Genomic DNA, 144,179 nt, shown 5'->3' on the forward strand with positions numbered 1-144,179 from the left:
TGTATGGGGATGTTGTCTAGGTTGCTAGGCATTGAGCCAAACCGCCGCCCTGAAGTTACATTGTAGGAATCGCAGTGGGGCGGGATTGAGGCATCGATGAGAGAGACTGTCTTGAAGGGACAATACAATGCGAAATCGCATTGTGTCTGACAGTTGTCTCTGAGAACCAACCAACTGGCTGTAGCTCAGTGGACTGGTAAGAACATCATCGACACCTCAAAATTCAGCGACATCGGCTTGTCTTGCCTACACCTTCTTTGGATTTTTCAGGAGAAGAGGTATCAGTTCTGTATCCTCAACTTTTTTATTTTTGAGCTTAGAACCATTGGAGTACATTTTGCACCGTTCCCTGTTTTGATCACTAAGATCATGTTGCATTTTGGTAAGAAACCGAAAACTGAGCGGATTATGATAAAATTGCATTCAAATGCAAAGATTTATTCGGAATGTATCCAAAAACCGTGGAGGTTTCCAGGAGATAGGGTTATAGATGAGGATGATGATGATGAGGAGGAGGCTGATACGGCATGTTTCGAAGCCGATGCCTTGGAAAAGACTCCCTCTGATATAGAACGCATGCCATTGATTCATCGTGGCCTGCATTCTATTAACACCATTTGTGAAGACATCCAGACTAGGCAAGTTGGCCTCCATCAGAATTATGAGGAGCTCAGAACTACCGTGGAGACCCTAGTCCAGGGAGATAAGGAGCGCGAGGAATCCATGAACGCGTATATAGAGGGACAGCGGCAGTTCCAAGAAGAAGGTCTAAAATGCTTGCCACCTTATCAGAGTCCTGCTTCTGACGACTCTGAGAGGAATGAGCGTCATCGACGCAGGACTGACGATGCTGGACCATCTTGATCTCATGGCGAGTAGTTTAGTTGTTTTGTGTTTAGGAAATTTCCCTGTTTTTGTAGAATTTTATTTCAAGTTGTTTAGTTTATTAATTAGATTTGGATTATGTATTTGTTTTCGACTATTTGATTGCTAGTTGAATTTTTAATTTAATTTGGTTTTTGTCCAAGCATGTGATGAATTTTTCCATGAGTCCCACCTTCCCGAATTGTTTGGGGGTGGTATTATTATTTTTAGCATTGTTTTTATCTTATCCACCGTTTTAGAAGTTAATTTTGCAAACTGTGAAAATATGAGTTGTGTGAGAATGCTGCCAATTTGGTGTGGCTAAGATTAGCTAGTATGGTAGTGGTGAAAATTTTAAGGAATGAAATTGGAAAGTTGCTATGTTAAATTCAAACCATTAAGCTATTAGGTTTGTTTTGGAATAATGAATCTGGGTTGTTTCCATTTTTGGTTTTAGAAATATTTTGTTTCTGTCAATTGCCTTAACAATTGGGGAAACTTGTAGAATTCGTTTTAAAAACTAAACCTCTATAAATCTTTGATCACTCTTCACTCCATACCACACCTCTCCCTTTACACCTCTCATTGTTACCACTCACTTTTATTTTTCACTTTTCAAGTCAGAGCACTTCAAGATACACGGAGCGCTCCCCGCGCCCTTCATAGGCAAAACCTGAGCGCGCCACGCGCTAAAGCGCCTGGAAGTTGAGCAAGACAAGCGTGCCCCGCGCCCTTCACAGGAAAATTTGAAGTGCGCCCCATGCTAAAGTGCCTGGAAGTTGAGTAAGACAAAAGCGCGCCCCGCGCCCTTCCACAGCCAACCTTGAGCGCTCCACGCGCTTTGCACCTCCACAGCCACTTCTGATTTTTTCTGTTTGGTTGATTCTTGATAAATGTAAAAATAGTATAATCCTAATATCATGTTAACAAGAACACTAATACGTAATCCTACCGTTCTTACGTTTAAATCAATTCTTCTTACTCTCAAAACATAATCATGCAATACAACGAGTAAGGATTTCGTTCCACTCTTAAACCTTCAAGACTTAAATAAAATTCAACTACTTGTCACAAGGAACAATGGTGAGAGTAATGATTTGATGTGAATTTTCTATTCTACCATTCCCAACAATTGAATCTAAACAAGACATAATATAAAGATTTGAACTTTATTTGTTTAAACTCAATTTGAAACTACTCATGCAATAATTGAATTAAACTAATAATGACAAATAAGTAAATCTAAGGATTTAAGCTAATAAATAAATGAAAATGAAACTAGATTATGGATAACTAATTAACTTTATTTATCTAATAGAACAATAAGAACAAGATATGATTGAATGAATAACAACTATTTTATTTATCTAATGAATGATATTCAATGATTTAAATAACTAAGCTAAAACAAAGAATGAAACTAATTAATGGAATGAAAACTAAGTAATTAACTAATCTAGATCTAACTTTTTCTAACCCTAAACTCCATTAACATTAGCTTCCTAACCTAACTGCCATTAACAAAGAGTCAAGCTTTTGTTTTTATACTTCCAGATCCAAAAATCGTGCATGGGCTTGGAGCCATGTTTTGGGCCGAAAAATCGGGCCCAAAACCCAATTTCTTTAGTCCAAAATGGGCTCTTCAGCTGCAGTTGGCTTCGACAGATGTTTCGTCCACTTCTGCTCCTCTGATTAGGCCAAGGCTTAGACCATTGGAAAGCTCTTTTCGAGCCGGTCGTTTTGACATAAGTTACTCCCAATTCTGAGATCTGAGTCCAAAGATACGGCCTTCGGAAGTTCTGCTGACTTGTGCACTGTTTCTGCCCGCGTTGACTTTTCAGCTTTTGACCGGGCTTTACAAAGGCTTTGTCTCCTTGAATCTTGGCCTTTATTCACAGAACTCCTTAGCAACCAACCATTGCTCCTTTATCTCATCAAAGTGGCACATTCCTGCACATAATTGACTTTGAAGCCTGAAATACATAAAAATACGTAATCAGTATTAACTCTTAATTATTACTCACATAATTGGTCTAAAAGTATGATTGTTAAGGGGTTAAAACTACAGTTTTGGGCTCTTATCAAACCACCCCCAAACAGCATTTTGCTTGTCCTCAAGCAAAGATGAGAAATTAGAATAAGTGACCAAAAATGGAGTTCTATCTACTCTCGTTTACTGAAAGGATTGCATTGACCATATCGCAACAAGGCCTTAAACCACTAGGAATTCCCTAGTGGACGAGTTATAGCCTCATGAGAGTTTTCCAGGTGAAGGTACTCACAAACTTCATCTATACTACAACGACTAAGAAATAAAACTATTGTTTCCTCATTCACGCCTCAACTATCTATACATCTCACTAGCAATTGAATACGTAATAATCATGTCGAAACCTAAGCTAATATATGCATAATAATCAATCATCTACTTAATAAACATATATACAATGAGTAATGCTATGAAATGCTTAGCAGGTCCGTTTCGAAAACTTCGAATAAGCGTCCTTAAGTAGGTCCTCACATAAAAGTCAAGACAAAAATCACTCGATTTTTCCGCTCAAGTTCGCTACTCCAGGTGTAATGCGGTGGGCACACTTTTTACCTTACAATCTCAATGACACACAAGGAAGCGGAGTCGATCAAACACAACTGCCACTTACTATCACACTAACCTATTCCTAATTGAGCTAGAGGTCTTTATTAGGTGTTGCGGGATTAGGAGATGGTTTAAGAAGGAAGGAAATGGATATACAAAAGGACAAGTCCGAGATAATAGAGTCTTCATATTATATAACTTAGAAAAACCTTGTTATTTTCTTTTGCTTCTATACTTTGTTTCCATCATTAGCCATATTTTTTTTTTTCTTTTCTTTGGCTTTTGACTCTATTTTATTCTATTTTTGGAGTTTTATTTATTTCTATTTTTCTTTTTTTTTTCTTTTCTTTGGATGGAAACTTCTTTTCTTTTTCTGAAGCAACTAACTAATTTTTGTTTACACGTTTTTTCTCTTCTTCTTTCTTCACTCATTCTATTCTCGGACTTATTCTAGATTGGGTAAGTTGAATTTTTTTTTTTTTTGTTTTGTAACAGGGTAAAGGAATTGTGGTTTATGGAAGGCTAAAGAAAGGCTCGAGGGGCTTAATTAGCGGAAAATAATTCATAGGTTTGAATTTTTGGCTATATCGATCCAAAGAGGGCCTAAATTCTCGCTTTAGATATGGCATAGTGATCAAGCAAGTGGACGTGTGATTTCTCTATCCGATTTTACTTCTCCCTTTTGTGTCATTTCTCAAATATTTCGGCTCATATAAGGCTTTAGGCTATATTCTCACAGGATTTGTAGAATAAGTACTCTAGCCTAGATTTCAAACTTACTACTAACAATCATAGATACTCATGTAATATATTTATAGATAGATGCAAAGATTATTACCTACATATTAACCTAAGTTTCTAACAATTATTCGATGCAAAAGCTACGTGAGACTTCTAGATTGTTAAGAGCATAGAAAGAAAACAATACCAATATTCCTAAGTGTATAGCATAAACTTATTTATTTATATTTTTAAAATTTTTAACTTGAAAACAAATGCATATTATACATATCTATATCCTAACAGATGCCTTAATTACACGTATTTCTATGCCCCCCAACAAGAAGCATGCTTTGTCCTCAAAGCATTTAAATAAAGAGGGTAGGAAAAATACCATTGAAGCGTGTGAAATTCGGGAACATCCGCAAAACAAGGTTAAAACATACAAATATAGTAATATAAAAAAAAAAAAAAAAAAACTCTATAAGAGTTCCACCCATTATGGGGTTAATGCAATTAAATTGCTTGGGACATAAGCAGGACACTAACCTAAACTAAAAACTTACCTCCACTCCAAATAAGTTTTCGTCATCCTCCTCTTCTATAAAGAAGTGAGGTTCCTTTGCATCCCCGCCATGCCATTATAATTTGCCAAGCTTGCCGCCATTTATCATCTACGGATCCTAACCCATTAAAGCCCACTTGGTCGGATGGGGTGTAAGGTGCAACCCGATGAGGTTGTATCCTCCACCCTTGCCAAGTCATTGCACGGAAAGATCGAATAATAGAATTGGTGGGTCTCACAATGTCGACCCCAACCTAGTCCGTGAAACGGGCACAAAAAAAGGGAAGAAACATAGTATAATACGGCAAACTAATATAGGCATAAGAAGATACTTATGCCTCATGCTATGGGCTCGTGCTAAACTAGACATTAAGGTCTTAGGAAGGTCATATAGCAGGCGTTCCTCAGCTAAAAGCAAGGAAAACATCGCAAGTGGCATCATTCGCGAAGAAAAATGCCATTCCCCTAATATGTTTAGCATGATAAAGAACATTACCGTATCACATTAAGGGACAAGCTACCAAGGGCTACGTTATATGTCCCTTGGTCCTCTACACGGAAAATGCCGACCATAAGCTTCATGCAAAAGTCATAAGTGTAGACATGCATATTATCTACCCAATAGCATCATGGGTCTTGTATTTCAGCGGGCATGGCAAGTCCAAGAACAAATGCTAGCAAGAACCATAAGCGGTTCCCAACTACGTGTGTGATCACCTTAAAACCAAGCACCATAAGTAGTGCTTTGAAACAAATCTTTGAAAGACTGTTCTCGGTATTATTGTAGGAGATGTCATCTCAAAGCTACGCCTGGAACAGCTGCAAATCACCCGGGAACAACCCGCGGAAAACTGAAATTTTTCCGGTCCACGCGAAGTCGCGCGGAAAGGCCAACTAACTAGAGGCCGAAGTCGCTACTGGTATTTGGAATTCCAGTGTTTGAGCGCTGAAGTCGCTGACCTTGCTTGCGTAGCGCTTCTAGGTCCAGTAGATGAGGGCGGTTCGCGCTCAGTATGAGGGCGGTCGCGCTCTGAATAAATTTTCCAAAAATGTGAAGGGCGCAGGCCGATGATGGATGGGCGCGGGCGCGCTCTGGAGGGCTGAAACCGGAGTTTAGATGAAAAAGAAAGTAAAACTTGGAGTGGATGGTGCGGATGATGGTGGAATGTATTGTGGTTTGTTAGTGTAGAAAGAAGGGAGTTTTATAGGTTTTAATTGTTAAAACGAATCGTAAGTTGCCAAAAAGTTTTAAGGCAATTTCCGGAAACAATAAAATTTCCAAACCCGAAAACGGAAACAACTCATATTCTTGATTCTAAAACAACCCTAGTATCTTTTATACTGGATTTAGACTAGTAACTTCTAAACTCTCTTATATTTCATCCTACCACCACATCTAATTATAGGTATGCCAATTACGACAATATTCTCAACCTTCACTCCAAAACAAACTCTAAAATGGAGGATCTTCTACAAATCATGATAGAATAAATAATACCACCCCCAAACAATTCGGGAAGGTGGGATTAACAATAAAATCTATGCACAATTTGAAAAGAACCACATTATATTAAAATTGAAATTCAAACAACATTTAACTACCAAATTCAAAGTTAACTACGGAATTTAACAACGTAACATCCTATCTACTAAAAATAATAAAAAAACAACATCAAAACGACAAACAAGAAGAAATCTAACTACTCTTCAAGGGAGTGAGGTGGGGGTAAGAATAGGAATTTGAGTGATCAAGAATGGAAAAACCAAACACCCCACCCCCAAACAAATTTTTGAAAACAGTTTGTAAAAATTTGTCTTAAAACGGGTCTTTTAAAGTCGATTCCCTAGACTTAAAGTGATATATATGTATTTACATGCGGTTTCCCATATATCAATAATCTAAAAAGTTGTGGGTCTTTCCACAAATAATTAACATGGAATGCACCATCAAACATAATTAAGCACCAAGATTTCCTATGATGTAGCTTAGTGGAATGAGAGTAAAGCCTTATAGATCTAAAACCTAATCGAGCATACAGTTTCTTCTTTGTCCTCCTCCCACGGGCGGAATGCCAAGTAAATGAACATGAGAAAATTGATGGTTGTGGAAGATACGTGGGATGTGGATAATTTTGAGAAGGGGAAAAATGGAAAAAATGAAAAAGTGTCCGGTGGCTTGTCCTTGGGTGTTACTTCTTCACTAGTTGGTTTTAGATAGTTATGAAGCATAGGAGAAACACCAAGGTCAAGTACAAACTCAATGGTTCTTTGAAAAGGTAGAGGGCAAGGAACATTAAGTGATGGAAGGTGAATGAGTGACATGAGGATGTGAGGTGGGTGAATGGTGTTCAACTAGTGTTCTTAGGTCTATATCATCGAGGGCTTTGAGATATGCAAGACATTCCTCAATAGGTGGGTAAGAAGAATCAATCGGGGATGAGGGCTTAAAATTCTTCTTCCGCCATGGCCAAGAGATGAATGGATGTCAATAGGAGAGAACTCAAGGAGTCGAAGGAAATCTTCCTCGATGTTATCTACGTCGAGGGAGTAGAAATTGTGATCCTTGTCTTCTTCCATAAGAGGGGTATCTACTAGTGTGGGGACTAAAGTGTCATCCGCACTAATGTGAGGTACAAAACTCTCAATGGACTTCACTTCTCCTTCTATAGGCAAACCTAGTTGTCCCTGCTTTTGTCTAAACATGTTAACTTCTACGAAAAGATTTCCAAAAGAAAGAGTCATTGAGCCATCCCCGACAATTGATTTGGGCATTGGCGGTTGCCAAGAAAGGACGCCCTAAGATGATGGGAATGGAATCATGAGCAACTTCGTGGTCGAGAATAACAAAGTCGGCGGGGATAGTAAAAAACTGAACTTTAACAAGAATATTTTCAACTACACCCTTGGGATACTTAATAGAACGATCGGCTAACCAAAAGTCATTTTGGTTGGTTGAAGTATTGTTAGACCCAGTTGTTTATATAAATAAAAAAAAGGGAGTAAGTTAACACTCCCCCCCAGGTCTAATAAAGCAGTTGTTATGAAGGTATCACCTAAGGTGCATTGTCTGCAATAGGGATCGACCGGGGTCCTTGTACTTAACAATTCCGTTATGTTCGGATAAAGAGGGATATTGTTCGATTAAGAATGCTTCGGGGTATGTTGGTTTTCCTCTTCTTGGTGCACAACTCTTTTAGAAACTTAGCGTGTCCAGTAGACTTTTTATAGCTTCTAGAAAAGGTAGGTTTATAGTCAAATTTTTAAACACTTCCCTAATCTCATCAAAATTCTCGCCATTTTAAAACACAACTAGTCTTTGGGGATATGGTGCTTTATCGCTATTTTTAATGAAAGGGATAAAAGTATTATTAGGCTTTGCTTTATCTCTATCCGTTTTCCATCTAGGTATCCATATTGGAACCTCTACAGGTGTAGGGTCTTCACTTTCTATTATTGGATCTTGTAATGTTTTCCCTTTTGGTTGTGGTTTAACCGGTACTTCTACAAATTGTAGGGTCTTCGGTTCTATTATATAGTATGTGGTATGGTATCATTTTTAGTTTGTGGGTAATCTTTAGGCATAGTTACTTGGTTATCAACTACTCGCCCGAGCGAAGGGGTAGTGATCACCAGAGTCCCCTTGGTTTATATTACCATTACACTGAATACTTTTTATTTCGAAGGCGGTGTTTGTTGACTTAGGATTAGGCACTGCTTGACTTGGAAACACGCCAGTTTGGTTATTATTTTGGTTAGAAGACATGTCAATAACCTTTTGGCACAAAGACTGCATCATTTGCATCGTTTGTTTCATCATATTAGAGTTTTGATCATGCTGATCTTTCATCAAGTTGGAGTTTTGTTGCATAATTTGATTTTGTTTCTCCAACAAGGTCACTACTACTTTGTCTGTAGATGGTTGTATTGGAATTAAATCTTGTTGGCGTTCATGTCTTGATGTTGATAGTTCCGGTTATGGGTACTAAACCTCTATTCCGTCACCTAAGTTCCCTTGTCCTTGATGTTGAGTTAACTGGTTGAAGTGTGATGGTTGTGGTGGTGTTTGTGCATAGACAAGAGGACAATAGAAGTCGGAATGCTCAAGACTACAAATGCACATTACAACGAGTAGAGTTAATGTTCATGACCGGAGTGGGTTGTTGTTGAACAGAGATGGCATCTACCTTTTAGTGAGGGCATCGATAAGAGTTTTAAGCTCGGGATCATGTTTAACCTCAAGAGAAGAAGGAGAGGAGCGGGGAATCGTTACCTCCCCAATTGTTGTTCCTCTTAGATTGATCTTCTAAGAATGTATAAGCATCCAAGGCTCCTTTACTAAGAAAACTACCCCGCACATGATATCTAGAACCTCCTTATGATAATGTGAAAGCCCCTGAAGAAAGAAAGAACAAAGCGTGTCTTTTCGCAAGATTATGATCGCGGCATTCAATGAGAAGATCGATGAAACGATTCCGTGCCTCCAAAAGGATTCATGAGGATTCTCGGCAAGAAATGAATCTTGTGAAGCATTTCATCCGTCTTTAGTGGTGGGTAAAATTGTTCCATGAACAATTGAACAAGTTGAGCCCATGAGTCCACGAGTTTGGCGTTTGGGCAGCTTAACCAAGACGCCGCCTTTGTCGGCTAGGGGGTGAAAGGAAACACCCTAAGTTTAACTTGATCCGGACTTACGCTAGGATGATGGAATGTAGTGAGAACTTGGTCTATCCTACGATGTAATGGCCGGTAAGGCTTCTCGTGGTCTAAACCATGAAAAACCGGTAACAAGTTAAATATATTAGGGGATTCAAAAATCCCCACTAGGTCCGCAAAGAACGATGCACGCACTTAGGGCCATCGTTTAGGGCTTTATAAAAATCGAGAGAGAGGAGTCTCTTGTTCTTTAGCCATTGATGTAGGTGTAGTGTGTGAAATTCTAGATAGGCGTGTTATATTTATTTCTACTGAAAAACAAGCCTGATTATACTAGAATAAAACTCCTCCTGACGTATGGCGGAGGAGGAAGAATGAGTACCGAATGCCTCCTTGCTACGCTTGTTTGAATAGCGTCTTGTATATCGCGATTTCAAATGTATTTAACAAGTTAGAAACACTAAATAACTTTAAGGAATAAAAATTTGCATTTTTCTGTGAAAATTGGGCTGTTCACACTGAATTTTCCCTTGAGGGCGCGAGTGGGCGCGAGTTGGGCGCGAGTGCCCTCCTGCTTTGTCGAATGTCCGTTTTTGGGCGCGGGTCGCGCTCGGTTTGGGCGCGGGTCGCGCTCCAGGGTTTTCAAGTTTTAGGCCTTTTATCGTACTCCAAAAAATCTGAAATTTTTACAGTAATTTTCTAAGACATCTATCAAGTAGCCTGTAAAATTTCAGATCAATCGGAGCTGTGCAAGTCCCTCTACAGCCCTTCAAAATTTGCGAAACGGTTTTCGGACACAATACAAACAACCGAATGGTTAACCCATCAAAAAAAATCCAAAAATTGCCAAATTTTTACTGGAGACTCCTGACAGATCCTACTTGTTCCTGTAAAAAATTTAGAGCAATTGGAGTTCTACAACCTCTCCTTATTGGCTGGTGTTTCAGATATTAAGTGTTTGCAACACTGCAGAAACACACTGGAAACACTCTACTATTTAGGAGGTCAAAACAAATAAAAAACTCATCAAATTTTTACTACAAACTCCTTAGTTAGGATAGATACTCCTGTAAAAATTATAGAATTTTTAGAACTCCCTAAGTAACCTTACTCGTCTGTTTTTCAAGAACATGCGGTGTGAAAACTGAAATGCAGCACTGTAAAGATCGTATTTTTTTCACAAGGTAAAACAACTTTGAAAAATCTGAAAATATTCCAGTAAATCAACAACACATTAAATAATATGTATGAAAATTTTCAGAATTTTAGAAAATTTAGAAATACCTTCACCGCAGTGTTTTTCTCTGTGAATCCGCAGCCCCTATGCCCTAAAACAAAGGAACAGTTCGAAAATTCAAGAAACAAGAATGAAAAATTAAAAGGGTGGGTGGGTAGAGAATGGGAGATTGCCCCTTGGATTCAAGCAATTGAATTCTTGTCTTGAACGAGATTAAGATGGCAGCGGCGCCATTTGATAAATGTAAAAATAATAGAATCCTAAATATTAATGCTACAAGAACACTAATACGTAATCCTACCGTTCTTACGTTTAAATCAATTCTTCTTACTCTCAAAACATAATCATGCAATACAACGAGTAAGGATTTCGTTCCACTCTTAAACCTTCAAGACTTAAATAAAATTCAACTACTTGTCACAAGGAACAATGGTGAGAGTAATGATTTGATGTGAATTTTCTATTCTACCATTCCCAACAATTGAATCTAAACAAGACATAATATAAAGATTTGAACTTTATTTGTTTAAACTCAATTTGAAACTACTCATGCAATAATTGAATTAAACTAATAATGACAAATAAGTAAATCTAAGGATTTAAGCTAATAAATAAATGAAAAAAATGAAACTAGATTATGGAGAACTAATTAACTTTATTTATCTAATAGAACAATAAGAACAAGATATGATTGAATGAATAACAACTATTTTATTTATCTAATGAATGATATTCAATGATTTAAATAACTAAGCTAAAACAAAGAATGAAACTAATTAATGGAATGAAAACTAAGTAATTAACTAATCTAGATCTAACTTTTTCTAACCCTAAACTCCATTAACATTAGCTTCCTAACCTAACTGCCATTAACAAAGAGTCAAGCTTTTGTTTTATACTTCCAGATCCAAAAATCGTGCATGGGCTTGGAGCCATGTTTTGGGGCCGGAAAATCGGCCCAAAACCCAATTTCTTTAGTCCAAAATGGGCTCTTCACCGCAGTTGTCTTCGACAGATGTTTCGTCCACTTCTGCTCCTCTGATTGGGCCAAGGCTTGGACCATTGGAAAGCTCTTTTCGAGCCGGTCGTTTTGACATAAGTTACTCCCAATTCGAGATCTGAGTCCAAAGATACGCCTTCGGAAGTTCTCACGACTTGTGCATTTTTACGCCCTCGCGTTGACTTTTCAGACTTTTGACCGGGCTTTACAAAGGCTTTGTCTCCTTGAATCTTGGCCTTTATTCACAGAACTCCTTAGCAACCAACCATTGCTCCTTTATCTCATCAAAGTGGCACATTCCTGCACATAATTGACTTTGAAGCCTGAAATACATAAAAACACGTAATCAGTATTAACTCTTAATTATTACTCACATAATTGGTCTAAAAGTATGATTGTTAAGGGGTTAAAACTATAGTTTTGGGCTCTTATCAATTCTTCTGAGCTTGATTTCAAGACTTCTAGAGTGTATTTGTTGTGATGACATCCCCTCATATCATACCAGAGCAGTCTTTTGAAGATTTGTTCCGAAGTGGCACCTATGGAGGATGGTTCCGTGATAGAATCGTGCAGTCAAAATGGACACATCTACTGGTAAGTCCTGATGACTCATATTTACCTCAACTTACTGAATATTTCTATAATAATTCAAAGTTCTTTTGTCAACCAGATGGAGAACAAATGTTCTCTGTCGTAGTTAATGATACGACAATGGATTTCAACAAGTTCTTAGTTGCTTTTGTTGTGGGAATGCATATGCCTGTTACTACAAACTCATGGGGATATCTGACTAATAATGCATACCTTTATAACTATGAGTATTTTCATGAGACTTTTGAGGGAGGGGTTTTTCGTGTAATGGACCGAGGGCAATATAACATATCCCTTGGTAGCCTGTCCCTGAACGTAGGCCTTACCATGTTCTTCATTATGATGAATATTTTAAGAGAATGGCAGTTTACTTCTGCTAGCAGTAAATCACCGGTGACGTTTTCCTTACTTTAGCCGGTGGACGCGTTTCTATATGACATTCCCAAGGTTTTAGTGGCTAGTCTAGCTAGAGGCCATAGTATGAGGGCATAAGTACCTTCTTATGCCTATTTTGGTTTGTCGATCATGTCTTTTTTTTTCCCGATTTACGTACCCGCTACACGGATTGGGTTGGGTTGAAATTATGAGACCCACCAATTGCGTTGTTCGTTCGTTTTGTGTTATGACTTGGTCGGGATGGAGGGTACAACCTCAATGGGTTGCTCCTTACACCCGATCGGACCGAAAGTAACACTTAACAAAGCAGCAGCACAGTTGATGATACATGGAGAGAGGCTTGGCAAGTTATCATGGCGTGGCAGGACGCAAAAGAACCTCGCTTCTATGTAGACGAGGATGATGACGCCTAAATGATGGATAGGAGGTAAGTTTTTTTTTTTTTTTCGTGTCTGCTTATGTCCCAAGCAATTTACTTTTTTGTAACCACATAACAGGTGGAACTCATATAGAGTTGCGTCTGTTTTTATTTATATATATTAGTATGTTTTAACTTTGTTTTGCAGATGTTCCAAAATTTCACGCGTTTCCATGGTATTTTCCTACCCTTCTTATGTCAATACTTTGAGGACAAAACATGCTTTTGTTTGGGGGTGGCATAGAAACACGCATAATTTAAAGTACCTGTTAGGATATAGATATGTACAATATGCACTTGTTTTCTAGTAAAAAAATCAAAAATTCAAAAATATAAATAAAAAGTTATGCTATACACTTAGGAATATTGGTATATATTGTTTTCTTTCTCTATGCTCTTAATAATCTAGAAGTTTCACGTTAGCTGTTGTATTATATTAGAATAGTTTTTAGAAACTTAGGTTAATAGTCTTTATATCTTTCTATAAATATATTGTATGAGTATCTATGTTTGTATTGACAGTAAGTTTCTGAAATCTAGGCCAGAGTATTTATCTTACAAATCCTATGAGAATATAGCCTAAAGTCTTATATGAGTGAAATATTTGAGAAATGACACAAGGGAAAAGTAAATTCAGAATAGAGAAATCACACATCTACTTACTTGATCATTATGCCATATCCTAAACGAGAATTTAGGCCCTCTTTGGATCGATATAGCCAGAAATTCAAACCTATATGAAATAATTTTCCGCAAGTCGCCCCTCTGAGCATTTCTTTAGCTTTTCATAAACCGCAATTCATTTGCCCTTTTACAAAACAAAATAAAAATAAAAATAAGCCTACCCATCTTTGAATGAGTCTGAGAATAGAGATGAAATGAAGAATAAAGAGAAAGACATTTGAAATCAAGAATTTGTTAGTTGCTTCAAATAAGAAAAGAAAGTTTCCATCCTAAGAAAAAAGTAATAATAATAATAAAATATTAAAAAAAAATAAAGAGTTAGAACTCCAAAAAAAACATAATCAAAGGAGTCAAAAGCCAAAAATAAAAAAAAAAAAAAAAAAAAAAAAAACTAAGGATGGAAACAAAGTGTAGAACCAAAGTAAAGAACAAGGTTTTCTCTAGTTACGTAATATGAAGACTCTATTATCTCAGACTAGTTCTTTTTTAATATCCATTTCCTTCATTCTTAAACCATCACCTAATTCCCGTAACACCTAATAAAGACATCTAGCTTAATTAGGAATAGGTTAGTGTGATAATAAGTGGCAGATGTGTTTGATCGACTTCGGATTGTAAGGTAATAATAATAATTGAGATTGTAAAGTAAAGTGTGCCTACTACACACTGGAGTAACGAAACTTGAGTGGAAAAATCAGAGTGTTTTTGTCTTGACATTTATGTGAGCACCTACTTAAGGATGTTATTCCAAAGTTTCAGAAACGGACCTGTTATTGCATTTCATAGCATAGTTCATTATATATATGTTTATTCTAGATGATTGATTATTATGCATATATTAGCTTAGGTTTCGACTTGACTATTCTGTATTCATTGCTAGTAAGATGGATAGATATCCGAGAATAAGTAAGGAAACAATAGTTTTATTTGTTACCCGTTGTAGTATAGATGAAGTTTGTAAGTACCTTCACAGGAAAACTCTCACGAGGCTATAACTCATCCACTAGGGAATTCCTAGTAGTTTAAGGCCCTGTTGCATATGGTTAATGCAATCGCACTCGACGAAACGAGATTAGTTAGAACTCCATTTTTGGTCACTTATTCTAATTTCTCCAATTTGCTTGAGGACAAGCAAAATGCTGTTTGGGGGTGGTTTGATAAGAGCCCAAAACTGTAGTTTTAACCCTTTAATAATATTACTTTTAGACCAATTATATGATTAATAAGTAAGAGTTAGTACTGTTATCGTGCTCTTGTGTATTTCAGGCATTGGAGTCAATTATGTGTAGAAATGCATCCCTTTTGCGAGATAAAAGACCAAAAGTTGGTTGCTAAGAAGTTTTATGATTAAATGCCAAGATTCAAGGAGAAAAAGTCTTTTTAAATCCTGGTCAAAGCTGAAAAGTCAAAGTCAATTCAGGCAGAAATAGCGCACAAAAGTCAATAGAACTTCTGTAGGCCATAACCTTGGACGCAGATCTCGGAATTGGGCCTACCCTATGTCAAAACGACCGGATCGGAACGAGCTTTCTAATGGTTCAAGCCTTGACCCAATCAGAAGAGCAGAAATAGACAAAAAGGCTGTTGAAGTCATTTCCAGCTGAAAACCCCTTTGTGGATTGAAGTAATGAGGTTTTGGGCTTGATTTTCCAGCCCAAAACATGGCTCCAAAGCCCATGCACGAAATTGTTAGACCTAACCTCTCCTATATAAAGAGGACTAAGGCTTAGCTCTTAAATAACTTAGTTTTATAATTTAATACTTAGTTAGTCTTAATTTTATAATTAGCTATCCATAAACTTAGTTCTAAATCAGTTTTAATTCAGTTTTGAATTCAGTTGAATCATTAGACTCTCTTTCAATTAGATTAATAAAGTAATTGTTATTCTTTCAATAATGTCTTGTTCTTATTATTCTTATTCCAGAAATGATAGTTTGATGAATCAAGGCTAAAACCTCCATTAGAGGGGTTTGAGGAAGCCTTGACGAAAACTTGATTGTGTTAGTATAGATGTAGTTATGATGATCTATTCCACTCTAGAAAGTAATTAGTTCGCCATGAGAATGGGTTTAATTGCTTCACATGTTAATTGTTAGTTGGTAGAGATTGCCATGAACAATTAGGGATTAGAAAAACCCAATTGTTATGTAAAAACATTACGATTCGAATTACAACTATTCTATGCTATTTTATTAAGTCGAAATCAAGGTGGAATCGAATTCCCCTAATTCCATCTCATATTGTCCTCTTAGTATTGAATTGTCGTCATTTCAATTATCACATCTTGATTAGTTAATTCACCATCTTAGTTAAAATTCAAATCCATTACTCTCATCATTTTGTTAGAATACATAAACTAGAGAATCTTTACATCTAAACGAACTAAGAGTAGAACAAATTCTCTACTCCAAATATTGCATTGATAACGAGAGTAGATAACTTTGATACATTAGAGTAAATTCATTTAGTTTTACTTATTCTTGAGTTTAATTAGTTAAGAGTAAGTGAAACTATAGTTTTTACATTTATCACGTACAAAGTACGTTATCAATAGCAAACATTAAATTATTTATAATTAAAACCGTCATACATAACAAAGTATTTCATACCCAACGCGGTACAAATGTATTATGTAAAAACAACTGTATATGTGTTTATAAATAACATACATAGTATGGTATGTCATGCCAAATTTCATAACGTACAGAGTATGTGATCTACTACACGGTACATAAGATTGTATTGTAAAAACATGTATATAAGTTATTAAAAATACCATATAGGCTGTAGTATGTAATTAATAGTTGTATGAACAGAAAGTATATCATACTTTATGAGTGGTCCTGTGGTACAATGCAAAACAATTGTTTAATCCTATACATGTGTCACTTTAAATGCCAGAGGATATCGTATGTCAATAAGAGTTTATATGTTTGGTAGTATGTCGTAAACACTACAATCACGGATAGATATGACACTATATACGTCATACTCGAATGTTATGTCACTGTTTATGACATACCTCTGCAAACCACTCCAACCTTCTGTTCGGCGTTGTAGGAACGAACAGATCCATTTATGAATATGTCAATGTCACACTAACTGACATATGTCTACTAATGGTCTTGTCTCATGGTGAGGGATAACCCCAACATCCCAACAATAAGAAACAACATAATATACAATGTTTGTCAATATATCGTATAGAATATTGCTCTATTTCATTGATTAAACCAAAATAACACCATAGAACTGCTACTAAATAATTTAGAATCTTTAAATAGCACAATGCTCCACTTGATCTAACTATTACAAAATTCTTACAAAAATCTTGTTAGAAGATTAGCAACAACTGCTCTAAAGCTTAGTAGCATTGTACTCCTATTTCCTAATTAACGTCAACTATCCGTAATGCGGAAAAAGACTCTCCCATCATCACTATAAAAATTTCCAACATTGAATTTCTCTGGAACCTTGCTCCCAACCTCATCAACGGGAAACACTATAAGTTTAACAGGAGAAAAATAGTCACTTTAATGGTACAATCTAAGTTTAGTTTACTCCCTACTAGAAAAATTATGTCGGCAAAAATTGTGTCATACCTTGCAAATCTTGACACCTACGCCTTGTATGCTACATAGATCGATACTTGCTACACTGCTTGATCTTTCGAGATCCTCCTACTTCATTACCAACTTCCACTACAGCCACCAAACAAGCAACATTACTTTGAACACCATGAAAATAACAAACAAGAAACATTTTCTTGCGTTTATAAAAGAAGATAACTCGCAAAATTAACACTTTCATCTAGTATCTCTATTTAACTCGTCATCATCCTCACTCACATCGGCAACTCCTGCAGCACGCTCAACATAGTTGTGCTTAACACTTGGACCTGTAAAACAATGCACCACAAGAAAGATATTGACAAATACGAATCAGAATCAACAAACTTTCCTAACTATTTAATGTTAATAGACAAGTGAAAATATGGAAACGATATAAGAAACTTACCCCCATCCTTTGGATGCAAAAGTGTACATGTGGGCCTTATGTGCCCGACGATACCACAATGACCACACTTTTTTTTTTTGCCTTGTTCTGACCTTTCAATCTACTAGGTTTATGTGGCCTACCCTTCAATTTTACGTGCGGTTGATCATTAACGAATGGACGATGGTTGGTTTACCTCCGCATTGCCTTTAGAAGATGGAGTGTCATCCATTGTACCACTTGTGGAATATAAGACATATCAAAAGGAACTTATGGACTGCCTTCAAAAGCTCTAGAAAAAAATGATAACATGGATTTAAAAGCTTCAATATTTTTGGCTGTTTGAGAGGCCCACAAACATATCTCCTTGCATTTCCCGGCCTATATGTTCACTGTGACGAATAATGGAAGTAGCCTGCGAAGAAAAACATGGATCGTTATTTGGAATGACAGATTTAGCAACTCATGTCCATCTCCTTAAAAAGCAGCTCTGGGGTATTTGACAAAGGTCCCCATGTTTGTAAACTGAAATGATATGTCTACATGGAAATCCAAACAACAGAAATAGCCCACATGAACATCTAGCATCTTGCTTTAAAAGGTTGTATTCCACACTCGTCTTTTTTTGCCTATTTATAAGAGCCCAAAATTGTAGTTTTAACCCTTTAATAGTATTATATTTAGGCCAATTATGTTTATAATAAATAAGAGTTAGTACTGTTTATGTGATTTTGTGTATTTTAGGTCTTGGAATCAATTATGTGAAGAAATACGTCGTTTTTGCAAGAGAAATGAGTCAAATTGCTTGCTAGAGAAGTTTTATGGTTAAAGCCCAAGTTTCAAGAAGAAAAAGTTTTTTAAAACTTAATCAAAGATGGAAAGTCAAAGTCAACTCAAGTAGAAAAAGAAGAGAAAAGCCAATAGAACTTCAATAGGCCGTATATTTAGACTCAGACCTCAGAATTAGGCCTATTATATGTTAAAACGACCATCTCAGAAATAGCTTTCTAATGGTCTAGGCCTTGACCCAATCAGAGTAGCAAAAGTAGATTAAAAGAGTTTTGCAGTAAATTCCAGTAGAGAAATCCTTTTTGGACTTAAGTAATTAGGTTTTGGGCTTAATTTAGTGGCCCAAAACACAACTCCAAAACCCATCTATAAAATTATAAACCTAATTCTCTCCTATATAAAGAGGACTGAGGCAAAACTCTAGACGCTCTCCTACCTCTTCCCTATAGTTTAGAATAATATAGGTTTTATTTTTTCTAGCCTTAAACACCATTAAAACACTTCAAGTTCTTAGTTTAATATAATTTCTTATTATTACTATGTCTTCTTCTCATTCTTATTTACATGATAGTCTAATGAATCATAGTTAAACCTCCATTAAAAGGGTTTGATTGAAGTCTTGATGAAGACTTGATATATTAGTATAGAGTAGTTGCTAAAAGAGCTCCAAGCCTAGGTTTCTCTATTTAGACATAAGTAGAATTAACCTAGGCTAGAGGATAGTTAATCCCGTGAGAATGGGTTTAAACTTCCTCTCAACTGTGTACTACAAGTTTACAATTCTACACAACAAGCTAAAATTACCAAAAAAATGTTATACATACAAACTTGTCTTGCCTATTTATTCCCTTCCCTCTGTCATTTGGCACCTACATAAATTGTGAACGAATAAACTTTTCAGGATTTGAAATAGGCTAGCCTTGAAAAATAGAAAGTAAAAAAAAAACACATATCAAGTGGTGGACTGGTGGTTGAAAATTTGAAAAACAAACTATAGAGAAGGATATACAAATCCTGCGAGGCAAAAAAATTAAAGGCGACAATATCTTTTAGCTTGCAATAGCAAGTGGAAAAATAAAAGGGGGCTCAGCCGTTCAGGTAATGCAACTGGGCCACACAATCCAAACTAGATGACCTGGCTCTTAGCTATGTGTACAATATAATTCCAATATCTTAATTCTTAGTCTCTACTCCATACCCAGAAGAGCATATGAAATTTATTTCGAGAATCGCTAGCGTCCTGCCCCTTTAAAGGGGTAGGACCATCCTAACCCAATAAAAGACAAGAAATGGTGACAAGCTACTTGTAAAAGTTTATGAAGTTTTAAAATTGATTCAACTCAGATTGACTCGAGTTTTCACTCCCAACTTCCCTCAAGCACCACCACCACTGTCCAACACCGCCACCAACTATCACCTGCAACCGCTTCGCACCACTGCTGCCACTCTCCTCTTTGTTGATATTTCTTGTCTTCACATTTTCTTTTGCCTTTTCTTCTCCCTCTTAATCCCTCTTCTCTCTCTACATACACACTACCACCACTTTGATTCTGAAATTGAAAGAAAGTGATGTCTCTTAGAAGTTTGATTGCTCTAAACTTGATGAAGATGTTTTTCTTATTTGTGCTCTTAATATGTTTTGCTTTTGGGATTCAAAACTCGCTTAAAATTTCTCAAAAAATAGAGTTTTTACTTACTGTTTTGGGTCAAATATTAGCCTAATCTAGACGTCTTTTCTTTTAAAGTTGGTTCCAATAAAATGTTCTTAATGCAGGAGCAACACAATGTTCTCTCTTTGTAAGATGGTCCAGTCCAACCATCCAATGCAGACAAAGTTAGCTTAGAAGAACAATTCATCTTTTTTGTTCCAGTCTTTCTCATTGCCTTCTCATTTGCTTATACCTTTTTATGAGATCGAAATTCAACACCACGCTCACATATCAAAATAAGTCTAGGAGCCTTCCCACCAATTGCATTTTGAGATTTCACAGTGACGATAATAGCTCCAACTTCATTTCCTTTATGTTGTGTCCAATTAATCAAATCTTGACAACTATCAAATACCTATAAATCAATTTAAGTATTTATTAATCCATGGGTAGGAAGATATTAAATCAAAGAAGTAAGTTTCAAAAGCGTATATTCGTCCATACATACCATGTTGGTGTTAAAATGTTCAGTTTGATCTATGTAGTGCCCCTTCGAAGATGCATTTGAATTTTGTGAAGTCTGAAGTAGATCAATTGGTACCTCATCATGACTGTATTCTGATCATATAACATTTACAATGAATTATGATGTTAGCTAAAAATTTGTCACAAGAAAAATGTCTATCAAAGTAACTAAGCGATGACCAAATTAGACCGTCTAATGCTTCATAGGTCGCTCCAGTTGGGGCGCCAGAGTCTTAGGAAGTTAGTTGGCCTGGGACATCTCGAATGTAAGGCTATTCCCATTTCCCAACACTCACTATTAAAATCAACTATAAACAGAAGATGTCGTCCTCACAGATTGAGTTTGCATAAATACTTTGTAATCACATTTTGTACAAGTCGTCCTCATAATGATCACATAATAATTGATATTGGAATCATTATGAACAATAGTTGTGTATGGAGTTAATTACCTCGTCTTGGTCGCCAGTCGTCGATCTTGGTCACTTGATTGAAACTTCTATTCATTAAATAGTTCATTTTCCACATTAAAATCATCATATGCCCATTCCATTTCACTCAATGTCATAAAAAAAAATTAAAAACAGAAAGAGGGGTTTTAGGCTTGTAAATAGAAATAGAACAAAAGAAGATGAATATGTGTAGAGAAAGAAAAGATGTGTGGGTTAAGTTTGTTTGGATTGGAAAATGGGAGGAGTGAAAAAAAAAATATGTGGGTTTAAGGAAGGTTTCTTGAGAGTAAAAAGACAAAACTTGAAATTTGGGTGTTTTCACTTCTAAGTTCGGTATTATTAGAGGACATGTCCGGTATTTGAATTTTTTAAAATGGGGTCTGCCTTGAGAGATTCAGGGTCTATATTTAGCAATCCCCTAATATAATAGAGAAAAACCAGTGTGGACTAAAAAATAAAAAGGTCTTGTATCCTACACCCATCGAATTCGATTGGGTAGCCTCCAGCCCAAACCCAACAAGAAGTCCAATAACAATAGCCTAATACACCCCCCACACCTCAACACATACTGGTTACAAGTTTTTGCAACCGTTCTAACCAGTATTATCTCTCTCTCGAGTTCTGAAGCAAAAAAACCCAATTTTTTTTAACTCTCTTGCTGCCTTAATTGGAAAAAACCCTTTATATATCGGAAAAAGCGATTTTACTCACCACATTAGTATGTATAATTCCATTCCATTCTTCATCTGATTGGATTCCTCATAATGTTTTTATGCCTTGGTGGAATATCATCTGAAAGTTATGAGTTTCAAAGGCTTACCAGGTGCAATTGGTCTGACCTAGTGAGTCAAGATAGATTTTCTCTCTCGAAAGAGGAGCATTGTCATTACTTTTGAAAGAATTAGTTTCAAAAGGGCCCTTCATGAAACGGTGTCCGAGTTTGTCGATAAGGAGTTGGATAGATGTGGCATTTAAGATCACTCCTTGAAGAGTCTTGTCAGATGGATATGGTGTTTCGAACGCACGTTGAAGCCTTGAAGGGTCTGGGTATGTTCAGGACGTAGATTGTATCCAACTTGGATGAATGAGGTGCAGATTTGATTTTGGAGGCATACGTAGTTGGGCAAGACCAATTTGGATTTTAATTAATGAAGTTGTTCTATGATCAATTTGTACTGATAAAAATAAAATGAATCGTGTTCTTTATCTCGATAAAGGAGAGTGTCCAAATAAGGAGCTCGTAATAGTATGTCCCTATAATGATTCTAGGACCGAAAAAAAAATAGAAGCAAGACTACACAAGATTATTATCAATTAAGGCAATCATTGATGACAGGGAAATTTGGGTTTTTTTGCCTTAATTTAATCAGTGATATGAAAGTGACCAAAAAATAAAATGAACTTAATTCTCAATCTTTTTAGTCCAAACGACCCAGCTATGTCGCCCAAAAGAGTCCACAAACGACCCAGCCATGTCGTTCTAGAGACTGCCCAAATGACGACCCCGCCATATAGTCTAGCTAAAAATCTGAAAGTTTTGTCTCAAATGACACATGCAGACCGCTTGAGTGTACACTAAAACGACATGGCGAGGCTGTTTGAGTGTACTCAAACGACATGGCGAGTCCGTCAAACGACTCGGTGGCTTCAACATGGCGAGACCGGTTGGATTGGTCGTTGGGTTTGGGCCCAATACAAAACATTTTTTTTTAGAGAATGGCAAACTTGTAATCAAGTGAGTAGAGCGAACGTTATGGGCCGGGGGGGGGGTGGGGGGGGTGTATGTGGACAAAAAGCCATTTGGTTGGTTTCTATCTGTCTGTCCTCATTTCTCATCTCTTCTCTTCGTCCCTCTCCCTCTCTCTCTCCATGCCCTCTCAATCTCTCCCTCTCCCCTCTCCCTCTCCGCTCACACCCCCATTGCATACTAGTATACTAGTAACTATAACATATATATAATTTATTTTTTTATTTTCCTCTCTCTCCTAACAAGACCGCCAAAATACACAACACAATGTCCAACCTAAGCAAATCCTCATTATTCCATTCAGACTAACAACTCTCCTATGCCGAAATCCTCACACCATCACACGTCAAAGCCAGAATTGAAATAACAGTCCTAAACTTCCTCAAAACCTTAACTAATTCCCCAAACCCATCCATCCCAAATCTCCCTCTAATCAACCGTACTTCGACTAATACTCACCTCACACGTGGCCTCTTTTCAAACAACAACACTTCATCAATTTTCCTATCCCACTCCCTATCAAAAAAATCCCTATCAAAATCCACCTCATCAAAATCATTTATCCGTGTTTGGAAAGTCAAGGAAATGTGTTATCAAATTTTACTCCAAAATAAAATGGTCACACAAAGAGAACTTTATTACAAACTAATTTGTACATCACTTTAATATTTCCATTCACAATTACAAGTCAACAAAAGTATACAAGACGTAGTTGCATTACTTAAATGTACTCGTCAAAGTCTTGGCATTATAGCTTCGAGCCGTGGACTTATTGCTGGACCCTTCAAGAAGATGATTCTAATATTGTTGATTGTTCGGTATGTGGGTCGTCCAAAATAGGCATGCCAAATCCATGTATCATAAGATTCCACGACTTCAAGGATGATTATGGCATGTCCATGACGATTTGTTTATTGTCCAGCCCAACTAGTCAGACAATTTTTCTATGCCCAGTGCATACAATCAAGACTCTCCAACATTCCCGAGAAGCCGCATTCCTCACCTTTGTTTAGTAGCCTTTCTATATCATCGGCATTTGGTCTACAAAGGTATTGATCTCCAAAAATCTCTATAATTGCACAACAAAACCGTTTAACACAAACAAGGGTAGTGGACTGGCCAATATATATTTTTTCATTAACCGAATTAGCAGTTACACCATAAGCCAATATATGAAAAGTCGTAGTAATCTTTTGTAAAGAAGACAAACCTAACTTACCAACATCATACTTTTGTTTGAAAAAATAGTCGTGATTTACAATGGTAAAGTATATATGCTCGAACAAGCTTTGGCGTATGCGAAATCTGGTACGAAAATCATCATCCTCACAGATAGAATGGTTGGAGAAGTATTCCGAAATCAATTTATCATGGGTTGCACCTCTTGGACGATTCTTCACCTTACGTCCAAGTTTTGAGCCACCCCAATTTGGTTCTTCTTCCATTTTCTCCAACAAATTCCCAATTATCATGTGATTTGATTGAATGAAATGAGCAAGTAGTGTTCGATCTTGATTTGACTCATCCATCTCAATTTTATGAATAGATGAATTTATACCAAAATTCATTGTGCTAAAATTGGGATTAGAGATGGGTGGAACTAAGCTTCTTTTTTTATCTGTAGAAATATGTAAGGTAGAGAGTGGTACGGTATATGGACGAGATATGGGGTGGTGGCAAAGAAAACGGAGTCGTAACATTTTACCGTAAGTGAATTGTGTCTAGGATAGATTTCATTATAAAACAATAATTTGGAGTGTGGTGCGTTGGTGTAGAAAAGTCATACTTCAACTAGCATCATCTTTTAAGTAGATGACATCACTTTGCACTCCAAATCAAGTAATTGCGTTGAAGATGCTTAGAGATTACAATCCGGAGCAGAATGAGGATAATGTATTAGCAAGAATCTTAGACCATAAAGAAGTTATCACATCAAATGACAAAGACATTGTTGAGAAAGAGATGACTTTCCAGAATATATTCCATAATCAAGTGAGCAGAGCGAACGTTCTAGGGGGCAGAGGAGGGGGGGTATGTGGCCTAAAATTCTATTTGGTAGGTTTTTGTTTGTCTTCTCATTTTCTTCTTTACCAAACACTCTTTCTTCTCTGCAATATCTCTCTCTCCGCCCGGAACCCATCTCTCTCTCATTCTTCTTCACCCACCCAAAATCGGAACTCGCATTCTCTCTCTCTCACTCCTCACTATACCAAAACAGGATATTCTTAACGGCGCAAAACCGTTACTAAAATTTGTTGTAACGGTTTATTTCCGTAACTATTTGGGCGTTATTAATATGTTAAGTTATTTACTTACGGTTTTTAACCATTACAAATTCTTTTTAGTAACGGTTATTTAACATTACTAAAATTAATTACTAACGGTTTTCTAGACTCAATCACATTAAATATTTTCAACAATAGTAACGGTTTTCTTCAATTTCTAACGGTTTGTACACGTAGCTTAATGAAGACATTAGTAACGGTTATAAGAAATTAGTAATGTTTTTTTGTGTAGTATGTGTTGCTACTTGAATAATTTACTAACGGTTTTTGCACCCATTTCTAACGTTTTTCCTACTTTATAAGTGTTACTTAATTAAGAGCTTAGTAACGTTTTTTTGCCATTACAAAACAATTTCATATTGAAAAAAAATTAATTTCTCCTACCACACATTTACCACCTTCACCAATCACCTGCGTAAAATACCCCCATTTGTTTTTGAAAATTCCACAAAAGTTACCAATACACAGAAAACCTCACAAATACATCCAATCAAGTACGTACTCCTTTATATTACTACAAATCGCAACCAAAAAGTCATACATATAAAGAACATGCGGAAATTTGATTCACAAGGAAATAAACATTTTAGATTTGTCAGGGAACTCATCATCTTCTTCTTCGACTATCTAGGCCTCGACACTCCATAAATCTTGAGTCCTGAGAATAACATAAATTAAAATACGTAAGACAGGCAAAATGAAAGAAACATTCATACCTGAATTTAGTGAATGCTAATTTCAAGTCTAATTCCAAATATTACCCAAGTACCTCAAAAAACTTTCCAGTCAAATGATTTTTTGCAAGACAAAACCTATATGAGTGCATGATGCTATAAACATACTATTTAGTGTTGTAACAGTACCAAATATTTACTAAAGTGAAAAGTCTATTACAACTAAGAACATAAAAAAAAAGCATCCCAGCCAGCAATAAATGATCCTGGGTGTCAACTAATAAAAAGCTCAACTGCTCAAAAACCTACTTGTGTAATATTTTAAGTTGTGTAAAAACATATGATGAACATTTGCAACTTTAGGAAGAACATTGACCCTAAGCTCAAGAACCTACTAAAACATATCAAGACGAAAACGGGTATAAAGAAGAAAAAGAGAAAATAGTGAGTGCACCTGCTAAGAGGACACCTTGTACACTACAATCACCAGGTGTGCAAAAAGGTCACCTTCTTCCTGCATTACCTCCGATGATAAGAATCATACATTAGGAAAATCGAAATCAAGATAGTGGGCTAGTAATAATATATAACCAACCAAACAAATATATAATTCAATCGCACCAAACAAGTTAGCATTTGCCAACAAAGCAAGACCCACTAAGTGTTTACAAACCAGCACCAATAAAATTGCTAACAACCAAGAAAATATTTATCAACAATTTCTTGTCCTATATTGCTTATTCTTCCTTACTTTGACATATATCTAAAGTTCTAACCTTACTTCACTTCATAAACAACAACCAAATGCATTAGTCACTTCTGCATTTATATAATTGGCTTGACTAGAGGGGATGAGAAATACTAACGTGTACTTATATCTTTAGTAGCATAAAGAAGTAAAAGTTCTCATACAAATGTGCATATATGCCAAGTACCAACCTTAATCAAATTCAAGATGAATATTATGTCTCCCAAACAACATTAATCTAATAAGAACAAGACATTAACATCTGGGTAATATATATCGCATCCATTGCATTCATATTGAGGAACAAATCTATTGAATTATCAATAACAAACCTAAAGCTCACTTAAACACATAAAGTGATATGTGCTAAAACTTTTCAGTTTCAGAAAAACATACCTCAATATCTTGATATTGAAACCCATCTAATCTTCTCTTATTTACATAAAATTATTTCACAATCAAAGCACAGTAGCACATGAACTGGATGAACATCAATACTTTCTTAACGGAGATGTTCTTACCTCATTTATTTCAGCTTTATTATTTGCCTCCAACATCAATCCAAACTGAATATGGGGAAAGTGTGCCCACTAAAAATAGGAAAATCAAAAGTTAGCACAATCAGTTCAGTTTGACTTATTAAGCAAAAAAGCATCTTGGTATGTTAGATTTTCCGTCTTACATTTTTGGCAGCTGTGCTCTGAATGCTTGTCTGTGACTTATATTTGGATTATTAGCCTTAATTCTCTGAATTTCCTCTCTGCACTCCATATAAATGTGCACAAGTAATAAATTGATTAATTTTAAAGCAACCTCACCATGTTATTAGAAATATTCAAGAAATTTTGTAATGTTTAATTACTTTATAAATTGATTATATCATAAGAAGCACCCTTGGCCTCTTTCCGAGAGCTGCATAGAGACATATAATCATAAGTCAATAATACAACAACACCAACAAAAATTTGTCATTACTTATAACGAACAAATCAGTCACTAATTAAAGTTCAATTTACTGCCATAAGGATCACTAGAATTTTTTCTCACACAAGTAAAGATTTGTTATTAATGATCAGGTGAAAGAACGTTTCAACAATGGGTAGTGATTGATACAACCAAATAGACCTAAAGCAAATAGATCACTAGAAGTTATTATTGGAATATGTTAAAAGAATTAATGTAAACGAATGTTAATTAAATCCTACAACAAGAGAACTTACGGCGACTTGTGTTGCTAGCTTCCTTGGCAATAGAAGATGGTTGATCAATCCTATGATCTAGTACAGGAAAGCTTTGTCTCTAAAAAAACAAAATAACAAACCAAATAAGCTTGAAGTTTTTTTTTTTTTTCACATATAATGTATCAACAGGTATATGATTTCAAATTTACTATTTGAAACATAACAGACATCTAAACTTTACTGAACTTTTAGGGCTGCTTTGTGAATCATGGTTTCTTTGTAAATTTGGTGGCAACTCTTCTCGACAAGATCAAGCAACTTCTCCAAATTCATCGCCCATGAGTTGAGAACCGTTCTTTGTCCTTTCTTTGTCTGGAAGGCGCATACCCCATAGGCCTGTCAACCTTTGCTACCAAAGACTTCGAGACAACCATGTCAGAGAGGTGCTTTTCAGTTTCCTCGATAGTAAGGCATAAGAGTTTTGCAAGTCTCTGTAGAGTAAGCCTCGCGTAATACTTTGACACAACCAGAATGTTATGTTCAATAATTCTCTGCCTTAGATCTTCAGCGGCTTTGTCACCCAAGGAGCCTCCAAGCATGTTCTTCTCATTTTCAAATTCATTTCGGCATGTCTCCCAAAGAGTTGTCCACTGGATCACCTCCATTGTCACTAGCTGTTTTAATAACTCCCCGAAATTGGGGATTTCAGAAAAATTCTTATCTTCCAAAGTAGAATTAAGAAGGCTTGATTGCATGGGATCATGTGGCGCCAACACTAGATACCAACAAATCTTCCTAAGAACCGGTACCCATTTGGATGGATCTTCTTTCACAGATGAAATATCATATATCGCCTTGTAGCAACGACATATTTCAAGGTAATCGTTGTTGTGCGAGTAGTACCTTATCATAAGTTCATAGTATATGCGCTTCAATTCTAGCAACGAAGGTATATCAGCAGGGGCCTCTTCAACTACGTTATCGCCTTCCTTGGGTTTTTCTTTTCCTTTGAGGTATCAGCATCAAAAACTCTTGGGCTAATCTTCCTTGAGAGAATTTGAGCACGCACATAATCTTGGCGGTCTAAACACAGACGAACTTGTTCAAGGATAAACGCTATTTTTTCTGTCTTTGCCATTGCTCCAAATGTTTCCACAACAATTTCCTGCATCAAGTCAGCAGCCTCAGCAATAAGGCCCTGAGATTCCTTGATCTTCGCCAGTTTTTTTATCAATCGTGCATGCTCCAGTTCAACATAAATCTTCCCAGCAGATACACTGTTTAGCATTTTGATTAATTCTACGCGAGCTTCAATATCAGGCGTGTCATCTATATATTGCATAGCTTGCGGACCATAGCAGTAACAGCCTGTTTAAGTTGGCCTCTTCGTTTGGACAAAATGAGGATCTGTTCATTAAGAGTTTTCAAGCACGTGCTCCGTAACAGAGCTGAATGATATCAATGACAGCTTTCTTAGTAGCAGAAACATTCTCAGCAAGTCTACTTTGTTTCTCTACATTCAATAAAGATTCAATTTGTGCATCCAAATTATCCCCTCCTTCCATTGAATCGAAAGTTTGAAAATAAGCTTGAAGTTAAGACTTAAGATATAACATTGGTGTTTGTTGTGTTTTTTTTTGATAAACGTGTGTGTGACTTGAAATGACTTTTAAAGTTATCTTTTACAAACAAAGTAACCAGATTGACAGTTGTAAAGACAAGATTTGACAAAATGAAAAAGTGATCATGAAAAAGTATGCTGAAACAGAATGACAATGTCTGGAAAAAGCATAGATAGGTTTTGGATTAGGACGGCTGATACAATGCTACTTAGAAACCAAAAGTAAATAAGTAATTACAAAGAGTTTACTTTAGTTTAATAAAGAATCTAATCCGTCAATTTGAACTCTATATGTCAAGATAAAGGTTGTGTATACTTGAGATTCTCTTATAAAGTGATAACCTGGAGTTCTTGCCAGGAAAACGATTGCACGATCACGCTGCCATGTGTTCCACTGAACCAAAGGTTAGTGCAATGTCCACAACATACGGTTACTGTGTCGTATAAGCTGCTGCATGGAACACTCACCTGCAAATAACAACAAAAGAACAAGACAGTAAAAATGTCAAGAACGAATTGAAATTCAAGAATACTAAGGAAGATGGCATATAGATCAAAATGTCAAGTCAGCATATAGATCAAAATTTCAAATGGGAATGATATTCAACTTTGAAATCTCTTCATGAAGTTCTTGCTCTTCCTACTAAGTTCAATACTTTAATAGCATCAAATGCCCCTTTCCGTTCTTAGAAACCTTCTTCTGATATATGGATGCAAGTAAACATACTCGAATGTCTAATATGGAAACTTGGAGAGCTTCTTTGTTTTTATTTTTCTACAAGCAACAACAACAAAAAAATCCATGTTCTATGATAATTTTCACATAGGGTGAAACCTCAATATACATGGTTAAACACTGATACAGGTTAAACAATGATACAGGTGTATATAAAAAGTCTAGTACAGAGCTACAAGAATAGAGCTATGACCTCAATATACATAACATTGAATAACAACACAACCATGAGGATGATTAAGTTGTGGAAATTCAAAGGTGAGCTGCAAAACAGAGCCCCAAGCTTCAAAATGCCCATTCAACCACACTCACTGTAAAATTAGAGTCTTCCAAGCATCCCACCAATGTTCCATACTTTCGTATGTTAAATTCATGCACCCCTATTCTCTGTTTCTCCCAAGAGATGTCAACTCTTTCTCAAAATCCTTTTTCAAACGCATGCCCGGTAAAATCCACCTCTAAACCATTTTATCTCTAAAATCTAACATATACAAGATCTAGTACAAACAAACACACAAATTGATAAAGTAAAATTAGACGCATATATGCTGCTTCAAGAATTGGGGATTTGGACCCGAAAGATAACAATCTGAACAAGTCATTTCTTCTAAGTTATACTTATACAATAACTATATTGATTCCTTTCACGGACGGAAAGCTCTCTCTTCTCTTCAACCAAAACTTAACTTATAATAACCATTAAGTCCACAAGACTTTTTGAAACCCCTCATATTAAAAAACCAAAATCATAACAAATCAAATCAAGAAATGACAAAAAGTTTCGATATTTAGCATACCCTTTTATAAATTTAGACTCACAACCTTATAAACTAGTCACAACGTATACAATAAGTTCATAGTTCCACTTGAAATTACTAAAACTCCAATATGAGTAAAATTCATGTATACCCTTTTACATAAATAGATTGAAAAGCTTCAAAGAACCAATCTTTAAAGCAGAATTTATTGCAAAATAGAAATGAAAAAGAGAGAAAGAAGAGTTATTATTACCCATCTCTTCATGAGTAGAAAAGTTCCTCTTCCCAGTTGGCTTCCCTTTGAACTTCCCCCTTCCCATTTTGTTTTTTTTTTTTTTTTTTTTGCCTTAAATTTAAGCTCTGCAACTTCAAAATAAAAAAGAAGTAGAAGATGAAGAAAGTAGATGAGGGATAAAAGTCATGTTAGTGTTATTCATACCAATGGATCAGCCAGAAAACAATTGGTTCCCTTACCGAAATTAGTTTTCCAAATCGAGAAAAAGTTGAGCGCATTGAGAACCTAACTCGTTCTCAACCCGAAATCTGAAATCCAATTAAACCCTTGGTATATAAGCACAAAAAGTAAAGAAGAGAATTAAAGAGGAACGTACAAAAATAAAAACCTATGTTTTCCAATCCCTACAAAGAGAAGAAGAATTGAAAAAAAAGAAGGAGAGTAAGAACTAACAAAAGAAGAAAAAAAAAACTTACCTTCGTTTTAGATGAGGAAGTCATGGTTTGAGCCAACCACTTCACCCCTTTGAAAATGAGAGAGAGGAGTGCGGGATTCTAACCTTTTGTTTTAGACTATTTCTTATTATTCTTTTTATTTTTGTCTTTTTTATTTTATTTATGACGGTATCCATGTGTTAGCCAACCGTGACTAATTAATTTCGATAATTATCTGAATTTTAAGTAACGGATAAAGTGACATACTAACGCTTTATAAACGTTAATAATTGTGTAACGGTTAAAAAACGTTACTAAGTGAAAAATGAGTGCATTACAAAATCACCCTTTTGGTGTAGTGCCTACTGTTTTGCAATATACTAGTATAAGATGAGTCCCAAAGTCCAACTTCTTTGAATGAAACAAAAACATAAATATTATCAAGTGAGCGGAGCGAACGATCTGGGCAGAAGGGGGATTATGCGGACAAAAACTAAGTTGGTTGGTTTTTGTCTGTCTGTCCTCACCTATCCCTCTCTCTCTCAACCAAACCCTAACTCACTCTCTCCCCACCCACAAACCCATCTCTCCCTCTCTCTTCTCCACCCTCCGCTCACGCCCCCACTGTTTAGCAATTATCTAGTATATATTCAAGTGAGCTGAACGAACATTCTGGGCCGAGGGAGGGTATGTGGGCAAAAAGTTGTTTGGTTGGTTTCTTTCTTTCTATCCTCTTTTCTCATCTATAATCTATATTCAAGTGAGCGTATGCCAACTTTCTTGAGTTAGCTCTTTTTGAGAGGGCCTAAAATGAGCCTTGGCTGCTGTCTATATGTGCCCCCCCCCCCCCCTAAATAGTTTCTCTCTTCTCTCTTTGTCTTCATTTTCCTCCTCTCATCTCCAGCTCTTCTCATCATCTCTTTCCTTCATCTTCCTCCTCCTCTCATTTCCTACGCTCACTTCTCCACTGCTATGCAGTAATTCTAGTCTATAGAGGGGATCGAATGTTCTGGGCCGAGGGGGTATGTTGTCTGTCTGTCCTCATTTCTCATCTCTTCTCTTCGTCCCTCTTCCTCTCCCTCTCCACGCCCTCTCAATCTCTCCATCTCCTCTCTCCCTCTCCACTCTCCCGCTCAGCTCACTTGACTATGACTAGGATATATATATTTTTGGGGTTTGCCGAATGCAATTTCACGAGTGCCCGATTAAACTACCAATAAAAACCACGACGAAATAACACACAATGGCAAAACCTCAACAAAACAAACAACCAATGAAAACAAAACCAAACAAAAATCCTTCCTTAAAACCTCAGAAAACAACCAAAACTGTTTGGCAAACAATCAAACGACTCATCATCACTTAAACCTATGCAAATCGAAGACGATGTTCCTGACTTTCCACGTGGTAAACAAAAAATGAATTAAATTATATTACGTCATTTTTAACTCCAAAGTTAATATATATTTTTTGTATATTCCGTGAGCGGAGCGAACATTTTGGGAGAAGTGGGGGTTATGCAGACAAAAATCAACTTGGTTGGTTTCTGTCTGTCTGTCCTCATCTCTTCCTTCTGTTTTTTCTCTTTGTCTCTCTCACTCTCCCTTTTCCTCTCCCTCTCCTTCTCCATCTCCACTCCTCCATCTTCCTCACCCACTCCGCTCACCCCCACTGCTTAGCAGTATACTAGTTATAGGTGGGGGATGTTTGTTAAGTAGAAAAGAAGAAGAAGAAGTTCGAGCTGAAGTTGATGCTGAGTTTGGGAAAGAACAATTGGGTTTGAGTAATAAAAATAAAAAGAATAAGAGTTATTTAGAAGAAGATGATTTCGGTTCACTTTTCGGCGAAGGGGTTACTGGAAAGTTACCTAAGTATGCTAATAAGATTACTTTAAAGGCATTTTATTACTGTTCCACTGTACATTATGTTTTGGGTCTAGCTCAAATGTCAAAATATTGATTCTCTGTTGAAGCACATGGTTTCCTACATTGTATGCATTGTTATAGAAGAAACTAAGTTTGAAATATTGTGCAGAATGTATCAGCTGGAATGAAACTTTGGGGAGTTATATCGGAAGTAAATGAAAAAGACCTTGTGGTTAATCTTCCGGGGGGTTTACGTGGATTAATACGTGCTAGTGAAGCATCTGACCTTATTGCGGAGAATGATATTAAGGTATTACCTGGTTTCATTTCGAAGATTATTTTTGGATGTATTAAACTTTTGTGCTATTATATTATAACCTTTTTGGTGTTTTTATGTGGTTTTGTATAACAGGATACAGAACATAATTTCCTCTCCAGCATTTTTCAAGTTGGTCAGCTTGTTTCTTGTGTTGTTGTACAAGTTGATGATGATAAATCTGATACGAAAGGGAAAATTAAAATTTGGCTTTCTCTACGTCTTGGATTGTTGAATAAGAGCTTTACCTTGGACGTTGTTCAGGAGGGGATGGTTTTTTTTTTTTTTTTTGTAGGTAAGCAGGGTTGTTATAGAGGTCCCTTACCCCTTTGCATTAAAGAAAGAAAAGCCAATTACATTCTTGCATATACTTTGCCTATAGCATCCTCATAGACAATTTTCTTAACATCCTCAGAGAACGAGCTAGGTACAATCTCAATAAAACTTACAGTAGGAATATTAGCAGCTAAGGCATCTGCTAATTTGTTAGCCTCTCTATAGGCATGTGTAATAGTAAAATGGTCTAAGTGTCCTATGTAGTCTTGTATCTCCTCCATTAAGTGGTTTGCTTGCCATGGGTGTCCTCTGTTCTTCATGAAAGACACCACATTACTCGAGTCTGACTGTGCTGCAATTCTTCTAATGTTATGCTTCTTCGCCAATTTGAGTCCTTGCTTGAGCCCGTAGAGTTCGATAAGTGCAATGGTATTGTATTCTGTCTTCCCTTTTGCTGCAGCAATGACTTCCCCCTTATGGTCCCTGATGGCAGCAGCCCATCCTCCTTGAGTGCCTTGCAAGGTACCATCTGTGTTCAAATTGTCTATGCCTTCTTCACCTCTCTCCCACTTACATTTCTTTATCTGTTTCATGTTCAGCTCTATATCAATGTTCCATAATGCCATGAGTCGACTTCTCTTAGGTCCTTCATCCATTTTGAATTGACATGCCGCAAGTTTTGTTTTTGTATCACTCAGAATTAGAAAAGAGGTTTGTTCAGCCATGGTGTGAACGTTCTTGAAAGGGATGGTATGTTTTCACTCATCTTATTTGCAGTAACTGTCCTGGATTTTTGGTTCCAGTCTTATCTTTATTTTATGATTGTCCAAATTTGTTGAAAATGGTTATGTGTGACAAGAAAGGAAAATGATTGAAAAGAAAACACGGCGCTGCTGGTTACTACACACATTCCCTTCAATTATGGCTTTTGGCTATTTTAATTGTTTGGACACCAACCCACCGGGCGTAATAGTTAAACGAATGAAAACTCCCTAGGGGATGCAAATGAATTTCGAACGTGCAACCTTCCTGGTAAAGGGAGGGGTGCTGCAACTGTTCGTGCTTGAGGCTTATGTGTGACAAGAAAGGAAAATAGTTGAAAAGAAAACACGGTGCTGCTGGTTACTACACACATTCCCTTCGATTATGGCTTTTGGCTATTTTAATTGTTTAGAAGTTTGAAGTTAGAGGCTCTGGCTATTGGCAAGAATGAGAGATTTTCAGCCAAATCCTTCTAGTTTTCCCGGTGTTCTCGTGTCTTAATCAATCTCCGAGTTAGTAATATTCCTGATCTTCTTATCACTTATATCTGGTCTTCAAAAGTACCTTGCAATGTCTCGTTTTTTAGTTAGTGTGCGGCATGTACTAAGTCTTTGACCATAGATAAACATATTAGGTTATTAGTTAGTGAATCTTTCCTCCATTGTCCATGTACGTTGTTGAGATTATGATTATATATACACAATTTAAGAATCAAAAGAAAAATAAAATATTTTAACTTAGAACCCATATTTACTCTCATTTATGTTGTTATTAATGTGTAGCAAACTGTTATTTTGGTTGACAGAGGCGTTGTAGAAGATATAATCAAGCTAGGTGTTGTGGTCTATGCTATTGTTGAGAGAATGACTCCAAAAGCTGTTATTGTAAAATTGAATGCCAACGGTTACATTAAGGGGACTATTCTCAATGAACATTTGGCTGACCAGCAAGGTATATAGTTTTTCTAATCTTTCTTGTGCTGCTTTGACATAAGCTCTTCTAATTTTGTTCTTACTGTGTAGGGCAAGCTACTTTAATGAGGTCACTTTTGAAGCCTGGATATGAGTTTGATCAACTTTTGGTTTTAGGTATGTGTTGAAATGTTTTGTCCCGCATGGGCTGTGTTAGCCGCACATAAAAATATATAAGTCTTGGGACCTCTCCACATATAACCAATTGGTTTTAAGTTGGATGCCTATCTTTAATCAAAGACCATTAATACTGAGTAGTGGAAAATGCTCCCAGTGACCCACGTCAGCCCCCTTTTTTTCTCTGAGACTGACACATCAGATTTTACTTAAAAAAATGAATTCTACGCCCTTTTTTTTGCGATTTCAATTGTTCGTAGCCCAAAATACATAAAAACCCAAAATAGATAAGTAGATAAAAACCTCTTTCTTAAATCTTATCTCATTCTTAAATTTTATCTCCATTCTTACTCCGTTCTTAAATCTTATCTCCAAACAAAACAAGTTTTTTTTCATTTTAATACCGTGTTTCAGATCAAATGCTTACACGAATTGTGAAGGCAAGAGAAAGGATGGGTTTTTATAGGAAAAAAAACGGCAAACCATCTTTGCTTCTTCAATCATCACCAATCTAAGATCAACAGTTATCTTTTTTTCCTCTGTGAATCACTCTCTCAAATCCGTTCTCTATTTTTAAAAGTTTCTCTTGCGAGTTCTCACGGTAAGACTACATCCAATCTTATTTTCCTCAGAAATCGTAACTCCGACTTTTATATATTACAAGGTTACAAGGAGTCGTCACAATGCATCATCAATGCCAGAAATAAGACCGATCTTCTATGTAAGGATATATTCTTTGCAAAGCCTTATTAGATCCAATCTTTTTTAGTTTACAATAGCAGAGGCAAATGACGAGTTTTATTGACTTGAAATGAAAACTCAATCAAATAAATTGTGTTTTATGAGTTTAATGCTTGGGCTATCAAATTTATTGAACTAGACCCTTATACTAGATATATATGTAAAATTTAGACAAGTAATTCTCTAGGACACTTTGTTTGGGTTGTACTAGAAACTGATCAAATAGCTACAATTCTTTGATTATCTCAGGTCACTAAGCCACATGTTTTGCCTATCTATCTCAAAGTGGTAGAGCTTTCTAATTTTAACAGTTATAATTGGATAAATATCTTCACTTCCACATAATGAGAATAATGTATCACTAACATTTATTGCTAGGTAAATATCTTCACTTCCTCATGGTGTGTAGCATGGATTACTGATTCATGTTCGGTTCATATTAGAGGTCATTGGATGTAAGATATTATCAGTTGATATTGACACTTTGCCTATGTCTTTGCTTGAGATATTTTGTTTAGTGCCACTAAAAGCTATTGTTTTATGAGTTTGTTGGTCTAATCTTGACACACATAACCAAGATATATGAGGTACCCTAATTATAATTGTAAAATCCATCTCAATTAGGATTATTAGGATCTTAGTCATGGTTGGCTCTGTGACGAGTTTTTTGAATTTTGGAGCACCGACTCTTTTCCTCTTTCATGCATATGAGCTGAAAATCTTTGTCGATTTGGGCTGGGTTAGAGAATTGAAAGTATAGAGCAATCTGTTTTGTGTTTCTAAACAAGTTATTCCAATGCTACACGCACAAGTCACTTCTCTAACTGGACATCTCCAATGTCTCATGAGATGATCTTGCAGGTACAACCAAGTTTTCCTATTTGGACTTGCGAATTTATAATAAAATAATAATTGCATAACCATATGATTCATTTTCGAAAATTTTAGTATTCAATGGAGATTGTCCCACCGGTTACTTTGTTGAGAAATCCCGCTTGAAGACACATGTCGGTTATAATTAAAGATGATAATGGTCAGATCTTTCTACTCTCCAAGGGTGCTGACAGGTTTGCTCACATGCATTCTACCAATTGACATTGAACTACTCGGACATATTGTATAAATAATGAACCTCTACTTGAAAAGACATTATTTAATCTGAATCTCATTTTCTCTTTTTTTGGGGTTCTCCAGCATTATCTTTGATCTCCTGGCAGATAATGGCAAGTTACACCAATGGGCAACAACTTCTCACCTTTCAAACTACGCAATCTCTCCTTCGAGCACAATCAATTGACTACTCAGCACGTAAACAGAACAAAGATACAAAATTTTACTGAAAGGTTCGCTGGATTACCTGCATTTCTTTAGCAATAGAAGGTAGCCACTTCTCCCCCCTAATCTTTTTCAGCTCTGCCACTCTTTCTTACTCTTTTTCTAGGAAGGTGGATTTGATTTGGATATGACTTATATCACGGAAAATATTATAGCCATGGGGTTCCCTCACCGGGTGATATCACTCGGTCTTTTGGATATCCGAGGTAATAGTGGAAACAGATTTGCGTGAAAGTTTAAGATATTGATTTCAACACTATCATTTTTGCTTTAGACAGAAGTCCCTTTTCCTGGTCTTTGAGGGTGTCCACATCAGCAACTTTTAAGTACCCTTTTTACTCACGAGAAATTAGGAGATGGAAAAAAAATCGCGGGAAATAACAAGAGAAAAAAGGAATTATACGGTGAGTCCCCCACAAATAAGATTCTAAACCCCACGAGTCCCTAAAAAGCTTCTTTCTCCACCTCTGAATTCACATAGAAAAGCTCCAAATTGTGAATTCCCTGCGGCAGTCTGTCCATATTTTTGGTGGAACTGTAGTAATTGCTCTACTTCACCAAAGACCAAACTTATGATCATTTTTTCGATGATATTATTCTACTTTTAGACGGACATTGAAGCCAAGGGTTTTAGATGTCCTGAAAGAAAGGGGGTTGCAGACTACTCAACCAATTACATTCTATTCCTATCATTTGAATTATAAATTTTGTACGCATTTTTAGTTGTCAATTCTGTCAAACTAAGTAGAATGTTAAGATCTAACCTGTAATTCTTCTCATACAGGTAACATCAAGAAAAGATCAGCACCAGTACTTGGGCCAATATATGCACGAATATAAAAGCTAATGCTTTTACAATTGAGGAATGATGTATACCCTCTTAGAAGTCCATTTTTGCCAACGCCTCTACAGCCATTTTCCCCACCACACATTTAATGCACATGTTCCAACTCGAGGAAGGATATAAGAAGACAACCTAGAGAGAGCCTCTTCAATATTCTCACAAACAAAAATGAGGACAACTCTCATTCTTTCTTGCTTACGAGTATTTGGTGAGTGAGATCAAATGCATTCATGGGATTGATGCTATAATATAATCGCCAAGTTAGCTGTCCAAATGCTTCGTCAAGCAGCTGAGAAAGCTAAGGTAGGACTCTCATCTAGATTTGAAATTGACATCGATTTGTCTTTTTCACATCTGGCGATGTATCAGCCAGAAAAGATATATGTACGCTTTACACTTACTAGATCAAGGTTTGAGAGCTTGCAATCCCCTTCAAAAAATATTAGAAAAACATAAACTCTTCAAACAAAATATGCAATGAATCATTAGCTATCAATATACATATATTATTTATTCAAGTGGACTTTAGGTTTTTGAGTAATTAGCTATCTATATAACAAGTCCGGCCATAGGCCGGGCCAAATGGCTAGTTCTCTCTAAAATAGAGATTCTACATCTTATTTTTTACAATAATCAAGTAAGCAGAGTGAACGTTCTAGACAGTGGGATGTGTGGCAAAAATGTAATTTTGGTTGGTTTCTATCTGTCTATCATCATCTCTTATCTTTTTCTCTCTCTCCCTCTTTACGTGCCTCGTCTCTTCTCTTTATCTCCCTTTCCCTCTCCCTCTCCGCTCACCCTCCGCTACTATGCAGTACACTAGTATAATCAAGTGAGCAGAACAAATGTTCTTGGCTGCATAGGAGTATGTAGCCCAAAAAGTATTTTGGTTGGTTTCTGTCTGTCCTCATTCTCGAGCAATTTCTCCTTCACTCTCCCTCTCCCTCCTTCATTCTCAACCAAATCCAACTCTCTCTCTCCCCACCACAAACCCATCTCTCCCTCTCCCTCTCCGCGTGCCTCATCTCTTCTCTTCATCTCCATTTCCCTCTCTCTCTCCGCTCATCCTCCGCTACTATGCAGTATACTAGTATAATCAAGTGAGCAGAGCAAACGTTTTTGGCCGACATAAGTATGTGGCTCAAAAAGTATTTTGGTTGGTTTATGTCTGTCCTCATTCTCAAACAATTTCTCTTTCACTCTCACTCTCCCTCTCCCTCATTCATTCTCAACCAAACCCAACTCTCTCTCCCCCACCACAAACCCATCTCTCCTTCTCTCTTCTCCACCTCCATTCATATATGAAAAATATACGTACATATATGCACACGAGTTATGTTTTTTTGGCTTTTTGATATTCTAATCCGAGCCCAATCCAAAACTGAGTCGGGTTTTGATTTTACAAAACTAAGTCCGGACCACGGATCTGATATGTCAGCCCAAATTCCCAAAGCAACAAAAATCGGGTTTTCACCAGCTGCCTTACTTCATCACTGACCAGAGTCGGCGAACACAAGTAATGTCCCGCCACGTGTTCAATTTCCATTTTCTAAAACCCTCAAAAACCCACAAATTCTTGTCATCTTATATTTCAGATAACCAAACTAGTAGTAGCAGGGTTTTAGACTTGGTAAAAAAGCAACACTACCATGAACTCAAAACAATTATTAACCAAACAAACCACACCATCTATCTCCAACACTTGTTATTTGATTCCAAACAAGAAATTGACTTAACCATTCTCTTTCAATACTTCAAATGGTCACAAAAAGAGTTCAATACTAGTTATGACCTCGAAACTAATTGTAGACTCTTGCATTTGTTAATAAATGACAAGAAATATTCACAAGCTAGGTCCCACATTGATGCATTTGTTAAGAAATCAAATGACTCAATTTCATCCATTTTTCATACGATTTCAGTGCCGTCTTGTAGGTTTGGTGTTTCGATTATTATTGATATGTTTATTCTTGGGTATACAAAGAATGAGAAGATTAGTTTAGCTTTGGAAGCGTTTGAACGGGCGGGGGATTATAGATATAGGTTATCGGTTGTTTCGTGTAATCCTTTACTGAATGCATTGGTGAAGAAGAATGAGATTGAGAATCTTTAGGAAGGTGTGTATAAGGAGATGATTAGGAGGCGAGTTGAGCTGGATTTGTTTAGTTTTAATACTATGATTAATGGTTATTGTAAGGTTGGGAAGTTGAATAAGGCTGGGGATTTAGTTAAAGATATGAAGGTCTGGGGGGTTTTTCCGAATGTTGTTACTTATAATACTCTTATTGATGGATATTGTAAGATGGGAAAAGCTGGGAAAATGTATAAGGCGGATGCGTTGCGTAAAGAAATGGTGTTGAGTAATATTGTTGCTAATGAGGTTACTTTTAATATTCTCATTGACGGGTATTGTAAAGACGAGAATGTTGGTGCTGCTATGAAGTTGTTTGAGGAGTTGAAGAATCGGAAGGATTCCAGACCTAATGTGATTACTTATAATTCTATTATAAATGGACTTTGTTGCCAAGGGAAGCTTGATGAGGCACTTGAGTTGCAGAAAGATATGTTAGTTTCAGACGAAAAATAAATGTTGTTACATATAATGCACTGATTAAGGGGTTTTGCAAGAAGGGGATGTTGAAAGAAGCTCACGAGCTGTCTGATAGTATGGCAGGACAAGGTATTACTCCAACAGTTGTTACGTATAATACCTTGATTGATGCATACTGCAAGGATGGGAAAATGGAGGAAGCGGTTCGATTGCATAGTGCAATGTCGTTAGCAAGAGATGTTCGCAATGATGATGTTTCGACTTATAATTGTTTGATTTCCGGCTTCTGTAGGGAAGGAAACAGGGAGGGTGCTAGTAAGCTTCTGGACAAGATGAAGGACAAGGGTGTGAGACCTGATCTCATTACTTATAACATTCTAATTGGTGCATTATGCAGGGAAGGTGAGTCAAGAAAGGCAGTTAAGCTCTTGAATGAAATGCTTGAGATGGGCTTGAATCCAAGTCATTTGACCTACAATACATTGATAGATGGGTTCTGTGGGGAAGGAAACCTGGCAACAGCTTTGAATACAAGAACACGAATGGAGAGAGAAGGTAAACGGGCAAACATTGTAACTTATAATGTCTTGATCAAGGGTCTGTGTCAGAAGGGGAAGATGGAAGAAGCAAATGGACTTCTTAATGAGATGTTGGAGAAAGGTTTAGTTCCGAATCGGATAACTTATGACGTAATAAGAGATGAAATGGTGGAAAGAGGGTTTGTCCCAGACATAGATGGACATCTTTATGGTGGTGTATGAGAAATTGAGAAGACTGTTTCCCTTCATGTTTTTTGTCTTGCCCAAAGGATGCTTCACATATCTGATTCAGGTGTGTGCTCTACTTGTATATTAAGTCTTTTTAAGAGGACTTGCCTTTCTACATTTTGGTAATATGTACTGATTACAACTTAAATCAATAGCATCTAACGCATAAATGATCAAGGTAGACAAAGCTGCTTATAGGGCATTGTTATCTATGTTACATGGGGTAATTTTAGAAAATAAAAGAATTTATGGTGAAACCGAGTTGTTGAGATTTTTTTTGCTGGAACGACCACAAGAAGTCACAGGATAATATGGAATCTGTTCTTGTTGGCTTAGAAATTAGGACACCTTCACCCCCCCACTTCCAGAGCATTTGCAGACAGAATGATAAATTCTGTGAGGGCGGAGTTGGTGACTGCTAGGCTGCATATGACACTGCTCAACTTGGAATAATGTATAAATTGCAGTCTAATAAGTTAGCAGGATAAGATGACTTCCAATCCTTTGCTTCTTGTTTGCAATTCTCAAAATTATAAGCATTTAATTCACACTTTTTTTTCCTCTTCCTTCCTCAATGAATTCTTCCATTATTTTTCTATGTCCAGGTTGGTAACTTATTTATATTTTTAAACTACTGTAGAAAACCAAGAGAAGGGCTTATACCAGAACGCTTCTGCATGCATTCCAACTTCATGGTAATTGGTATGTACCCAACTTTTAATTCGATTTTTGTGATTGTTCATGTTTCTCGGTCGTTGACCTATTCTTTTTGGTCCAGACCTCATCTCTTCTGGAAAGACTGATCGAATCTTTAGGGGAAGCTTTACTGTGAGGTTCCACCTCTCTCTCTCTTTTGTTTCTATTTTATCATTTCTGTTGACCTTTTGTCTATAATATTCGGTCACTGAAAAATTTCTCCCTCACACACGCACATACTATGAATAGGGCGTTGTTATCTATGTTACATGGGGTAATTTTAGAAAATAAAAGAATTTATGGTGAAACCTAGTTGTTGAGATTTTTTTTTGCTGGAACGACCATAAGAAGTCACAGGATAATATGCTGGTCCACCTCTCTCTCTCTCTTTCTCTCTCTCTGTTTTTATTTTATCATTTAACACAAAAGGAGGTTGCTCTCTGTTGACCTTTTGTCTATAATATTCGGTCACTGAAAAATCTCTCTCCCTCACACATGCACACACTATGAAGATCCTAATAAGTTTTGTATTATACCTTGCAGGCCTTCCCAAATTTTCAACTTCACTTTTAATGAAACTAAACCATATGGCATAATTACGTAATATGATCTTTAAATGATCTTTTTGACCGTTTTGTGAATTTTGAAATAGTGTAGCTATCTATTAATTTTTGTTAAAATTTACTGTATTCTTCAGCTATACTCGAGAATTGTTTCCAATACTTATAGCTTCCTTAAGCTGGAAAATTGACTTTGTAACAAAATGATATTTGAATGTGCAAACTGTTATCATCACTTTGGATCGATAAACATTCATTTTCCTTCTTATTACCAATGTTCTAAAAAACGTTAGGCGGTAATCGGACGGTGGGAGAGCGCCTAGACGGTTTTTTTTCCTAATATATTTTATAATATATATAGTAATACATACCTTTACTATAAGAAATGAAGAAAATCATTTACCATAACTCAAAAAATAAACACAAACAAAGATACTTATTACAAAATGTGTAATAGTTGAAGAAGATCAACTTCATATAAAAACATACTCTTTCTTATAGTGGCATATAATTTACATTGGACTTTAGTATTTTAAATTCATTCAAATCTTAAGCCTACATGGGTCTTTAATTTTTGACATTTAATCATTCAAAAAAAAAAAAAAAAACTTTACGACTGCCTTTTGAGGCCGATTAGTCGCCCTAATCGGTCTACTGATTTTTAAATGACTTGGGCCTAGGCAAGTCAGTTGGGCAATCGCCTTAGCTTTAGAGACCGCCCTAGACCGATTTTTAGAACACTGCTTATTACTGAGGTTCTTGTGGTTCGGCAGGCCTTGATAATATGGGGGCTAAGTATTACAAGTGGATTGATAGTCACTGACTTTCGATCAATGAACATTCATCCTTGTATTTTCCCTTCTCTTTTCTGGTTGATAAGTAAGATGCCACTGTAAGACTGTAAGTTACCACATTACCTACATTTTAGATGATCATAGCAAAGTAATTAGAATCTCAGCCATCAGTTAAGAAACATAGGCGGTTCTCCTCACACAACCCAATTTTATTAGCCATGGCAATCAATAAGCCTTTTTTATACCAATGTGTGCCTGAGATAAATCTTCCCTGAGGTCTTCCGTTTATCAATCTCCCCTCCAATGTTTGATTGGTAGTGATATTCAATGGGTTTTTTAGGTCCAAAACAGTTGGATCCCACTACACCATTTGGGTGATTTTGCAACCTTTGTGATTTGTCATTAGTAACACATGTTGATCCGTTAGGTAATTTTTCACACTCATTGTCCGTTAGCAATGTTTCTAACTGTTAGTAAGTATCAGGGCAAATACTTGATTTATTATTTCACAGTTCTTGATAGTGACGCTTTGTAATGCGTTACAAAGTAGGAGATCAAGATAAATATCATAGTAGGGAAAAAAAACAGAAAAACGGAAGCTTAAGCGAGAGCTTTTTAGTTCTCGTGCCCATCTAATATAAACGAGTGAAGAGGGAAAAAGATTGGTGTTGCGCTGCCGCTGCTAGGGTTTTGATCTCCCCGCCTCCTCCTCCTCCTCTTTGTTCTTTCAACTTAAAAAATCTTGTTTTCATTTTCCTTAACACTAGCTTTTTATTTCTGAGGTAGAATTTGTTATAAATTCATCTCAAATATCAAGCAAGCCGTTGTTGTTGTTGTTGATTAAGAGTTCAATTTGCTCAAGGTAACAACTTTCTATACCGATTTACTGAAATTGAGGTTTTAGCTTATGGGGTTGGTTACACTTCTAATTATCAGATCAAAGATGCATCCTTGTTTTGGTTATTAGTTGTTTCCTTCTTAAATTTACTACCTTTTCTATTTCGGTTACATATGAGTTGGTATGTTATCCAGACATTTGCATTTGTGGGGCACGAATTAGCTTGCTTTTGGGTGATGGGGGCCAGAGAGGTTACCTTTATACTTGTTCTGGCTTGGTTTTGGTGGTAATTTGCTGGAACTAAGTAAAATATAGTTAATCTGAGATGGGCAGAAGCAGTCCCTGAATTTCCAATAATTATGTTCGTTAGTCATAAATTCAATGAAGTTTATCAATCAACTAGGGACTCATTGGAGGGCATTAAGAGCTGATGCCTCTTATCTTTCATTCTGTTTACATTTTTTTTTTAAAATTAGGTTGTTTAACTAGATATGGGTTTACAGCAAAATGTGTATGATGATAATAAGAAATAAAACAGTTATCCCTGTCTGATAAACAGTGCTGATATTTCTAATGCAGATGTAGATGAAGATGGAAACGAAGATGAGATATAAAAAAAAGAAGTAAATAAAAAACCGGTTCGGGTTCCGGGTGGGTCTTCCTCTTCAAGCCGTATTAGGAAAGAGATTTTGGAACTTGGGTTTCCAGATGATTGGTGCGAAATCAAGAATTCAGGTGGTGATTCTGCTTATTATGAGAATAGTAAAGCTAAACTTGATCAGCTTTCGCTCTGGTAAAGTTCGGTTACAATTAACAAATTTAGTTTCATTTAATGTTTTTGGGTATTCATTGAGTTATGTTTTCTAGGCTTATGATGCGTCGAGAGTGAATGTGTCAGGAATTGGTGACGATTTTAATGATAATTTCGCTCCGGTAAAGTTTAGTTACAATTAACAAATGGGAAGTAAAATAATTTGTGGTGAGATGGAATAAATTTTTTGTGTCGTGTGGTATAATATGCTTATTGACTACACATTTAATATTAATAATTTGGAATAGAGGATTGTACTTCCCTATTGAAGGAATGTTCGGAAATTTCCATTGTTGTTTTCTTTGAGTGATAAATTATATGTTTTTAATTTTCATGGTATAATTTGTTCTCTGGCTTTGCTGAAGTAAAAAAATCACCCTTAAACCATCTGACTGATCCTAACTAACAGGTCAATTTTGGGGCAAGAAATCCTCCATATGGGCAGATATATCATGGACTTTTAAAGAAATCAATTCCAGGCATCACTGGGTAATTGCATATGGTTCTCATAATAGACCTTTGGAGGGATTACTGGGGAGGTCATCAAGTCTCTTGACAACAAAGACCCCACCTGATCTCAATTCAAACAGAAGGATGCAGATGAAGAAGCCGCGTTTCGTCATTGCCGGTATTTATTTTATCTTTTCCCTCCTTTAGTAATAAGTAATCAACCACTTGATGAGCATTTTAACACCCTATCTTTGCACCTTACTATTTTTTTTAAAAAACACTGTGTGTCTTTGATTATTGAAACTATTTTAATCATAGATTAAGTAGTAAAAATGAGGTCTCAAAGTGGATGATGCAATTGTTATTGTTATTGATGACACAATATAGAGAACGGAAAAAACGAATTTGGAGCAAGCGATGGATAACCAAGTCCAGGTTATTTGATAGGATCTGTTGGACATATGGTTATTGCTCAGCATGGGCCAAGACATGATGATTCACTTTTGAAAGACGAAACCCCCCATGCTGGAGATGATATACTATGAACAGTAGTGGTAGCAAAACACTGTCACACACTTAAATGGTAGCTCTCATGTGATCACCCAATGTTACTAAAACTCCAGGTCGACCATTCCGTAAACCTGACAGTCAAATTCATGAAGATCAAGAGTTCATGTTTCCACATAACGCGATAGTAATCAATTTCAAATTTTTGCTCATAGGAAACACAAACATCTTCTGTTGCAATAGTAAAATGTCCACTTTAAAGACTGCGAATCAGGGGAAGAACAATAATTAAAAGGTGAGTGCATTAGAAACTGAATTCCTATAGCAGATGGGAATGAAGTAATATTTTTGCAGACTTAGTACCTCAAAGTTCAAAAATATTGTTGTCGATATATTATAATAATAAATGTTGAAACTGATGACCAAGGGCTGCCTATGCAGATCATTGAAACTGGCGAACTGGAAAGTAGTTGTCTTAGATAATTATAGTGACTGTGCATGAACCACCATTTACTGTGACGACTAATCTGTATGGACACAGTTAATATGTTGTTCTTGGCTCGAGTATATGTGATGTTAACTATAAAAAAAAGATCAGGAAAGTAAACTTTAATTGAAGATGTAGTGTTATTATTCCAAAGATCTTAGAAGACATTTGACATATCAGGAACACTTGACACGTTTGCCTCTCACCACCAAGATTTTCACTAAAACCTAAGGTTACTAGCGACGTTTATTAGATCCACCCTTGGGGAGACGGTCTGCCCTCTACAAGTAATTCAACCCTTGCAGAGACGATTATTCAACATACCAAAAAAAATAAAAAATGAAACATATTATTTACAATGTGCTTGGGATTTAGTATTTTATTATGGGATTCAGAAGCTGGAAAACTATGACTAGAACGTAATGCTCAAACATTTTTAATTGGGAAGTGGGCTTCAACTAAATCATCAAAGGGTTAAGAATTTAATATCAAGAACTTACTTTGTACGGGCGCAAAGAAGAAATCAGCGTATTATTAGCAGAGTCTATATATTTGGTATTTTTGAGATAGACATGTCTATACTCAAGCTGATTAGCAAGGATAGTTTAAGAAAATACTGATCACTATATGACCTGAAAGAAAAGTTTATACTACATACAGGATACACCATTTAGTTATTTTCATATCTGCCAGTTTCTTATGGTTGTACTTACCACTTGCCGTGTTTTGCACTTTTACTTTCTCATTTCTATGTCTATGATAAGCAACTTTATCATGGACGCAAGTGATTCTCACATCTCCTGCTTCAAGAGGATAGTGACTTGTAGAAATTACATAAGCAATTTGTCATTAGTGTGTGTTGACTGAAACTGAATTCTGGGCAACAAGAAAGGAGTTGCTTGCTGCTGATGTCAGAAAGGCTCCAAAACAACAAATGGGATTTAAAAGTGCTATGATTGCAGATGTCAGACCATTGACTGATGGTCGGAGCAACAAAGTGACATTTAACTTGACCCCAGAGATCATCCATCAGATTTTTGCTGAAAAACCAACGGTTCACAAGGCATATCTGAATTTTGTTCCTCGCAAGATGTCAGAAATGGACTTTTGGACCAAATATTGTCGCCCAGAATATCTTCTTAGGACAAGAAATGTTGTTGCAGCAGCAGAAGTTGCTGAAGATGAGGAGCTTGCTGTTTTTCTTAAGCATGATGAAATATTGGCAAATGAAGCTCACCGGAAGCTTAGACGAGTTGATCCAATCTTAGACATGGAAGCTGATCAAGGTGATGATTACATGCATCTTCCGGATCATGGAATTCTCTGTGATGGATGAAAAGAAGCTATTGATTCAGAGTATGATGAACACAAGAGGACCCTCTCACAAAATTTTAACCAACATGCAGCGGTCGTTCTTGAAGGAAGGGCCTTAGATGTGGCATTGGGGGACACTCGAACTGTAGCAGAAGCACTTTCTAGGTCCAAACAGGCTGAGCTTGCTGAAAACTTGGATAAAAATGTTGCTCGAGCAAGGTTGGAGAGGATTTTCCACTATCATTTCATCATTTATGTTTTAGTTCTTGACTGTTGTCATTAGTAGTTATGAGAAAGTAGCATTGCACCGTGTGATTTCTATTTTCATAGATGATCATTGTTAGTTCTGACTTCTGACCATGTGGTTTTTGCTAAAAGTTGTCTGATGATTATGATCTTGGTTAAGGATCACTGGAGCAGTTTGTTTGCTGGAACGGCGAGAAAGAAATATTTGGTGCAAAGAAATTTAAGGACATTCTTCTGCACTAAAGGATTCTAAATTGGTGAATGAGTAACTGAAGAGCTTCGAATCCACACAAGACTTGCTGAATCTGACTGTGGAAGTTCTAAATTGATTTTCTTATCTTCTTCACCTTTCTAAGGTATGTTTCCCTCCAATAACAAATTAGATGTTATTATAGTGAATCAATGACATAATCTAAGGAAGTGCGTATGCTGCCATGTTAGTAAATTTATTCTCCAAACAAGCAAAAGAACGAAGGCTTGCTGTATAGAAACTGTGAAATGATTGTTGCATTTTTAGATAGCCGGGTTACTTTTGATCCGAGGTTAGTTAGTATTGACATGAAATTCATATGTCAAAACCGGCTTCACGCGTAGAATGGGTATTCTAAGTGTCCTATATATATATATATATAGATAGAACTCTCAATGTTTGTCTTATTATGTTTAATGTTTAACTGCACTTGAGCTTTATCTATTCTTTAGATACTACAAAAGAATAGGCGAGTGTCAGATTTGTGTTCGATTCATAATTTGTAAGTATCAGCTGGATTGTACATTGGCAACTATGCGAGGCCATTGGACGATGGGCTTTATCGGGCAATCGACATATATCTCAAGGTAATGAATCATAACTTCCACTAAGAGTGGTTGTCTGTACTTAAACAAGTAGGTTTCATCCCTATTCATGTTCCCTATGCATGTTATCAGTGGATTGTGAATGCATATTGATAAAGGCACGATGTAGTGTTATCTACCATTAATCTGTCGATAAATGAAAAATCTAATGGTTGTTCATGGGTCAACTCAAGGGAACCAATATGCATCTAAATGGACTCAGTAGTGAGTTATTAAAAATCAGATTATTTCTTAAGTGATTAGTATTTGAAAACAGCTTGACGTATTTGAGCAGTTTGTAGCATATCCTCTTCAGTCAATTGCCATAACCATATGTATAAACACTGATGTTGTAAATCTACAGGCACACCCGTGGCTCACGGAATCCGAGAAGGAGCAGGTATGCAGGCTGATGGACTGTCAAAAACTATCATTAGAAGCTTGCACACATGCTGCCCAGAATGAAAGGCTTCCCCTCAGAGTAGTAGTCCAAGTACTCTTTTTTGAGCAGCTCCAGTTGAGGACATCAATTGCAGGCTGCTTCTTAGTCTCTGAGAACCTAGATGGATCTAGGCAGTTAAGGAGTGGGTTTGCTGGGTCAAATGAAGGTGGTGGGTGGGCAACCGCCGTTAGGGAAAACCAGGTACTAAAGGTAGGGATGGATAGTATGAGGATGCGGTTGAAATGGTTAGAGTTGGGACAGTTGGACAAGCGTTTTGTGCTGCGTTGCAGGATGAGCTTTCGGAGCATTATAAGGTGTTGGCGGTACTTGAAGCACAATCAATGAATCCTATTCCGATGGTTTCGGAGGTGGTGAGTTCAGGGAATTATCTTTCACTGAGGAGGTTGTCGGTTTGGTTTACTGAACCGACGGTTAGGATGAGATTGACAGTTGTAAGGTTATGAAAAGTGGTGCAATGGCTGGTGCAATTCATCATTATGCTCAGCAAGGATTCTTTGGTGCAGGAGTTTATGAGGCGGCTGCTTCGCAGAGCCTGCTCTCCACTTTTTGAAATGGTTAGAAGTTGGGTTTTGGAAGGAGAGTTGGGCTGACCCTCTATGGCGAGACGGCTACAGACTACACTCTTGGATGCTTCCATCGTTCATCTCACAGTCACCTGCCCAACAGTTCTAAGGACTGGAAAGTCAATCAATTTCCTTCGGGTTTGTTGTGAGGACCAAGCTTGGGCAGATGCTGCAGTGGAAGCAGCAGCTGCTGCTGGGACCACGACTAGGAGGGGAGGGCTCGGCTATGGGGAAACTGATGCCCTTGAAACTCTGGTAATGGAAGCTGCGAAAAGGATAGATAAGCATCTACTGGATGTTATGTACAAGCAGTATAAGTTCAGAGAACATTGTCTCACTGTTAAGCGTTATTTGCTCCTTGGTCAAGGTGATTTCGTGCAATATTCTAAGAGTTAATATGCAGAAGTACTTATCATAATGATTCCAAAAAAAATAATGTATCACAACTTATCTTACTGATTATTTTCCTCCAATAGTCTTTATAAAAAAATAATAGTTGTAAACTGATGTAGATTAGTGTTGAGCAAATTTTAGCAAAATTGTATTAGAATTCAGAATCCATCAGGCGTTCAGACCAATTTTCTTCAACCCACTATAAGATGTAAACGTTTATGAAGTTTATTTTTTTCTCATAGGAAAAACTTGCCCTTTAGCTCATTGTAGCAGTTACTCGAGTAGGTAAAATGTCTTCATCTCTTATTACTCACAACTATGCCTCATATCCGCTTTTCTTTTACCTCTTCTTTTATCACTCTTTCGCCTACTATTTGTAGGAGCAACTATGTGATTTTATGCCAAATTATAAAGTGTATGTGAGTTATTGGGTTGTTCCAAATGATATTTAATATTGGTTATATTAAATGCTTGATCTTATACAGAGTTAAGCTTAACACAGTAATTTTTAGTAATTAATCTTATTGCATGTAATTTTTAGCGTATAGGATAACAAGGCTTTCCTGGATTGTGCACAGACGAAGAATCCCCTTTTGATGACTAAAGCTTTTTTTACTCAAAACTTCCTTCACTACTGAAGGTGATCTTTTCTTGGATAGTTGCGGGGTTAACGTTTTTTAGTATATGATTAATTACTGCTGACACTGGGAAACCTCTATTTTTTCATGTGAGTGTCAGTCCACAGGCAGCTTGAACAAACAAAGAAAAAGCAATCATCACAGTTACTGAAGCCTCCAGTGTGGCCACTCTACCAAGCAACACACAAAGTAGACCTCCAACCAAACCACCCAAAGGCTCCAGAGCCTACCTCTCATCCCATACCTCTTAGCCATCATATCAGAGATTAATCCTCCACCAGGTCAAGAAATGAAATTCACTAGACCAAAACTTGTCGCAATGATTCCGGCAGTTTGAGCTTTAGATTGAACACCGTCATAAAAGTATTGTGCAATTATGTTGTCCACCGTCAATTCCACTCCAAAACAATACCCATAAGTCAAGGCCAAAATCCACCCTCTCAGAATTGGTGACCCCATGGTAGAACACCTGCGGCAATTTATCTTTTGGTCCCTCTCCCTTCGGAATGGCTTGAAGTTACCTTCCGGTAGGTCTTGGCCAAAGATCAAGATGGCAAATCTTTGTCAAAGTTTGGAACAGGCGGGAATGAAGAATGTTATGTGCCAGCGGTGAAAGCGGTTGCTCCAAGGTGATGGATGAGCCGAAAGTAAACCCGTGGCATGAGGAGTTGGGTGGCGCCACCACCAAGGTTGCCCCCCACCCACCAACACTTTGTTGGCAAGCCCTACAATGGGAGCAGAGAACATCTTTGCTCATCCAAAACTGAGTGGAGACAAAGGTTGAGAGTGAGAATCCTGTGAAGAAACGAACAAGGAGGAAAAAGATTGGAGAGTTGGTAGTGCAGTGAAGTACTCTTCGTCAAAACCCCAGTCCAATCAATCCATCCGCAAAAAATATTAAGGTTGTCAATTTTGTACCTAAAGTAGGGCCTATATATCTATTGGTTCTTCTTCTACATATTCATTTAAAGTTGCTGAATCAAATTTAAATTTGATAATTATTCCTCCAACAACAGAATAGGTGTGTTTCTTTCTTTTTTTCACATTTTTTTTTCTCCTTCAATTTCAATTAGGGTTTTTTTTTTCGAAGGAATCCAATCCACCTTTGATATGGTAAAGGAAGATGGTACTGAAGAGCCTAATTCCAAAAGGCCTCATCATCAATTAACAACATCTGTGTCTTCCACAACAAACATAATGGCTCGAAGCTCACCCACTTCTCCCGATGAACGTCCTGTAAGTGTCTTCTAATTAATAAATTAAAAAAAACCCTTACCTTCTTGGATAGCTTTCCATGTAATCTTGAGGCTAAGCTCTTGGCTCTAGCTCTTAAAGAATCAAGAGTATCCAACAAGGATTTCATTAAATCCAGAGTTGATGAATGATGTGCAGAAAGAGCTTCTTCAACATATTTTCCAACATCTCCGTTCCCATAGTATGATTGATTGACTACAAAAATGCAATTTAGTACATGCCCCTATTTAAAGTCTTACTATGTAGTGAACTTTTGCGCATGATATTGATTCGAGTAGTTAATTGGACTTTTGGAGAATTGATTCGAGTAGTTAATTGGACTTTTGGAGAAATGAGTATGCATAAAATATTACGTTGAGGAATTAAATGAATATTCGCATGATAAAACAAGACTTCATTGGCTTCTTCTTCTGTAAGCATGATGACTTCTTATGTCTTTATTCATGGTGGAAACTGCTTAAAACTCCTTGAGACTTTGAATTCTACAAAGAAAAATCTCCTCTGGGGGCAAGACGTAGTATAACCTAGAAATGAACCTATTATTAAGTTTTAAGAGTCGTTGTATATTATTTTTCTTTTTTTCTCTCTCTCAAGGATCTTTCACTCTCAAATATGGTCAAGGAGGTGGGGATGAATGAGTTAATGAAGGAGGTTATGGAATCCAATCCAATTATCTGCAAAGCGTGTTTGGCCGTCCCCACTTTTCTTCAAAACTCTTTATTTGTAAATTCATATTCATACGACAATACTCGGTTTTTTCAATTAGAGTCCTCTTTTTAAGTTAAATTAAAATCTACCTTTGCAGGAGGGACATGATATTGATTTTTTTAACTGAACACCACTTTTCCATATTATTAAATCTTTTCTATGATAATATACCTATATTAAATTCACTCTTCGAGCATTGTCTTCCATTTAAACTATTTGTGATGAAGCTTACTGCAACAAACATACTTAATTTGTCAATTGTCTTTCCAATATGCACCATATGTTGATAGTCAATTTCACTGGAGCCTTTTAGTTGGTTGTTCAACGAACATATCATATTCTATGTTGGTTATATTTCCATGGTGGTCATAGAAACATTCTTATAGTGGTGTTATTTTACCTATATTCTTTGAATTGATTGTGTTCAGCCCATTGTCTCATATTCTGTTATAGGCTTTCTTTCAGTATGCTTTACTGATTAGAAAAACATAAATCCTTCAAACAAAGTATACATATATTATAAGCAATGAATCATTAGCTATCAATATACATATATTATTTATTCAAGTAGACTTTAGGCTTTTGAATAATTAGCTATCTATGTAGCAAGTCCGGCCATAGGCCGGGCCAAATGGCTAGTATAATATCAGAACTGAGTTATTGTGGTATTAGTGTGGGCTATTGTGTTTGGCCCAAAGGGCCTGTTGTTTACACCACATATCCCTAGTATGTTTGTCCACGTGAGAGAGTGTGTTGAGATGTTTAGTACCACATGGGATATGTTAGTCTTGGAGCCTCTCCACTTATCACCAATTGATTTTAAGTTGGATGCCTATCTTTAATAGTATGATTTTGGTATGTTCTTGTTCTCCTTCAATTTTCAAATCTTATGAATTAGAAGCGTGATAAATTTTGTGTACTTGCGATTGTCTTGGTCTATCCTGTGAAGGGAAATGATTGCCTCCCAGTATATTTGTGCATGTTTAATGCATTCCAGGTTTTTGATGCCCCCAAATTTCCTGAAACACATGCTAGTACCTTAGGCTTATGTAGCAAAAGGAAAACATGTGCTTTTTTATACTAATGCCTAGATGCTCCAACAAATGCCATGCCTACGGCACAATTTGACTCGGCTCGGGCTTGTCCACGAAAATCTGCCCACCGTTGAAGCACCAAATATATATTTTCATTTAAAGCACTTGCTATTCAAGATTGGTTTTGTTAGAAAGGGCTATTTGAGAGTTATAAGTAAAAAAAAAGAAGGAAAAAGTGACTTGGATCTAAGAAAGAAAGAAAAGAGAAAGAAGGGTTGTCTGAGAGCGTTCCCAAAATAAGATTTCTCATAAATGGAGTGAACGATAAGAAGTTATAACTTCGAATTTCAATAATTAATGTAAAAACCACTTTTTGCTGGGAATAAGAAGGAGATCTAGGTTATCGTAAAAAAAAAGTACAGTGCTTCTTTGTTTATAAAGGAGATAGGAAGGGGATGTGGTGCAGCACAAGCAAAGGGGAGTGAAGGGAGGACATTCAGTGACGTCATGGGGAACAGGATTGCAGGACCATATGTATACTGGTGGGAACAAGGATGTAGAGGGGGAGGAGGGAAGCTACTATTGAGGTTCATTCGTCTAGCAGTACTTGAAGCGATGTAGTGCGGTTGTATATTTTTAATCTAGTTTAGGGGACAATTTGGGGTGTATGACTGTATGGGGCTTAAGGCGTTAGTTTCAAGCTAGTTGTCTCTGTGAGGCTTGAGGCGAGCCCAGGCCCCAGAGGGCGCTTGGGGCTTAAGTGGAAATATTTTTATTTTATTTTTACCCATCTTTGAATTGACCAATTTCTCTCAAGAATATGATTGTTTTGTCCATTGAACAAAGATGAGGGTGCTTATGAGGAGTGTAAAGGAGCGTTTTGGTTTTCTCCTAATTACTACTAGGATGAACGGGAAGGGTTAGGATTTTTGATGTGACCGAGGTCGCTTGTGGAGCTTAACCTACCTCATTATCTTCTCGTTTTTTCCTTTTTCTCGGGAGAGAAGAATCAGTCCGACTTAGTTCCAAAGGTGGTATTTATAGAGTTTTGAGAGGAGATCCTTCGACACGCGTGTATTCTTTTGTACAAATGTAGGGTGGAGATCGGATGAGTGTTAGGTTGGATCTGTTATGATTGGGGGTAGATCACGGTAGTCCCTATTTCCGGTCTTGAGATTACCACTAAGATATTGGCAATCATTACCCCTTGTGTTTCTATCCGGCGTTCTATATCCGATAAGTGTTCAATGCTGAGATGTCTTTTCGCACCACCTACTCGAGCTACTCGCAGGTCGGTCTTGAGGTCCCTTGGATTAATCTATGAGTGCACCGCTTCTCGAATCCGCCTTGGAGGTCGATATCTTCGGTTAAACTTATGCTCCACGCGAAAAGCGATGCCCTTGAGGATATCATGGTGTATGGAAAACGCTTCGGACGGGCGTGGTGGAGGCGTGAGCGAACATAGTGGATGAACCGACCGGTAGAGCCACTTTTGAATATTGTGGCTTTGTGAACTGGCGGGAAAAAGGTAGTTGTATCTTACAAAGAATCCATATGATTGAAGCGAAAACGTGTCAACGCGTTATGCGGAATCTGAAAGAACGATGCCTTGGAACACGCGATGTCACGGGCTATAGCTTAGGATGTAATGATTACTCCTTGGTAACCGAACGGGCGGTTTATACAAAATCAGATTTGGAATACTGAAAAAGTTACTTTTTTTTTCTTCTTCGCAAAAACGCCATAGGGTTTTCCATGATTCCTTTTTTTGCTTTCCTCTGTCCGTCCGTTATTTTAAGTAAGTAGGTTATTGTAAGGCTATAGGGTTTAGAACCTCTTTGATAGAAAAGGGGTTGTTATAATGTCCGATTCAAATGACACTTTCGGTCGGAGGAGGTCCGGAGAGATATCTTTGAGTTGTGGAGAGTACGAGGATGAAGAATCGTTAAGTGTTGGCGTGGGGTTGAGTTAGAAGAAGAAGATAGGATGGGGGGGGTAACGCCCGATCTCGGTCGAGAGATGACGCGTGGCTAGTACGTCCGTCGTCGGGGAGAGGTCGGCATCAAGCGATGTGCCCCCTAAAGAGTGAACCGTCGTCTTTGCTAACTCTTTTCCCCGAAATGGAGGGCGCAAATGGGATTAATGTCCCCGACACGGAGATATAATGAGCCACGGCCCGAAAGTGAAAATGTTCAGTAGTGAGGAGTATAACCCGCCCGAACGGTGGAGTTATAATCTGTGAGGGCCAATACCGTTCGAACCGGTATCGCGACTTCTTGGCGCTTTGTTGGAAGTCGCCACTGTCGGTTCGTGGGTAACACTTATTTAAGGTGTTCGACCTTTTGAGCGAGTGGGGAATATGACATAGGTGTATCTGATATAGTGGAGCACTATGTGATAATCGATCGGGGAACATGAACTTTAGCTTGCAAACCATGACGACGCCGTTCGGCAGTGATCGATGGAGTAAGCAATGAGGCCTGGACTAAGAGACCGTTGTTGCTAGTTGGCAATTATTGTGAGCGGGTGTATCTTAACTAGGATTTGTAACATATCCGGTGGGTAGGAATACTTTTTCGTTGTTATTTTTCGAAACGCTTGATAGTCTGCTCTAACGTGTCTTTGTTTTGCTTTGGCTATTTTTATGAAGGCGAACCGATCGTGGGGAGATAGAAAGATTCGCTCGGCCGACTCGTCTTTGAAAAACAAGCCGGTTGCCCGAGGTCGCCATTTCTTTGAGGAAAGGGGGCTGCGATCCCGAGAAGAGGAAGGTGCAAAAGGAGCGGGCTCTAAATGATGGAGAAGCGTACAAGTGATCCGATAACCGAGAGGAGAGGCAGCGGGTGCGAGGGAGCGCAAAAGCGGCTTAGGGGAATCCTCGGGGCAGGATCGTGCAATCGGCCCTGAATGGGGTTCGATCGAGGCTCCCGTAGAGTTGGAGCCATGGTTTTGGTTTTGAACCTAGGGGGCAGGTCGGAGAGGAGGCCCCGCGTTACGCCGGAGATGGTGGACGAAGCCGCGAAAGTAGCTCGACATGCTTGGAGATGGTGCTAGCACGGGGGATCTGATGGTGGAAGCGGCCGGGCCACGGTATTCGCCCAGAGTGGGGCCCGACCTGAAAGCGGTGTCATGGACTTGGCCACTTTGGAATGGGGTCCGGTTTCCCATCCGGTGAAGAAGGCCAAAGGCTCCACTAAAGGCACCGAAAAGCGGTGGCGTCTTCGACGATCCGGAAGGACATTTTGTCTATCCGGGCGAATGGGGCGCAAACAAGACCGCGGAAACGGTGAAAAGCGGCATTTGCCGATCCATAAGATAAATGGGTTGTTTGCTAGAACAAATAGCTCGATGGCAACCGCGCTAGAGAACTAGATGAGAAGGGGTTATGACAACTTGAGGCGAATGGAAATGCGCAATCGTGTTATTCGATTTGAGAAATACCTAGAGTAAGTATTAACTTTGTTCATTGCAACTTTCTTTGCTAGGGTAAGATGGCTAGATGTCGTCGCGCGTTTGTGAGAGAAACGTCCCCTCTATCAATGGAGGAAATGGAGTTTGAGCCTCATGTTCATGGCGATCGAGGGAAAGAGGAAGGTTGGCGATGGAGAAACGGCGGTCATAAAAAGCAAGGAGAGATAGTCGCCTTATATTATCTTCATTCGCCCATGGTGAAGCGAAATGATCGGTCGCCGACCGAATAAAAACGAGGAAGGTCGCCCGATTCACAGGTGAGAGTTCGCCCCGCCATGTAAGGATGTGGGGAGCTTATTCTACTACAGGAAAAGACGGGAAGAAGCGGATGGTGAAACGCTTCGGTTGTCAGAAGGCTTCCATTCGGCTCCATACTAAGCGTTACGAAGGGATTGTGCTAGATGGAGATAAAACGAAGTTGAGGGCGGTGACATGGGGACACCATCGGGGACGATGGATATGGCCGCTTGTTTGTGAGTTCCCCGAAAGCTTAAAGCTGTTGTACCGACCTCCGGGGGAGGCTGGTGTTCTAATGATGTTCATCACAGTTTCTTGCGGGGTATGATAAGCCGAAAAGAGGTTTGCGGCAAATTCCGAGATCGGGTGGTAACCCGCGTGGGAGCCGGGTTGATTTGGGGGTGGACAAGAAGAAATCGGTGATGTCCACCAAGTACCCGAACGTAATCGCCGAGAACGGGATTTATCTTGGTAACGGATTTGACTGAGCTGGAAAAGGAATTGACGGGCTGGATCGCTTATGGAAATGTCGGAAGGTGGCGCTAAAAGCCTTCTTGAAGCACCCCAGACGCCTATGCCGCCTCAGACGAAAAGTATGACGCTACCGAGGAGAACGAAAGAGTTTTATCGTGTGATCTTTTATCTTTCTCGACTAAAGCGCTATCATTCGCGAAATTGATAAGGTGATCGATCTGTGACTCTGAAGTTGTGATTGTAGTTTACATTTCTCTCTCTTATCGAGAGCAAACAATTGTGTTTTTGGGGCTTGAAAGCGATTCGACATTTTCATTCGGGCGAACCGGTTTCCACGAAGTGGCGCTCAAGACTTGTTGAATTTTTGTAATGATCATCGATCCGGATTTCTGGGTAATCCCGTTCGGTGGACGTAGTTGCCCTATTGTCATGTAACGTTGTTTTGGATGTGTATGCATCTTTGTGTGTTTGTGTGTAACTAATATCTTGATCTTAGAAATATCGTCCCCGTTAAGTAGTCAACCCTAGAAATATAGCTTGATGTAGCAAAACCCGGATGGGTTATGGTGCCCGTGAGCTCGGGAGGCGTTTTGCTCGAGGAGATTTTTATGGTTTAGAAATATAGGGCCTGACGTAACAAGACTTGCAAAGGCTATGTAGCCAATGAGCTCCGAGGCTAAATTTCGCTTTAGTCGATCCTAGAAATATAGGTCCTCGACGTTACAAGAATTGGAGAGGCTAAGTAACATGAGCTCCCCGATGCGCTTTCGGCCCAAGGCGTTCTGCTTTAGTCGATCCTAGAAATATATGTCCTCGACGTTACAAGAATTGAGAGGCTAAGTAGCCCGAGCTCAAGTTCGGTTTCTCGCTTTAGTCGATCCTAGAAATATAGGTCCCTCGGCGTTACAAGAATTGGAGAGGCTAAGTAGCAAAAGCTCCCGAAAGCTTGCCAGGCGTTCTCGCTTTAGTCGATCCTAGAAATATAGGTCCTCGACGTTTTGGAGAGGCTAAGTAGCGAGCTCCTCGAGTAGTAAGAAAGAGTCGATCCTAGAAATATAGGTCCTCGACGTTACAAGAATTGGAGAGGCTATGTAGCCTGTGAGCTCCTGAGAGCTGTCTGCTCGCTGAGAGCGTTCTCGCTTTAGTCGATCCTAGAAATATAGGTTCTCAAACTAGACTGGAGAGGCTCGAGCCTATGAGCTCAAGAAGGGTTTTGTGCTTGAGCACGCTTTGAACTCCCCGGTATTTTGTTCCCAGAGACCGAGCCGTGGAGTGGTTTCCTCAAAACTGTAGAAGATGAAGCGACCTCAGAGCCGGTCTCGGGTGATTGTTTCGACCGGAGGAATGGAGATCTTGGCAACATGAGTTAGTGCGACCTCAGGGCTCGACAACAAAAGCGAAAACCTCAGGGTCTTGCCAACAGAGTTGAGACGACCTTTGTGGTCTCGTAACGGGAGAAGAGGTGACGCTTATGTAGCGCTCGAGCTCAAGGGCGCTATATTCACCGGTGTTGTCTCGAGCAGTCCGTGGGCATCCCGCTTTGGAGATCGTCGTCGAATAGCTAGCCTTGAATTGGCGTGACTATAGTTAGCCCCAGCTTTGGAGAATTGACTAGCCCCATTCGGAGATGGCGGGCTAGCCCCTAGTTTATAGCTTGAAGAACCACAAAAATCAAAGCATACAAAATGTGAGAGTAGTAATTCGAGATGCATATGAGCATAATAACTGAATTGAGCCTATTGGATGATGAATGACTATCTCCGTTCGGAGATGGGTCAGAGCTAGCCCCTAGTTTGGAGCTTGAAGAACTCATACAAAATGTATACAAAATGCGAAGCTAACACCAAAGAGTTAGTCTGACCTAACAAGAGTAATTTTGAAGATGCATGGATCATAATAACAATTTGAACTTGTTTAGATGGCAACAATGAGCCCCCAAGAGATGGTTGTGGCTAGCCCCCAAAGAGGTTGATTGACACTAGATTCTAATGTCCAAAAGAAATTAGAACAAAGAACCTAACTTGAAACTTTTCATGGAGCGGGGTAATGTGCCCGCTCATTGTTAAGTGACCGACTAAACTCGGACTTGAGCTTGAGGCTTGCCATGCTTGCGTGGGCTTAAGACTTTTGGTTTATGGAATTTGGATTTATTAGGTGGTTTCTCAAGAAATCGAGACCACGGGATTGTAAAGGAGCGTTTTGGTTTTCTCCTAATTACTACTAGGATGAACGGAAGGGTTAGGATTTTGATGTGACCGAGGTCGCCAGGAGCTTAACCGCCTTACTTTAGTTTTCCTTTTTCGGAGAGAAGAATCAATCCGACGTAGTTCCAAGAGGGTATTTATAGAGTTTTGAGAGAGGAGATCCTTCCACACGGTATTCTTTTGTACAAATGTAGGGGGAGATCGCGGATGAGTGTTGGGTTGGATCTGTTATGATTGGGGGTAGATCACGGTAGTCCCTATTTCCGTCTTATTACCACTAAGATATTGGCAATCATTACCCCAGTGGGATGTTTTCTATCCCGTTCTTATCCGATGAAGTGTTAAATCAGATGTCTTAGTTACACCACCTAAGAATACTCGCAGTCGGTCTTGGAGGTCGCCTTGGATTAATCTGATGAGTGCCCGCTAGAAGTTCCGCCTTGGAGGTCGATATCTTCGGTTAAACTTATGCTCCACGCGAGTGCGATGCCCTATGAGGATATCGCTCCCCTACAAGGAGCAAAGTTTAAAAAAAAAATAGAGAGGAGCAAAGTTTTTTGGATCATGGTTTACTCTGCATTGAGGCTCAAGTCTCAGTGCTCATATCCTTAAAGGCGAACCTCAAGGCGAACCTCAAGGCATGAGCCTAAATGTGTTTTTATTTTAAACACTGGTTATACTGATAAATACTTCTAATCTGCCAAAAAAACAAAAATCAAACAGAAAACAAAGAAGCTATGTATGGCGTGCATTTTCATTTGTCTAGAGGAACTCCTTTTTTTTTTCCAAGTGGGATGAGTCTTTCAGAATGTTTATCTGATTTGCTTTTCTATTTCATTTATTTAGATTTTGAAGGGAACAGCGTGGTACTCTCTGCAAAGCATTCCCTCATTAATTCAGCTAAGCAGCTACATGTTGATGTTGTGCAGTTTCATCCTCATTTACTCTCCCATGTAAATGAGGATCTTTAGTGTTTTCTAAGAAAGACGAATCTTTATTGAGTGTATTCAATTAGGGCTTATTTCTTTGAATGTGTTTTATTATTTGTAAACCAGGGATACATCTGCAACGTTATAGACTCTGGGTATTTTGTCTATTTTCTTGGACGTGTTACAGCTTTCTCTCCTAAGCACAAAGTAAATATTAAATTATAACTTTGCTTTATGTGTCTGTTTGGGTGCCTGTCCGGGTGGGCCGTGGGTGGGACTTGTTTGTTATATGCAAGGGATTTTTTTTAAGATAAATAAATTATTTTTGGTTGAAGGCCACGGATGACCAAATAACTGATACTTCTGAAGCCTTTTACATTGGACAATCTGTTCGTGGCGAGGGCCTCAATGTCAGTGAACTTATCCAAACTGGAATTGAATGGATACTTTGAAATTTCAATAATGCGGTTTCTCTTTTTAAGTTAATAGGCTCCTTTTATTTCCAGGTTGACAGCGAAACTGGTAAAATAACACTCTTTGAAGCAGTCATCTTGCTTTTCGACCGATGCCTCTTTCAAGCTTATTTTCTTTGGGAGGAGAAGGTCAGTTTTATACTCTTAATTATAGTTCAATAGATAGTTAGTTCCAATTAATTATTTTGTTCTACATTTCAGATTGCCAAGCTGCAATTGTCGGACTCAGAAAGATATGATTACAAATGGTTGGAAAGTCTTAGTGTTGGAAATGTTGTTGAAGGGAAGGTTCACGAGGCAAAAGAGTTTGGCGTTGTTCTTAGCTTCAAGGAGCATAATGATGTCTTTGGTTTTATATCCCATTATCAGTGTATGTCATCTTTGTTTGTTTTGGTGCCCTTGGCCTGGTTATATCAATTTAATTTATAGTTCATGGACTTCTTAATTTTTCCTCTCCTTTTTAATAATTTATGTGATATTCTTCGCAGTGGGTGGAACTACTTTGGAAACGGGCTCTATTGTTCAAGCCGTGGTTCTTGATATTGCTAAGGGTGAACGTCTCGTGGATTTATCTCTCAAGCCAGATCTAGTTTCTAGGTTCAAAGATCAGCTTAAATACCCAACCCAAAAAAAGGGTTTTAGGACCTCACATTTGTATTACATATTTGGCTCTAGTATTTTGTGTTATGCTATGCTTTCCTATTCTTATCTGCTCTCGAATTTTATTCCTATTTTCAGTCTTAGAAACGCAAAAAGGACTTGTCTTTGAACCTGGAGATGCATCAGACTGTAAATGCGATTGTTGATATTGTAAAAGAAAACTACTTGGCAATTATTTCAGTAAATGAACTCAATGTCTTTTTTCTCCAATTGTTGATGGGTGGAATATGATCATTCTTTGGTCAAGTATTGATTCACATTAGTAAACTGTGCAGGTTCTTTCTTTACCAGGGTTCAGTCATGTTATAGGGTATTCGTCAATTGCTGACTATAACGCACAGAAACTTCCTCATAGACATTTTGTGAATGGCCAAAGGTACTCTTGGTTTTGATAATTTACATTTCGATTTTGATTAAAATACGGTGTTCTCTTCCTTAAGTTTCCTTTTGGAGTTGTGGTTTGGTTATTAGATACTGCCTTAATTATGTGGTCCAATGGTGTTGTCATACTTTGCTCTTTTTTCTATATAACATAGATTAATATTTCCGTGTGCCTATAGCGTCTTCCGTTTTCTTGTTCACTTTAGCATACTCTTCATGTCAATCATTTTTGAGGTCTCTATATGGTGCAGTGTTGTTGCTACTGTTGGAGCTCTTCCAGCCCCGTCAACTGCTTGGAGATTTCTGCTGCTTCTTAATTCTCTAAGTGAGGCTAAGGAGACTTCTAGCTCCAAAAGAGCAAAGAAAAAGTTGAGTTATAATGTCCGATCATTTGTTGAGGCAGAGGTATAATAGTTTCCTTTTTAGGATTTTCAGTTCTGTTTAGCTTTGCATCTGCTTATGGTTTTCATGTGTTGTTCAGATTACTGAAATAAAGCCACTTGAAATTAGGGCAGGGAACGGGTCAGATATGGCTATATCCGAAATTCCAAATCCGAACCTGAACCCGAATAGTTTGCCAATATCCGAACCCGAATCCGAATAAAACCGAAATCTTCAACCCGAATCTGACCCGAACCCGATCGGATAACACTAAAAATTAAAAAAAAAGCCCAAAAATTATATCCGAACCCAAATTCGAACCCAACCCGAATAAATAAACGGATATAAAAATCGACCCAAACCCGAACTATTCGGATTCTGGTCAAACCCGACCCGATTCCCTGCCCTACTTGAAATGCGTTTGAAGTTTGGTTTTGGATTTCATGGGAGGGTGCATATAACAGAGGTGAAATTTTCTTGTATCATTGTAATCCACAATTTTCTTGTATGAATTTTATGCAACTGAATTTGGTTTTGGCTTGGTTGAACTCTCTTATATGTAGGCAAATGATTATCAAACGGTTGAGGATCCACTAACAAAATTTAAAGTTGGGCAGACTCTAACGGCGAGGGTTGTTGAGAAGGTTAATCAGTCAGAAACAAATAGAAAAAATTACCAGTGGGAATTGTCTATCAAATCAGTAGTACTTTCAAGTATTACAACGTTTAAACTTGCCTCAATGGTATGTTTTTTCACCCATTCCGTTGAGAGTGTAATTTTTATTATAAAGATATATGATCATACTTTTATAGCGCCCTCCTCGCCCTAAGTATTAACCTACTCTTTATTTGCTTTACGAAATATGTTGTTGGGTGCGTTGAATCCTTTGGTTTGTTTATTACACTTGACACTTGAGCACACTAACATGGTTGGTTTGTGCCATGTTTCAGAGGTCAGTGACGAATATTGAAAGTAAATATAGAGTGGGTGAGAGAGTTGTGGCAAAAATTCTGAAGGTCGATACAGAACGACATCGAATATCGCTTGGAATGAGAGAGTCTTACCTGACAAATGATTCAGATGATCACGAACTTTTGGACCAATATACCGTTGATTCCACTGATGATACTAGTGCCATTGACGATTCTCACATGACAATGCAAACAATTGACACGACTAGTGCAGACGATGTAGAGAACGGAAGTGCAAATGGGATATACCCAGATCTTGCTTATGTTGAATCTAGAGCCTCGATTCCTCCTCTTGGTCACTGTTGATGACATGGAGGGATCAGATCCAGGTGATTTTGGAGGTGAAAACTAGGAACATCTAAATGAGGCAAGCGCCATAATTGAAAAGAACAAGAGGCGGGAAAAGAAAAAGGCAAAGGAGGAGAGGGAGAGAGAAATTATAGCTGCTGAGCAAAGACTACTAGAAAAGGACATACCAAAGACTGCTGATGAGTTTGATAAAATAGTGAGAAGCTCCCCTAATAGTAGCTTTCTTTGGATTAAGTACATGGCTTTTATGCTCTCTGGGTGAAATCGATAATGCACACACGATTGCTAAAAGGTACATCTCTAGTAGTACTTAAGTGGGGAAAGGTCATATATATGCCACAATTGATTGGTTACAATTTATTTTTTACTTCTTTTTTAATCAAGAAAGCATCTTAGTAATCTTACTAATCAAAGAAATCGACGAGAATAAAGTTCTCTCGCAATCTATCATTTCTAGAATCTTGGTTTACTTCAGGCTTTCAAACAAAAATAAGAAAGATATTTGATCCCTGAAAGAGATACATTGGATAGCATGTCCGTTTTAAATAGTAAATTCAAAGGGAATATTAAGAAACCCGTGAGTGTTATAGATGTTCATCTTTGGTCATATTTTCACAAAGGAAATATTTTTTACTTGTTTTTGCTCTTGAAATTTTCCTCAGTTTTCCAAGGTGTCCTTTTTTGCTGACGTGACTCCATCTTTTGTGTTATGAAGGGCTTTGGCAACTATAAGCTTTTGTGAAGAAGCTGAAAAGCTGAATGTTTGGGTAGCTTATTTTAATTTAGAGAATGAATATGGAAATCCACTCGAGGTGAAGAACATTCTTTCTACTGTATTATTGTCACTAAAGGTTGGTTTTGCTAAAGTTTTCTCCATTACATTGTAGGAGGCTGTTGCAAAAGTATTCAAAGAGGCATTGCAATATTGTGACCAGCGAAAGGTGCATCTAGCAATCTTTGGGGGTGTCTGAGAGGACTGATCAAGATAAGCTTGCAGATGAACTTCTTGACCAGATGGTAAAAAAATACAGAAAGTCATGCGAGGTATGTGGTGATTATCATTGCATATGTTTCTCACAATGAATTGAACTCCTAAAGCCGGGAATTGATAAAATTTGCAGGCTTGGTTGAGGCAAATCAAAAGCCATTTGAAGCAAGGCAAAGATGGAATTGATGCTATTGTGACGGATGCACTTCATAAGCTAGACAAGCATGAACATATAAAGTTCAAATCTCATACTGCAATCTTTGCATTCAAATGTGGTGTGCCTGTTACTGGCAGATCCATGTTCGGATTATTGCTGAGAGAAAACCCAAACAGAACAGACTTATGGAATGTTTATCTTGTGTCGCACCCAATTACGCGACTAGTATTAGAGCTCTATTTTTTATCGGCTACACCAACATCGTAGGTTGCCTACGTACCCATTTCGGGATCAAGCCGCCGTAGTTCATTATTTTCTCCTCCCCTTCCTCACTCTCTTATGAGCTACCTCTCTCTCCAGCCTTTTTTTTTCTTCCCCTTCTCTTTCTATTTATATCCCTTTTTAATCTCCTCACTTATCTCTCTTTAGGTTTATTTCATGGGGCATAGTATGGTGAGGCCCAATACCTATATAATCAATCTATGAATATGGCTATTACATTTGCCCCCTCTCAAATTCGGCGACGAAGAAGGCGAACCCGAGAAGTCTTTGAACTTTCTTGTCTCTCTCTTTGAACTCCAGATATCCACAGTATCCTAAGGCTGTATACAGTCTTCTTGTCCTTAGAACGTTTCATATCTATGTACTTTGCTATTGGACCGTATGTTCGTGAAGTACTTAGTCCCTACTCTCTTTGTCCGCAAACTCTTGAACTCTGCACTATCATCTTTTTTGACCCTGTGACTTTGTTGGCCCCGAATTGTACTATAACCATCCACTCGTCTCGCTCTTCCTTCATCACTACTTACCCGAGTTCTCCAACCTCAGCCGATAAACTATGTGTATCTTAGATCTCTGTAGGTTTTTGTTATATGTATGTGCACTACACCTTTTCTAACCTCTTTTCTTGATTACTACCATTTTCGCGAAGGGTCTCATCCCCTTCGCTCTTACTCTTCAACCTCTATTATCATGACCGCGAAGTGTCTCAACCCCGTTGTCAGCACTCTTTCATAGAACTCGTTACCACCTCCGCATCCATTTCGCTCTTGCTCTTCAATCTCCATCATCATGCCTGCGAAGTGTCTCAACCCCGCTATCAACTCCCTTTTATATAACTCATTATCATGTTCGTGACGTGTCTCAACCCAGCCAATTGCTCTCCTTTATAGAACTCACTACCATCTCTGCGAAGGGTCTTGTTCCTTTCGCTTTCACTCCTCAAACTCAACATCATATCCACAAAGGGTTTCAGCCCCTCCATAGAATGTGGTTTTCTGAAATACGATACTGGAAATTTTATCAAACTCTGTAAAATATCCAGAAGCAACTCAGTCTGCCCCCAAGTTGGATTCGGACACAAGGGTCTGCGGAGGGCTCATCCCACTCACACTCATTTGGATAGCCCACAGAAAGTTGCGTGTTCGATTCATGTCTGGTTCACTAGATCTCCCCTCTCGGACCTGTCGATGAAGAGGGTGGACCCAAGAAGACCTTGACTTCTCCTATATTCATACTTGAATTCCAAACCTTCGTAGTACCATATGACTTGATCTCAAGTTTTTTGTGTATTCCTATAACACTAGCCGGATAGCACAAAGTATATATGCAAAGGGCTCACCCCTTGTATAGTCTTTGGCCATTGCGGGTAACTCAGTTTGCCCCCAAGTTGATTCTGCGGAGGGCTCATCCCCTCTCTCTAGCTTAGAGACAACTCATTTTTCCCCAAGCTTTATTCGGACACTGCGGTCCACGAAGGGCTCATCCCCCCGCACTCCAGCTTAGAGGCAGCTCATTTTGCCCCAAGCTTGATTCAGACATTGCGGTCCACGAAGGGCTCATCCTACCCGCTCTCTGGCTTAAGAGCAACTCAACTCTATCTCTTCCCACACAAGAGTAGACCAAGTATCCTCTAGTAAATATGCGCGAACAAATTCTCAAGGCATTAAGAGATAATAGTGTACATGTATATAACTCAGTGCAAAGATATCATGTCCTTAATGTGAATTGTAAGTCACAACTACATAAAGATACCAGTAGACTCCGAGGTTCCCCATATAGCTAGTACGGGGATTGACTCCAATCGTACTCAATGCTATATCATGTAATAAACATTTAATGCATAAAGTAAACTCTTTGATAACAATATAGTGTATGCAAACAAGGTAGTAAATGAGGTGAGATGGATCCAGCTCAAACTCCGCTCAGTTCCACAGTACCGCAAGTCTTTCTCTTTCTCTGCAACCTGAAACTTTCATGTTTGAGTGTTGTACAAATAACACATGAGTTATAATGAAGAACATTCAACAGAAGTATATGCATACAAGAAATAGCGACGATCATATACTCAAGACTGTGTATACCCTGAGGTGTACGGTCATGTTACCTATCCGGGTTCGAAGACACCTAGATAACCTAGAGCTAATAGGTATGTGGAATATCACAAGGTTTGGGGACAACCCAACTCGATCCCCACATACATCTCAGCCAAGGATGGGGACCAGGCTTGCCTGCCACCAGTGTAACTCTGGTTGACGGCTGATTGAGTTACTATTCATCTGTCTATTATGTACATGATGACAAAATAAACGAGTTACCTGCCGCGGTATGTCTCCACACATCTTTTGTGATCATCTGACCATTCGTATTCGGACGCTCCAATCCGTCGATCTCAGTCCCAAACTTTGGATCTCCTTGTGTCTCTGCCTCGAAACTTCATAGCCGTCGATGTCCGAATCATTGGCACTAAGAAGGGCTTAGAGCAGTGACGAATTGATTAGCTCGCCATAACCATAGCCTTCTAAACATATCACCAAACACATTCTGTTCTGCCGAGCGAGGTGTGACCATTGGTATACAAGTAGTCCTCATTAGATTATATAGGCCATAATGAAAGACTTTGCTATTTCACTCCATGATAATGTTTGAAATTAGAAAAACGCTCTCATGTCCATTTCGTCGAACATTTTCAATGCTACCATCACTAGCAATAGCAGCAATACCCCACTAGTGCAAAGCCCTACACAAGAATCCGAAACATTTTACAGAAGCTGGGTGGACACATACATAATCAAATAGCACAGTACAAAGCCTCGACTTGGAGCCAAACAATCATGGATCTAAAATTCAAAGATGTATGCATTAATACCAATTATTAATTGTACATGTACATGCTCATGTTTGAACGTGTTTTGGAGGTCTCCATAATATAGCATGACAATATGTGAACTAAAAAGGATATAACCATTTCAAATCAGCTCAATAAATATTGTAATAACGGTTTCTTGACTTGGAAGTCTATGAAACTGAAAACCATGTCAACTTCCGAACCTCGCCACTCCACATGTGATTCACATACATGAGATGTAACCAACTTCACCTACCTCTTTCACAGATCACAAGAGAATAGCCTAAGCAACTAGAAATAGCTACATCACGCGCATGTAATTAGTTTTATGAGCTTCAAGACTCAAAGTAATAACTAACCAACCCCACTCTCCTATTGATGAACAAGAACAGTATAGCTATGAAGTGAAATTGTGAGAAACAACGACTTATCTTTTCATTCCGACAACTAGCACTGCACGGTGACAATTATTCTATAACACCAAAATTCTAAAGGGATATGAGAACTTAGTTTGTTAACCGGAAGTATCGATTTCTTTTGCGTCACCAGATTAAGGCTCCTTTTCTTTCCGCTGACTAAGCTCCCATTCTTTTTAGCTATTAATCCACCACTGAAAGGTGATGCCTTTTTCTTTGTGTTTGTTGCCGAACACAAAGGGTATTAGTGGCAGCCACCCTTTTCGCCTCATCTTCTCCACCAATCTATTCTATTTAAAAATCCACCGAGATGGTGGGTGATGTGAGGTTCGTTCCCCACAGGTGGCGCCATTTGTCGCACCCAATTACGTAACTAGTATTAGAGCTCTATTTTTTATCGGCTACACCAACATCTTAGGTTGCCTACATACCCATTTCGGGATCAAACTGCAGTAGTTCACTATTTTCTCCTCCCCCTCTTCACTCTCTTATGAGCTGCCTCTCTCTCTAGCCCTCTTTTTTCCTCCCCTTCTCTTCCCTTTTATATCCCCCTTTAATCTCTTCACTCATCTCTCTTTAGGTTTACTTCATGGGGCATAATATGGTCTTGGGCCTATCTCTTGGCCCAATACCTATATGATCAATCCATGAATATGGCTACTACACCGATCAAGTAAAATCTAATACCTATACTCTGCATGAACTTGAATAACTTGTTTGGTTTTAAGACTAAAAATTTCTTGGAAATTTTACAGGAGATTCGACTTGGTGATGAGGAAGTTATCCGTGCATTATTTGAGAGGGCAACAAGTCTAAGTCTTTCCTCCAAAAACATGAAGGTACTTAAGTGGATCTGCTGTTGATTATTGATTTTGGTCTCTTAGCTCCATTTGTTCTTCCTCAGAGGCTTTTATGTGACATTTTTCCCCGTTTATGCAGTCTTTGTTCAAAAAATATCTCGAGTATGAGAAAGGTCACGGGGATGAAGACAGAGTTGAATATGTCAAGGGAAAGGCAATTGAGTGTGTTGAAAACTCACTTGCTTAACTGTAGTAAGTAACAAGGATCATAGTGGTATAGTTGTGGTAGAACTCTTGATGAATCATGTTACATACTTTGCCTCTGTTGAAGAGCAGCCACCACCTCACACCGTGTTGTTTTACAGAGGTGGAGCAGCTCATGTCACACAATTTTAGGTAGTTTAATTGGGCACTCATGAAATTGCATTGGGCAACCCCTAAAAAAAGAAATATTACAAGTTTGCCATTTTCTAAGAAAAAAAATGTTTTGTATTAAGCCCAAGCCCAACTGGTCTCACCATGTTGAAACCATGGGGTCGTTTGAGTGTAGTTTGAGACAAAGCTCTCGGGGTTTTAGCTAGACGTTATGGCGGGGTCGTTTGGCTAGTCTACAAGACGACATGGTTGGGTCATTTGGAGACTCTCTTGGGCGAAATAGCTTGGTTGTTTGGACGATCCTTCTAACATAACTCTCAAATCATTCAAAAGGATCTTTCCATGCACAATTCAAATAACTAAAAATCATTCACACACCTATTGGAGTGTGAACAATCATTGTTCATACATCAAATATGAGCTATGAACAATCAATGTTTGTAGATTTTCATACCTATATTTGGGGTATGAACACTCACCTCAACATGAGCTATGAACAATCACTATTCATACTTCAACATGAGCTATGCACAATCATTGTTCATACACTACTAAAAAAAGGGTTTATAAGCTCGACTAAAAGGTGAGATATTAGAGTTTTTACCTCGATTTTCTAGTACAGAAAAAACCGAAGTAACATCCATCGAGATAATATAGTTCTCTAAAACCGAGATAATAAGCTACTAAATTATCTCAGTAGTCAGACATCTTATCGAAATCTATTATATCAGTTTTCTAAATGAAACTAAGATTGTATAGAAAAAAACTGAGATGATTTGTTATTGAAACCATTTAGTATAGAAGAAAACCAAGATGTTATTTTTATTGAAACCAAGATGATATAAAAGTAAACCGTGACAATTTCTTTGGGAAAAGGCAATCATAATGTACAACCTTTTATCTCACCTACTTATTTAGCTGACATGGTTTGTGTATATATGTATTATATATGGGGAGGGATACGCCCACATCCAGCCCACTCCATTTTGTAGCCACTCACCTCGCGAGATGATCTCAAGATCTAAGGGTCCAAATAAAACAAAACAAAAGAAAGAAAAAACAACAAAACCCTTTGCAAAAATAAAACAACCCAAATTCTCCTTTTTGCGCAGCAACCAAAAAAAATAAATAGAACAAACAATCAACCACATTCTCTTCTCTAGCAGCAATTCACAACCTCCATTCACTTATCCAGCAAACCGAATTAACTCTCCAGTTTCCCGCTAGCCATAAAGAGAGATGGAATCGATGCTAACATTGAATGATTTAGGTGAGTAAACATTGATTTTTGCATACTTATATTGAATTGAAAGAGTTGTTTGCACCCTACTTATATTTCCAAGTTATATTTCGAAATTAGGTGACCAAACATTGATTTTTACATACTTATATTGAATTGACAGAGTTATTTGCACGCTACTTATATTGCCAATCAAGTTTTATTTTGAAATTATTTGATGTTGATTCCGAACTTGTTTTGATGTTAGGGGTTTTCAACTTATATATTCAATTTGTTTTGAATTAGCAGATGAAAATCTCAAAGATGATTATTTTTTTGGTTTTTTTTTCCTTCTCTAGCTTTCAACTGATTATCTATTGTGTTCTATGTAAAATCAATTGATGACGTCTTTTTTCATACTTGAGTATATGAGGAAAATGAAAATGAGGCCGCTTCGTCTTCTCGTCCAACTCGAGATGACATAGACCCTGCCCGGTCAGGCTGCGGGGTTCGGTGCAGCGCCCCGATTTATTTATTTATTAGAAATCGTGGCCTGTTTCCTTCACTGGAAACCTCACGAAATCACTTCATAGACCCCCGAACAGCAAACAGTTTTCACCTTATAGAGAAAAAAAAATTCTCTTTATGTCGTGAAAGGGCGCGACCCGCGCTCCTTTTATGCCTGCACAAGCTCATGCCTTCAATGACTTCTAGGAGCATCAGCGCGACCCGCGCTCCACCAGAAAAAACTCAGTTTTAGATCTTTCTCAATCCAATTTTTGATCTTTTGATCTTACATATGATTACATCATGGAATTTAAAAACAACACGATACAAACCGTGATTTAAATTACATCCACCATTAACCAAATACCCAAAAAATTGACAAATACAAAAAAAATTGAAAAACATGTTGTTTTAACAAAATCGATCCATTTCTTTCCAAAAATCATTCTGACCATAACAGTTGGTCTAGATGCCTGCAAAACCAAGTTAAAACAATTCTACATCTACCAACAGATCTACATACTCCGGTACCAATTGTAGGAACCGTTATGGTTTCACCGAATGATTTACAAACCACGAAACACCATGCGCAGCGGAATAAAGTTGTTCTCGGTTTGGTTTAGGAATTCATACCTTTAGAATGGCTAAGATAACTCTGAGAATCTAAGATCTATGAATCAACAACCTCTTGATCTTCTGTTGTATTCTTATCCTTAGAATGGACGTTGTGTAGGCAACGATCTTCCAACCTCTTCTTTCTCTCTTGGCCTCTCTCACTCACAAAGTTAGAACCGATTTTGGATCTCACTTTCCTTGAGCAAAACCTGAGTTTTTCTTGTGTAAAAAATGGCCAGAGAAAGAGGTTTCTATTTATAGGCTACAACAGGGACCATGAGGAGAAATTATGGTTGGGCCTCCTGACGGGCATGGGCTTCCTATGTTCGCCCAGAACACACGGCCCAAGTCTGTCAACAAATGACTTATTCCACTAAAGGCCATTGTTGCACTACCACCCTAATCCCAAATTACATATTACGTTTATGGGCTCCATATTATATGCTTGTTGATCTCCCCGTGTTTAAGATATCGAATGCCCGTTGATTAAGTCAATTTACTAACAACTACATTAATCAACTTCTTATGCACTATTAAAAAAAAGACTTATAATGACGGCTAAAAGCCATCATGAAACAGGTTTAATGACGTGTTTTCATTAAAAAAACAACCGTCAATATAGAGCCCGTCATAAAAGTTTACCAAAACCGTCATTAAATTTATGACAGTTTTACGAAAACCGTTATGTACTTCAAATATTTTATGTCAAAAATAGTGATAAAACCGTCATAATAGGCAATGAAATATTGAGTGTTACATAGTAATCGTCTTTAATTTTAGTACAACTGTCATAATTTTCAGCAAAAACCATCAAGAAACCTATTCAATTTGTGATGGTTTTGTCAAAGTCGTCATAAAAATATACATGCATTTTCTGGAAAAAAAAATATTTATTAAAAATTATTTTATACCCAGAAAATTGAATAAATCATTTAGCACATATACAATCAAACTCTACTGCAAACAACTTATCATGATCACGAATGTAACGAACTAGCCAGTTCGTGATCTATTCACAAAACAGAATCCATTACATTCCACCATCTCAAAAAATTACATACATTTAACCAAAAATATCCACAAAATATGTCTAAAAAAGAACGGTTTGCATGGTTTGAGTTTCATTCATCGAACCTTGTCAAAACTTATCCTGCAAAAAATCAAAGTCCAAAAAGAAAATAAGAAGAGTATCATTGGAAGAAAACGACGAAAGGAAAAAAAATGTTACTGCTGACAAGACGAAAGTGATAAAAAAAAACGTTACATTGCATCTGGTCCTTGCAAGAGTTCCAATGAACATCTAATAAGTTGCAGTAAATATCATATAATTTCTGCCACAGTTTCAAATGAGTATAAGTAAGCAAATATTGCATTGCTGAAAGAAAAATGTACATGGGGCTCCAATAGTCCACTATAATAACAATAGCACTATTAGAAGATTAGTCAATTCATCTATGGATTAGACAAATTTAGATTAGTACCATAAGCAAGTGCAATCTCATTCCATTATATATGTAAATTATTAATACAGCTAAGGTCTATTGAGTTCAAGTCATAAAATGCCTCATTCCATTGTAGCTAATTCCCACTAACTATTAGTGATAACTATACTAGAATGCAACATTCAACAGGTCAGCTAACATGCACGAACGGAACAAATACCAAGTCAAACCATTACTAAATGATATGCACAATTTATAAAAGCAAAAAAAGGTACAACCAATAAGACATTTTGACACTAATGATATTAAGAAGGAAAAAAGGAATAGAGGAATTTTTCTCTACTTGTAGTCTCACATAGATTGAAGGCTACTTACGATTCTAATCACCAACTATAGTCTCCTCACAAGCTCAGACTAAGCAACTTTTGAAAGTATGATCACTTTGTACCTGTAACATTAAATATAACCCAAGCTCATTGGCAACCATGTTGTACCCTGAGTGACTTAGGACCTAATTGCTAGGAACAAGATATCATTAATTAAAACTTGTTTTAAAACATAAGTGAGGTGGCAAGTGAGGTGGCAGGGCCTATGTGTAGGCTGGGTTGCAATCTACATGTAAGAACTAGCCTTCTTGATTGGGAACAAAACTTTGAACTAAGCAAAAGAACATATAATAACTTGAAAACTCCAGAAGGTCAATGTAAGATTTGATAGAAAATAGTCGATAGAACGATCTCGAAATAGATAACAAATTAATGCAACAAGTCTTAGAACAAAAATTGAATCCAACAAACGGAATGATCAATGCAAGGCAACTTACCAACTCAGAGTTTTAGACAAAAAATGCAAACCTTGTATTCCACACGAACCAACCCTCAACAACTCGATCAACTCTTACAAACACCCTTTAATACAACAAAGAAGAAAAAGTCATAATAACCCAAAAAGAAAGTCAATATATCCTTAACAGTGAACTATGTGAACAGTACCTACCATAGTATTTAACTCTTGAACCATTAAGCAGCTCAACAAATTACCAAGGCAAGAAGCTTGCAAAGCATTCAAATCCTCTAAAATTAGTTACATTAGAATAACTAATAAGATATGTATGCATCAAGTCACATATATATAAATATATATGCATTAAAAAATAGCCATGAACATAACAACTTAGTTCCAGACCAGGAATGCAAACCATGCATCAATTCGAATCAACCATTCAAAACACGATTTAAAGTTTCTACCTTGCGCAGACCACTACACGCAACTACATATGAACCTAATTATATACAACGCCAAGGAATTGAAGCACTTGATGGTTAACAAGTTTATGTTGAAGCCTACTTTCTTGAATTGAGCGAACAAAAGCAACCAGCTATATGAAATTCCTTTTCCACCAATATACAGTAGTACATTGAAAACTAAATAGAATGCAAACAGATAGTGCATGCTTTAAAATATTGAAGTAACTAACACCAGCACAAATAATGTTTTCTTATGTCGAAACCCAAATAATTTGAAAAACCCCAATTTAAAATCCAAACAATTAGAAAGCCCCCAATTTGAAAACCGTAACAATGTTTAAAACCTGAAAGAATAGCCAAACCAGAAAACGTGATTGCTAAATAATGATAGAGAGAAACCAAATACCATGATTCTTTCACTCTCTCTCGAAATCAACAAAAAAATATTTTTCTTTTTGGGGAAACCATGTTAAAAAGACGGTGGTTACCTGAGGGATGGGAGATCGAGAAAACAAAAGGCGATCGAAGAGACTAGAGAGAGATTGAGCAAGAAGAAGAAACATAGCCGTTGTCCAGGAATATTCTTGAGCCAAAACCCTTGCGAGAAAAAAAAAAAAGAAGGTCAAAACCTTTTGTTTTAGTTGACCAAGTTTAGTTGACCCGGGCTTATTTTTGTATTCGAGGACTCTTGACGCTTTAACTTTCAAAATGCGACTCAGTTCCAAAAATTTAAAACGAACACACTGAAATGATAGTTTATAATTATATCAGCTAACGATTTTGCCAAGCACGTCATAAATTTTTTTGACACCACTCATGATAACGTCAAAAATTAAACAAAACCGTCAATAAATTTTTAAGTACTTTGGTTTTTTTTATTTTTTTTATTGGTAAGTCTGTTTTAAATAAGATCAGTAACTCTTTGATGCTAGCAGAGTTCGAGCCCTCTGGTATCATTACCCAAAGGTTTTACCGATTTTACTAGTCGGCACTTGCTACTTTGGTTCATTATATTGCAAACTTGATTGTTTTAGGAAACCTGTCATAAAATTATCATATTTTCTTGACACTTATGTCATACACGACATAATGTTATAACAACAGTCATAAAATCATGATATTTTCTTGACGCTTGTGTCATATACGACATAATGTTGCAACAGCTGTCATAAAATTATTATATTTTCATGACATTTGTGTCATACACGACATAATGTTGCAACAGCCATCATAAATTTATTATATTTTCTTGACGCTTGTGTCATACATGACATAATGTTTCAATAGCCATCATAAACATATTACTAAAACACCTATCTTGACGGTTTTTAACAAAGCCGTCAAGATAGATAAAAACCAACCGTCATAATATGTCTTTTTTTTAGTAGTGATGTTCTTGAGTAGTACCACTCAACCTCATTGTTATGTCGGATTAAATCCACCTGCAGGATTTACATGACAATCCTTATGAGCTCCTCAAGAGGACATCATCAGCCCGACTTCTTGTGGGTCACGGATTCCTTCTATAATCAACAGCACACCGAATGTAGATATGGTAAACATCCACACTATTGTGGCTTACTACTTCTCGGTATGTAGGGTGCTGACGGGTTAATTAATTAATTTTTTAAGTTAACTCCAAAAGTATTTCCACGAATGTAGAATTGTAAACGTCCACACTATCGTGGCTTACTACTTCTCAGTGTGGAGGGTGCTGATAGGTTGATTAATTAATTAATTTTTGTTATTAACTCAAAAAGTTTTTGCCCTACATAATAGTTATTTTTATGTGATTCTCAGGTTTTTAAAATGGTTACTTTCAACCCACTAGCAACTATTCTTAAGGAAAACAAACTCATTGTCCCTTATAACATAGACTAGAATTGAAGGGAGATGGTCTTCTTCTCAAACCAGAGAATAATGGAGATATGTCTCATGCAGTAGTTGTTGAAACATGTTTAGCGGTGTTATCTACCAATACCTGGTGTGTAGATACAGGAGCCACTGACCATGTATGTATTTCGATGCAATGGTTCCAGGAAGCTAGAAAACTAAATGTTGGAGAGATTACTATATCTTTGGGGGATGCTACGAAGGTAGTAGCTGTTGCAGTGGGAGAAATAAGACTATGGTGTTAAAGAATTGTCTTTATGTGCCTAATTTTAGAAAGAATTTAATTTCAGTTTCTATGGAAATTAAGGATGGATATTATGTTTCTTTTAATGACAAGGTCGTCATTAAGAAAAGTAAACATTTTATCTGTTCTGGTGCATTAAGAGGCAATTTATACATCATTAATCCTATTCTACCCACAGTGCATCAAATGGAAATTAATAACACATCTTCTAATTCAAATAAGAGAAAGGAACCTTCTCAAGTGAACCAAACACATCTCTGGCATCTACGGTTAGGTCATATCAACTTGAGGAGGATTCAGAGAGTGGTAGCCGATGGACCTTTGGGTTAATTGAAAGTGGAACTTTTCCTATCTGTGAATCCTGCTTGGAAGGTAAGATGACAAAAATGCCTTTCACGACCAAGGATTGCTCAAGAAAAGATAGATCCAAAATCGGTTATAACTTTATGAGTGAGAGAGGCCAAGAGAGAAAGAAGAGGCTGGAAGATCGTTGCCCACACAACGTCCAATCTAAGGATAGGAGTACAACATAAGATCAAGAGGTTGCTGATTTCGTAGATCTTGAATTCTCAGAGATATCATAGCCGATCTAAAGGTATGAATTTCTAAACCAAACTGTGAACACCTTTATTCCGCTGCGCATGGTGTTTCGCGGTTCGTAAATCATTCGGTGAAACCATAACGGTTCCTACAAGATCAAAATTTGTTAGTAGTATACTAAAAAGCAATGCTTTGAGTATAAGTGGGAGATTGATAGGGTTATATACTACAAACATTACTTTTGTATTAACTTTAATTCTTTATATTTTGAATGAGAATCATATGGGCAAATGTTATACATATTATATATGTTATTAGTTATATGTATACGTCTAATACTTTATATTGTAGATGATATGGTGTGTGTTGACACACAGAAGATCATATCATCAGTACCTTATAAAGTATAAGTAAACGTTCACAACCTAAATGGATTTGGACAAACCATTGGTACGGTTATGGTATAATCTGGTATTAGTCTACCTTGACTACAGGATTACACTAGTACACTTTGTGTGTATTGAACAGGACCAAGTGAGGTTGTTTCTCTTTATACTGACTATATAAGAGAACAAACACCTCTGTTATTATGGATGCTTGTCATCTTAATCCGGATATAATAACGGGCATTTACGTGCATTGTACATTGCTTTAAATCATCCATGAGTGAGATTCATTAGTGAATCAACAAACTCGATGGATTGGGTAATGAAATTGTATTTAAGGTGTACTATTGATTATAGAAGGAATCCGTGACCCGCAGGAAGTTAGGCTGATGATGTCCCCTTGAGGAGCTCATAAGGATTGTCATGTAAACCCTGCAGGTGGATTTAATCCGACATGACAATGAGGTTGAGTGGTACTACTCAAGGACATAAAAAGTTGATTAATATAGTTGTCAGTAACTTAACTTAATCAACGGGCATTCGATATCTTAAACACAGGGAGATCAACGAGCATATAATATGGAGCCCATAAACGTAACACGTAATTTGGGATTAGGGCGGTAGTGCAACAATGGCCTTTAGTGGAATAAGCCATTTGTTGATAGACTTGGGCCGTGTGTTCTGGGCAAACATGGGAAGCCCAAGCCCATCAGGAGGCCCAACCCTAATTTCCCCTCATGGTCCCTGTTGTAGCCTATAAATAGAAACCTTTCTTCTTGGTCGAAATTCACTATTCATTGATTGGAAAAGAGAGGCAAGGAAAGAGAGAAAGAAAGGGTTGGTAGATCGTTGCCCACACAACGTCCATTCTAAGGATAGGAATACAACAGAAGATCAAGAGGTTGTTGATTTCATAGAGCTTGGATTCTCAGAGTTATCACAGCTGATTAAAATGTATGAATTCCTAAACCAAATCGTGAACACCTTTATGCCACTGTGCATGGTGTTTCGCAATTCGTAAATCATTCGGTGAAACCATAACGGTTCCTACAGTTTGCACACTACTTATATTGCCAAGTTTTATTTTGAAATTATTTGATGTTGATTCCAAACTTGTTTTGATGTTAGGGGTTTTCAACTTATATATTCAACTTGTTTTGAATTAGCAGATGAAAATCTCAAAGATGATTATTTTTTTTCCCTTCTCTAGCTTTCAACTAATTATCTATTGTGTTCTATGTAAAATCAATTGATGACATCTTATTTCATACTTGAGTATCTGAGAAAAATGAAAATGAGGCCGCTTCGTCTTCTCGTCCAACTCGAGACAACATAGACATAGTTGATAGCGAATAGATTCCGTATTTTGGGATGAATTTTACAAGTCTGGAAGGTGCAAAACAGTTTTATATAGACTACGGAAAAGCATTGGGATTTAGTGTTGTTACTCGAAGTACCCAAAAAAGAATTCCACATTCAGACGAAGTGAGTACTTGTCAAATGACTTGCGAGCATTTTGGGACTTACATAGAATGAGTGAAAAAAAGAACAGATGAGGGGTCCGAGAAAGAAGTAATAAACAAGAGGAGAAACACGAATACGGTGAAATGTGGGTGTTTAGCAACAATGAGAGTGACAAAACAAGTCAGTGGATTATGGAAAGTGGTGAAATATGTTGGTGAGCACAATCACAACCTTGTTAGTCCGGCAAAAAGGATGTGCATGCCTATTTGCAAAAATTTGCCTATTGCAGCTAAGATGTTGATTGACTCGTTCCGTGATGAAGGCATACCTGTGAATAAAGTTACTGATATACTTGACGGACCACAAAATGGTTTTTTTTTACAGAGATTGTTGGAACCACTTAGGTCCGTCGAAGGAGTGTAAGAAACCTGTCAAAGGTGATGCAACCACAATGCTAATTTTATTAAAGAAGAAGAGTATAAAAGACCCTAATTTCTTCTACGCAATACAGATGGATAGCAAAGCACGGGCAATAAATTTTTTCTGGGTAGATGGTCGTTCACGTATGCAGTTTCAGTATTTTGGTGATGTTCTTTTCTTTGACACCACATATCGCAAGAATGTATATGAAATGCCATTTGCACCATTTACACGAGTAAACCACCATATGCAGTCAATCTAGTTTTGTTGTGCACTCCTTTTGGATGAGATAGAAGAATCTCTTGAGTGGGTTTTTCAGACTTGGCTTGCAGCCATGGGCGGGAATGCCCCATCTTTAATCATCACAGATCAAGACAAAGCTATGACGGCGGCAGTTGCAAAGGTTTTCCCAAATACATGACATAGATTTTGCCTATGGCACATTTTGAAGAAATTCCCTAAAAAACTTCCACATGTTTATTTCAAGAGGTCATCTTTCAAAAAAGCTATCAAAATGTGTATTCGGGAAACTTATATTCCTAGTGCTTTTGAAACGAAGTGGAAGGAATTGATGTCTACATATGAGTTGGTGGAGATTGAATGGCTCATAGGACTATATGAGATTCGAGAAAAATGGGCACTGATTTATCACTTGGATACTTTCTATGCTGGCACTAATACTACCGGGCGTTCCCAAGGCATGAATTCTTTTTACAAGAATTTTTTCCGTTCAACTACAACTCTTAGAGAGTTTGTGTTAAAGAATGATAGGTGTTTGAGTAGAATTCTTCAAAGATAAAAAAGATAGGATTATACTACAGAACACTCGGATCGCATCATCGATAGTAATGCCTTTCTTTTGAAGATTGCATCAAAAGTGTATACGAGGAATGCGTATGATAGGTTCAAGAATGAATGTGAGAAAGCTCTAGCTGAGTATGTCTTGGATGATGATGAAAAGGGTAGTGATGGCTACCTGACCTACACTTACAACTCTCGAGTGGAAGGTGATCAGCGTGAGTGGAAGGTGAAGTTCAACTCAGCCACAAAACAAGGTAACTGTGAATGCAAACTTTTCGAGTTCCTAGGGATACCCTGTGGACACCTTGTAAAGGTTTTTCAGTGTCGTGATATAGAGATACCCGATCACTTTATTCTAAAAAGATGGATGAAAAAGGCTAACAAATATAGAGCTGAGTATGACGGTGGACTAGTAAGTGGCCATGAGAGTTCTGAGGCACTGAGAACTACCCAACTTCATATGGTTGTCAATCAATTAGTCCATGAAATGGCTGAATCAGATGAGACTTACCAATTGATGTTGAAAATATTACAAGCACTATCACTGGAGCTCAAGGAAATAAAGAAGACTAACGATGGGACCAAGATTTCAGTTGTTGATTCATGCATTGTCAATGAAAACTCACAACCTGCAATTGATGCCTCACAAGTTTTACTTATGACTCCCAACATCTCACAAACTAAAGGAAGGAAAAAGGAAGTGAAGGTTTACAAAAGTAGTACTAGAATAAAAGGAGGTTTGGAGAAAGGCATTGCAAAAGCTACCAAAGGGAAGACAAGCACGAGATGTACTAGTTGTAACCAGGTTGGTGTTAATCACGACAAACGAAATTGTCTACAAAATCCAAATAGGAAGAAGGGGATAAGTAAGTAAAGTGATTTCCGTTTTCATTCATTCCTAGTATACTAAATTTTCTTGTTTGGAGTTTACTGTAAAATTGACATTTGTCATCACTTTCTTACTTGACAGGTATTGATGAGGAGATTGAGGGTGTGGACGATCATAGAGATAATGACGACGATGAAGATAGAGATGGTGATGAAGACAACGAAGATAGAGATGGTGAAGAAGTTGAATTTAAAATTTGAAGTTAGAATCATTTGTGTTTGAATTTGAAGTTATGTATATGAATTTCGAATTTGAAGTTATGTATAGTAGGGTTTGAATTTGGAATTTGAAGTTAGAATCATTTATGTATGAAGCCGGGAAGTTATGTATATGAACTTGGATTTTGGTTATGTGTGTTTGAATTTTATGTTTGAATTTCACGTTGAATTTGACATTTGAAATTTGAACGTGAATTTTAATTTGAATTTGGTTGGATATGACATGAACTTGGTTTGCATATGAAATGATCTTGGTTTGAAGTTTGATTAAGGTTCCGTTGGATATCAAATGAATTTGAGTTTGAATTTGGTTGGGTATGTGCGTATATGAATTTGGTTTGGATATAAAATGAACTAAATTCAAATAAAAAATTTGATTAGATTTTGGTCCAGACGACCCACCCAAGTCGCACAAAACCGTCCAAAACGATGCCCAAATATCGTTTACAGACGAAATTAGCCTTAACGACCTCTGCAAATCACTGGGATATAGACTTAAACAATATGGTGTCGTTTAGAGGGCTGATGAGCGGTCTAAAGAGGTCGCTGAGATATAGACCTAAACAATCTTATGTGGTCGTTTAAAGGGCTGATGAGCGGTCTGAAGAGATCATTTATAATACTTCTCTGTGACCTCACTTGGTCGTTTGGACCAAAATTCCATATATTTATAACTGGATTTCGATTTGTATTTCTCACTTAACATATTACTTAACATAGTACGAAAAGAAACCCAACTACTCAACGTCTGCTTCTTAGAACTTAGAACCCTAAGAATTAACTCTGTTAGATAACTCAATTGGTTCCTCTGTCAATTCCTCTTTAACATAGGTGTAGGGGGGATTTTCCATCACTGAACAGATGACACGTGTATGGGAAATAACCTAAGACTATAGATGTCCAGAATGAGACGAGGACCATCAAATCAGTTCTGTGAATAAGTGATCTCGTACTTAGCATGAGTGTTTAGTAGACATGTGCTAGGCACGTGGCTGACCGCCTCTGAGTATGACAGCTCTCCAAGTCATTAGGAACTGATATAAACAGTTTATGAATAGAAGGAAATTGAAGATGTCGATCTTTGATGATAAGGAAGGAATCGTGATGACATATCTTAGGAGTTACCTTTTAGATATAATCTTCCCATACATGATGGGACATTATGATCAACAAGGAAACATACCTCTCATAAGATATGGTCTAGATTCATACTTTCATAAGAAGAGGAATCCTAATAGGAAGGCAGAGTCCAAAGATGGAAGGGAACTCACAAGTAGTGAGGACAACCCTAACCCTAAGACTCTCATAGCCTTTTCTATATAAACCATAGAGATTCGCTCTTAGGAACTAGGCAAAATAGGGTTTGATTCTCCTTAAGAACAAAAGAGATACGTAGGCAGCTGTCAGACGGTTCAACCCTGAACTCACCATTATCTCATCCCTTCTCTATTCAGTAGAGGCTTTAAGATCACAAGGCACGGAGGAAGATCAGGGGATACTCGGAATTTCCCCTACATCTTTTGGTGCCGTCTATGGAGACGAAAACAAGTAAATATTCATTTTAAATGATTGATTTAGTCTAAAAACTCTTATTGTTGTGATGGCAGGAGCAAATAAAGCAAAAGGTGGCGCTACCACGCACAGCGTCACCATTAGAGAAGAATAACATGAGATGCCTGAAGAGGGTGAGAATGTCGGTCACCAAGATGCAAATGATCCCCCCCAAGGACTTGTGACCAGCCCCGATAGACTAGTTGTTCCCAGAGCAGGTCCCAGAAATAACACTCAGAAGGAACGTCAAAATGGTGAGAATGTTATCCTCACCAACCCAGAGTCTATTCAGGCGAGTCAGGCAGTGCAGGCTCTGGAACAACAAAGAAGCAACCTTGAGCGAGAATTACAGCTGCTAAGGCACTTATATCAGTCTGACACAGGGAAGGAGCCACTCATCGATCTCGATGATGACGACCTTCCTAAAGGTGGTCGTGTTAGGAACCCAAGGCATAGGGATCAAGTACAAAGTAAGCCATCTGAGTCAGAATACAACAATTCAGATGAGGACTCAGGAACAGCCTTAGAATCGGAGTCCATTGACCAGGATCGTGATGTCGACCCTCGACACCGTAAAAGAGCTCAGAACATGAAACTTTCTACCAAAGAAAGTGCATGGGAAACTGAGAAGAATGACCTGATCCGTCAGATGCATCGGATGACAGGCAAGGGGAGAAAAATGCAAGACTCCCTTGTTCAATCCGCCATAATGGGGGTAGGCAGATCTCCGTTTGTATCCCGGGTGATGAGGAAGCCATATCCCCGTGGTTACAGACAATCAGAGTTCAGTGTCTTTAGTGGCAAGTTAGATTTGGTGGATCACATATTCAGGTATCGTGCCACTATAGGACAATATGAGAAATATGACCATGTCATGTGTCAGGAGTTCAAAGCCTCCCTGTCTGGATCTACGCTCCAGTGGTACCACAGATTACCTGAGCGTCAGATCAGGTCCTAAGAAGAACTATTTATGACCTTCGTAGACAGGTACTCATGCAACAAGCATCAGCCAAAACGGATTGATGCATTGTTCAACATTAAGAAAAAGGATGGAGAGGCATTGAGATCCTACATGCAACGGTTCATGGAAATCTCAATCCAAATAGAGTCTTGTGATGAACAGACTGCTATAATAGCTTTCAAACAAGGATTTGATGAAAACAACGCCTTATTCGGATCTCTCTCCAGGAAACCACCCTACAATTTAGAGGAACTCCTTGGCAAGGCCCAAAATATCACCGATATATTTGATATATCGCCAATATATATCGTTTTTTTGGTACACTGACATGGATATATTCGATATATATCCACCGAATATTAAATCCTTTTTTTCCCAATATATATCAGAATTTTTTATATAACGATATATATCAACCGATATATATGATATATCTGATATAAATTGTTGACTTTGACTGATATTGTTGACTTTGACCAAATATTGTTGACTTTGACCGATATATTGATGATATTTCCGATATAATCGACGATATTTCTGATATATCGACATACAAAACAAAATTTTGACTGGTCAACAAAAAAAGAGATATTTCCGATATTTTCGATATATCCGATATATATCGGTTTTTTGGTACACCAAAATATTCACCGAATTCGATATTTTGGGCCTTGCTCCTTGACAGGGTTGAAACTCATGCGGGGTTGAAAGAGGATGTCCTGAACAGACGTCAAGAAGCGAAGAAGACTAGTCGGACAGTTCCTGGGGTTCCTCGAGAAGGGAATGGAAATTCTTCCCATCAAAAATCTAAGAGAGACCGTAATCGTGGTCGCCAAAGGGCCGAATCCCCATCAAAGGGACGAATGCCCAAAGGGCAATACCAAAATGTAACCAGTAGTGCAGATGGAAAACCACAGAAGAAGCCACGTGTGGAGGGACTTAGGAAGCTCTTCCCTCAATGGACAGAAACTTCACCCCTCTGAACAAAATGCCAAATGAAGTTCTGGACTCAATAAAAAATCAGAGTTATCTCAAATGGCCAACTCCGCTAAAGCCAGGCTCCTTTGGTACCAGAGACCAAAGGACCTACTGCAAATTCCATAAGAGTAAAGGTTACAGCACTAGAGCCTACAGGACCCTGAAAAATGAACTACAGGATCTGATTGAAAGGGGGTATTTGAAATAGTTTGTGGCACATGAATAGGCGAACGCAGTACAGCCTGAGGAGATCAGCACATCAGTTCAGGATCCCCCAGGTATTGGACCACTCAATGGCCTACTCCAAATAAATATGATTTTTGGAAAAGCAAGCAAACGAAGTGGACAGATCACTGAAAAGGGTGCGCGATATCAAATGTGCATCGCCAAACATATGAGGATCATGAACAGCGAGCTGACTACAGGAGCTCAGGTTAACGCGGTACCTCACAAAGATTCGCTCATCCTCTTCACTGAGGCTAACTGTTGTAGCATCCAGAGCCCCTATGAGGATGCGCTTGTTCTGAAACTTCCTTTTAGAGATTATGATTTGCATCGCATATTGGTTGATCCAGGCAACTCAGCAGATGTGATATACTACGACGCATTCAAGAAGCTGCAGATCCCTGATTCTAAAATGGTTACCATCAACTCCAACCTAATGGATTCAGTGGGGACAAAGCTCTTATAGTTATGGAGATCCAACTACCTGTAGCTACTGGTCTGGTAACTCTCATCGTAAACTTTGTTGTGGTAAAACACACCCTATCATATGATCTTGGGCAGGACCTGGCTATACAAACTCCGAGCTGTTCCTAGCACCTATCACCAATGTCTGAAGTTCCCGCATAACAGGACAATTGAGACAATCAGAGGGGATCAGGTGGCTGCCAAAGCATGCTACGCGCTGGCGACGAAGTAGTCCCCACTCCCTTTTGAACTAATGGAGGTGGGGTGACCTGGTAAATAGCAATTACAGTTGGATCCACCTTTTCTGGACCTGGTCCCATGAGAGAGGGAGGATCCCCCCTCACTGGAGCCGTTAGAGGAAGTGGAAATTGTAGGAGGTAGCTCCCCAAAAACCACTTTCATCAGCACCTTGTTGAGTTCTGAAGAGCGCCAGGCTCTGATACAGTTCCTCTGAGAGCATAGAGATGTGTTTGCTTGGTCATTCGAAGAAATGCCAGGAATTGACCCCCACGTGGCATGCCACTAGCTCAATGTAGTAGTCAAGCAGAAACCAAGAAGGATAGGTGCTGAGAGATCCAAAGCAGTAAAAGCTGAAGTTGAAAAACTAAAGGCAGCTAATTTTGTCAGAGAAATCAATTTCCCCACCTGGATTTCTAATATTATCCCAGTAAGAAAGAAGAATGGGTCATAGAGAATCTGTATTGACTTCACAGATTTGAACCGTGCATGTCCGGAAGATAGCTACCCTCTGCCACGAATTAACAAGTTGGTGGATGCGACGGCTGGACATGAACTTTTATCTTTCACAGATGAATCATCTGGATACAACCAGATCCCATTGCATGAGGAAGACCACAAACATGCAAGTTTTACAACCGAGGATGACCTGTACTGTTATCAGGTCATGCCGTTCGGACTAAAAAATGTCACTACTAAAATAAGGGCTTTTTGTGTCACTTATTTTTTTTGTCTCATGTCACTTGCTAGAAAAAAGTGACACACAGAGTTTTGATGTGTCACTTTTTTATGGAATGAGGGCTGATGCGTTGCTTCTAGGAAAAGTGACACAAGTAATTTTATTTTTTGTGTCCCATTATTTGAACATGACACTAGTGGTTTGCCTTGTTGTGTCACTTCTGGGTGTAAAAAAATCGAAAACAAAATTAACAAATTATCAAAATAAATAAGCGACACTAGTAATTGCTTATGCCCCATGAAATTGAAAGTCGTGATTTGGGCCAAAAAGAATTAACTTACTAAACCTAAAAGCAAAAGAACACTTAGCGTTAAAAAAGAAAAAAAATAGAATAAAAAAAAAGAAAAACTCAGTCTCGCAAAAACAACACTGAAGAGACCTCACCGTTCTTCCTCCCAACTAATTCTCACCGGGCGTTCTAACACCACGACGCCTCCCCACCCAAATGTCTCTCGTCCATCTCTCGCTCTCCGTTCCAGTTCCCTTTCTAGCTGGCTCATAGAATCACATACATTTTCACATACCATGTTCCCCTCTTTCCTTCAGTTCTGAAACTCAGTTCCGGACAAGAGCTTCATTCACTATTTCGTCCTTTTTATTGAAAGCTCTTTTATCTTGCTTTCAAGACCTTCAAATCTACAAAATGTTCATCGATTTTGCCTCCTTGGATATGATTGTGAACGAAATTACATGTAACATCAAATTTGCTTCTTGTCATTAATGTTTGGAACATAGGCACATTTATTCACGTGCTGTGAAGATTATCTCCTTTTATTCTAATTGATTTTCATAGGTACTCTCAAGATTGTTTTTCTTGCATTTATCTTCCTTTCTCACTCAGTTTTCCGCTTTAATCTGTTTTTCTTTAGGGTTTCACTGCCTTCTTAGAATTCAATTATTAATGAAGCTTGTTGTCTTTTAATAATTTAAAGTAACCTGTATATAATGATGGAAACTCTCTTCTTTTATGATGAACAATCATATAATGACATCTTAAAATACCATCATTTTTACTTGATTTACAGGATGCTTACCTTCCACAAAGGCTTTTGGACAAATTGATGTTTATATGTGGAGATGGCTCGTGTCACGGGTGTCCCAATTTCTTTCTTGCTTTCAAGAGGTCAAAGCATTAAGGTAAGTGTGTTGGGTTGCTTAACTGGATTAAACTAGGAAATATGATGATGAGTCAAGCTCATTGATCTTCTGACTCTAAAATTTTGCTTTTAGGTTCTTTCCCAACTCTTGAGGAAAGCTAAGCAGAAGAATCTTGTTATCCCTAGTGTCAAAAAAGGGGATTTGGAGACAACACATTTGAAGGTGCAACTATAAGTTTATTTTGTCCATGTTATTGTTTTCAGTACATGGTAGTTTTTTTATAGGGCTCATAGGGCATCGTTTAAGTAAGTTGTGACTTTATGAACATGATCTAAGGGTTGTGTAGTATTGTATCTTATAGAAATCTCACTCTTTTATGAACTTTCATAAAGTCACAGACTTTAATTAAATTAGCTGACGAGTTGGCTAAAAGAATAAATGAACTTTGACCCATTGAATTATTCATAATATAGGTCTTGGAGGCCAAGACAGGATTCTATGAGAAGCCTATTACAACTTTGGACTTCACATCTTTATATCCGTCCATTATGATGGCCTATAATCTATGTTATTGCAATCTGGTAAGTCTTATTTCTTCCATTTGTCCTTATTGCTCACTGCCTCAGTGCCAAATGGTCATATTGTTTAGATTTAATAATTGACTCTTGTCATTTTCAATTTGAAGATCATAATGTCTGAAGCTCTTTTGCTTGTGGTCTCTCTTAAGGTAACACCTGAGGATGTGCGTAAATTCAATTTGCCGCCAAAATGTGTAAACAAAACTCCATCTAGTGAAACATTTGTCAAATCGAATCTTCAGAAGGTAAGTTCTGTTATTGATGTTTTTTTTCAATTGTAGCATGAGACATCCATTGGATGAAGGTCTGAATGTGGTGCTCTGAATGTGCAAAATCAGGGGATACTTCCGAAATTCTTGAAGAACTCTTGGTCGCTTTCGTAAAGAGCAAAAGCATATTGGAAGGTAATTGTTCTGATTTTCACTCTTTTGAGAGTTTGTAGTTTATTGTCCAGATAAATCTCTTAGTTGTTTGTATTTATAAATTTCCTAATCTCACAAATGAAGATGTGATAACTTACTGCCACATTTGCATCTGTAAAATATTATCTGTTTTATAAATTCCAATGAGACATACATATGAAATATGTTAATGAATTTACTTTCTTTAAGATGCATCACAATCCAACAGGTTGTGTAGGTACATATGTTTATCATGAACTTTTGTTCCCTAATTGGTCAAATGGACTCCTTTGGAATATTACAAACTTGCTCATTATAGTCAATACTTCAAAGCTAACTCTGATTTTATAACTTGTATGATTTTAGATTATTATCGTTACTTATGCTATTCAGCTAAGTATCAGGGGAAAAAAAAGATTTGTTGTTTAGCTAATCTTGTAGAAATTAGTTCGGCTGACAGTAAGTTATTTTTTATTAAGAAGCAAAGGATCCACTTGAGAAGGCTGTGATGGATGGTCGCCAGCTGGCCTTAAAGGTAAGTTATGTCACTTTCAATCTCTTATTTTCCTTTATCTTTTATATTTTTGTGGCATACCTTTCTATTCTCTGTAGAAGTGAACCAAGCTGCAAAATGTCCATGTCATTGTCCCATTTTGGAATTGCTCAAGCAAAGGATGCATTTGGTAATCCAGAAAGTTTTACTGTTTATACAAAGGATGATGAGAAGGCCTGATATATTCAGAAGTTGGCTAAAAAACATATTGATCGCATGCTTTTAATTCCTTTCAACACAAGGTAACTATGCTTATACATTTGCAGTACATATACATTATTCTCATATAATTAAAATTATTTTATTTTTATTTTTATTTATTTTTTTCTGATTGGTTATATAATTAAAAGTACTTAATTGGATTTGTATGCACATAACTGGTCATGTAGGGTGTATTGGGTGTTAATGGTTCTTGACATACCATCAATGGAAGTTTATTGGTTAGACTCTTTAAAAGATTTTCGAGAGCCGCCGGATCTAGCTTTTAAATTATTAGTAAACACGTGAGTTTAGTCTTTATTTATTGTATTTTTCATTGTAAATTTGATTCTATCTGGAAAATAATAAGAATGAAACAAATGCATTTTCAGTGCGATCAGGACATCAAATATATCCAAAGGAAAGAGAAATATGAATCAAAATCCAAAATTGGAACTATGTGACAGTAAGTTTAGTTTCTTTGGAATACAATACAAAGTATCTTCCAATTTGTGTATGTGTTAATGCAAGTATTAATTATGTATAATGCTCACAACAACAAAGGGGGGATTGTATGCGGATATTATGTATTGCGCTTTATTCGCGATTTAGTAGAGGATCCTTGTCCACTACTAAAAAAAAAGGTGACTGTAAAGTAGTATTATTTTTCATATAGTCTTAACTAGCTTATAAATTGGTGCATGTGTAAATAAGGTAGGCAATTCATTGCCTGCATTATTCATTTTCATAATATTTATAATATATTTTTCGTCGAACAAGTATTGGAGTTCTTTAGCAAGAAGAGTTACACCACTGAAATAGATGAACTTCGTCTTGAATTCATCGACTTTATCCAACAATTTATCTGAGTAGTTAATTTGGGTAAATGCACTTCCATATTTTCCCTTTCTTTATGTATATATACTTTTCTTATCGATTTTTTTTTCTTACTTGTACAGTATACCCTTCTTGATTCACTTGCTTTTTAATTTTATATACTAATCATAGTGGAATGACGACTTCATGATATGATGCAGGTGCATAGATCGATTAACAGATGAATAGATAGCAGTTAGGTTTTTTGGTGTTGGAAGTGCGCACAACAAGTTAAGATATTGTTAGGATAGTATTGGCGCTATGTAGTTTTTTTTTTTTTTTTTTTTTTGAATTGTGATTCTTTTGATATTGGAATGACTTCTTTTGTTGGGAGTCAAATTAGATGATAAATACTTGGTTTGATCGATGAAATCAATAGAAGTTAATTGTTTTGAATGTTGTTTCTTTCTTCTCGAGTGGATGTTATTTCGGTATCATAAAGCAGGTTAAAGTGATTTTGGTTGTGATATTTTGATAAATGTATATGGATGTTGTTTCTGTCATAAAGCAGGTTGATGGGATTTTGGTTATGACGTATAGGATGCAGGTTGAGAAATGAATACTATCGAATATAAAAATGAGAAAAAGTTTTAAAAAAAATTATTTTCATTTGTCTCGCTTTTGGAAAAAGTGACATAATATCTATTAAAAGTGATACAACTGACCACTCTTATATATCACTTTCTTTTTCATACGAGTTACATGGAGTTGATTCTCAAAAGTGACACAAGAAGTAAGGGGCTTTTGTGTCGCTTTTGACGTACTTTTCACTCTGGTCCAAAAGTGACACAACTAGTATACTTAATGTGTCACTTTTGACGTACTTATGTCTCACTCTGGTCCAAATGTGGCAAACTAGTATACTTAATGTGTCACTTTTGACGTACTTATGTCTCACTGTAGTCCAAAAGTGACACAACTAATATACTTAATGTGTCACTTTTGACGTACTTATGTCTCACTCTGGTCTAAAAGTGACACAACTAGTATACTTAATGTGTCACTTTTGACGAAATTATGTCCCACTCTAGTCCAAAACGGATACAACTAGTGTCACTTTTGACAAGCACTGTGATACTCTTTCTTAAAAGTGACACAAGAGGCTATTCTTAAGTGTCACTTTTATTAACAAAAAGTGACACATTTAGTGAGACTTTTGTGTCACTTTTGGTAAAACTTTATGTGTCGGGGGCTTATAGGTCACTTCAGAATTAGTTTCAAAAGTGACACAAGTGACTTTTTGTGTCACTTAAAAAGTGACACAAAAAGCCCTTCTTTTAGTAGTGTGTAGGGGCCACGTACCAGTGTTTGGTGAACAAAATGTTTGAAGGATTGATAGGTGACATTGTGGAGGTGTATGTAGATGATCTCTTGATCAAGAGTCTGAAACGGGGAGATCATCTCTCCGACTTGCAATGTGCATTTGACGTTCTTCGAGAATATCGCATGAAGCTCAACCCTGCGAAATGTGCTTTTGCTGTATCATTAGGAAAGTTTTTAGGGTACCTAGTTACTAAGAGAGGGATTGAGGCAAACCTAGATCAGATCCGAGCGCTCATGGAAATGCCCTCACTTAAAAACATAAAAGAGGTTCAAAAAAATACAGGCAGGTTAGCAGCTCTGAACAGATTCATCTCCAAGAGTTCAGATAAGTGCAAACCCCTCTTTCAGTTACTATAAAAGAACACCTCCTTCGCATGGACGGAAGAATGGCAAAAGGCGTTCGATCAACTTAAAACATACCTGGGGGCACCGCCAATCCTTTTAAAGCCTGTTGAGGGAGAAGTCATGGGTCTTTATCTCTGTTCATCTAACTACGACATCAGTTCTATATTGATAGGTGTGGATGAAAAGAAGGTTGAAAAACCTGTCTATTTCTTGAGCTTGATGCTCCTACTAGCGGAAACAAGGTACCCTAAACTCACAAGAGTCGCTATAGCACTTGTTTTTGTCGTAAAGAAATTACGATCGTACTTCCAGTCCAACACCATCAGAATGATCACAGAGTATCAATTGTGATAAGTTCTGGAACAACCGAACAGGTCGGGAAGGCTAGCTAAATGGTCTGTGTAACTGTCAGAATATGATATTATTTACATCCTCAGAATCTCAGAGAAGGGTCAGGCACTAGCAGAATTTTTGGGGGATTTCCTAATGACCTACACGTGGTATGACTAAACCACCCCCAGTTCCGATGATGGCATCCTACCTGAATCTCCAAACACCCATCCACACCCATGGGAGTCGAGCTCCGGATGGCGGCTGTTTGTGGATGGATCTTCAAATGATAGAGGCACAGGAGTTGGAGCTGTCTTAGTTACTCCTGACAATATGCGGCTAGAGAAATCCATCCGATTAGGTTAGAACGCCTCTAACAATGAGGCAAAATATGAGGCGACACTTGTTGTCCTCACAATGGCCTTCAACATGGGCCTAACACACATCACAGTTTTTAATGACTCACAAGTTTTTTTTTTTTTTTTTTTTTTTTTTTTTTAAAAAGATAAGCTAGGGTTAGGCTGACCCTCACCTGCATTATTTAACCATATCTTACATAGATAGTACCTCGTGCATCCTCCTCTATTAGATTTTGCAATTCTCTATCTAAAGGAGGAATAAACACTGATAACTCTTTACATAGAGATGGGTTTAGCCCAGCAAGAAAGTCTGCCAGCTGGTTAACTTCCCTAAATACATGCGAGAAGGAACAAAAACTAAAATGTTCAGCAATCTTTGATATCTGGGCTTCTCTGTCCATGCAAGTCCAAGGTGGTTTTGCTATCTTGTTGATGATGTTCATCACTTTCGTCGAGTCTGATTCCACTTCCACCTTTTGGATTCCTATCTCATAGCATACCTCAAGCCCAATTCCTATCGCTTTCAGCTCCTGAAACAGCACCGCTTACTTATCTCCACTTCCCAAGTAAGCTGCCAGCACCGCTTCCTCACTATCTCTAATGATCCCCCCATGACCAGCTCCAGTCTCCGTCAATGCTCCATCAGTATTCAACTTTGCTATACCTTGTTTCGGTGGTGTCCAGCTGCACTCTTGCTTCTTTTGCACTTGGAACTCTATTTGTAAGCCCAACGACTGGAATAGATTCCTTGCTTCAGTGGATTCTGCGACTTCTTTCACTTGTGTTTGGATGTACGCCTTTGTCTCTCTAAGTAATCTCCTTAGCACTACTGTAGCTGATATCTCATTGTTCTTGAATCTGCGCCCATTCCTTTCTTTCCAAATTCCCTCTACAGCCGCACAAATATAGACCTTGTAGACTTCAGCCACAACACTCGACCCTTTGCATACTCTCAGCACTGACGACCATTCTCTGTTCGAACTTCTTCTATCTGCCTTTATTCCCAGCGCATTCTTTACGCCTTCAATGATCTCACGTGAATATGTACACTCAAAGAAAAGGTACGAGGCCAGGGGATGAACGAATGGTCAAATACCTAGAACTGGTGAGTGGTCTTCAAGGAAAGTTTGAGAACATTCAGTTCTATCAACTGCCTCGATCCGAAAATTGACACGCAGATGCTTTGGCATATGTTGCCTCGATGTTGGGCAACAGTGAGTCACGTTCCATCCCTATAGAGTTCTAGCAGAAATCTAGTATTCAGATCCCAGTTACCACAGTTTGTGTTGTTCTAGCCATTACTCCAAGTTGGATGGATCCATATAAGTCCTACCTCAAAGATAGCACACTCCCTAAGGATAAGAATGTAGCAAGGCGTTTGCTTGCAAAGATACAAAGATTCACCCTCGTTAGAGATGATCTGTACAAGAAGTCCTTTTTGGGACCTCATCTCTGATGTCTCTCCCCACACCTCCCTGAACAGGTTATGCGAGAAGTTCATGAAGGAATTTGTGGCAACCATGCTGGGGGCAGAACACTAGCTCTCAAGATCCTAAGGCAAGGGTACTTTTGGCCTTATATACAGAAGTATGCACAAGTTTTTGCCCACAAATGTGAAAAATGTCAAAGATATGCTCCGCTAATGCATGATCCAACAACAGAACTGCACCCATTGGCTACCCATGGCCATTTGCACAGTGGGGAACTGACATCGTAGGACCGCTACCACCTGCTCCTGGTGATAAGTGCCCAAAAAGTGCTATTTAACCCTCGATTATGCCTCTTGTTTAGCCATCTTAGTGGACTAATAGTGTTTATAAGTTGTGTTTTAAGATTCTACAGGTGAAAAAGAGAGTTTTGTAGAATATTAGAGAAAAAGGGGTAAAATGGAGCAATTCGAAGCATTAAGGATCACATGGGAAGCCTGTGGACAATCATGGAGAAGGCCAAGGAATTGGAGCTATTAAAGATGTGACTTGGACCTATTTTAAAGCCTATTTGGAAGCCCAAGGCCAAAGGATTTGTTGCTTGGACCAAAGCCCGCAAAAGAGGATAGAAGGATGGAGCAAAAGAGGGAAAATAGACTTCTGAGTCTGAGACTCATGGTTCATGAGTCTGGACTCAATGCTTGCATCTGGGACGCATAGATCGTGAGTCCAGACGCATTGCTTGAGTCTGAGATGCATGGATAATGAGGCCAGACGCATGAATCGACACTGTAGCCAATTCCTTCTCAGTTTTGGAGACGAAGTTGGACTCTGAAAGAAGTCTATTTGTATTAGGAAACAAATGACGGTTTGGAATACTTCTAGAGCTCATTGTAACCCCTATAAATAGAGGACCTAAGTGCCTCATGTAATTTGCCAATTCACTTATATTCTTGTCTCCAGAACTTGAGGCAGAGAGTCTTAATAAATTAGTCTTTCTAGTCTTATGTTCTACAACTCTTCTTCTTCTCATTCTTCGTGTTCTTCCTTCTTTATGGAAGGCTAATCTTCTCCTTCAAGGGAGGAGATGAAGCCAGTGCTTAAGGTTTAATGATTCTTCTGGTTCATGATGTTCTTCAATCAGGTTAGTTCTTTATGTTTTTAGTTATTAGTTCCATTGCCCACACCAGGGGATGGAAGTATAGATTAAGGTTTTTATTTATTACAATTGAATATCATGCTAGTTTAGGGTTTTATTTATTGCAATTGAATATTTGCTAGTAACATGCTTTTATTTATTGCAATTGAATATAATGCTAGAATAGAGTTTTATTTATTGTAATTGAATATTATACTATTATTCTCTACTTTTCTTCTAATTGTGTAGTGTTTTTAGAGTAAAGGGAAGTATTCCTTGTGTTTGCCTTAGATGGTGATTCATTGAATAGCTGCCCAAGCTCACATAAAAGGAAAGAAGATACTAGTAATATGAACATAGGAACAACCTTAAGTAGAGTTAATTGTTTAACGATGTTTCACCCAAACGGCACTCGCTCGATTGCCCGATTGTAGTCTACTTGGAGAACAACATAAAGCAAAAAAAGGTCATTGAATCAAAAGCATTGGTGGATTTGAATCTCTTGAATCTATCTCTCTCATATTCTCTCCCTATTTCCAATTCTTAGTTTTAGTATAAGTTTAGTTAGTTAGTTTAGTTTAGTTTAGTTTAACATTAGAGTCTACAATATCTATAATAATAGTTTTTAATCCCTACTCATAAACATAAACTATTATTGAGGGATATTGTAGATGTTTACATACCCCCTTTCCAGTCCTGTCCTTCACATAAACATACACTTAAAAGTGGAACGATACCCTACTCATCCTTTACTTATTGAGGGATAATTAGGTTTTGATACGCTTCTCTTTTGTTCAATGACCATACCACATCTCACACACAAAAAGAGGCAGTGTCAATGGCGCCGCTGCCATTTTAAGTTGTTTATGTTTAACATTTTCATTCAAGATTAGAACTTTGGATATTGAGGTAATTTTAGCCGCATCATCCAACCTTTTAAGAAAGAAAGAAGCTTGAAGGACATCTTGAAGACAAGATCTACCATCCAGGTTAGTTGAATCTTCATTCTTTTTATTGCTTTCTTAGTTTAGTTGCATCATAGTTTAGTTTTATTGTTTTCTAGTATAATTGCATTTAGGATCTTTTCAACAATTGAAGTTGTAAGCCAACACAGCGAAAAATCAAACTCTAGTGTTTCTTGTCTGAATCTTGACAAACAGACTATCGCCTGTGGGACGTGGTACTTAAGCAATCCAAGTGATTCACCATAACCCTAGAAGAGATAGCTTTAGACAACGGGCGAGATACTAGCTGCAAAGCCCAACCCAGTTGAAGGAAAGTAGTTTTGCATATTAGTATAATTTAGAATAGTTGCATATTAGTTTAATTGCATTCAAGCATAATAGGATAGTTTTCATCATCTTCGTGATAGCAAGAATACTAGACAGGATTGATATAATGGCCGAACGCAATGATGGAGGTGTTTTGGACACCAATTATCCTGAAGCTATCCCACCCATGCAAGCACAACAGAGGAAGAAGTTGAGCGATTTCTATTCACCAATCATTGGAGACCCACCCAGCAGTATTGTTTTTCCAGAAACAGAAGCTAACCAGTTTGAGCTTAGAGCATCAGTAATCTCTACGCTTCCAAAGTTCAACGGTTCGCATATAATGTTCAAATTTTATGTTCACATGAACAAATTTCTATCAGTCCTCAGAACTTTCAAGAACCAGAATATCAGGGATGAGAGTATCAAAATCATTCTGTTCCCACTCTCACTCGAAGGTAAAGCCTTCGAATGGTTAACTGCGCAGCCGATCAATTCAATCAACAACTGGGAGAAGTTAAGAACAAAGTTTATGAACAAGTTCTACCCACCCCAGAAGACAGATGCCATGCAGTAAGCCATCAGCAATTTCAAAGGGAAGGTGACTGAAGAATATCATCAAAGCTGGGAGAAATTTAACAATCTGCTAGTCTCATGTCCACATCATGGTTATGATAAGAGCACACTGGCTCATTTTTTCTTTCGAGGACTTTCTACTATGAACAAGCAGATGATACAGTCAATGCACAAAGGCAAGTTTACATCAATGGATGGAGAGGAAGCTTACAACTTTCTCGAGAATTTAGTTGAAGAAACACAACAATGGACTACTAGCAACGAGGATGTCGCTAGCATGGAGGGGGAGCCAAAGCAATTTGGTTACCAAGCACATGAACAATCAGATCAAGAACTGAAGTCTACATTGGCCAGCCTGGGCACCAGCATTGAAACTCTGAGTAAGAAATTTAATCAGTTCTCTATGAATCCCTCCAAGTTTAACAAGTCTCAAGATAAATCTCTCCTAGTCATGCAAGCTAGCCAATACTGCGAAGTCTGTTCGGACACTTCCCATGCAACTCTAGAATGTCCTGGTTACTATCAACATGCATCAGTTGGAGAGTACAATATAAACTCATTTCAGAGGCCCAACCAAGGTGGTAATAACTTTCAAGGTAATTATTGGAGACAGAATGTTGGACCCCTAGGTTCTCAAGATCAAAGTTATATTCCACAGACAAGTCAAGTTTCACAGTTGGTCCCTCAACAACAATTATACTCTCAACAGAATTCCAATACAAGTGGAGAGTTAGTGCCTGATCCTAGGAGAAATTATGCCACACCCCTGCCAACCCGAGAATACAATTACTTTGCTATCACAGAAAAAATCAGAAGTTTGAAAGTGTTCTAGAGCTTATTGCACGTCTCAGCCAATCTCCAAAGAATCTCGTGCAAGTCAATGTTCTAGAATGGAGTCTTTAGAGGCTAAGGTCGACCAACTCACCACTGCTTTGTCTGTAAAGACACAAGCCACTCAACCTAGCTTATTGGAACAAATATTGAAGAGTGAAGATGTATGCCACATTGGGACAACTTCTAGTATTGATCACCTCCATGATCATGTTAGCTCAGTTACTACTCTCAGATCAGGATTGAAGATAGACAACAAGGTTAACTTACCTTCTCATGATGACATTGCTACAGAGCAATCGGTCAATATTTCAAATGAAGTTCAAAAGGAAGTGGGGGAAATCCTTTCAACTCCCATTTGTCAAGACAACCAAGACAAGATATGCAAGAATGCCAAAGAGAAAGAAGAGCAGATAGATGCTGATGTGTTTGTACCAAAGGCACCTTTTCCTATAATTTTTGCTCAAAGCAAAAAGGACAAGCAATTTTTAGAGATGAAGGAGGCATTTGAGAAAGATCACATCAATATCCCCTTTCTCAAAGTGATCAAGCAGTTGCCATCATATGCCAAATTCTTGAAGGATGCATGCAACATAAAGAGAAGTACTCATGTTCCAAAGCGAGCGTTTTTAGCTGGACAAACAACATCTATTATCCATCAGCAAGCTCCAGTCAAGCTCAAAGATCCAGGAAGTCCTACAATATCATGCAAGATAGGAGAAAAATTCACGGGTAATGCTATTTTAGACCTTGGTGCTAGTGTTAATCTCTTGCCATATCATGTGTACCAAGCGTTGGGCTTGGAGAACCTAAAGCCTACAAAAGTCAAATTGAAGTTGGCTGACCGTTCTACCAAGATACCCAGAGGCATAGTTGAGGATGTTCTTGTTCAAGTAGCTGATTTCTACTATCCAGTGGATTTCATTGTAATAGATACCAAGGAAGCCTTTGATAAAATTCCAATTATTCTAGGCCGACCTTTCCTCGCTACCGCAAAAGCTTTGATAAATTGTCACAACGGTGAAATGAAGATCAACTTTGGTAAGATGTCCATGGACATAAATATCTTTCACCTGTTGCATAAGGATTGTGATGACACCGAAGGTGGAGAGGTGTACTTCCTTGATAGCATGATACAAGAATTCGTCCCATTCGAAGATACAATTAAGAGTGCTCAATCTATAGAAAACTGTGATGAACCTAAGAACCCCACCACAGAGGCGTTGCTAGCCATGTTCTTAGAATCTATGCAGAAAATTCAGGATTTAAGTGAGCATAATGGAAAATTGACAGAGAGAGTATCATATCTTGAGAAGATGAACTCTACATTTCAGGATGAACAACAAACTTCTGCCCAGAAAAATCAGTTACTAGAAAATCAGCTTAAAGAAGTTTTGGAAAAACAACATAATCTAGAAACTGAAATGAGTCTTCTGAAGCAGAAAGTGAACCATATTGATAAGAACCATTGCACTGTTGAAGACTGTTGAAGCTTCTTCTACACCATTATTGTCTGAACGAGAGAAGTATGTCAACCAGTCTACCGCCCACCTTGAGCGTAGTCAGCCAGACATCCATTATCATCACTGTGGTGGTAAAGGGCACATCAGATACTATTGTCCTGTTAGAAAGAGAGATTTTTGTCAACCTTCTACACAGGGGAACCACAAGGCCTATCACACAATCATCAGACCTGAAATAGTTCAAGGTAAAGAAGCAACTTCACCAACAATCTTTCCAGCATATCAAGGAGTATTTTTGATGACCCACAAGGTGAGACCTCCTCGTCTTCCAAACATTCGTCAGATTTGGGTGAGAAAATCTGATCTCCTCACTCCAAATTGATAATGCATGATATAAAGTATTGAGAATCTGACTTTAAAAGACTCACATTACGTTTTGGGGATTTGACGTAAAAAGACCTAAAAATTTGTTTCTTGAACTAATTCTGATATTCGGCATCAATGGTAATATCCTACCTTTTTCTCATCCATTTCATTTACTTCTTTATACATTGAGGTCAATGCATGCATAAGTAGGGGGAGGGTGTACTTGAGAAATGAATTTCGAAAATTAGTTTTCAAAAACAAAAATATTTTTGTTTCTATATCAGTAGCATGAGAAAAATGAATTTTAATTATGAGTCTGGGATATATATTCTATACTGCTTAGTGTTGAGTTTGATAGATAGTTGATATTGTTGATTTCATTACCGCTTAGACTATTTATTATGCTCGGACATAGTTCTTATTGATAGAATTCTTTATTAAGGCACCACCATAATACTTGATCAGTTTTGTGTACTTTTGCTAGAAGAGAGATTTAAACCCCTAGTAAACTGAAAGTAGAATTTTTAGACTTAGCCCGTGAGACTTGAGCTTTATACCCATTCTTTGGAGAGTTCTTACAAAAAAATTCGAGTCTTAGTGACTCAACATCTTTCAGTTCTTTATGTCGTTGTAATATAGTCTCATTATTCGTTGATTTGGTTAATCACGAAGTGACATCAACTGGGGAGATAGCCATTAGGTCTTGTAGTCTATTCGAAACAGAGTATCATACTGATAAGTCAAGTAGTAAACCCATTCAGCCTTTATCCCACCTAGTAGGACCATCATGTTAAACCCTTTTGGGCCTTACAATAAGCCATTTTTCTTTCATAAAACCCCTACCCTTTTACCAACTCGCACAAGGAGTATAGCCAAAAATCTTTATCAGCCATACCCATATGTTTCTGAGAATACGAGGGACACAAAGAGGAAGAAAGAGCACAAAAGGAAGATTACAAGGAAATACCAGAGAGATACAATAAAGACCATCATTCTGTTCTAAGTGAAAGAAGCTAGGGGAAAACAAGCATATCCAGTACTAATCAAGGATATACCACTGGAAAAAAAAAAAAAAAAAAAAAAAGTTGAACAGAATGGATGGAAAAGCTAAGACAAAGGAAAAATTTTCTCTGCAATACAGAATTTGAATAAATCTTCCAAAAAAAAAGAAGCAAAACCCTTAGTGTTCTCAGAAACAACCTTAGAATCCTTTTTACCTTTCCTTCATAAACCAATATCCAAGCCAAGTTACAACCCATGACTTATCACTACAGTATGGTACGAAGTCTAGAATAGGTGAGAGGATGCTAAAGTGAAGGACCCGACACTTCATATGTGATTGACATTCTTTCCATGAGACTACTTTTATTCAGAAGTCTGTTTTTCAAGGTAGTATGTGGGATGTTCGTATGCATTATTCTTTTCCCCACATACATGAGGTAAAATAGTAGACCATCTTCTGAGAGATTCTTTGTTGAAAGTATGACTAGTGAGGATTGAAAGTCGAGATTATCTACCTATAGTAAACTAGGGATTCCGTTTCTTGGATAGGAGAGTATAGGAGATTGACTAAGTACACACATAAGCCTTGATTGAGAATTTTGTCAATTTTTACTATCTCTCATCATAATCTATGAGTCTTTGCAAAGAATGTAGTTAGCAATGGAGATTGTCTATTGGAGTAAGCACTAAGTGGGTAAGGAATTTCTCTCTCTGAAAAATACTATCATTCTTGAACATGCTATTGATTGATTTTTGTGGGTATATCACCAAAACCCTCACGAGACTATAACTTCGTCCTTTTTAGGGAACTTAAAGGTTTAAAGCCTTGTTGCATATGGTAAAATGCAATCGCGATGCCTGCGAAAATGAGTTAGGATTTTATTTTTGTTATTAGGATGTGATTTTGATCACTTATCTATTTTTTTATCTTATTTGCTAAGAGACTAGCAAAAGGCTAGTTGGGAGTTGTGATAAGTGTTCAAAAAGTGCTATTTAACCCTTGATTATGCCTCTTGTTTAGCCATCTTAGTGGACTAATAGTGTTTATAAGTTGTGTTTTAAGATTCTACAGGTGAAAAAGAGAGTTTTGTAGAATATTAGAGAAAAAGGGGTAAAATGGAGTAATTCGGAGCATTAAGGATCACATGGGAAGCCCGTGGACAATCATGAAGAAGGCCAAGGAATTGGAGCTATTAAAGATGTGACTTGGACCTATTTTAAAGCCTATTTGGAAGCCCAAGGCCAAAGGATTCGTTGCATGGACCAAAGCCCGCAAAAGAGGATAGAAGGATGGAGCAAAAGAGGGAAAATAGACTTCGAAGTCCGAGACTCATGGTTCATGAGTCTGGACTCAATGCTTTCAAGCCTGGGACGATAGATCGTGAGTCCGTGATGCATTGCTTGAGTCCGAGACGCATGGATAATGAGGCCGACGCATGAATCGATTAATCAGAGCCAATTCCTTCTCGGTTTGGAGACGGTTGGACTCTGAAAGAAGTCTATTTGTATTAGGAAACAAATGATGGTTTGGAATACTTCTAGAGCTCATTGTAACCCCTATAAATAGAGGACCTAAGTGCCTCATGTAATTTGCCAATTCACTTATATTCTTGTCTCCAGAACTTGAGGCAGAGAGTCTTAATAAATTAGTCTTTCTAGTCTTATGTTCTGCAACTCTTCTTCTTCTCATTCTTCGTGTTCTTCCTTCTTTATGGAAGGCTAATCTTCTCCTTCAAGGGAGGAGATGAAACCAGTGCTTAAGGTTTAATGATTCTTCTGGTTCATAATGTTCTTCAATCAGGTTAGTTCTTTATGTTTTTAGTTATTAGTTACATTGCCCACACCAGGGGATGGAAGTATAGATTAAGGTTTTTATTTATTACAATTGAATATCATGCTAGTTTAGGGTTTTATTTATTGCAATTGAATATTTGCTAGTAACATGCTTTTATTTATTGCAATTGAATATAATGCTAGAATAGAGTTTTATTTATTGTAATTGAATATTATACTATTATTCTCTACTTTTCTTCTAATTGTGTAGTGTTTTAGAGTAAGGGAAGTATTCCTTGTGTTTGCCTTAGATGGTGATTCATTGAATAGCTGCCCAAGCTCACATAAAAGGAAAGAAGATACTAGTAACATGAACATAGGAACAACCTTAAGTAGAGTTAATTGTTTAACGATGTTTCACCCAAAAAGGCATCGGCACTCGCTCGATTGCCCGATTGTAGTCTACTTGGAGAACAACATGAAGCAAAAGGTCATTGAATCAAAAGCATTGGTGGATTTGAATCTCTTGAATCTATCTCTCTCATATTCTCTCCCTATTTCCAATTCTTAGTTTTAGTATAAGTTTAGTTAGTTAGTTTAGTTTAGTTTAGTTTAACATTAGAATCTACAATATCTATAATAATAGTTTTTAATCCCTCAAACCCCCTTTCCAGTCCTGTCCTTCATATAAACATACACTTAAAAGTGGAACGATACCCTACTCATCCTTTACTTATTGAGGGATAATTAGGTTTTGATACGCTTCTCTTTTGTTCAACGACCATACCACATCTCACACACAAAAAGAGGCAGTGTCACCTGGCAATGTCCGATTCTTACTGGTTACGATGGATTACTTCACCAAGTGGATAGAAGCAACTCCCCTTATCTTCATTCAAGAACAGGACATCAGAAAGTTCATTTAGAACAACATTGTCTGCAAGTTTGGAATACCTAAAGTTATCATCTCAGATAATGGGCAACAGTTCGCTGGAGGATTGGTCGCTGAACTCTGTGAGGAGTTTCACATTACCATCTGTTCTCAACTCCAAGGCATCCACAAGGAAATAGTCAGGTTGAAGCCTCTAACGGGGTCATCTTGGATAACATGAAGCATAAATTAGATGATGCAAAAGGTTTATGGGTCAAGGAACTACCTAAGGTCCTATGGGCATACCAAACTACACCCAAACGATCAACTGGTGAGTCCCTATTTTCACTGACCTACGGAACTGAAGTAGTCATACCTCAAGAACTGCTAGCTCCCACTCAGAAGCCAGATGTTGTGCACACTCTAGACAATGAGGAGTTGTTATGAAGAGAAATGGATCTCCTAGATGAAAAGCAAAAAGGTGCCGCACTTCGCTTAGCTGCTAACCAGTAAATTTTGAAGAGATCATATGACAAGAGAGTCCGGATTCGGTCTTTCAAATCTGGAGATCTGGTTTTGCGCGAGATCCCAGAGCCCAACGACAAGGTTGGTCAAACTGGTTTTTATTATCTACGCAATGATGAAGGGGACGTTCTTATCAAACCATGGAATGCGCAGCACCTTCGCAAGTACTATCAGTAAATTTCTATTATATGCTTTTTACTCATTGTTTACTCCTCTCCAAGTCATCAATAAAGTTCTCCACATTGCCATCGAATTTATGCCTTACATTAGTTCTTTATTTATGATCCACAATGGACTAAGCCTTTAGGGAATTATCTTCTCACTATTTGTTCAAGAATATTGTATACCAATTTGCTTTAGAACCAGTGATATTGAGTATGGGAAAGTTAAATTGTATGCCAAATCCTTTCCCATTCCCACGCAGCTGGAACTGTACATTAGTTCTTTCAAACTGCGATTATCCTCGATGGGTTAAGCCTTTAGGGAAACAGACCACACTAACTGTTCAGTAAACTGTATGCCAGTTTGACTTGGGGCAAGAGATAGTGTTCTTGAGAGCCTGAACTATATGCCAGTTCCTAGCACTCTCGAAACATCAATATAGGAGTTGCTAGGAAGATCTGGGTTAGATCCAGATCCTAGCACGCAAATCTTGGGCATGGAACTATATCGGCATGATGACGCTGAGGAAGACTCCCCCACTGTTGTCTTGGCGATACACTATTTATTTTTTTTTAATAAATAAAACCTATCGTTATTAAACACAGTGTCGTGCTCATGGCACCAAGTTACTTTCGTAAAGACATATGACTCTATTGCGATCGAACTCCTAATTACAGTTAACTTGAATGGCTTCCATGATATCCTTATCAGATTCTGGTCATGCCTTATTTTAATCTGTTTAGCCTACTAGGGTCACCTATTGTTGTTCCAAATGAACTTTGGGGGCATCAGGGGTAGAGTATTCATAAGTAACATATGTCATATAACATAAAATGCTTCTAATGTATACATAAACTAGAAGAGATACAAAGCTCAGTAAGTAAATAGCATGCATGCATAAAATAAAGAAGCTGCAGAGCTCAATAAGTAAATTGTATGTGAGCTACATAGCTCAATATTACAGACATATAGAATAATTGTTTATGTGAATCATCAACTGAAAGGGTTATGAAGCAGGGGTACAATCAAACTTTGGTTCACCATTAGTGCTTGATGTTGCACCATCGTCAAGAACTCTTATTTCACTCTCAAGAACAGACTGTGTGGTTGGATTAGCTGGAACGGTTGAAGGCTGAATGAACAGAACACTCACCTGAAACTGGAACTGGCAGAAAAGGAAGTTGAATGGGAGGCATGTCATCATCGGTGTCTTCTTTAGAAGATGAGGAGGCATCAGGCATAACTTCAGTTTGAATAGCAGAGATACTGGTGTCCAAGTCAGGAAACAAGATAAAAGGGTTGGTTACCCGCCCTTGATCATCCAACTTAGAAATGTACCCAGTAGCCTCAATTGCCTCCTCGAACTTTACTTGTTTGGCCGCATTGAAGGACTCTTCAGAAACATCCAGTACTCTCAGAGCAAAATGAATGGCATTTTCAGCTGATCTCTTCTTCACCTCCTGCACTACCTTGGAATTGAACTCGGAGGTTTCAGCCAGGAGGTCATCAGCCTTCTTATCAGAACGTAGGCGTTTCTCTTTCAGAGCTCTCTCATAACCTGACATGACCTCATTTGATGGGCAATGGCTTGACCAAGGGTTCTCATCTCAGTGTTCCAACGGTGAAGTTCCCCTTGGACCTTGTCATGCTTTGCTTGCAGGGTGGTGAAATGGGAGCATAGTTCCAAGAACTTCACCTTCCAAGTAGCAGCATCAGCAGTTCATTTCTGGGCTTTTTCCAGAGAGCCCCAAAGGTTGGAGATCATATTTTTCATGTTTTTGAAACCAGTATCAGATTTCCTCTCTCTAGCCAAGAACTATTCAACTTGGATCTGCAGCTCCTCAGCTCTTTTCTCAACAGCCTCTTTCGCCCAGATCAGCTCGCCAGTAGCCATGTCATCTGTGGTTGTATCGGCTGAGGCCGCAAAGATAGGCTCTTTCATGGCTAAAAGTCATTCATTAACTGGAAAAGGATACAGAGTGCGTAAGTGACACAACAAGAAAAATAGAACATTGAACAGAGAGAGAAAATTTTACCTTAGCAAGATGAACAGCAGATCGATGAAAAGACAGGTCCAGGCTCCCAACCATGCTGGCCTCAGCCTTGTCAACATCATTTACAAAATACTTGTTGGTAACAGGAAATTCATCAGTTCGTCCCCAATGCCTCATCTCTACGATCATCTCCTTTTCAGGGGAATCCACAGATCGAGGCGAGAAAGGGATGTCATCACTCCCCCTCCTCCTATCACCAAATTGAGGATGAGGGAGAGCGATAGTTACGGCAATTGTTTCAGCAATACCCTTCCCCTTATGATTACTAGGGAGGGAAGGGTCAATAGTCAGAGGGACATTGTCACCAGTTTGTTCAGAATCTGCAGGAGGATCTGGAACTGATAGGGGCACATCTACATTCTTACAAGACTTAGCAGGTGGGGGAATACTAGCAAGGACCTTGAAAAATGTTTCTTCATTTACGGTGAGAGGATGAAATTTCATTTTCTTACCAGATGGGGCAACATCAGAAGCAGAAGTAGTATCAGATCTCTTCAATCTAGAATGGTTGGCTCCTGAACCGAACCCGCCAGCAGTTCATGAGGCAGTTCAGGGCCCCTCTCGCCAGTGATCACACAATCATCACTGACAGGAGGCTCCTGAACTGAACCCGACATCGTAGCATCACTAGAGACTGCCATAGAACTCTTCTCCTTGCAGTTTCCTCTTCTTCTAGTAATCAAAGAGAATTCATCCTGAATTGGAGGAGAAAGAAGTCCGGCATCCTGATCCATAAGAGGAGGAAGTGTTGTGCGCCGAGAATTCACAATATTTATCCCAAAAGGGGAAAAGCTAGGGACAAGTTGCAGCAATTCTTCAGTAGACATGTTGAAATATTCAAAAAGACGGGTGGGATCAGGAACTATCAACCAAGGCATCCTTTGTTCCTTGGGGATCTTCTTGATAATGTCCACCATAGCAGCATCAGTTACAGTTACTTGATTTCAGGGGGAAGAGTCATCTAAGGAATAATAGAAAAGAAATTCAGGCGAAAGACTCTTATATCAAGTTATAAAGTACTTGAGTAAGAAGAGTGCCTGGTTGGAGCATGGGTGTGTTTTCTGGGAACAGGAATTCCCATTGGCTCACCATCAGCATTAGAGGGTCGAACGTCCCACACATCACCCTACACACGAAGGTGGTGATCAGCCCAGCCTTCGTCACTCTGCTTTCCCAAAAAAAAGATGATTGGAGAGTTCTTGTCTCTGGTCATGAGATAATAGTGTGATTGGTCTCGAATACACCGGACCTCATAAAAGTAACCAAACACCCAACGGTTTAGAGCAAATCCATGTCTCTTGGCAAGAAGGGCAGAATACACGACAGTTCTGTAAAACATGGGTGCTGCCTAACCAAGAGTAAGATTGAATTGAATCAGACACTCTCTTAGCAATGGGTGGAGGGGAAGAGTGAGTCCGGCCCTAAACTGACCAATGGTGATGAGTGCCACTTCCTTGTAGGCCAACTCATCAAATAACCTCCCCCACTCCAGGCCGATATCTTCAAGGATGTGAAATTTCTCATGGATCAGTTCCAGGGAGGAAAGATCTCTGAAGTTTACAAGTGACCAGTTAGGATTCATGATCGAAAAAGAGGAAAGGTTTCAAGTTTTGGTTAGACCCTAACGGGAGATCAAAAGGTTCAGTATGCAGAAAAAGGTAGCAGAAAAGATAATGAAAGTTCTCTCACCAGATCCTTTATATACAGATAAGATGGACGGTTAGGATAAGTTCATGCGGTATGTCTTTTCGGGATGAAATTGCCATCATTACCTTTTTCGAGAAACGGCGTGTCTGTTCGAGCCGTCTTTTCAGAGCCTTAATTAGTTCGATACGTCAGCAGTTCCAATAACAGTTTTGGAAAAAGATTCTCGTGCCAAAAGTAGTGTCGCTTCAAGCGCCCACGTGCTAGATGGCCCGAGAGGGGGGATCTGTAGGGGGATTTCCCATCACTGAACAGATGATACATGTATGGGAAATAGCCTAAGACTATAGATGTCCAGAATGAGATGAGGACCATCAGATTAGTTCTGTGAATAAGTGATCTCGTGCTTAGCACGAGTATTTAGTGGACATGTGCTAGGTACATGATTGACCACCTTCAAACATAACAATTATCCCAGTCGTTAGGAACTGATATAGACAGTTCCTGAATAGAAGGAAACTGAAGATGGCGATCTTTGATGATAAGGAAGGAATCGTGATGATATATCTTAGGAGTTACCTGTTAGATATAATCTTCCCATACAAGATGGGACATTATGATCAACAAGGAAACTTACCTCTCATAAGATATGGTCTAGATTCAGACTTCCATAAGAAAAGGAGTCTTAATAGGAAGGCAGAGTCCAAAGATGGAAGGAAACTCACAAGCGGTGAGGACAGCCCTAACCCTAGGACTCTTGTAGCCCTTCCTATATAAACCATAGGTATTCGCTCTTAGGAACTAGGCAAAATAAGGTTTGATTCTCCTCAAGAACAAAGGAGATACGTAGGCAGCTGTCAGACGGTTCAACCCTGAACTCACCATCATCTCATCCCTTCTCTATTCAGTAGAGGCTTTAAGATCACAAGGCACGGAGGAAGATCAGGGGATACTCGGAATTTCCTCTACAATAGGTATGTCTGATTCCTCTGTCAATCCAGGTCAATGTAGCCACATCTCACCTGAAGCTTGGTCCCATCTTGATGAGTTGCACTTCACTAATACATTGAGTGATTTTCAACGTCACAATGAAACGTTGGAGATACTTAATGACCAATATCAGGGAAATATTAGTCGTATGGAGAGAAGGGAAAAGAAACTTTTATAGAGTATTGAAAAATTGAAGAAGGAAAATGATTCAATGAAGAAAAACATTTTTACTGCCAAAATTGTGTTGTTCTCAATTGTGAGTTTGTTGATTGGTGTGGGCATTGGTTGGATGGTTTTGATTTAATTACTCTTAATTAGGTGTTTAATGTATGTAAATTATGTTGTCTGTTGATGTAAGAGATCTCTATTTTGTTTGGTCATGTAAAAGATGTCTAATGTTGTTTGTACATGTAAGTAAGACATCTTCAGATGTGTTTTTGATGTACATTTGTAATTAGTGCTTGTACGTATTTTATTGCATAATGTTATCTAATGTTGATTTATGTATGTTTTGATCTCTAAGTTCTATAGGAAATTCCATTGGTGTGGGCATTGGCTTGATGGTTTTGGTTTAATTAGGTGTATACAAAAGGTGACACTAGCTCATTTTTGACAAAAGCTAACACCAGTTCATTTTTGACAAAAGCTGACACCAGTTCATTTTTGACAATTTTGCACCCTAATCCAACCAAACCCTAATCTATATAAAAAAACCCCTAATCCAACTTCAAAGCTCCAAATTTAGACATGATTATGATGGTAACGCCCACTAATAAACTTGCACCGGGTCAAGTTTTCCGTTTCGTGGAACGATCTCCTTGATTCCTCGGGAATTGTAGGCCCACCAAATTGCAAGCCTTTCTCAAGCATGAGATTAGTTTCGTCGAGAACGTTGCTATATAAAAAGAAATGCAAACCTAATTTATCATATACAGTTTTAAAAGAGCGGAACTACAAATATAAAAGCACAAAACTCACCAGTCGGGTTCCTAAGGAACTAGGAAATGTCTGCAAGGAGAAATGAATAGGAAGCTGAGGATTTATCATTCGAATGTGAGTATTCATTTCATACCATTCCATGTAGCCAAACTCACACTCCCATGGATAACTTGTTGGTTGTCCTCGATTTTGGGGTTGGATCACGTGATTCTCCCATGTGGTCCAATATGCCAAGGCAAGATTCTATTTGACCTCGTACCCACGTCCGTTGGTAGTTCTCATCGCAACATTTGGCTATGGAGGATTGGCGGGTATAAGCTGCAGGTGACCTAATTGACAGACCACCCTACAAACAACATAAAGCTCCACGACACCAAAAAAGCATATAAAGCCCTTAAAATAAACAATATCATCCACCGGGCGTAAAGCTCTAACATTGTTGTAGGGCCACCATTCAACCTGTTATATGAGAAAATAAATCAGTAATCACATACTCCAACTATCAATTAATCAATAAAATATTAAACAAGCCCATATACTTACCATCAAACAAGTTGTCTTATCAAGAAATTTTCGAAAACACTACAATGCATGTTTTGTGTTAACATAGTGTGGAGCAGCAATTAAGTGCCTACGACATCGAGGTTGGGTCAACTCATACTCTAGGTTTAGGATAGGCCTGAAGCACGAGAAGTACTCGTAGATTCACGCCTAGATTTATATACACACACAATTAAAATACTAATAAGATAGGGGAGGTAAAGGGTTAACATATAAACCAAAATACTAAATATTTACCTGTATGAGAGTGAAATAGCCTGAAATGCCTTTCACTTTGCTACCTGTGGCAGCCCCAAGACCACGGTACAAGTATGCAAGTATTGCTGCACCCCACGCATACTCATTGATCTCGCTAAACTTCAACAGCAACCTTAAGTAACAAACAGGCATTGCAGTCCCAAACTTGTCGGGGAAGATAGTACATCCAAAGAAGAATAACAAATAACCTCTAACAGCATATTGTACCTTTATCAAAGTCGAAGCCTTCTTCACACCCACATTTAGTTTAACTGCACTATCATGCATCATCCCGGCCATGTGATGCGTCAGGAATTGTAACCATACTTTTGATATGAAGTGGCTGGTTTCCAACTCCTCCTTAATCGCTCCCAACGATATATTAAGAGCGCAGCTAAGAATGTTTTGAGTTTGTTCCAACTTCATATCAATGTTCCCTTGCACGGCTCTTCCTTTTATAGAGACTCCTAGGAGTTAGGAGACATCATCCAAAGTGATAGTCATCTCCCCAAACGGCATATGAAATGTGTTGGTCTCTGGATCCCACCTCTCCACAAACGCAGGGACCAACTCTGAATCCTGACGCTCGTATACTCCCATCTCAAGATCATACAAACCCGTCCTTCTGAGCTCATTTTCAAATCTGGGAGAGTTTTTAAATTCTGACTCCATATTCCATTGAGTTAACTTGGTTAGGTGCTGACCACACTTCAAAACTCCACACTCCTAAAAGAATAAAGACAACAAAGAGTCAATGAGGAGAATATTTAATTTTGTAAAAAAAATAAATTAAAGTACTAATTAATATTAATATTACCTGCCCCTCCCAAACATTGCGAGAAATGTGCACAACATAGTCATACAAAAGCTGGTCCTTGACACGTCCTTACACTCTAGTCGGGCCACCACCATATGTGCCTAGTTGGTACTCCTTGTCTTTCTTCGATTTTCTCACAAAAGTTTGAAAAGGATGTACCACCAGTGCCTCCATTGTTTCCTCCACCGCTTCCTCCTCATCATCATCATCCTCTTCCCCATTCTCATCCTCTTCCAAATCGTCGTCAACCTCCTATAGATTGTCATCCTTTTCGCCCCCCTCCTTATCATCATCACCAGACTCTTCACCATCCTCCTCTTCCCCTTTCCCTTTCTCTTCCCCTTCCTCATCACCATCAACATCCTCTTCACTATCACCACCATCTAAATTCTCAGGAAGAACTACATCGACATCCTCATCCTCATCTATATCTTTATCTAAATCTAAATCTAAATTTAAATATACGTCCTCATCTACAATAGGAGCCCTTATTTCTTTCTTCCTTCTTCTTTTATTTTTTTCTACTACCTCTAAATCACCTACACCTACTATATTACTCGAATCGGTGGCTTCTTAATCCCCTCTACGGGCGGATGCCGACATTCCCCTTCCTTTTTTTTTCGCAGGCGGTTCAGCACGACCCGAACTACTACTGCCGCCACTAAGCAATTTTTTAGCACCTGTGTAGATGGTTTTTGCTACACTCTTCACATTCTTTGATCGAGGAGCCATTATTACTACAAAAAATAGTAATAAACAAGTATTAGTAACAAGGTAATTTAAAAAATAGTTGTCGTCTTCGGAAAATGACAATAATTCCTTCTTTGTATGAATTCAATAGTTCTGAATTCAACAATTTCTGAGTTTCCCCGCGATATGTATATTCTACTACTAATTCAATTAATAAACAGTTCAAAACCAAAAATAGGATTGATCATCTTTGGCAAAAGGAACTGACTATATAACACAAGGAAACCTCATTTTTCATTCGCAAACTTAGTCATGACAATGCAATACAACCACCAACGAAAATCAGGTCATGGCAATGCACACACTGAACCAAATTCACAATAGATAGTGTAGTTATAGCAATCCCATTTCAAGGGCCCCCATTTCAATATAGATAACATGCATGGATATCAAGTACCTCAGTGTAACTTTATAATTGTGTTCAATACCTTCATACTAAATCAAAACAAAAAATAAGACAAAAAATACATAACAAACAAATTTCACACCTAATACTTAGGCAAACTTCAAAATTTATAGACAACATTGACAGTAAATAACCCATATACAATTGACAGTAAATAATTTATGGACAACATTGACAGTAAATAACCCATATACAATTAGTTTTCAGTTAAACTAGCAATGTCATACACCCACTTCCTAAAACCAAATTTTCATCACCAAAATAACTAAACTAGCAGTACCATACACCCACTTCCTAAAACAAAATTTGCATCACCAAAATAACAATTAAAGATGGGTTAAAGATTAAGGAAAAAAGCATAAGACAAAATTACCTGATAAATGGATGAGCACAAAACAAATCAACCAGAGCCCGAATCAAACAGAAGAACTGCTAGCAAAAAAATATCCAAATTTCAAAAGACTGAACCCAAAACTAATAGCAATAACTATTAAAACCCCCAATGAACTGAATTGAACTGAAAATGGCATGCAGTGGCCTATCAGTCTATTGGGAGTTTATTCAAGTACTCAACTGGCCATTTTCAGTACACTAATAGGCCACTGCAGGCCATTTTCAGTTCTGACATATTTTTCAATAGCTTAAACAAATCAAACGCTAATACAATCAATCATATACAATTTTCTCCCATCCAAACACCAATTCAATTTGTAATAAACTCCCAGTCCAAGTCCCGATTTCAACACTCTCCAAACAATAATAACTTTATCAATGAATGGGTATGAATTTAATACATTTACATAATCAAAACAACAAAAACTAGAGCAATGCAGAAAAAACAACAATGCAGCTTGCACAAATCGAAATTTTTTTACTTGCCTGAAGCCTAAAGACAGCAATGCAGCTTAAACTCTATTTCACGAGTAGAGAATTTGGTTTGGTTTGAGAATCTGGATTTGGAGTGGTTATGTTTGTCAAACTTGTTTTCATTTTTGCTGGGGTTGGTAGAGACGAAGGGTTTCTTTTTGTTTTAATTCTGTTTTGTTTTATTTTCGTTTGATTTTGCTTTTTGCTGGTGTTGAATTTCGTTTTGCTTTTTGGTTGGTGTTGGGCGAGACGAAGGGTTTCTTTTGTTTTTTCTTTCTTTATTTTTATTTTAATTTCGAGGGGATATCGATGGCTGGGAGTGGGCGTATCCCTCTCCATATATATATATATATATATATATTAAATTACACTGGTATTGTTATGACAACCTGCAAATGAAAACCTCTCCCAAACAACCACATTCCCTTAATTTCATATTCATAAACATTAACACCAATCAACAGAAGCAACCCAACATAAATAAATTTCTTTGAAGAAACTAATTTAATTGAATGAACAATGTTGAATATGAACATAACTTCCATTGATAAGAACTCAAGTATTGTATCGACTAATTTTCGAACTATAATAAAACATGTTTTTAACCTTTCCGTTTGGAACACTCAAACATGTCTTGGAAGATCTGCACATCTTGGCGTGTTGTGTATTTATTTAAAATGGACATGATGGAAGTCAATATAACCGCTCACATTGTCTGCTCTACTAATCCTCATTGTCTGAATGTTCGTGACAACATCATTTATTTGCAACTAGACCTGCTTCTTTATACATCACCTGCACCAAGACTCGCTTATGATATATGAAATATAGAGTACAACATGCAATTTATCTTTTCATAATGACGAGGATATCAGGTTATGTGTTAAGGATGGAAGCACGCACCTTGGTATCATCATCGAGACCCTGCAAAAATTTATGTTGAACATAGGCTTCTAAACCAAGCAACGGTAAAAAAAGCTAGGACTACAAAAGTCGGTCGTCAATTAGCTACAAGATCACTGCTGTTGTAATTGTTGACATGTTCTGAACCCATCTAGAAGGCCAAACAGTCACCAACTAGACCTTTCAAGTTTGATGCGTCAGTTGATAACCTCACACTAATAGACCCACTGAATAAAAGAAATTTTTTTAGCATATAGCCAAGATGTTGAAGGCTTGAAGCAGACCAGGATTTAAAATTTAATTAGCAATCCTTGAATTTGAAGGCTTGTCAAACCACCTACTCTCCTCTCCTGGTACACCACCTTCTCAAAATACATGGAACAAATGTGTTTGAAAAGGTTACCTCCTGCAACTCCAAAAAGGTAATATTATACTGGTATAAAAAGCAGACCAATGCCACCAAGGCCTACAAATGCAAGGGACCAAAACCTGGAATCCATTCGTGTTCATGTGGGCTCTCAAAAAATGTTTTGATTGCAATGGATAGCAAGATTCCAAAGACATGATGGAGCCATGGACTACAAGTAATTTTGTCATATTCATATAGCAAGGCCAACCTTTTGACCGATGCCTTATGTTGTATCCCTTCATCCCTGATCAAACTAGAGTAGCCTAGGCCTGCTTTTGAAGCGACAATTTGATCCAGTCAAATATGTGAAGACTCAGTAGATTCGAACCTAAATGAGTTTCAGACCATGTATATAAATCTATGAAAAATTGTTCAAAAGAAATACCTGGTCCAAGAATCCTGAATCTAAAAAGTGCACCAAGGATATGGACAACACTTGCTCTAAAGAAACCTGGTCCAAGAATCCTGAAAAGAAGTTCGCTGCCACTTGTACTATTTGTTGCCAAGGTATATCAGGTACTCATGCAACATTAGAATGGGTTTCACCTTTCTGTTGGATTCAATGCCACCAGTTCATTATGCTTAGCAATAATACAGTCCATTATGTACAACAGTCGATACTATTTGTACTGCAGAAAAATTAACAAATGTTTATAAAACTGAAACATACAAGCATGCCCAAAGGTGAATAAATTAAGTTAAACCTTAATCATCATTTGATAGAGAGCAACAAGGCGATTTTTAGAGATGTTCCAAATGAGGACATGGTGGTTCTGCCAGAAACAAGTTCCGGATGTCACTAGGTCTTCCAGTGGTTGCTACAATTAAATGTGCTGATAACATTGGAGCCAAGAACGTGTACATTATCTCTGTGAAAGGTATCAAAGCAGGTAGGCTGAACAGGCTCCCTTCAGCTTGTGTTGGTGGCATGGTGATGGCAACCGTGAAGAAAGGTAAGCCTGATCTCCGAAAAAAGGTAATGCATGTTGAAGTTGTTCGCCAGAGGAAGTCGTGGAGGCAAAAGGATGGTGTCTTCATGTACTTTGAAGATAATGTTGGAATCATAGTGAACCCGAAAGGTAAAATGATAGGATCTGCTATCACTGGCCCTATTGGTAAGGCCGGAGTGCGCTGACTTGTGGCCTTGGATTGCTAGTGCTGCAAATTAGTATATGTCCCATCACACACCCGACACAAACATTAGTATTTGAATCAAATAGATTCATATATGTCCTTCACCTATGTTTATCATTACCTCATGGGTTTCTACCCACATATGCGACAAATCGTGACTTTTGAACTAACAAATAAACAAAGGAATCTAGTGAAGTAATGGCCATTATCAGTAGACATTTGCATGATACTATACTTCTAAAGGAACATTCCTTCAATGTTACAACCTTACAGGTATAGGTACAAAGGCCTAACCCTAGATAATATAAATATGCTTGTTCAGACTGAACTTCAATCTGCCTATCGAGGTAAACAAGCATTCACTATCAGAAAATTCACTAGAGTATTACCTGCTCTAAAGCAAATCATTGAGGCAGGGCAACCAAAACCTCTTCAGATCCAAATTTTTTTTAACAAGGAATGAATAGCTGATGCAAGAACTGCAAATCAATTTAATTAGCAAACCTAGTGTAAATAGAACACTAATGACACAGAGGCCTACAAATGCAAGGGACTAAAACCTGGAATCCGTCCAAAGCTCATGTGGGCTCTCAAAAAAAGTTTTGATTGCAATGGATAATAAGATTCCAAAGGCAGCAGGGAGCACACCATAGACTACAGCAGCAATGTATCCTACCAGTATGCCTGATTAGTTTAATTATTGATCACCATAACTGCTCTTATATCTATTTTTTCATGGTATTACACTATTGCTGGGGATACGCTCAGGACCAAACAATTTAGAGGAGATATGTCTTGTGTTTGATGTTCTCATCATACTTAAACTCCTGAACATCGTTTTTAACAATGTGCTTGGTCTCGATCATAATGGTTTGCTACAGCTATGGGAATTCAAATGGATAGCTCTGATTGGTATCTTCTAAAATAAATTGATAAATTTAAAGTGTCGGGCAGTTCAAAGGACCAAAATCTCAGGTACAATGGCCGAGTTGCCATGTTGCTGATGTTAGAAATGTGGATACAACGAAATCATGCTAAGTTTGTTAAGATAAGTGTGTCAAAGGCATCTTCCATACAAGTTTGTTAAGATATAGAAATCTGTTAGAAATCAGAAATGTCGTTGACACAATCATTAAGAGTTTGTCTCTTGTTTTAACGACGCTGACACCTAACAAATCTAAGTTCACTCAAGCTCTAAATTCACAATGACAATCCGTGCAAGTCAACTATGAAAAAAAAAAGCTTTTGTCTTACCAATTATACGCACAGATTCCCGTCACCAAGAATTTAGAGACCCTAATTTGACGGTCAACTCAATTTGACTTTTTTTGTGTGTATAGGTTTGGGGAGGGAGTAACACTAGTTAACCCTTATTGAATTTCGCATTTTACTGAAGATGAATATATATTCTTTCAATAGGGACTTGATCCTGTAACAGTAGCAGTTGTGTTCTCAACAACAGATTTCACAGGTGAGAAAAGGATGTGGGATGAAGATTGTTTTGCGTTAAAACTCTAATTAGGTGACACAACCTTAACGGAACGGAGTGACTCAACAGCAGATATAATCAAACATGTTATAATTGGCTTATTGGCTAATTGTCGTGGGCAAATATCGTCATGCCGATATTTCAGCCCGTAATGCCATAACTAACTCGAGATATCTCTGTTAGTTTCATATGTTTCAACCCGTAATACCATAACTAGCTCGAGATATCTATGTTAGTTTCATATGTTTCAGCCCGTAATGCCATAACTAACTCGAGATATCTCTGTTAGTTTCATATGTTGCAGGTTTGAACGGGAAGAAAAGGAGGAAAAAAAAGATGGGCACGCGTCATGATTTGATTGGGTCAAAGCTAGTTGGAAACACTATATAAAGACTAAATCAGAAGAAAGAGATCATTATGTTCCCCCCACAAAAATTGTCATAAACTGGAGAGAGAAAGAGAGAAACGACTAGAGCAATTGTATAATCAACACTGATATTCAATAAAAAAAAGCTTTAGTTTCATTCATATCAATCTTCAATTCTACTTCATTAAAACCTAAGTTGTAGATCAAACCTATTTGATCTTAGTTAGTATCCACAGATCACTACACTGATCATTACATTAGCGTCATCCATGCTACTCCAGCTTGAAAGATCAGGTTTTTTGGTTTTTCTCCCTTTTGTAGCGCGATCTTGTTGATCTGTTCAGTGTGATTTGGTGGTTGAGATCTTTCCTCAAATCAGTAGTTATTCAATGGCTCCTAGTAAGCGTGCACCAGCTAGTAAGAGTGTGGTAAATAAAGCAAGCACATCAAAGAATGAGGAAAGAAGAACAAGGCGTTCGGTAAGCAGATTAGTGGAAGAAGTAGAAGAAGTGCATAAGGAAGAGATTTCTATACAAATTTTATTAAGTTTAACGAATTGAAGAAGCATAACAAAGTTTTAATGGTTGAAAACAAAGCTGTGAGAGAAGAGAATGAGAAGCGTGCAATGGAAGCTTTGTACGAGAAAGATGGGGTTGAATCAAGTTCAGGCACTCCAGTGGTGAGAAATAGTCATATAGAAGAAGTGAGGAAAAGCCACCTCGAGGAGGTACATTTAGTGGCGAAATCGACACTAAAGGTGGTGCAAGAAGAAGAGGTAAAACAAGCACCCTAGCCAATCACGAAAGAAATGGTATAGGAGATAATGCAGAGGCAATTTGGGGACCAGCTACTCGAAAAGGTATCAGCTTCGGTTCATAAATTGGCCGATGGTGTAGGTCGAAACCCATTGAAAAAGTAAATAGAAAGGGTGCCACTACCCCCAAAGTTCAAAAATCCTAAATTCACACAATATGATGGGACCATTGACCCCATGGACCATCTCTTCAGCTATCGACACCAATTCTCGATGTATCACAGAACTGAGTATTGGGATTTCGTGCTATGTCGGTCATTTTCTTCAAGCCTAAAAGACAAAGCACTGAAGTGGTTCTATACAATACCTGAGGGGACCATTTCTTGCTTTAGTGAGATCGAGGAGAGATTCATCATCAATTATGATCATTAGAGGGTAAAGTCGAAATAGGCGTCGGTTCTATTCCAGTTGAAACAAGGAAATAAGGAGTCATTGAAAGATTTCTTGGCCAGATTCAAGGCCAAAACTCAATTAATGGAGAGGATTGACGAGTCTGAAATGACAGCTATCATGGCTTTCCAAACAAGTGTGATACCAAAATCAGATATACAAAAATATCTCTTACGCAATGAAGTTAAAAGTCTATAGGAGTTATATGACAAAGCTGACAGAGATATTCGAGTGGAAGAAGGGATACAAGTAGCCACTACGCAAAATTAACTGCAAGTATCAGAGTCAGGAAAGAAAGAAAAGGATAATCGAGATCAACATGAGAGTTGAGACTCCTCGAGATCATACAACAAGTGACCTGAAGAGAATTATACAAATCGGGATAATCAACCACACCAAAGAAGGAGATATGAGAGAACACTAAAAGAACAGCTAGATCCTAAAAAAATTATTGCCATCAATACCACACCTGAAGATATTTTAAGAAGGATGACAAAAGAAGATTTTGTAATATGGCCACAGTATACTCCCAGGGAAATAAAGGGTATGCCTTATTGCCACTTTCATAAGGTTGAAAATCATGAGACAAACAGATGTTTGCAACTGTTGAAAGAGATTGATAGGTTGATGAAAGAGGGCAAGTTACTAGAGTTCAGAGCTGATGTCAGACCTGCAGAGACTGCAACCATACATGAGAAACCCCTTGGAGTAATCAATATGATCTACAAAGGGGTGATACCACAGAAGAAAATCATTCGAGATAAAATAAGAAAGATTTCAATGGTAAAAGAGGTGCTCGAGGTCAATGTCGAGCTATTCCAATAAATCAGAGTCTGGCATCGGCTAACATTCCAGGAGCAATTATGTTCATTCCTGATAACCTATTGAAGGTGATGTCACCACATGATAATGCATTGTTAATCACTTTGTGTATCGAAGGTTATGATGTACAAAAGATATTGGTAGATTATGGTAGTTCTGTGAACATTTTATCTGGAAAGCGTTCACATGCATCAGTCTCAATGACACTCATCTAAAAGCACCACAGTTCAGCTTGTACGGTTTTAATGGAAGCTCTACCAAGGCCGCTGGAGAGATAAAATTGCCAGTTCGAGCTGGACCTCAAACTGTGATGACAAAGTTTGTAGTCATTAAACACCATTCCGATCACAATCCAATCTTGGGAAGGAAGTAGATACATGACATGCGTGCTGTGCCCAGTACGTTCTATCAAGTCATCTGATTCCCAAAAGCATACGGATTACATGAGATCAGGGGAGATCAATCAGAGACTGAGAAGTGTAATTTCAGGTATGATGAAAGGAAAAACCCAAGACACTGGGGGCATCTTGGAAAGTGATAATAAATCGATTGATGCTACCAAAACAATTGCTAAACAGTACATAAACATGCATATAAATCATTGATGAAACTCTCTAAACATATTGGTAAAGGGAGGAGTAGTCGTGTTTGCCAAACTCTAGTCGTACACTACTTGGATGCAAGTTTAGATTAGAAGTATGCTTTACTAGTGAGAATCAAAATAGTAGATTTAAGGGTGAAAACAATGAATTTAAATAATGAATAAAGATATTATAAGGGGTTTAATCCACCATGCGATTTGATTGACTACTAGTTATTATAAGGGGTGAAAACAGTCCGTGGTATAGGCAGAGAGATGCTATTTTATCTATTTTAACTTTATCCACTTCTATTCCACTTTTAGAAACAATATGACTTAAAACTATGCTTTTGGTGACCATAAAATGATATTTTTCTCAGTTTAAGACTAAGTTCTTTTCTTGACACCGTTTCAAAACTTTAGAAAGATTTGAAAGACAATCTTCAAAGGAATGACCATGAATGGAAAAATCATCCATAAATACTTCCATGAATTTCTCCACCATGTCACTAAAAATATGCAGCATACAACGCTGGAAAGTACCAGGTGCATTACAAAGGCCAAAAGGCATTCTTTTATATGCATACATACCAAAGGGGCATGTGAATGTAGTCTTCTCTTGGTCATCAGGGTCAATAATAATCTAAAAATAGCCAAAGTAGCCATTTAAAAAACAATAGTAAGCATGGCCGGCTAGACGTTCAAGCATTTGGTCGACAAAGGATAAAGGAAAGTGATCCTTACGCGTCATAGAATTAAGCTTCCTATAATCAATACAAATCTGCCACGTTATAGGAATTCGGGTGGAAACTAACTCTCCATCGGCATTACGAATGACTGTAACACCTGATTTCTTAGGGACTACATGAACTGGGCTCACCCATTCACTATCTGAGATGGGGTATATAATGTCAGCATCAAATAATCTTAAAACTTCCGCTCTAACTACCTCCTTCATAGCAGGGTTCAAACGACGTTGTGGCTCACGGGAGGTTTTCGCATTATCCTCTAAATGTATGCGATGTTTGCATACGCTAGGGTCAATACCCTTAATGTCGTCTAAAGACCAACCAATAGCATAACGATGTTCACGAATAACCCTGATCAAATTTTCCTCTTCAGTAGCAGATAACTGAGATGATATAATAATCTGATGAGTGCCATCCAGATCAAGATGAATGTACTTTAACTCGGCGGGAAGAGGTTTAAGCTCAGGGGTGGGAGGAGTAGGAATGAGGGATTCAAGAGGGTCTTCCTCCTCTGCAATGCAGATTTGTTCAAGAATGAGTTTTTCAAGCTCAAGAGCTATATCGTGGATAGGAGTAGATTCTAAGAGGGTATGTACTTCTTGGATGTAAGAATCCTCAGTACTACCAAAAGAAAGAAATTAGTGCATATGATTTTCTGGAAAAGTTTTATTAAAATAATCTTGAGCAAGACTTTCTATCATACTAATTTCGCCATCTATAGTCATGTCTGGTATTTGTTGTATCATCTTAAAAACATTTACCTCAATAGTAAGGTTTCCAAAGGAAATGGATATCGAACCATTGCGGCAATTAATGAGGGCACTGGCAGTTGCCAAGAAAGGATGCCCTAAGATGATAGGAACAGAGTCATGGGCGACTTCTATGTCTAGATTGACAAAATCGGATGGATAATAGAAGTCTTGTACTTTAACAAGAATATTTTCAACTACGCCCTTAGGATACTTAATCGAATGATTGGCTAACTGCAAAGTCATTTTAGTCGGTTTTAGATCGTGTATACCTAGTTGTTTATAAAGGTAAAATGGGAGTAAGTTAATACTTGCCCCTAGATCTAGAAGAGCAGTTGTGGTGAAAGTATCGCCTAAAGTGCATTGTACAGTGGGACGACTAGGGTCCTTGTACTTAACGATTCCGTTGTGCTCAGATAAAGAGGGAAATTGTTATGTTAAGAAGGCTTCTTTAGGTATGTATATTTTCCTCTTTGTGGTGGACAAATCTTTAAGAAACTTAGCGTGTTTTCGAATACATTTTATAGCTTCGAGGAAAGGTAGGTTTATAGTTAAATTTTTGAAAACTTCTCTAATCTCATCAAAATTATCGTCCTTCTTTAGCATAGCTAGTCTCTGGGGAAACAGGGATTTTTCCATATATTTAGCATAAGGGTCAATATGAGTATCGCCCTTTTCTTTAACTTTTGTTAGTTTCCCTGATAAGCACCCAAAAGTGTATTATGAAACCCCATTGAGACATATAAATTTGGTTAATTATGTGTTTAATAATCATGAAATAAATATGTTTTCATACTTTTGCAGGTATTTGCAGTAAACATGGAAATATTGGTTAAACCTATGATAAAGCACGAGGAACGGCGTATATATGAATTCTTCTAAATCTGCACAGAAGCATCAAACTTCTAAAGCCCCTACCTCTCAAACCAGGACTTCGAATGCGACAAGAGAGCTGCTCAGACAATCAGGGCAATGAACTCTACGCATAGGCGGGAAGTTGTAAAACTGCCCAAAATACCGGACCGCCATCGACTGCATTATGGACCCACTATCACGCAGACCACAAGATTGGATGAGTCATCAATCATGGAGCATGTCAAGACAAAAATAACAAATTATTGGTGCAAAGTTGACACCTTGCATGTAATAAATTAGATTAGGTGTTAATAGTGAAAAAAAAGGCAAGGTGTCACTTTGTTTTAATGTGGTGGATAAAAATGAATTAATGTGGTTTGATGATTCACGTGGGAGGAAATGAGATTTCTCTCAAATGGAGAAGAAATTAGACAAGGGTGGGGGACACTCCATTTACTCCCTTGACTTATTTTCCTTACATGGCATTATTTTAGTTCCTTAGTGAAAAAAAATCATAAGTTTTAGTTTTTAGTTTTGGTAAGAAGTTTGTAATAGTTTTAATGGAGGAAACATTTGTTTTCTTCTAGAAAATAAAAAGAAGTGAGTTTGATTGTTTATCTTCTTCCTCTTTCTCTCTCTTTTTGTTTTTCTAGTTGTAATTTCCTTGTCCCAAGGATCATGAGCTAACTTCCTTTTTGGGGAGTTAATCCAACTCATGTGAGGGAAAAACAATTGTTGTTGGTTTGGTAGGTTGTTAGGAAGAACAACTAGCTCTACATCCTATCCCAAAATGATAGTTGGTGTAGTGTCTAGTTAGGAATCAAAGCAATGAGCTTAGAGATAAGTCATTGCTTGGTTCCACTTGCTAGCATGTATGAGCTCTTAAGTGAGCCATGCATGCTAGGGATCAAGTTTTCTTCCATTAGGGGCTTGTCTATGAGTCTAGGAAGAATCAATAAACCTTTTCAAATCAACAACTAAATGTTAGTTTCACATGAGGAGGATTAGCTCTCCACTTTTCTTTCTTTAGTAATTTGTCTTTTGTATTAAGTGCATGATTTCAAACTTTAATGTTTTTTTTAATGTTGTGTAGGAAAGAAACCTAGCATTAGTAATATAACCTTACTCATTAGTTCCCTAAGAGTAACAAACAATTTGTAGTTGTCCTAGACTCTAGGTTGGTTCGAATCCTTACTTTAGCTCTACGAAAACGAAAATCATGAGTAAGGAACTTTGAGTTGCTTTTGTACCAAATTAGAGATTCTAATCTCTAACGTAAGGAAAAAGCTAATATCAAAATGGCGCCGCTGCTGTTCTAAAGCCATAGAACCTGTTCTACAGATCGGAAGTTGCAAAATGGGGGAACCCCCATTCTCTTCTTTTCTTTCCTTTTCTTTCGTTCTTACGTTTTTGTTAAATTTTCGGATTTTTGCCTCGCAATAGACCTCCGCTCACAAATTTTTTGTTTCACTTCCAGGTACCAAAAGTTAGGACTGGGAAAGCTCACTGCAGGCAATTATAAGAGTTCTAGAAAAATTTGAACTTATTCTGAATTACTTGACACGTCTTGTGTGTGTAGAGTCAGCGTCTTGCCGTGTGACCAGCGTTAAGCAAGTCAAATTGCTTGTTTGTTTGCTGTTCAACCACCAAAGATCTCCTCGATCTACCTTGATCCATTTCCAGGCCTAAATATCTGGCCCTGTACCTGAAAAATTCGATAATCCTTTGGGATTAATCGCGTCGACGGATTTAAACGTTTGTTTCAGTTCAAGGGCGGAAAAGCGGGAAGCTACAGGTTCCAAATTTTCAGTATTATTGTAATTTTTTTATGTTTTTTCTGCATGTATGCCATGTATATAGTATTAGGAAAAATTTATGGATTATTATTTAAGTTTTAGCCTAGAATTATGCATGAATCAAGTTCGTACACCGGTAAATATTTATATACGATTACACGGACATGAATTGCATATTAATGTATATTTACATATTAATGGTATTGTTTTGAATGGGTATATGTCTTTCTACGTATAAATGTTTCTTGTTACATGTTTAATATTTCTCTACGTACAAGTACACGGTATTGTCTAATAAGTCGATTTTGTCAAGAAAGAGGAGAACATTCCAACAAGGGTTAAAATCTGAGTTGGGTAAGTTGTTTCTAAACCCTACGGGGTAAAGCTGCTCTCTATATGACATTCGCAATCTCAATGAGTATTGTCGAAATCGAATTATTATGCAATACAAGAGTCGTATTTTAGTTTATGTATAATACCTTGCATGTTTAGTTTTGTCGTATTTATCTGCATATGTATACTATCTCCGCATGCTAATGTATTTAGATACGTATGAGTGATTCAAATTTTCCTGTTACTGTTGATATACGTTTACGTAATATCGATTTACAAATTAGCATACATATACATATTACTGATGTATATTTGCCTGTACGTATGGAAGTATTTATCGATGACACAAGCTTGCCTATTCGTATAGCTATACGTATGAGTAGAATATCTTCACATGCTACTGCACCTAGTATTGTATGAGTAGATCGTATTTGCATGTTTGTATTTTAACCCTTGCATAAATCTTTAAATAAATAAATTAATTAATTAATTAATTAAAAATTAAAAAAAAATTAATTTAATTAAATTTAATTTAATACCGCCTTTGCATAAATTTTAATTCCATAAATCTTAATCATATTCCAATGGTGTCTAGGAAACTTGAAAGATTGAGGTTACTTAATTAGAACCGTGCTTGCACGGAAATCCTCCCTCATATCTCTCTTGTGACCTGGCTGTTGGTTTATGCACACGTATTCCTAGCTTCACTGCTACGTTAGCAGCAGCTTAGTCATATGTTGTTCAACCCTAATGCTTAAGATAATAATAAAATTCGAGTCCTACTAAATTCCTTCTGTAAGTTAGATCTAATTTTATGCTTGCATGAGATTAAGGTCTGGTTCTACTAAAGAAATTGAACATACCTATCGTCGAAAAAAATACGATAAGCAATTGCGTAAGTTCTCACCTAAAAATTGTTCTTCTTCTGCTAATTACCTTCATCACAATCCTTCGTCGCCATCAACTTCTGTCATTATGGCAGACGATCCTCCACCGAAGAAAGAAGCCCTCTCGGACTTCTATCTTTGCATTCTGGGGAAGGACCTTCTTCCTGCATCAAACTTGAGGACATTGTCGGTGATTTTCGTATCCTACCAAACGTTTTCAGTTTGTTACCTATATATCATGGTTTGGAGCACGAAAAACCTTACAATCATCTTCGTAGGCTTCAACAAGTGGCAACAACATTTCACCATCCAGCAGTCTCTAAGGAACAACTTTTGCTTCGACTGTTTCCATTCACTTTAGTGGAAAAAGCGTCAATCTGGCTAGCAGGACAACAGCCACAGTCCATAGACACATGGAATAAACTAGTTCAAGCTTTCATGCTTCAATTTTACACTCAGAAGAAAACAACTGAAATGCTTCAAAAAATTCAATTCTTCCGTCAAAATCCTCATGAATCCTTTACGGAAGCATGGAGTCATTTTACTGATCTTCTGTTAGAATGTCCTCACCACCAACTAGACAAAGCTATCCTTGTTCGTTCATTCTTTAATGGTCTGTCTGATCATCAAAAAGAAACTCTTGATATAATGAACGGAGGTTGCTTCATGGACAAAGGAGCTACTGAAGCTTATACTTTTCTTGAAAAACAAGCGAAAAAAGGTACACACTGGGGTAACACTGAGTCGTCTAGATCATCAAAGGATACTGTTACAAAAGCCACATCTATTTTTGAGGTAAAACCCGATCCCGAAATAAAAAATTTGATAGAATCCCTAACTAAAAAAGTAGATGCCCTTGCAGTTCAAGTCAACAATCAACTACCAAAACCAATCATGAACGTTGACACCACTCCTTGTGTCCTTTGTTTTAGTCCTGACCATCCTGATGCATATTGTCCCTTGTTATATGCTTCCCCTACTCAACAATCGGAGGAGGCATGTGCATTCAACATTCCCAATGCACCGTGGAGACAACATCCGAATTTCGCTTGGCGCCAAAATAACCAACAAATGGGGCTCCTCCGGGTTTTAGCTAATCCACCTGTTCGGCTTACCAACAATTTTATTCCATACCGCCAAGGAAATAATCAACAATACCAACAAGGTCAATTTCAAAATAATTCCAATGCAAACTACCAAACCAACCGCAGCCTTGTTCCAGCTAATCTAGATCCCAACTATAATCAACAACTTCTCAGCAATAATCGTGAACTACTACCTGTTGCACAACCTGCGCAACCCGTTTCAGATAGGACAAACGAGACTTTCTTAGCTTACATGAACCAACAGTCTCAAATTTTAATGTCTATCCAACAATCACTTCAAAGAATTGGGCGAAAAAGAGTCGAAAAAAGTGTTTTCCTGCACAAGCAATTCCAAACCCTAAACCAGCAAACACAGCCTTTGAACTCACCAATGCCCCTGGTACAAGCACCCCCAACCAAGGTGAGGTGCATGCAATCACTACTCTACGATCTGGAAAAATTGTAGACAATCAGATACGTATGCCAGATGATCAACCAAAGGAAAAAGAGGGTTCCAAGGAATCTATTTCTAATAATGAACCCATGAAAGATTCCCCAAATCCAACAAAGTCAACACCTCCGAATGTAGGAAACAAGCAAGTAGACCCCTTTGCCAAATTCCGCCCTAAGGCACCGTTTCCTGCACGCTTGGCAAAGAATAAACCTGGTGAGAATTTTGCTGAAATTCGAGAGACTTTTCAAAATTTAACAATTAACTTACCTTTTCTCGATGCCTTAAAACTATTGCCAAAACATGCAAAATTTCTGAAAGATATGTGCACCCCAAAAAGGAGAACTAATGTTCCTCAACAAGCGTTCCTCACTGAACAGTTTCCCTCCATCACCGAACACAATGGTATAGTAAAATACAAGGACTCTAGTAGACCAACGGTTCCATGCACCTTAGCTGACAAATACACGGCTACTGCACTACTAGACCTAGGAGCTAGTGTGAACTTACTTCCATATTATTTATTTAAACAACTAGGTCTTCATGAGCTCAAACCTACCACCATGACTTTACACAAGTTAGCGGTCGTTCCATAAAGTATCCAAAAGGAATTGTGGAAAACGTCCTTGTAAAAGTCCAAGATTTCTTCTATCCTGTAGACTTTGTTATTTTGGATACAGAAGTTACATGTGATTCCATTCCTATCATCTTAGGACGTCCGTTCCTCGCCACTGCTAATGCTCTTATTAACTGTAGAGATGGTTCCATGACCATGTCCTTCAGCAATCTTTCGGTCGAGGTGAATGTGTTCAAGTTGATGAAACAACTTCCAGAGCCTGACATTGATGGTGAGGTCAACAGGGTTGACAGCATTCCGCAAGAGTATTTCACAAACTCTTTTCCTGAAGATGAAGTGTACCAATTTCTTTCCTTTAGCGAATCTGAGTTTGAGGATGATGATTATACACAAGAAGTAAATGAGTTATTAGAGTCAGTACCATTATTTGACCCTACAACAGTGATGTCAAGTAACTTGGATGATCATCAATCTGTTTACTGCATGGATGATGACCTTCCTCAAGAATCTTTAATACCCACTCCGCCCACCCCTAATTTAAAACCTCTTCCTTCGGAATTAAAATACGTACAGCTTGATGCCGATGGTCGCCACCCGCTTATTATTTCTTCACAATTGATCGACGATCGAAGCTCGTTTAATTAATGTCATTCAACAACATCGTTTACGCTATTGGATGGTCCCTCGATGACATTAAAGGCATTGAACCTAATGTGTGCACCCATCGCGATACACGAAGAAAATGTTAAGGCGTCGGCGTGAACCGCAAATAAATAAGCAACCCTACCATGAAAGATGTGGTCCGAGAGGAAGTGTTCAAATTACTAGATGCGGGTATTATTTACCCTATCTCTGATAGTGTTTGGGTGAGTCCTGTACACGTGGTTCCAAAGAAATCTAGCATTACAGTTGTGCGAAATGATAAAGATTAATGCATTTCCGCTCGTATCCCAATAAAATGGCGAATATGCATTGACTATTGCAAACTTAATGCCGTCACTCGTAAGGATCACTTTCCACTTCCATTCATCGATCAGATGCTCGAACGTTTAGCCGGTCATGCCTATTACTATTTTCTTGATGGTTATTCAGGTTATTTTCAGATAGTCATAAACCCTGCTGATCAAGAAAAGACAATGTTCACCTGTCCATTTAGTACATTTGCATATAGACGAATGACATTCGGCCTTTGCAATGCACCTGGTACTTTCCAACGCTGCATGCTTCATATTTTCAGTGATATGGTTGAACGGTTTATGAAAGTATTCATGGACGACTTCTCAATATATGGAGATTCTTTCGATAGCTGTCTATCAAATCTTGAAAAGGTCTTTACACGTTGTGAAGAGAAAAACCTTGTTCTTAATTGGGAAAAATGTCATTTCATGGTTACTAAAGGAATAGTTTTAGGACACATCGTTTCAAAGGACGGAATCGAAGTCGACAAAGCTAAGATAGAAAAAATTGCTTTACTTCCTATACCAAAAACAATTCGAGACATTCACGCATTCTTAGGACACGCAGGTTTCTATAGAAGATTTATTCAAGATTTCTCAAAGGTTGCTAGACCTTTAACCAATCTCCTGCTTAAAGATGTCGCTTTTGATTTCAGTTTCAGTTGCAAACAAGCCTTTGAGATATTAAAAACCGCATTAACTACCGCTCCCATAATTCAACCACCTGATTGGTTTAAACCTTTTGAATTAATGTGTGACGCGAGTGACTATGCTATAGGAGCTGTACTAGGGCAACGCCGAGAAGATAAGCCAGTTGTCATTTACTATGCGAGTAAAACCCTTAATGAAGCTCAACGTAACTATACCACCACTGAGAAAGAGTTTCTCGCTGTTGTATATGCGTTGGATAAGTTTCGTCCTTACCTAGTGAGTTCTCCAACTATTGTCTACACTGACCATGCGGCACTTCGTTATCTATTAGCGAAAAAAGATGCAAAACAAAGGTTGATCCGATGGATTCTCCTTTTGCAAGAGTTTACTCTCGAAATTAGAGATAAAAAAGGTAGCGAAAATGTGGTTGCAGACCATTTATCAAGACTTGTCGTCGATGATGTTGATCGCGATACGAACCTATCTGTGATTCCTTTCCGGATGAACACTTGTACTCTATTTTTTTAGTCCCCTTGTACGCAGCGGACATAGTAAATTACTTAGTTACCGAGGAAGTCCCTATATCTTGGTCTCGTAAATGACCGGAAAAGTTTTATCCACTGTGAAATTCTATTTCTGGGATGATCCCTACCTCTTCAAGTATTGTTCAGACCAACTAATCCGCCGTTGCATTCCCGACTAGGAACACAACGATGTGTTATCCTTCTGCCATGAACAATCTTGTGGTGGTCATTTTAGTGGTAAGAAAACTGCGGCCAAGGTTCTACAATGTGGTTTTATTGGCCAACACTGTTTAGAGATGCACATGAGCATTGCAAAGCATGCAATCGCCGCCAGCCAGTTAGGTCGCATTACTCAACGCAATATGATGCCCTTAAATCCCATTCTAATTGTGGAAATCTTTGATGTATGGGGCATTGACTTCATGGGTCCATTTCCAAATTCTCATGGCTTCTTATACATACTTGTAGCAGTTGACTATGTGTCAAAATGGATTGAGGCATTGGCATGTCGTGCTAACGATCATAAAACGGTCGTTTTGTTCGTAAAAGAAAATATTTTCTCTTGATTTGGTGTTCCAAAAGCTATAATTAGTGGCGGGGGAAAACATTTCTGCAATAAAATTTTTGAATCATTAGTAAAGAAATATGGAGTCACGCACAAAGTAGCAACTCCGTATCATCCTCAAACCAGTGGTCAAGTAGAAGTCTCTAATCGAGAAATCAAATCCATTTTGGAAAAAACTGTCAATCCATCTAGGAAAGACTGGTCTCTACGATTATCTGATGCCTTGTGGGCATATAGAACAGCTTTTATGACACCTATAGGGATGTCTCCGTATCGCCTCGTTTTTGGAAAACCTTGTCATCTGCCGGTTGAACTTGAGCACCGTGCTCTATGGGCCATCAAAAGCCTCAATTATAACACTAATGTGGCAGGCGAAAAGAGAAAATTGTAGTTAAATGAGCTTGAGAAATTCGGAGTGATGCCTATGATCTCTCGAAATCCTATAAAGCCAACATGAAAAGAGTGCATGACAAGCACATATTGAGAAAAGAATTCAAAGTCGGTCAAAAAGTTTTGATGTACAACTCAAGATTACACATTTTTCCAGGAAAATTAAAAACTCGATGGTCTGGTCCTTTCACTGTCTCTGCTGTCACCCCTTATGGGGCTATCTCTGTGAAAAACGTAAATGATGGTAGCGAATTTCAAGTAAATGGCCAGCGCCTTAAACATTATCATGAGTTGCGCTCTCCAGATGTCGAAGAGACTCTTCTCAATGATCCAGTCTACACAGACTAGTAGATTCGCTGGTGTACTTCTTTCCACGTATTTAAACAGAAAAAGTATGCCATTAGGGTAGCCGGGCCCTCTTCTATTTTCTTTTCTAAAAATCCCTAGAGTGTGTGGTTGCAAGCGCCGGAACCTTAGTCCACAAAACTCTACTTCAGAACTGAGTATAAATGTCTTCTAATAATCGAGCAAACGTGCCTCTTGGAAAACAATGGGTACCAAAAATTTCAAATCCTTCTTTCTCTTCTCTTTTCTATTCCCTTCCTCGCGAACTCCAACTCATCATTTGGTGTAAATCTCACCCATCTCGAATTGGTAATGGTCGTAGTACTTTTGCTCGAAAGCGACGTGCGCGAAGGATGGGGTGGTGTATGAATTGTCAACAACGCTTCTGTCCAGGTCTTGATCTATTATCCGAGATGAGCCGGTATAAGGTATATTATTGTCTGACACCAGCTCAGCAGGATAAACTTCGTCGTCGTCCCGTTGCTCCCACAGGTTGGGATTCGTCTTGAGGATCTGACGTTAAAAGACTCACATTCGTCTTGAGGATCTGACGTTAAAAGACTCACATTCGTCTTGAGGATCTGACGTAAAAAGACTCAACATGTATATACTCATTTTTTTATTATTATTAACACCCAGCATGGTGCCCAAAGAGAGTCGTGATATGCACCATCGGACATTTCCTAGTTCGTACGGGTAATGGATTCCACCAGGCCAACCCCGATCAGTTTTCTATGTGACTGTTTCGGGGCAGTTTGAGGCTATACTATATGTACTAAGGGTAATATTATTATTAGACCATTGCACATTGGTCAGGGATGGTACCATCCTGAACCCTAGGCCCCCAAAACATAAAGGTTAAGCCACAGTCTGGCTAGATTGGGTTCGCCCAGAGCCGACATGAGAGTTGCTTGAGTTAAGCTGTTGTGATGTGTTGTTTTATTTGGACTTCCAGTGTTGTTGACACGTTCTTCTCGACTTGTACATTTGTATATAAAAGTGTAAATAAATAAAAACCAAAGTTAATAAAAAAAAAAATGTTTGAATGTGATTTTTTTTCATATTCTAGTGGATGGCATTTTTAATGCCGATCATTTTGATATCTCATCCGTTCAATTTGGAGTTGAAACGAATCGAATTTCCAAGTTTGAAATTTCGGAACATTTCAGGACATAAAAGGAATTTCTGATATTCATTTGGGCTTGGGCCAAAATTTTGGCCCGACCAAAAAATAAAAAATCCGGGTACAAAGCCCACGCGCGAGGCACCCACGCGTCCACCCCTTTCATCTCTTCTCCCACAAAAATCGGATCTTGGTCCCCCCCACACATCACTCGCGCATGCGACTTGCCAGCAGTGTATTCGACCCGCGCACGCGGGCCAAAGTCCACCAAACTCAACTCCCTTCCTCCAGCACCATCTCCTCCACCTCCTCTTGCTATTTGCACCCTCAAAAGTTAATCTACACCGCGCTATGGCAGCACGAAGGAGAATCACAGTTGAGATAAATTTATAAAAATCTCTACAATTCTGGGATGTTTCACCCATTTTTCGATGAGGAAATTGCTAGTAGAGAGTGGGAATATCTATTGCATCGAATTCCAACTCAGTACTCCGGAGATTTAGTGTTGAAATTTTACAACAATGGAGGTTTCCGGGGTGACGAATTTTGGATTACGGTGGATGGGTTGGAACATGAACTCACGCTGGAGTTGATTTCGAATACCGCATTTATTAGATAAACTCGATAGTCCAACCCCTTATTGTCGAGTATCCGACCACGAGGGATTTGATGTTTGACACGCTTCTCGAGGGAGAGTACAACACATCTCGAATCTGCGTGTACCAAAGATTCGCCGAGGCGTAACCAATTAGCCGTCACTCGATGGCTGGCGTCTGGCGTCATTGGAACTTCAAAGACGCGTCGACATGAACAAGACTTTCTTGCACCTGCGTGGATCCTACGGAGAGGAAGAACACTTTTCGTATGGCCCATTTCACGGGCCATATTCTTCGACAGCGTCAAAACGGTCACTCCTCTTGTCTTTGTACTTGTTACTTTCGGCTTATGCTTAACTTAGGGTTCCAAAATCCGCTACTCCTTTCATTGAAACAAGGTCTTTTTGAGAATTTTGGAATTTTTGAGACTTGTGTTTTAGACCACTGGGACCCAAAGTAGCTAGAGATGACATTGAGCATGATAACGCATACCTCCTCCTCCTCCTTCACCACCCGACTGTTTTAATGAAGATACCATCGCCCGAATCAATACTCCTATGGATGCCTTGAGGCACATGAATACTAGTATCTTGCGCAGGATATTTCTTCGCCAGGAAGAGATGTTTACTTCCCAGAATGACTTCCAGCAAGAAATGAGAAATCGCCAAGGCCGTTTCCAGAGAATGATGATGGCAAATCAGCAGCAATTCCAAGATCAGTTGTTACAGTCTATAGGCCACATTCCGACCGGTCATTTCGGCTGAAGTTAAATTAAGTGGCAAAAGGTAGAAAAACCGGGTTCATCTTCTGCTAACCCGGAGGATTCACAATAGCTGTTTATTTTCCTTGGCTTAGCAATGACTATGTCATTTATTTCCCTTATGCATTGCAATTTTTTTTTTTTTTTTTTAGTGATGCAAAAAATTATATATCGGTTGATTTCTCATAATTTTGTATTTCCTGATGGTTTCAATGAGAAATTATTTATGTTATACACGTAGTGTACTTCCTCATATATTCCTTGATGCATGGGCCTACTCTCAAAGCCCAACGGTCAGAACCCAACGGACTGATCCAAACGGTCAGATGCCCAACGGTCAGAAATCAAGTTATAAATACAACTCTCCTTTCCCACTTTCACTCATTCCTTTCTCTCATTCTTCACAAATTCTTCTTCACAAATCCTCAATTTCTTGAACATAATGAATCAAATAGACCGATGGAAAAAGGAGCAACGCGAATGGGCTATCACATTAATCGTGATAACAGTGTTTATCATTATTCTCTTGTCACTCATGTATAAGATGATCCAGAACATCTAGATCTATGTAACCGTTTTTTTTTTTTTTGATTTTCATTTTGTATATTAGTATGGCGTGTTAAATAATTCTCAAACATTTGTACGGGTTACGTATTAAATGGAGAAGTTCCGTATTAAATATTTGTGTATATTAGTTGTCTTTTCCTCTCTAAAAAAAATAAAAAATAAAATATAAAAAATAATTATAAAAAATAATATAAAAAATAATAATAATAATAATAATAATAATAATAATAATAATAATAATAAGTAAATAAATAAACAAACCATGACAAAGAAAGGCCATCCAAAACTCACCAAAATAATTAATGGATACACATGGTGTTCAGAGAAAATCGCGCCTTACTAAGGTAGGTACACATAACACTTGTCACACATGCAGCTCGATTATTCTATCCATATTCTATTACTGAGTTATGATCATCATTTCTGAAATTACGTGTAAGTCTAACTACCCTGTGAAACTTTCCTCCGTATTTTCTAACATTAAACCATCTCATTAATTGTATTTGGATATCTGACATGACAAAGACTTACTGTGGATCCCCTATGATGATGTTCATAATCACATGGGTCATTATCTATACTTGGACTCTAGATTGGTATAGACTCATAGATTGGCTATAAATCTCTTCTTTTTCAACCATTCTTATTCAAACAATTTTCACTATCCTTCCCTCAGTAATGGCTCAACCAAGAAAAATAACGGCAGAGAAAGACTACTACGAAAACTTTCGAAAGGGCGGTTTTCTCCTTATTTTGACACGAAATCATCGTCGGATGGGCGCTCTTCTATATCATTCAAAGAAATTGGTTATTCCCGAGAATTGGTTTTGATGTTCTACCAATTTAGTGGATTTGAAGATGGAAAATTCTACTTCAATGCCTATGGACAACGATTGGAATTGAATAAGGAAATGATCTCCGACATACTTCAAATCCCAATAAATACCCAGGAGTCCCTTTTTCAAGAGTCATCATTTGATTCCGCAAAAACTTTACTATGAGCTACCGTATCTCATGGCGATGTCGAAAATACACATCACATTGTTCTTCAACGCTCTTTGAAACAGAATCAACGTGTTGTGCTCCAATTAGTTGGGACATAATGTGGTAGGTACATCACACCAATCAGAAGTCACAAACCCTCAACTTCACCTACTTTGGATTTTGCAAACTCAAAGAGATGACTTTTGTCTAATCCAACACCTCTGGAACATAATCACCAAGAAAACAAGAAGGTCAGAAGGTCACGCAGATTATGATGCGTTGGGGTTATCCAATAATTTCTCCAGAGACACCCCTTCAAAGAGCATATATAAAAGTACTCCAAACAGACTACTCCGTTGGTTTTTGGACCCCTGATACTCTGATAGATGAGCAGAAAAACCCAAGCTCAAATTCTGACCATTTATTTGATGAAAATGCCATGCTGAACATTATTAATCCCATGGAAGGCATTAAACTTCTTCATCAGGGTTTGAGGGAACTACACGCCGTCGAATATCATCATCACAACTCTTCGATTTCCAAGATCGTCAAACACGCATGATGTTGAAGAGGAGGAGATCTTGGAAAATCATTCTCAATCCTTGCAAAATCACGCCTCCTAATGGAAAATCAAACTGTACTCTGCCCCCAGGGGACATTCAGATGCAGCTCGGCCAACAAATAGAAGACCTAAACAATCTAGTGCAAAATATGCATCTCCAAGATCAATATAAGAATCCATGATATTACTAAGTCAATAAGTATATAATCATATATGTTATTACGTTTTTCCGCCGTACTATGTATTTTGTCTTATCTTTTTGTCTTCTTTTGTATGCAATGCTTAGTAGGATTGTCATCATTTCCGTTGTGACTAATATAATTTTAATATGTGCTACAGGAGGGTCTATTTTCTTACATACTCATTTTTCCATCCAGTTGCCGATATCGTTACCCATTTCTTTACTTCACCCACCATAGCATCTTCATCAAACATTGCATCTTCATCATCCATGGTACCTCCCAAACTCATTCCTGAGCAATCCTTTTAGTCTATGATGGATTCGAATGCCTATGGCCATCTCTTCCATGATTACATCACAAGCATTGGGTGGTCTTCCCTAATTCTTCAACCTGACCAAACTTATTCTCCGAGTTTGGCTGCATACTTTTATGCTAATATGGAAGACACACCAGCATTCAACCATGCGCATGGTTTCTACTTAGACTGGTTCACAATCCGAGTTGGTGACACACCTCATATCTTTTCTGAACAACAACTTGCCCTAACTTTGGACCTTCCATACCACGAAACCTCTTGCATCTTGGCATTACATCTATCATAATTCTTACCGTTCCTTTCAGTGGCAAGCGTTTTGCGACTCTTATGGTGATGGTCTTGAGATCAAACGAGAAGGAGATGGCCATGTGCCATGGCGCAACATCACCATTCCATTAGCAAGCATGACCATGAACATGGGGACTGCAATGTTATTTGTACTCCTGAACATTATGGGAGATTGGCATTTTTCTACTGCCAATGAGGCTGCTTGCGTCGTATTCAGTGCACTAGCTTAGGGTCATGCATTATTTAACATTTTAGGTTATGTTGTCTCCAACCTGAAACGAGCTTGCACTTTTCAGGATCAGTATATACTTTTACCAGTCACCGCTTGTCGGATCATGAAGACACATTTCCCACAGTTTGCAGCTACTTTTCATGACTGGGTCAAGGTGGATTCCATGTGCCCAGCTAACAGAATCATTCGCTCATTGAGGTTTCGTCAATGGAAACGCCCCGCTCAATACCTGAGGCATGTTCGATGTTACCCAAAGGACGAAAAGATGAAGACCAATTTGAAGGAATCCGGAGACAAAGAATGGGCAGAAATTTGGCAGACTATTATCTATTAGCGCGATGCTAAGGAAATGCATTTCCTTAAAGAGGACGCCAGACCTTCATATCCTGCTGGATGGTAAACTTGAGGTGCCATTGTACATATATCTAGCTAAACCTTATGTTTGGTGTGCTATTGTTTTTCATGTTTCGTATGCTATGGTTTTTTATTTCGTGTGCTATGTTTAGTGTGCTATTGAACATTTTCTTGTTCTTTCTGAATAATATATTATGTTCTCCAACCTTTCTGTTCCAGCAATCTAGCCCTAATTTTGCTCACGGTTCTCAGGTACTTTCTCTCTTTAATTATTGATCCTTCGAGGACTAAGCATCATTCTGTTTGGGGGTGCTTTAAACCTGTAGCAAAAATTAGGCATCTTGTAGCCTGTATATAGTTTTTATTTTCATATTAATAATTGTACTTAGTGACAAAGTCTTGTTTCCTTTTCAATGATGAAAATTGTCTAGAAATCTCACATTAGTATCCGAATTAGGATTTGTTTTTGAGAAACTTTAGATAATAACGATGCAATAGTTTATACATCTTTTCATGAATATTCATGTACTGAGTATCATCGATTGTACATAGCAGTAAGTTTCTGGAACCAACGGTTAGTTACTTAAACTATAAATCCTGTGAGAATCTAACCAAAAACCTTGACATGAGTGATTTGTGTGTGATGATCACACAGAGGAGTAGTTTTTCCGATTAGAGAAATCACGCGTCTACTTACTTGATCACCACCCAAACCCTAGGCGAGAATTTAGGCCTTCTTTGGATCGACATAGCTAAAAATTCTTACCTGTTACAAATTTTACCGCTAGTCACTCCACTGAACCGTTCATCAAACCTTTCACTTTCACCAAAAATTCCTTACCCATTTATTAAACCAAATAAAAGAACCTACCTAAGTGATGAGTATGAGAAATAGGATGAAATGTGGAAAGAATAAAGAGAAAGACTTGTCCCAAATAAAAGTCAGTTACTTGCTTCAGGAAAGAAAAATATAATCATGTTTTTAAGCCATCTAAAAAAAAAAAAAAGATATAATAATAAAATCCATTAGAGGCTTAAGAACAAGGTTATAAAACTCAGTTAGAAGAAGGAAAGAAAACAAGGATTTCTCTAGTGTAAATATATGAAGACCCTATTCTCTCATACTCGATTATCCATTTCCATTTTCTTGTACACTATCCACCTAAGCCCCACAATACCTAATAAAGACCTCTAGCTCAATTAGGAGTAGGGTGGTGTGATAATAAGTAGTAGACGTGATTGATCGACATCGGCTCCTCTGACTGTCATTGAGATGTAAGGAAACGTGTGCCCACTGCACACTGGAGTTAACAAAACCTGAGTGGAAAATTTTTGAGTGAATTTGTGTTTCAACACATACCTGTGAGAACCCATTTAGGTATACTCTCCAAAGGATCCAGAAACAACCCTACTAGTACATTTCAATGAAAAGTTCAATGCACGAATAATCATATGTAGATGTTTTAATTATTGAATACATATTTACTTGAGTTTCAAAGAAATCAATCCTCGTTCCCTGCTAAGGAGATGTATGGATATCTGAGATTAATTTAGGAAACGAAGTTACGTCGAAGTCGTTGTAGTATAAATGAAGTTTGTGAGTATCTTTTCTGAAAAACTCTCACGAGGCTATAACTCGTCCACTAGGGAATTCCTAGTGGTTTAAGGCCTTGTTGCATATGGTCAATGCAACCGCACTCTCTGAAACGAGAATTAGTTTAGGACTACACATTTTTTGCCACTTATCTATTTTAGTGTCTCTTCTTTGCTTGAGGACAAGCAAAGTGTTGTTTGGGGGTAGTGTGATAAGCACCCAAAAGTGTATTATGAAACCCCATTGAGACATATAAATTTGGTTAATTATGTGTTTAATAATCATGAAATAAATATGTTTTCATACTTTTGCAGGTATTTGCAAGAACATGGAAATATTGGTTAAACCTGCGATAAAGCCACGAGGAATCCGGCGATATATGAATTCTTCCAAATCCGCCGCGAAGCATCAAACTTCCAAGGCTCCTACCTCTCCTCTAACTAGGACTTGAATCGACAAGAGAGCTGCTCGGACAATCAGGCGATGAACTCTACAGATAGGCGGGAAGTTGTAAAACTGCCCAAAATACCAGACCGCCACTGGACTGCACATGGACCCACTATGCGGGGCCACAAGATTGGATGAGTCATCAATCATGGAGCATGTCAAGACAAAAATAACAAATTATTGGTACAAAGTTGACACCTTGCATGTAATAAATTAGATTAGGTGTTAATAGTGAAAAAAAGGCAAGGTGTCACTTTGTTTTAATGTGGTGGATAAAAATGAATTAATGTGGTTTGATGATTCACGTGGGAGGAAATGAGATTTCTCTCAAATGGAGAAGAAATTAGACAAGGGTGGGGGACACTCCATTTACTCCCTTTACTTATTTTCCTTACATGGCATTATTTTAGTTCCTTAGTGAAAAAAAATCATAAGTTTTAGTTTTTAGTTTTGGTAAGAAGCTTGTAATAGTTTTAATGGAGGAAACATTTGTTTTCTTCTAGAAAATAAAAAGAAGTGAGTTTGATTGTTTATCTTCTTCCTCTTTCTCTCTTTTTTTGTTTTTCTAGTTGTAATTTCCTTGTCCCAAGGATCATGAGCTAACTTCCCTTTTGGGGAGTTAATCCAACTTATGTGAGGGAAAAACAATTGTTGTTGGTTTGGTAGGTTGTTAGGAAGAACAACTAGCTCTACATCCTATCCCAAAATGATAGTTGGTGTAGTGTCTAGTTAGGAATCAAAGCAATGAGCTTAGAGATAAGTCATTGCTTGGTTCCACTTGCTAGCATGTATGAGCTCTTAAGTGAGCCATGCATGCTAGGGATCAAGTTTTCTTCCATTAGGGGCTTGTCTATGAGTCTAGGAAGAATCAATAAACATTTTCAAATCAACAACTAAATGTTTGTTTCACATGAGGAGGATTAGCTCTCCACTTTTCTTTCTATAGTAATTTGTCTTTTGTATTAAGTGCATGATTTCAAACTTTAATGTTTTTCTTAATGTTGTGTAGGAAAGAAACCTAGCATTAGTAATATAACCTTACTCATTAGTTCCCTAAGAGTAACAAATAATTTGTAGTTGTCCTAGACTTTAGGTTGGTTCGAATCCTTACTTTAGCTCTACGAAAACGAAAATCGTGAGTAAGGAACTTTGAGTTGCTTTTGTACCAAATTAGAGATTCTAATCTCTAACGTAAGGAAAAGCTAATATCATTCCCCTTAGGTTGAGGTTTAACTGGTACTTCTATCGTGGTATGATATTTAGTTTCAACTATGGTATCTAGTCAGTTTTCTTTATCTTGTTGTGGGGAATCCTCAGGCATTATTACTTTGTTGTCAACCACTTTCCCTGAATAGAGAGTAGTTACGGCCTTTAGTTCTCCTTGTATTATATTTTCATTACTATAACCACCATTTAATTCAAAGGTTGTGTTTGTTGATTTTGGATTAGGTACAGGTTGACTTGGAAACACGCCTTTTTGTTGTAGTTTTTCTTGGGCTAACTGTTGGTTGGATTGTTGGATGACTAGTAATATCTGTTGTTGAGCTTGCATGTATGCATCGAATCTATCAGTTTGGGAAGGTTGAGTTGCCACAAGTTGTGTAATAGGAATTATCTCACGTTGATTATTAACGTGTGGATTTTGATAGTTGTTATTTACAGGACTAAACTTCTATTATTATTATTATTATTATAATTACCTTGCCCTTGTCCTTGCCTTGGTTGATATAGATTGTAGTTATTGTTAGGCCTAACGTTTTGATTATTAAAACCTGGAGGAGCTACTTTATGATGATTACTACGCCAACTAAAATTAGGATTTTGTCTCCAAGGTGCATTAGGTATACTAAAAGCACAGACATCTTCTGACTATGGTTGTGGTTGTTGTTCATAGGCAAGAGTACAATAATGATCGGAATGCTCAAGACTAAAGCAAAAATTACAGTGAAGAGAGTTTATATTCATGACCGGAGTGGGTTTCTCTTCTTGTTTATTTACAAAAGGGCATCTACCTTACGAGTGAGGGATTCAATTAAAGTTCTAAGTTTAGGATCTTGTTTAACCTCAAACATTCTAACTGCCTTAGCTGTAGAAAAAGGAATGGAGCAGGAGTAATCATTACCTCCCCAGTTGTTACTTTTCTTGGATTGATTATCTAGAAAGGTATAAGCATCTGTGGCTCCTTTAGCTAGGAAATTACCTCCATTCATGATATCTAAAGTCTCTTTATGGTGTTGGGATAGGCCTTTGAAGAAGGCACGAACTAGTGTGTCTTTACCAAGATTATGATGTGGACATTCTACTAGAAGATCAATGAAGCGATTCCAAGCCTCAGAAAAGGATTCTTGAGGCTTTTAGCGAAAGAAATGAATATGTGATAGCATTTCATCAGTCTTCTATGGCGGGTAAAATTGCTCCATAAATAACTCTACTAGTTTTTCCCATGTGTCGATAGAGTTCGGCTTTTGTGCTGTTAGCCAAGCAGCCACTTTGTCAGCTAGGGTGAAAGGAAACACCCTGAGCTTTATTTGTTCAGGTCTTACATTAGGATGATGAAATGTAGTAAGAACTTGTTGTATCCTACGTAAGTGTTGATAAGGCTTCTTATGGTCTAACCCATGGAAAATAGGTAGCAGATTAAATATATTAGGGGGGATTCTAAAATCTCCCGTAATATCTACAAGAATTATGCAAGACTCAGGTCCATTGATTAAAGCCTTACAAAAATCAGAGAGGGGTCTCTCTGCTATTTCTTCACCCATTGCTACAAATGTAGTGTTAGATGGTGTAGGTGGTGTGTGTGTGGTGATCGGTGAATTTCTAGATAGGCGATTATTTCTGCGTTTACAATAAACTAATATGGCAGGTTTATGCGTACCAAATCTTAATCTCATCCAAGTTTTAAGTCTAATAGGCAAGTCTTAACAAGCATGCAAAAATAGCCTAATTATTACTAGAAATAAAATCCTCTGACAGTAAATTCGAGGATGTATAGAGGTGTTACCTGGAGCGTCCTTGCTACACGTATAAATAGCGTCTTCAATAGCCTTGAAGCACGTCTACGTTACTTGAACAATTATACGAGTATTGGTCCTGGTACACAGTGTGGATTGTGAAGTCCTATAAAAAGATTAACTTATTAGTTTTTAAATTTTTAAGAATTAGGAAAAGGATTTTTACTATGGGCTTCGTGTTGGGCCTGGATGTCAGGCCTGTGAAACGGTTTTTAGTAGTGGGTGGGCTTACGAATTTAACTAAGATTTATTAATTTTTTTGTACTTTTTATCAAACCAACGGCCAGGTTACTTAGGAATTTAAGGGAGGTTGTTCGTGTGTGCACGTTCCTCAATTAGAGAACCCCAAATTCTTTCAGTTTGCTAGACACCGTTCAGAATGAAGAAAAATAATTTTTTAAAATTTTGTAATGTTTAGCATACGAGTAATGTACTGTACTCTTGAGATAATAATGCAAATAATATTAAAACTTTAAGTTACTATATTTAACTTAGGGCGCGTGCGCGCTTACAATTAAGGCAA

The 144,179-nt window shown here is 37.9% G+C and overlaps 2 protein-coding genes, 2 long non-coding RNA genes, 1 other non-coding gene and 5 pseudogenes across 18 annotated transcripts; 6 read left to right on the top strand and 4 right to left on the bottom strand.

The window, feature by feature from the left end:
* Positions 1–23,192: 23,192 nt before the first annotated feature.
* On the top strand, positions 23,193–23,896 carry LOC147487931 (meiotic recombination protein SPO11-2 pseudogene; annotated as a pseudogene).
* A 1,684-nt stretch (positions 23,897–25,580) lies between these two features.
* LOC147487932 (26S proteasome non-ATPase regulatory subunit 12 homolog A pseudogene) lies at positions 25,581–29,356 on the bottom strand (annotated as a pseudogene). Its single transcript, XR_015202787.1, has 3 exons — positions 27,811–29,356; positions 26,297–26,356; positions 25,581–25,826 (listed from the first exon to the last, which is right to left on the bottom strand). The product of XR_015202787.1 is annotated as a 26S proteasome non-ATPase regulatory subunit 12 homolog A pseudogene (transcript).
* Positions 26,300–31,621, bottom strand: LOC147487933 (axial regulator YABBY 5-like; annotated as a pseudogene).
* Positions 31,622–32,599: 978 nt separating this feature from the next.
* Positions 32,600–66,579, top strand: LOC147487934 (rRNA biogenesis protein RRP5-like). 11 transcript variants are annotated; one of them, XM_086572866.1, is made up of 21 exons: positions 32,600–32,962; positions 33,252–33,426; positions 33,590–33,730; positions 33,833–34,009; positions 35,580–35,725; positions 35,797–35,862; positions 61,923–62,029; positions 62,132–62,212; positions 62,341–62,415; positions 62,512–62,607; positions 62,680–62,848; positions 62,967–63,029; positions 63,217–63,288; positions 63,414–63,514; positions 63,771–63,924; positions 64,001–64,366; positions 64,464–64,643; positions 64,852–65,473; positions 65,897–65,993; positions 66,069–66,225; positions 66,303–66,579. In XM_086572866.1, the coding sequence occupies exons 5-13, from the start codon at positions 35,638–35,640 to the stop codon at positions 63,282–63,284; spliced, it is 813 nt and encodes a 270-aa protein (XP_086428992.1). In that variant the 5' UTR covers positions 32,600–32,962; positions 33,252–33,426; positions 33,590–33,730; positions 33,833–34,009; positions 35,580–35,637; the 3' UTR covers positions 63,285–63,288; positions 63,414–63,514; positions 63,771–63,924; positions 64,001–64,366; positions 64,464–64,643; positions 64,852–65,473; positions 65,897–65,993; positions 66,069–66,225; positions 66,303–66,579. The 11 variants fall into 11 exon arrangements, with proteins under 11 accessions (XP_086428992.1, XP_086428991.1, XP_086428990.1 ...); XM_086572865.1 differs by having other exon boundaries at positions 32,601–32,962; positions 63,217–63,318; XM_086572862.1 differs by having other exon boundaries at positions 32,603–32,962; positions 62,967–63,075; positions 63,217–63,318.
* Positions 40,136–51,170, top strand: LOC147487935 (uncharacterized; annotated as a pseudogene). Its single transcript, XR_015202213.1, has 6 exons — positions 40,136–42,164; positions 42,741–42,802; positions 42,879–42,933; positions 45,568–45,781; positions 46,209–49,640; positions 50,002–51,170. The product of XR_015202213.1 is annotated as an uncharacterized LOC147487935 (transcript).
* Positions 45,494–45,575, top strand: LOC147487936 (small nucleolar RNA R38). The gene has a single exon (XR_015203418.1). It is a non-coding gene; the product is annotated as a small nucleolar RNA R38 (small nucleolar RNA).
* Positions 66,580–68,271: 1,692 nt separating the features above from the next.
* Positions 68,272–71,161, bottom strand: LOC147487937 (uncharacterized). Its single transcript, XR_015202214.1, has 2 exons — positions 68,924–71,161; positions 68,272–68,571 (listed from the first exon to the last, which is right to left on the bottom strand). It is a non-coding gene; the product is annotated as an uncharacterized LOC147487937 (long non-coding RNA).
* Positions 71,162–81,112: 9,951 nt separating this feature from the next.
* Positions 81,113–82,911, top strand: LOC147487938 (protein FAR1-RELATED SEQUENCE 9-like). Its single transcript, XM_086574208.1, has 4 exons — positions 81,113–81,256; positions 81,341–81,424; positions 81,887–82,688; positions 82,793–82,911. Exons 1-4 carry the CDS (start codon positions 81,113–81,115, stop codon positions 82,909–82,911), a joined length of 1,149 nt encoding a protein of 382 aa, XP_086430334.1.
* Positions 82,912–115,273: 32,362 nt separating this feature from the next.
* LOC147487939 (uncharacterized) lies at positions 115,274–118,614 on the bottom strand. Of its 2 annotated transcripts, none has more exons than XR_015201373.1 (4): positions 118,517–118,614; positions 116,514–116,757; positions 115,720–116,397; positions 115,274–115,611 (listed from the first exon to the last, which is right to left on the bottom strand). It is a non-coding gene; the product is annotated as an uncharacterized LOC147487939 (long non-coding RNA). The 2 variants fall into 2 exon arrangements; XR_015201374.1 differs by having other exon boundaries at positions 116,514–116,678; positions 118,517–118,613.
* On the top strand, positions 116,753–118,608 carry LOC147487940 (large ribosomal subunit protein uL14x/uL14z/uL14y pseudogene; annotated as a pseudogene).
* Positions 118,615–144,179: the final 25,565 nt, after the last annotated feature.

The sequence above is a fragment of the Coptis chinensis genome, chromosome 7 (assembly GCF_015680905.1).
Source record: "Coptis chinensis isolate HL-2020 chromosome 7, ASM1568090v1, whole genome shotgun sequence".
Classification (NCBI taxonomy): domain Eukaryota; kingdom Viridiplantae; phylum Streptophyta; class Magnoliopsida; order Ranunculales; family Ranunculaceae; genus Coptis; species Coptis chinensis.

Excerpts from the sequence above, each read along its gene's own strand:
- LOC147487934 (XM_086572858.1), top strand. The coding sequence starts at position 35,638 with ATGACTCCAAAAGCTGTTATTGTAAAATTGAATGCCAACGGTTACATT. Across the intron at positions 35,726-35,796 it reads ACATTTGGCTGACCAGCAAG|GGCAAGCTACTTTAATGAGG; the intron begins GTATATAGTTTT and ends CTTACTGTGTAG. Across the intron at positions 62,213-62,340 it reads CTTTCTCTCCTAAGCACAAA|GCCACGGATGACCAAATAAC; the intron begins GTAAATATTAAA and ends TTTTGGTTGAAG.
- LOC147487938 (XM_086574208.1), top strand. The coding sequence starts at position 81,113 with ATGGATAGCAAAGCACGGGCAATAAATTTTTTCTGGGTAGATGGTCGT. Across the intron at positions 81,425-81,886 it reads TGACGGCGGCAGTTGCAAAG|ATTGCATCAAAAGTGTATAC; the intron begins GTTTTCCCAAAT and ends TTTCTTTTGAAG. Across the intron at positions 82,689-82,792 it reads AAATAGGAAGAAGGGGATAA|GTATTGATGAGGAGATTGAG; the intron begins GTAAGTAAAGTG and ends CTTACTTGACAG.